Source organism: Juglans microcarpa x Juglans regia, chromosome 8D (assembly GCF_004785595.1).
Source record: "Juglans microcarpa x Juglans regia isolate MS1-56 chromosome 8D, Jm3101_v1.0, whole genome shotgun sequence".
Classification (NCBI taxonomy): domain Eukaryota; kingdom Viridiplantae; phylum Streptophyta; class Magnoliopsida; order Fagales; family Juglandaceae; genus Juglans; species Juglans microcarpa x Juglans regia.
Window position 1 is genome coordinate 33,958,406 of NC_054608.1, and position 112,940 is coordinate 34,071,345.

At 36.2% G+C, this 112,940-nt stretch overlaps 8 protein-coding genes, 3 long non-coding RNA genes, 1 other non-coding gene and 1 pseudogene across 27 annotated transcripts; 3 read left to right on the top strand and 10 right to left on the bottom strand.

Moving 5' to 3' along the window:
- The first annotated feature begins 7,162 nt into the window (after positions 1–7,162).
- On the top strand, positions 7,163–7,624 carry LOC121242453. Its single transcript, XM_041140305.1, has one exon. It carries the CDS (start codon positions 7,163–7,165, stop codon positions 7,622–7,624), a length of 462 nt encoding a protein of 153 aa, XP_040996239.1.
- A 3,870-nt stretch (positions 7,625–11,494) lies between these two features.
- On the bottom strand, positions 11,495–16,802 carry LOC121242454 (TMV resistance protein N-like). Its single transcript, XM_041140306.1, has 7 exons — positions 16,191–16,802; positions 14,508–15,606; positions 13,727–14,014; positions 12,579–13,637; positions 12,006–12,474; positions 11,752–11,882; positions 11,495–11,509 (listed from the first exon to the last, which is right to left on the bottom strand). The coding sequence occupies exons 1-7, from the start codon at positions 16,721–16,723 to the stop codon at positions 11,495–11,497; spliced, it is 3,594 nt and encodes a 1,197-aa protein (XP_040996240.1). The 5' UTR covers positions 16,724–16,802.
- Positions 16,803–21,856: 5,054 nt separating this feature from the next.
- On the bottom strand, positions 21,857–74,705 carry LOC121242944 (disease resistance protein RPV1-like). Of its 11 annotated transcripts, none has more exons than XM_041140977.1 (9): positions 73,901–74,666; positions 72,220–73,318; positions 71,469–71,756; positions 42,968–43,402; positions 26,227–26,832; positions 24,873–26,128; positions 24,546–24,615; positions 24,399–24,469; positions 21,857–21,973 (listed from the first exon to the last, which is right to left on the bottom strand). In XM_041140977.1, exons 1-6 carry the CDS (start codon positions 74,416–74,418, stop codon positions 25,547–25,549), a joined length of 3,528 nt encoding a protein of 1,175 aa, XP_040996911.1. In that variant the 5' UTR covers positions 74,419–74,666; the 3' UTR covers positions 21,857–21,973; positions 24,399–24,469; positions 24,546–24,615; positions 24,873–25,546. The 11 variants fall into 11 exon arrangements, 4 of the variants coding, with proteins under 4 accessions (XP_040996911.1, XP_040996910.1, XP_040996914.1 ...); XM_041140976.1 differs by having other exon boundaries at positions 21,885–21,973; positions 24,546–24,634; XM_041140980.1 differs by lacking the exons at positions 42,968–43,402; positions 71,469–71,756; positions 72,220–73,318; positions 73,901–74,666 and adding exons at positions 27,357–27,644; positions 28,114–29,881 and having other exon boundaries at positions 21,885–21,973; positions 26,227–27,267.
- On the top strand, positions 26,660–42,957 carry LOC121242956. Its single transcript, XR_005936024.1, has 2 exons — positions 26,660–26,787; positions 42,893–42,957. It is a non-coding gene; the product is annotated as an uncharacterized LOC121242956 (long non-coding RNA).
- On the bottom strand, positions 44,182–46,515 carry LOC121242947 (annotated as a pseudogene).
- LOC121242955 lies at positions 59,915–61,391 on the bottom strand. Of its 2 annotated transcripts, none has more exons than XR_005936023.1 (3): positions 61,195–61,391; positions 61,070–61,111; positions 59,915–60,100 (listed from the first exon to the last, which is right to left on the bottom strand). It is a non-coding gene; the product is annotated as an uncharacterized LOC121242955 (long non-coding RNA). The 2 variants fall into 2 exon arrangements; XR_005936022.1 differs by having other exon boundaries at positions 61,070–61,119.
- Positions 74,706–77,827: 3,122 nt separating the features above from the next.
- On the bottom strand, positions 77,828–89,709 carry LOC121242950. Its single transcript, XM_041140993.1, has 2 exons — positions 89,610–89,709; positions 77,828–78,547 (listed from the first exon to the last, which is right to left on the bottom strand). The coding sequence occupies exon 2, from the start codon at positions 78,317–78,319 to the stop codon at positions 77,849–77,851; it is 471 nt and encodes a 156-aa protein (XP_040996927.1). The 5' UTR covers positions 78,320–78,547; positions 89,610–89,709; the 3' UTR covers positions 77,828–77,848.
- Positions 86,161–88,693, bottom strand: LOC121242953. 2 transcript variants are annotated; one of them, XR_005936018.1, is made up of 8 exons: positions 88,635–88,693; positions 88,365–88,517; positions 87,917–87,988; positions 87,437–87,481; positions 87,103–87,196; positions 87,001–87,057; positions 86,803–86,877; positions 86,161–86,656 (listed from the first exon to the last, which is right to left on the bottom strand). It is a non-coding gene; the product is annotated as an uncharacterized LOC121242953 (long non-coding RNA). The 2 variants fall into 2 exon arrangements; XR_005936019.1 differs by lacking the exon at positions 87,917–87,988.
- Positions 89,710–89,820: 111 nt separating the features above from the next.
- Positions 89,821–93,729, bottom strand: LOC121242455 (disease resistance protein RPV1-like). The gene is made up of 5 exons (XM_041140307.1): positions 93,170–93,729; positions 91,503–92,601; positions 90,740–91,027; positions 89,886–90,650; positions 89,821–89,835 (listed from the first exon to the last, which is right to left on the bottom strand). The coding sequence occupies exons 1-5, from the start codon at positions 93,685–93,687 to the stop codon at positions 89,821–89,823; spliced, it is 2,685 nt and encodes an 894-aa protein (XP_040996241.1). The 5' UTR covers positions 93,688–93,729.
- Positions 93,730–99,461: 5,732 nt separating this feature from the next.
- LOC121242951 lies at positions 99,462–104,152 on the bottom strand. Of its 4 annotated transcripts, none has more exons than XM_041140995.1 (9): positions 104,094–104,152; positions 103,824–103,976; positions 103,580–103,649; positions 103,376–103,447; positions 102,896–102,940; positions 102,562–102,655; positions 102,460–102,516; positions 102,262–102,336; positions 99,462–99,790 (listed from the first exon to the last, which is right to left on the bottom strand). In XM_041140995.1, exons 3-8 carry the CDS (start codon positions 103,632–103,634, stop codon positions 102,333–102,335), a joined length of 327 nt encoding a protein of 108 aa, XP_040996929.1. In that variant the 5' UTR covers positions 103,635–103,649; positions 103,824–103,976; positions 104,094–104,152; the 3' UTR covers positions 99,462–99,790; positions 102,262–102,332. The 4 variants fall into 4 exon arrangements, 3 of the variants coding, with proteins under 3 accessions (XP_040996929.1, XP_040996928.1, XP_040996930.1); XM_041140994.1 differs by lacking the exon at positions 99,462–99,790 and adding an exon at positions 101,781–102,115; XM_041140996.1 differs by lacking the exon at positions 99,462–99,790 and adding an exon at positions 101,781–102,122.
- Positions 100,535–100,653, top strand: LOC121243759. The gene has a single exon (XR_005936249.1). It is a non-coding gene; the product is annotated as a 5S ribosomal RNA (ribosomal RNA).
- A 2-nt stretch (positions 104,153–104,154) lies between the features above and the next one.
- Positions 104,155–105,809, bottom strand: LOC121242948 (disease resistance protein RPP2B-like). The gene is made up of 2 exons (XM_041140991.1): positions 105,074–105,809; positions 104,155–104,973 (listed from the first exon to the last, which is right to left on the bottom strand). The coding sequence occupies exons 1-2, from the start codon at positions 105,719–105,721 to the stop codon at positions 104,413–104,415; spliced, it is 1,209 nt and encodes a 402-aa protein (XP_040996925.1). The 5' UTR covers positions 105,722–105,809; the 3' UTR covers positions 104,155–104,412.
- An 8-nt stretch (positions 105,810–105,817) lies between these two features.
- LOC121242457 (disease resistance protein RUN1-like) lies at positions 105,818–109,143 on the bottom strand (the record flags this gene model as incomplete). The annotated part of the gene is made up of 4 exons (XM_041140308.1): positions 108,627–109,143; positions 106,953–108,051; positions 106,192–106,479; positions 105,818–106,102 (listed from the first exon to the last, which is right to left on the bottom strand). Coding segments are annotated over exons 1-4 (2,175 nt in total), but the record flags the coding sequence as incomplete, so codon positions are not given.
- Between the last annotated feature and the right edge of the window lie 3,797 nt (positions 109,144–112,940).

Consider the following 112,940-nt stretch of genomic DNA (forward strand, 5'->3'; position numbering starts at 1 on the left):
CTTTAATAATTGATTGAGGAACCTGCAAAACAACAAATAAATATAAAGCCATACTAGAAAGCACGTGCCGAAGAAGTATTAGACGGCCACCTGATGAAAGTATCTTCATTTTCCAACCACTAATTTTTTTCCAAACTTTGTTAACCATTTCCTCCAAATGCACATGCTTTAGACGTCCCAATACAACCGGAACCCCTAGATATTTAAAGGGAAAGGAACCTTTTGAGAACCCTGTCAGTCTTTTTAGGGCTCTCTTACGAGCAACAGAAATTTTTGAAGAAAAATATATGGCTGTTTTCTCTTTATTAATCATCTGACCCGACCATGCTTCATACTTTTCAAAAACCAACAAAAGTTCCTTAACAGATTTTTTTCCCCCATTCAAAAAAATCACAATATCATCTGCGTACATAAGGTGTGAGATCTGAGGAGTACCTCTAGGTTGGGAGAAATTACCAATCTTATGTGATGACACACTCTGCTTCAAAAGACGAGAAAGGACTTCCTGAATAATAATAAAAAGATAAGGCGATAATGGGTCCCCTGACGTAACCCACGACCACCTTGGAAGAAACCTCTGATCGTTCCATTAAGCAAAACAGAATACCAAATATTCGAAATGCAAGCATGGATTAAATCACAAAAAGGAGAGAATCCAAAACAGCGAAAAACCTCCAACAAAAAATTCCAATCTACTCGATCGTATGCTTTAGCCATATCAACTTTAATCATAATATTTCCTCCATGAGTGTCCCTATTCAAGGAATGAACCATTTCCTGAGTAATACTAATATTCTCAAAAATATTCTTCCCAGGTATAAAGGCTCCTTGTTCAAGAGATATTAATTTGGGAAGATAATTTACCAGACGATTTACTATAATTTTTGAACAAATTTTATAAAAAACCGAACACAGACTTATAGGCCTAAATTTGTCAAAACCTGTAGGCACATCTGTCTTCGGAATTAGCATAATAAAAGAATCCAAAAAGAACCTCGAAAGCTTTTTTAAAATAAAAAATTCAGAAACGGCTGCGAAGACATCCATCTTAATCACCTCCCAACAAGTTTTAAAAAAACCTGCTCCAAAACCATCTGGCCCAGGAGAACTATTTATAGGAATCGAAGAAAAAGCCTCCTTTACTTCATCCAATGAAGGGGTACGACAAAGACATGTACAATCCTCAACATCAATAACTGGTGAAATCAAATTTGGTAAATCCGGAAGTACTCGTGACTGGTTAGTATTCTTAAGAAAATCCGCAAAATACTCAACAGCTCCATTATGAATTTCTTCTGGCGAGTTAAACTCTACCCCATCCGGAGTTCTCATCCCTTTGATTCTTTTACGTCGTTTATTAGCTAACCATACATGAAAAAATTTTGAATTACGATCACCTTCCATATTCCATTTTATTTTAGCTATTTGAGCTAATTTGATATCTTCCCTATGTCTCCAAGAATTTAATTCATCCGAAGCCAGCACAAGCTCCCTCTCGGCATCAATATCCCACTCTCTTTGCAGACAACCTTCCAGACCCTCAACTTCGCTTCCAAAGATTCAATATGGGTATTAGTCCTACCAAACACTCGCTTATTCCATTCACGAAGAGCCACTTTCACCTTTTTAAGCTTACAAGCAAGAATGACAAGCCCCGTCCCAATCACCGGCACATCCCACACCTGCTTTATAAAACCAATAAATTCTGGATGCTCAATCCACATTTGCTGAAATCTAAATGGAAGAGGACCATAGGAATAAGTATCCTTAAAAAATTCAACCAACATAGGGCAATGGTCCGAAGTCGTCCTTGATAAGTACCAACAAGACGCCGTAGGGAACAAAGACAATAAATTTGCATCCAATAAAACACGATCCAGCTTCGCCCAAGCTCTAGCTAAACCACTCTGGCCATTACACCAAGAAAAATTACTATCTTGAGCACTTAAATCAATTAAACCACCCTCATGGATCCATTAGTTAAAATCATCCATCGCCGCTATTGGCCTATGACAACCACCCCATCTTTCCAAATTCGTACGAATAATATTAAAATCGCCAGCAAACAAACAAGGATCATTATTCATACTATTCCACCTCAAATCCTCCCATAGAACCCGCCTATCCATCATATTACACTTTGAATAAATAAAATTACCCAAAAATTTAAATTGACCCTCAACTATCCTTAGAGACAAAAACTGTGAGGTCATCCGCATAATCTGTACATTTAAATCATTCATCCATAAGACCCATATTTTCCCACCAACTTCTTCATTAGAAATTACATTATCAAAATGAAGAGCCCGCATGTATGATTGAGAGCTTTAACAAAATTTTGGAAAGGCTCCATTAAAACAATCATCTTGCAATTCAACTTTCTTTGCAGTATTTTTAAACGACCTATAGAGGAACCTAGTCCCCTAATATTCCACACCAAAATAGAACCTATCATAGGGACAATTTTGTGGCTCGAGTAATCACTCGATTAGAACTCCTAATTTTCTGAATTTTTTTTTTCTATATTTCCTCTTCCCAGTTTCTTCATCTATGTCCGAATGATACTCCTTATCCTGCGAAAAAACTTCCGCATGAATATCAAGTTCCGGATCCGATAAAGACCCTTCTTCCAAACAAAAAGCATCATTAGTCCGCTGGGCCTCTTCCGTAATCACTGTTTCTTCCTCCGCCAAATGTTCTGTTTCCATAACCTGCTCTGTCTCTCGCGTGACTGCCTCCGATTGCAAACTAGCATCCGTTTGCCTCACCTCAGCAAGACTCTCCGTATTTACTGCCTCTCCAATTTCTGTATCCACTACTAATTCCTCTATCATCAAAGTAGAAGCAGGGGCCCCTAAAACCAAATTAACATCCACGTATTCTACATCAACTTGTTCTGCATGATTTCTTGGAAAGGCTAAAACCGAAGACCCAAGAACCAACTTAGATTGATCTTCCACCCTAGGTTCCTCCGTAACTGGTTCTTTAGGCTCTTCCAATACTATTTCTCTAGGCTCTTCTCTATCTAGTTCTTGATCTCCATCTGTTGGTTGTTGCTGGACCCACATTTTCTTTTTTGGTTTCTTTTTTCCAGCCTTACATGTACGCACATTGTGCCCCTGAATTTTACAAATGGAACAGAAAGCAGGCAGTGTTTCATACACAATCTCTTGCTTTCGACTAGAACCCAACCCCGGCATGCCAATCCAAAAATGTGAAATAGGCTCAATGGCCGCATCCATCTCCACACAGAGACGCGCACCATTAGTGCGAGTCGCACAACGTGTGGGATTATCACGCCTAATAAATCTACCGATTGGAGCTGTCAAGATTTTAAGCAATGATTCATGATAAAAATTAGGAGGCAAACCTGGTAAAGCAATCCAAACCGGCACTATTGATGGTTCTTCCTCCTCCTTAAACTCTGTCGTCCAGTGAAAGGCACGATAAGGAATACCGTCCATATCGCATGCCTCCCTTGATAAAGCTTTCATGCAGTCCTCCTCCGAAACCATACGAACGAAAACATTTCTCGGATGCCTCATGGTTGAAACAACTGGAGTACCTTCCAAGCCCCATCGATTCCGAATGAAGTTTCGGATAGCGTCCAAAGATGGCCGGTTATGGAGAAACTTCAAAACTATTGAGAACCTGAATGGTTCTGCCGAACGGAATATCTCCTCCTTGGAGAACTGAACGAAAAGTTCTCCATCCTTGGTTTTTGGCGCACGGTGAGACACGGCCAACTCAGGAAGAGGCTGAAGAACCACCGAAACTAAATCTACAAATCGTCTACCAACTTCATCAGCGGCTGCCATGCAGCCTTACGTAAATCTGGGAACAAAACTATGCAGAAAAAGAAAACTCAAGGAGAGTTTTCAAGAAGCCGCATCATTTCTTGAAGCATTTCTTGGAGCCCAGCGTTAAAACTCTTGCTTCAAGACGCCCATCATGATGAAAAGCCTCCCATATACCCTCTTAAGATTCCAGAGTAGAAGGACGAATACTGTAAGATTTCTTTTCGTACGTACGTTGCTTTTGACTAATGGCTATCCAACGGACACAGCAACAGGTTGAGAATTCTAATTCCCTTTTTCCTCCTCGATGATCCGCATCAAAAGTGCAAACCAAGAGAGTAATGCATACTTTCTTGGTCGTAGCGGTCAGCGTTGAATGTCCTCAGTTGAAGAATGGTACAAGAAAGATGGAGGACGGGAGGGGTCGTTCACCTAACCCTTGGGCCTTGAGTAACGCTGGGAGCTACTAATCTTGAATATCTGCTATGCAAGAGTAAAATCTTGCTCATTTCTTGTTGTTCCCCCAGTGTTGACTTCCTTTCCCATGAGTCTTTCCTTTCTCTCTCAAAAGATATTCTCTACTCTCTTAAACTTTATATTTCTTTGCTGCTTTTATTTTCAATAAACGTATATCTTCTGGCACACCTTATCCCAAATCAAAAGGAGTTACATGTACTATTGATTTAGGAGTGGTTTGGATTCAGAGATGAGTTGAGATGGTTTGTGAATAGTAGAATAAAAGTTGAATTACTTATTATATTTTGTGTGGAAATTTGAGAAAGTTATTTTGGGATTTGAAAAAGTTGAATTGTTTATTATATTTTGTGTGAGAATTTGAAAAAGTTGTAATGATGAGATGAGATAAGTTGAGAGGAATTGAGGTGAGTTTTGAATGCAAACGAGGCCTTAGCATCCTGTGACAAGGCCTTACAGCAGGACTCCAATAAAAAATGGAAACGCCAGGCAAGGACTCCCAACATCTAGGGTCAAATGTATCATCATCTGTGCTGCCTTCTAAGAGAAAGAATAAGTCCTGTGGATATCTCTACATGAGAATCTGTTGTTTCCAAAGTTTCCTTAAACAATCCTGTGTTGATGAGGTAGGTAATTCAAACACCCACACTGTATTGGCGGAGGCTGAATCCCAGCCCCGCCAAAAGAAATGAATCCTTTATGTTGGAACTGTCGAGGGCTTGACAACCCTCGCACAGTTCGTAGCCTTTGTCATATGATAAAGGTATAGAAGCCACATATGGTTTTTTTAATGGAAACTAAAATGTTGGGTAGTAGTATACAGTCTTTGAAATTGAAGTTGGGTTGTTCTAATGTTTTAACTGTTGATGGTGTTGGTAACTCTAGGGGTTTAGCTTTGCTCTGGATGAAGTAATGGAGATTGGTTTGATTAATTACTCTCACAAACACAGTCATGTGAAAGTTATGCAGTGTAGAAACAGACCATGTTGGTACTTCACTGGATTTTATGGTCACCCTGTGGTTCATAATAGAATGGAGAGATGGGACTTGATCAGATTTTTAAGTAAAGATATCAATTGCCCTTGGATTGTGATGGGAGATTTTAATGAAATTGTATCTTTGTCTGAGAAGAAAGGGGGAGCCAGAAGACCAATAAAGCAGATGATGGATTTCCAACAGTGTATAATGGATAGTGATTTGTGTGATATGGGTTATTAAGGATCCAGATTTACTTGGTTTAATAATAGAATGTTTGAAAATTTTACCTTGGAAAGGCTGGATAGAAGTTTGGCAAATAAGGAATGGTTTAATTTGTTTGGTTGTATTCCTGCACAGACTTTACTCTCTTCTTGTTCAGATCATTCTCCAATTTTCTGTTCTATTCCAGATCAAGATAAGTTTCACTTTTTCCAAAGAAAAGTATGGAGATATGAAGCTAGTTGGAATTTGGATTCTGATTGTAAAGAGGTTATTAGACATACATGGAGTACTGGCTCTTTTTCTTCTGATAAGGTGATAGACTTACAGCATTCATTGAATCAATGCTGTGTAGCTTTGAAAGGATGGAGTAAAGATAAAAGGACTAATGAAAGGAAAGAGTTGCTGCAGATAGAAGAAAGGATGGAATCCATTTAGAATATTGGGACAAGGGAAGCTTGGGAAGAATTGAGGGTGCTTCAATCTGAGAGGAATTTATTATTGGAGAAAGATGATATTCAATGGAAGCAGAGGGCAAAAGTTCACTGGCTTAGATTTGGGGATAGAAATACAAAGTATTATTATTCATGTGTAAACCAGAGAAGAAGAACTAATTTCATTAAGGAAGTTGAATCAGAAGATGGCAGGATTTTAACTGATGATCTAGACATTAAAGCTGCTTTTACTCACTATTTTTCTAATATTTATTCTTCATCTAATCCTGAGGATCCGTGTGCATGTTTATAAACTGTGGAGGAGAGGGTGACAGTGGATATGAATGCTATGTTGATCAAGCCATTTACAGAGAGTGAAGTTAAACAGGCGCTTTTTCAGCTGTCACCATACAAATCACCTGGCCCGGATGGATATTCTGCTTCTTTCTTTCAAGTTCACTGGGATACTATTGGAGAAATGGTTAGTCAGATGGTATTGGATTTTCTGAACTGTGGTGTGGCACTTTCTTCAATTAATCAGACTTTTATTACACTTATTCCAAAGATTAAAAGACCAACCAAGTTAACTGATTTTCAACCTATTAGTTTGTGTAGTGTAATCTACAAGATAATATCAAAAGTTTTGGCCAATAGACTCAAAATTATACTACCTCAGATTATTTCTACCCATCGAAGTGCTTTCATACCAGGTCCTTTGATTACTGATAATGTATTGGCAGCCTATGAAACAATCCACACTATGAATTCTGCTTTGAAAGGTAGAGAGGGGTTTATGGCAGTGAAACTTGATATGAGTAAGGCCTATGATAGGGTCGAATGGAGCTTTTTAAATGGAGAAATTGGGATTTGGGCATCAATGGATAAGTCCGATTATAGAATGTGTTTCATCAGTCTCTTACTTAGTGTTGGTTAATGGTGTTCCACAACAACAATTCCAACCTTCAAGAGGTGTTAGGCAAGGGGATCCTCTATCTCCATATTTGTTTATTTTATGTGCAGAAGTGTTTAGTGGGCTTATCTCTCATGCTCATATGCATGGTACTCTTACTGGTGTGCCCATTGTAAGGGGTTTGGTTCGTGTCTCACATCTTTTCTTTGCTGATGACTGTTTACTATTTATCAGAGCATCCTCAATTGAGTGGAGTCGATTACAAGACATTCTTTTATGCTATGAAAGAATCTCTGGCCAATAGTTGAATAGAGAGAAAGACATCGTTATTTTTTAGCAGAAACACAGCAATGGGAATGAGGCAACTTATCAAAGAAATCTCAGGGCTTAGATCTACTGGCTGTTTTGATAAGTATCTTGGGCTACCTACATTGGTTGGCAGGCAAAAGAATAGTGCCTTCAAAGGGATTATTGATAGAATTTGGGGTAAACTTAATAGCTGGCAATCAAAATTTTTGTCCCAGGCTGGAAAGGAAATATTGCTTAAGGCAGTCATCCAAGCTTTGCCAACTTTTTGTATGGGATTATTTAGACTGCAAAAGACTTTGTGCCATCAGATTACTAATATGATGCAGAATTGTTTTTGGGGTCATCATGATAGTTCTCAGAAGATCCATTGGTTAAGCTGCAAGAAGATATGTATTTCAAAGAAATCTGGTGGTTTGGGGTTCCAGGGATTTGGAGGCTTTTACCGCTATGTTAGCAAAGCAATTGTGGAGGATTTTGCAACAACCTTCTACTTTAGCTACTGAGATTCTCAAAGCCAAATATTTACCCACATCATCCATCATGGAGGCTAAGTTGCCTAAAAATGCTTCATATGGATGCCAACACCTTCTTCTTATAAGTTCCAATCTCCAATCTCTATCTTAAGTGCAGATGACCTGGTTTCAAAATTGATCATTCCTGGAACTAATGAATGGAATAAAGCTTTAGTACAAGATATTTTTACTGAAGAGGAAGCATATATGATTCTAAACATGTGTATTAGTCCTCTGTCAAGGGATGATAGCCTGATCTGGAGGTGTACTAATAATGGAAGATATTCAGTTTGAAGTGCATATTATCTTCAACTAGATTTAAACTCAAGTTCTGTGTGCACCACTTCTTCTCAAACTAATGGATTGGAGAAACTATGGCAGAAAATTTGGAATTTAAGACACAGCCAGTGGTTAAAAACTTTATATGGAGATCATGTTGTGATATCCAGCCCACCCGTAGTAATCTCAAACTAAAGCATGTTCTGCAGGAGGATCTGTATCCAATATGTGAAACTGATGTTGAATCTGTGATACATAGTGTCTGGGATTGTATTTTTGCAGCAAAAAGATTCAAAAGTGTAGTAGTATACATAATAGTTTCAAGTCCTTGGTTCTTAAAATGGTAGAGATGTTCGATGCAGCAGAATTTGATTTATTTTTGGTTATGGCTAGACTGATATGGATGAGATGTAACAGGCTGGTTTTCAGGGGTATTCCAGCAACCCAATAAACTATTTCAGGTTGCTATTGATTCTATGGAAGACTTCCAATCAGTTTGTCTTTCAACTTTTAACCTCACTATGCATGAGCAGGTTCCTGCTCAACGTTGGCAAACTCTTCTGTTGGGTTTTATAAAAGCAAACTGGGTCATTGCTATCAACTGTCAAAGCAAGAGGATGGGAGTAGGGATTATCTTGAGAGATGACAAGGGGGTTGCTATTGCCTCTAAGCAGATTAGTAAGTATGGAACTCCAATGCCACAACAGAACACAACACTCAATTTCTTGACAAGCACACAAGACCAAGACATGACACAAACAGATAATAAGATAAGCATAATACCCCCTCCTTATGTGTCCTTTGTAAATAACACAACAAAAACAAAAATAATAGTATGACTTCCAAATGTGTCTACCAAATATGTCCACTCGTATATTTTATTTTATTTTTATTTTTTTTAATTCTTAATTATTAAAAAAGTGACTATTAGTGAAATTTTATTTTTTTAATGGCTAAGAATGTTTAAAAAATGTTTTAAAGAAAAACAAAAATCAATTTACATTGGTATGCATATTTGGTATGCACCTTAGCATTGTCCAAATAAAAAATATTTTAAAATAAGAGGCTTGAAATTAAAGAAACTGCTTTTACCACCAAAGTTCCATGTCATTAACCATTACCTTAATTAAAAATCTACCCACATGGCTTAATTAATACAATAAGACAAGGGAAATACTTCATGAACAACTCCATCTCTAATCTCATTTAACATAAGCCCTTGACTACAGAAAAGATAGACGTGGAAAAGTGTTGAACTAATTAATATGTTCAACTGTCCGTGGGGAATATTCGCCCAGCTTGAGATTTGAGAAGAGAAATGCTGTGTGTCCCGTTGGGTTCTTCCGATGGTGGGTCTCAATGGTTTTTTTTTTTTTTTTTAAATTAATGATTAAATAAATATTTTTTAATGAGGTTGTTAATTTTATTTTTAAAAATATTTAAAAATATTAAAAAAATACATATAAAAAAAAAATAGATGAAATAATATGTCCAAGAATCTCCAATATGACAAATCATTAAGTACTCAATTAATATGCCTTGGAAAATTGTGCCATCAATATCCAGTTTGGGGGCTGCCAAAGGAGAGAGAGAACCTTTTCCTTTTTCAAGCCGAATAATTTGGTTAAATGATTATCAATATGTAAATAGTCGAAGGGAATTAACGGGAAAAACAAAGCTTTCTAAGGCGGAAAATCGTTCTCCTCTCTAAGGAGGGGTAAATCACTTTTACAGATCTAATATTATCACATTAGATATCTATGACATCTAATATTCGGAACGGGATGAATTGGTAAAACAACAATTTAAAAAGATATCTATAACATGATTTATTCTCAATTTGAAGGAAGTTGTTTCTTGAAAAACATTAGAGAAAATTCAAAACGAGCAGAGGTCTGATTCAGCTGCAAAATACTCTTCTTTATGATATTTTGAGAACAAATTTTGATGTTCGTGATACTGACAGATGAATTAATGTGATTAAGCATAGACTTTGCTCTAAAAGGATTCTACTAATTCTTGATGATGTGGATGAGTTGGTCCAAATAGAAAATTTTGTTAGAGATCGTGATTGGTTTGTTTTAGGAAGTAAAATCATCATAACAATGAGAGATCAACGTTTACTAGATAACTCTAAAGTTGATTCAAAACACAAGGTGATGATCATGGATGACAATGAAGCACTTAAGCTCTTTACCTTGCATGCTGTCCGGAAAGATGAACCATTTGACGATTATGTTGACCTCTCTAAACAAGAAATACAAATTGCAAAGGGCATTCCATTAGCTGCTTTGACAGTACTAGGTTCGGACCTAAAGGGTAAAAGTATACGTAAATGGAAGAGTGCATTGGATAAATACAAAAACATTCCCAACAAAAACATTCAGAAAGTAGTCTATGAAGGATTGGATCATATTGGGAGGGAAATGTTCCTTGATATTGCCTTTTTCTTCAAAGGAGAACGTTTGGCTAATGTCATGACAATATTTGATAGCTGCCTTTTATTCTTAAAAATTTAAAATTGATTGAATTAAGGACCTACTCGAACATCTTTCTAGGCAAGCCAATAATGTTGTTTGAAGAACACAGAGTGACAGAAACCCATCTTTCTAGGCAAGCCAAGTCTCAGGTGTCTCATGTCCAATTTCATCTGAACTATCACCAATCTGGTCTGCATCTAATTAAGATGGGCTCCTTTTCAACAAGGTTTTCTTGGCATCTGGTGAGAAATAGTATACAAAACAAAGAAGAGAAAAATCACAATTATACCGTACAAAAGCAATTAATAGAAGCATAAGAGAATGAACCTTACATGCCTTTCCAAGAGATCAACAGGCAATACACGACTTTCGTAACATCTTTCCTTGGCACACGCATAGCATATCGAACCAGATGTTGAATAATTTTAACGTCTTTCAATAGAAATTTTATAAACCAATCTACATCAAAGATCTCTGAAAAAGTTATCGCAAAACAAAGTACGAGATTTGTTATCTTGGCCCTGGATTTTATGGTCCTAGCTACGAAATGGAGCTTGGCCCAATACAGAGGATGAAACTATTCTCGATTGCAATGGATTACTAGCTACAACCAAAGTATACATATAAAATCAAGTAAAAGCTTTTATGATTGCACTCGGTGCTCATCTAGCAGCTCTGGTCTTTGTTTTCAAGCAAATACAGAGGATGAACTTAAAAGAGTTTTAAAGCAAGACAATAAAGATTTCAGATTGAACCAAAAGACTAACAAAAAAGGGAAACAAAAAGAGAAGCATAAGCTAGCTAAAATGGGAGACTAGCTTTGTGTGACCACATAAATATCAAAAGAAAGAGGAACAGGTATAGAATCAAGGCATGCACAAGCAATAGAAAGAGGAACAGGTTACTTGTCTCGAAGTTCATACAAAGATTTAGCAGAAAATTCCAAGTAAATTACCAAAAGAAGAAATCAACAACACTTGCTTATACGTACTCATCATACACCAATGGCTCTTGAAAGTCATGCCACTGTCCTAAAACCAACCCCACCTCCTCCCAGACCTTTAAAAAAAACAGAGAGAGAGAGAACCAAAACGCCCCCAACTCAACCATTCAATCCCTGCAGACCCAAAACCATATTGCGAACAACACTGAGCACACAAACAAGTCCAGCAACAACACCACCCACGCATGTTTCCTCCAAATTTGCTTTGACTTTTGCCGATCATTTGAGAAACCCTTTTGCACCGGCAGCGTAAAATCCTTGTACACGCCATTAATATCATGAAACCAATCCAACAAAATTAATCCAATAAAAAAAAAAACCAAAATGGGGAATTTTATCAATGCAAAGACACTGACCTGATGCCTAGTAAGCCTTCTCCGAATTCCCTGGCCTTCTTGGGACGCAGATCGAGAGGCAGGTACTTCTTCTTTTAAACTTCCCTCAGAGTCAGAGCCTCCTTCTGCTTTTGCGAAATCACCGTCAACACCTGCGCAATCGACAACCACATTTGAATTGCCCAAGTTGTAAGAGCGTCTCTTGTGTTGTGGGTACCCGTTGAACTCCAAGTTGCTGTCTTCATCATCTCAGCATCTCTTAGAAAGTTGGATACCATTTGACGAATCTACTGAGCACTCCCCAACTGTTAGGCTCTCATTCTCTTCATGCTTATAGATTATGTGGACTCCGCAACTTTTAAACATCACTTTATAAGAATCACAATCAAATCTAAACCTCAGATTGTCTCCTGTTGGGTACCGCAGCAATTGCTCGATACATTCTGGAAACGAGTAATTTAGATATACATGATCCGAGCCTCCATATAAGTAAAACCTTGCTTCCACAAGCATGTTACCATTTATAGAAACACAAATACCGGGGAAGGGCCCCAAGGGGTAATCCGGGTCGGATCCAAGAACGGCATAGAAAACAATTCCTATGATTTCTTCCAAATACAAGGGACCACTAATATCCAATTCACAAGAATTATCACCATTTGAAATCTCCTTAGTATGACTAAACCAGTCTGGAATCTTATTCCCTGGAAATATAATACCACATGAATGGTCCTGAATATGTTCCTGTTAAACATGTACCACATATTTTCATGAACACAAGGTAATCTGCAAACACAAACACCTACAAAAAAAAAAAAAAAAAAACACAGAGAGAAATACAGACATACCTCAACAAATGAAGGATTTGGCACCTGACTCCCTATATTTGCAACCAATTTATGGCAACTGGACAAGTCAATCCATCTTAGCTCTCGCAAGCCACATGATGTATAGAATTGAAATTTTGTTGATACTTCTGGGAATCGTTCCAAGGAGAAACACTCTCTGGCATATAGCTCTTGTATATTTGGTGGAAGATGTAGAATTTCTTGAAGTTTCTCACAATGGCACAATCTAAGAATCCTCAATTCAACATATGTTTTGATGCTCGGAGGAAGGCTGACAACAGCACCCCAAGATAGATCTAACTCTTGCAAAGTGGATGAGCAATAAAATGAGAAGTCGTCAAGATACCAATAAAGCGACGACAAGCGTTGTCGTCGTAATTCAACACTTGATTCTGGTTCAGACCTCTTAATCGTTCTGGATGATATTAGGTGTGAATGTTTTTTACGCCCAATGGGGTACCTAAAGACTAAACTTATTTCTTGTCTTGCAAGATTTGTATAATTTTCGAAAGAAAGACTCTTTAGATGTTGCGAGTGAGAAACGCTGATTGGGAGATGCATCAGGTCCTTGCAGCCTTCAATCCTAGTGAAGCATCCATTCATACAGCCACTGTGAAAAACCACCTTTAGATTTTGTAACTGATGAATGCTACTGGGGAGACGCATAAGTTTTGAGCATTGCTCCAAAAGTAACTCTTTAAGCGCAGGAGTGAGGTACCCAATGGATGAAGGCAATTCTTTTATTGGAGTGCCGAATAATGCGATGCAACATAAATATTCCATTTTACACTCGATTTCTGGAAAGGTTTGAAGTTTTGAGCAGTTATGAAGTGTAAGGACTTCTAGAGATCTCAACTTGAGACGCCTTGGAAAACTCTTCATGTTGGAGCATTGAGAAAGACGCAGACGAGCAAGCTTATCCAGGAATCCAACAGAATCATGAACTTCGACTAAATTTTCACAATCCATAATATCCAATTCCTTTAAACTTGAGCAACTCGAAAGATTTGGGATGTTGGTTAAGAACTTACACTCAAAAAACCTCATTCTCGTCAAGCTCTATTGAGAAACAGCAAATATGTAAATTAACCCTGAGGAAGTTTACATCACGAGTTTAAAGAAGGAAATATTGAAAGTGATAATTGTACCTTAAATTGCCCGCTAATCTCCTGGATGCGGCCTCTATATAGTTTGAAATCAAAGAGCTTCTCTCCACGGAAATTGGATGGCAAAGATTGTAAAGGACAGTTTGACCAATCAAGCACTCTTAATTCATTAGAAAGATAATCAAGTGATCTTCCAGAAAAGTATGCACCATGGCTTTTAAAAATTCTGAGTCTTTTCATCTTTGCAAACGATTTGGGACTCAAGCGTATCATGTCATGATAATCACCCTCAGGCAGAATCACTTCTATCCCCTCAACATTGCTTGTTCCCTAACGAGACAATTCATAAATTTGCCAGTAATGTCAGATCGTTAAAATCTTTGTTTATAAGAACTTATTAAAATTATAATAACAAAACTATAATATCCATTATTATCCAAAAGTATTTAAGCACCTTCAAAATTTCTCTTTTTTCAAATTTACTTGTCATTTTTAACTATTCACTCATATAAGATTAGGCAATATATTCATGATTAAAAAAACACATTCTTGTCTTTGAAAAGGGATGATTATATATCCTTAACAACGTTGGATGAAGGACATTTAAGTATGATGATTTAATGATTCCCCTAATTAGTTAAATACATTACTTTAGGTTGGAAATATAAAGAAAGACCACATTATTTATCGATACATATATGATATTTTATTTAATATGCAGTTCTTTACCATAATTTGTTATGAAAAGAAATTCAACACTTTTCATTTAAGTTTCACCAATAAAAAGTGTTCAATTGAAAGAGCTTTTAATCTAATAACTTACTGTATTTTCCTCTAGTACATGGCGAATATCTTCATGAAACCATAATCTACTACGTGCGCTTGGTTCTTTGGGTGATTCCTTTCGGACAATTTCTCTTCCCATGTCCTGTAGCAAGTCGTGCATCCACAATGTATTGTAAGTAGTAACTGTAATGAGACATTTATCTATAAGCCTTTTGATACCATTCTCCGGAGAGAAACCACAGCTGTCTAATATTTTAACGACATGATCCAAGTATTGTCCTTTGAAAAAAAAGGCAATATCGAGGAAAATCTCCTTCTCATTATCATCCAATCCATCGTAACTTATACAAAGTACTTTTTGAATATTTTTGCTAGGAATTCGTTTATACTTATCCAATGTACTTCTCCAGTAACTTATATTCTGACCCCTTAAATCTGAGCCTAGCACTGTTAAAACTAGTGGAAGGCCCTCAGCATATTGCATTACATGCTTAGAGAGTTCCACATAATCTTCAATAGGTTTGTCTCCCTCAAAAGCATGCAATCTAAAGAGCTCAAGAGCTTCTTTATGGTCCAATCTCTTTACTTCATATTTTGAATCAACTTTAGATATATTTAATAAATGTTGATCTCTTGTTGTGATGATGATTCTACTTCCTAAACCAAACCAATCTCGAGCTCCAGCCAATGTTTCTAGTTGGACCAAGTCATCCACATCATCAAGAATTAGGAGAACCCTTTTAGAGCAAAGTCTCTGCCTAATTACATTGATGCCTTTGTCAGTATCATGAAACTCCAAACTTATTCTCAAAATCTCATAAAGAAGTGTCTTTTGTAGCTGGATCAAACCTCCTACTTTTGAAATTTCTCTAATGTCTTTCAAGAAACAACTTCCTTCAAATTGATAAGAAATCCTGTTATAGATCTCTTTTGAAATAGTTGTCTTTCCAATTCCACCGGTTCCAAATATCCCTACCATGCATATAATATCATTCCTTCCCATATTTAAATGTCGATAAATGTCTCGTACACGGGACTCTATTCCAACTGGATACTTAGCAACCTTGAGAAATGTACGATTTACCATTTTTGAATCCACCCATTTAATGATATCCTGAATAAACTCTGATTCATTCCTATCAATATGGAAAACAAAAGAAATTTAAAGAGTTAAGACTTTTCACATAAATACACACATAAAGATGATTTAGTAACAATATTGTTTTTTCTTTCTCTCCATTACAAAATGATAGTGGTAGATTACCATGTCAAAGATAACCTTTATTCTTCCTCGTGCTCTTCTCCGACTTACATTTTTCATTCTTTATATGAATTATTAAATATTTTAACTACTTTTTTGGTCCATTCTCAAATTTGTCCATCCCTTAATTTTGAAAAGATTTCAATTTGTATTTTTTCACGTTCTTCTATTCTATTTCTCCTATAAATTTCATGGGAAATTAATGTGGTAGTATGATATTAAATCCCTCAGTAAGAAAAGATTTCTAATTTAAGTATGGTATGCATAAAACTTAATGACGAAAAAACTAATAAATATCAAATAGTTTTGCATGGCACCATTTCATCTTCATAGATTTGCAAACTCTTAGATGCGGGATTTGTCTAAATTTTCCCCATAAGCTTCTCTTTAACATCATATATAAACATGTATATATATATATATATATATATATATATATATATATATATATAAAAGCACAACTCATAAGAAGTACCTGTCCCTAATTCGAGTCCGGACAAATTGGCTACTTTTTCCAAAGCTGCCTCCCACTTTGTGACCTTTACTTCATCCTTCAACTTATATCTAAGTTTGGCGAATGCTTCTCCAAAACTCCCTTTTTGATGTTGTACCTCTGACGGATCTACATCATAGAACAAGGGTAAAATAATTTGTTTTACCATTTCCTTACACTCGAGGATCTTCAATAGCTCATCTAAACACCATCGAGACTCTGCATAGTTCTTAGATAGTACAATGATAGAAATCATTGATCCTTCAATTGCTTTGGAAAGTTCTGACGAGATTTCCTCTCCTCTTTCGAGATTGTTGTCTATGTAAGTGTTGATTCCCCTTTGATGCAAAGCATGGTATAGATGAGAAATAAAGTTTTGGCGAACATCCTCACCTCTAAAACTCAAGAATACATCGTGAGTCCATCTACGAATGGAAGAAGAAGAGAATGAGAGAGAGGAAGAAGCTCCTAATTGAAAGGCCATGGAAGAAGTGCTCATCCTCTGATCTGTATGCGAGATTAATTAGTATTCACCAAGAGGTCCAATTATAGAGTACTTATTGCAAATAAATAATAATAGAGAAGTGGGTCAAACTTCTCGTCAAAGCAAACGTAAAGCAAACGTCCAGGATACGTACCCACTTATAATTTGTCTCATTAATTTGATAAAAGTTGGAAAGATAAGGATCAGTAAAAGTTCAAAGTTCAAAGGCAAACCACAACTACTAGTTTACTTTTTAACCCAAATTATGGAACTTTTTATTCCTAGGCAAGACTTTGATCATGCATCTACAAATCCAAACAAATAACCATTTAACAAATAACCTTAATTCTTTTGAGAAAGCTCTTTGTCGACATGACGCAAATCTGTTTTAATTATCTTCTTCCAAGTACAAATTTAAATGAAGTTGCGTGGGAATTAAGTTTCTTGCTAAGCCAACTTGCAATACCATTTAAGTCCTTCCTCGTAAATTAAACAAACGTCAAAATCAAACACCGGCCATTAAGATTGTTCTATTGAATTTCATGTATGAACTTTAGACTTTTGGGATTTCTTGACGTGGGAGCATTGATGATTTATCACATCAAAGGAAATTAATTAGGACGTTGGCCCCCCAAAAAATTAAATATGATGCTGTAGCAGTACAAGCTATGGCTGATGTCGAAAGAAGCCATAGCTTTTACATCTGATCAGACGAGGAAAGTTATCCACTGGTGTTACAATAAGTTTCTACATTATGCAATCTAGCATTGTAAAAAAATAAAATTCAGCACTCATCTGTGTGCTTAAAATCCTATCAAAGTATCAAGCATGTGAATGGGGGAAATAGAAAGGAGGGGCTGCTTAATGCTTATGAGTAATGTTATGTACAGTCATGGAGTGCGTAAGCCCCATGTAGTTGTTTTGAAAAGAGTGGGGTCCACTATTAAAAAATTAATTTTTTTTTCATGTGTGGACCCAATATTTATTCATTTTTTTCAAAGTGATTGCGCAGTGCTTATACACTCACGACTGCAACTATCATTTATCAATACTTATTCTTCAGTGAAGGAAACTTGAGTTTACAACAAGATGGAATTTATATAAATATAAGTATTCTGCCATATTCTTGTTTCTGTTTTTTTTTTCCCGAAAAATGCTATTTATTTTTAAAACTTTACGTGCATAAATATAATCATATATGTTGCCGTGTAGCTATAAAAATTAAGAAGATTTTGAAATTTGAATTAATTTATTTTTTTGAGAAAATAGATGTAGATATTCAATACGTATAATATTGTATATAAAGTTTTACGTATATATAGCACTATTTTTTTTCTTAATCTGAAAATACTACAATGTTTTAATTTAGCTTAGTACGGCCATACTTCCCAACTTTAGCTATGGCCCAGCTGGAAATTCTGAAGAAAATTTCAGCTGGTTTACCGGCCATATTTGTGTCTTTATTTTTGGTGTGTTTACTAGGATTTTTCTATCCTTGGTAAAAATATGGTACTTTCGAATTACAGCTATTACAGCTTTACTTGTAGGTTGATTTCGACATTCTTGAGTTTTAATCATTTTGAATTGAACATTAAAATGGGGTAGCTGAATGGATAAATATGATTCTTTTGGAAAGAGCCCGGAGTATGCTTTCCAATGTAGGCTTGTCTAAGGATTTATGGGTTGAGGTAGTCAACACTGCTTGCTTTCTGGTTAACCTCTCTCCAGCCACATATATTCGTTTGAAAACAATAAATGAGGTATGGTTTCATACTCCTGTTGATTATTCAAATTTGAAAATTTTTTGTTGTCCTGCATATTTTCATGTTAATGATGGAAAACTTGAGTTAAGGGCCAAAGAAGGGCATATTCATTGGATATACCAATGGTGTGAAGGGATTTAGGTTGTAGTGTACTAATCCTAAATCACCTTGGTTTGTAATCAGCAGGATGTAGTATTTGATGAAAAATCTATGCTCAATCCGAGAAAGAAGTTTATTGTGTCTATAGATGAAAAGCAGGGTATTAGCAAGAATGTGGAGTTTCAGGTTGAAGAAGCACCACAGGGATTCCACGTGGCACCGAAGATCATGCTATCGCATATGAGCATGATTCTAATTCTGATAATGGCGCACAGGATGAACAAGACTACAGTATAGCTACTGGTAGACAGATAAGGCAGATTAGGCCACCTTAGAGATATGCTAATGCAAATAAATATGAAAGGAGTTGCAGATTAGGCCACCTTAGACTACAGTTGGAACTTTTGTTAAGAAATTACAATAATTGAAAGCCATGCATAGTTGTCACATTCTGTTTGGAAAAAAAAAACCAAACAAATTGAAAGGAATTTACAATACTTGAAGAGAACTTATTTGTAAGCGAACTTATTAATGTTGCTTAATTAATGTAGTCTGGATGGGTAGCATACACACACACACACACCATGCATGGAACTTCGATACATATCAACAGTAATTGGACATATTACTCTCAAATCTCAAGCTGGGCGAATATTCCCTACGGACAGTTGGATGCATTATTAGGTTCAACTATTTTTCCTCCAAGTTAATTTATCTTTTCTATTGTCAAGGGCTTATGTTAGATGAGATTAGAGATGAAGTTGGTCAAGTATTTCTCTTGTCCTACTGTACTAAGCCATATGGCCGGGTAGATAATTAAGGTAATGGTTGATGCATGACACATGGAACCTTGGTGGTAAAATCATTTTCTTTAGTTTCAAGCCTCTTATTTCAAAATATTTTTTGTTTTGTGTTCTTTCCAAAGGACACGTAAGGTTGGAGTATTATTCTTATCTTATTATCTGTGTGTTTGTCATGATATTGAGGACTGGTTTGGATTTAGAGATGAGATGGTTTTAGATGAAAGTTAAAAAAAATATATTGTTAGAATATTATTTTTTAATATTATTATTGTTTTGGGATTTGAAAAATTGAATTATTTATTATATTTTATGTAAAAATTTATGAAAGTTGTAATGTTGAGATGAGATGAGATAAGATAAGATAAGATATCTTGTATGTTGCTATATTCCTGGTCATTATACTCATACTAGAGTACTACTAGCTACCTGGCCTGACGAGGTTGTACAACTTGGTAGGCAGTTGCTACAGTTCCTTTACAACCCATACAAGGCATCTTGTATGGTACTCTAATTTAATTTTGTTCCCATATAGTGGAATCTGATCTTTTTATGAGGTTTCTTTTCTACATTTCGGTTTTTGTTTTTCAATCTAATCATGGTATCTCATTTTACTCCATTTTTAGGGTGCTCTGTTTTAGAAATTCAAAACCACATGTGAATAATGATAATTGAGAGTTTGGAGTGTTTGCGAGATGGTTGATAAAAAGCGGCACAGAGTGTACCCCAATGAACTTTACATATGCACCATAATTTCTATGGTACTAATCATAGAATAACAAAACAAGTCAAACTTTCCCTCAACTCTTTTCTAAATTTCATCAGAATTTTAATAAGAAAACAACATGCTACAATCAATGGGAAAGACAAGCATGTGTTTCTAATGAGCATAAGGATAAAGGAAATGAGAGGCAGCAAAAAACTATCTGCAACCCAAGTCCAAGTTCCATCTTCCTGGCTTCAGTGATTCTTTGGGTGGACATAAATATTTGCGTTGACATGTGCATGTTGAATTTAAACAGGAAACAGCACGTTAATATGAATTATTCATATGAATAAAAGTTTATATGTATATATCTCTCTATCTAAACATGACAGCATGTAGCATGATATGCCCCAAAATGACGTAGAAATTACGAGCATTAATTTAGGACAGAGAAAATAAGTGGGAAAGTCGTGGATGGTATGGTGGTCTTCGGCTTTAAACATGATGTGGCCCAAAAGAACGTAGAAATTACGGGCATTAATTTAGGACATAGAAAACGGGTTGGAAAGTCATTGATGGTATGGTCACTTCAAACATCATATGGCCCAGAAGGACATAGACATTACAAGGATGAAACATCTAGCAACCTTCAACACACCTTATGGCGTTACTGGTAATCTAGTGACAGTTCGGTCAAAATTTGATTAAAAAATTTATTTTTATAAATTTAACAATATCATATAATAAAATCTCTAAATATATTACTATTCTATTAAAATATTAAAATTTATTTAAATATTTATTCGTTATTTTTTTTTTTGGAAAGGAAAATGGAATTTTCATTCATAGAAAAGAAATCATAACAGATGAGTAATACACTCCATGTAATCTACTCTCACTTCTGAAACAGAAAAAGACAATGCATCTCTAGCTAAGTGCGTGCCACTATGTTACAGGTCCTGCTAATATGTTGGACAGACCAATGAACAAAAGATTGTAAAAGAACTTTGGCATCACTAACAAAAAGGCCTGCTTCTGACCATGACTCATCTTCCTTTGGGAGACTAGCTTTGTGTGACCACATAAATATCAAAAGAAAGAGGAACAGGTATAGAATCAAGGCATGCACAAGCAATAGAAAGAGGAACAGGTTACTTGTCTCGAAGTTCATACAAAGATTTAGCAGAAAATTCCAAGTAAATTACCAATAGAAGAAATCAACAACACTTGCGTATACGTCCTCATCATACACCAATGGCTCGTGAAAGTCATGCCTCTGTCCTAAAACCAACCCCACCTCCTCCCAAACCTTTAAAAAAAAAAACAGAGAGAGAGAACCAAATCGCTATTACCAATTGATTGTTTGTAATCACATGACAGCATTGCCAAAAATTGGTAAAGTAAAGACTACTAAATAAAACTTACAAAACCATCTTCAGAGATATCAATCAACTGATAATCAGTGCGAGAAACATAAGGAACCTGCAAAAAGAAAGAATTAATGAGAATGATAAACAAGCAATGTACACCCGGAACAAAAGCACAGTCACATGGTGAAGAAAATTAGAAATAGCTTTACATCACAGTTGTGGGATGAAGGAACGATATCCTCAAGCTTCTTCCCATTAAATATGTCAATTCCCACAATGGATGGCAACCGAATGCTTAAATAGTTAAATGCAACAATGCAAAGCACAATGAGGTAATATCTACCAAATTTCTCTCCATTTGAAATAAAATAGATTTTTGTACAATATGTTTTTTCTAACTAATTCATGTGATATGAAAAAAAATGAAATCACAAGCTAATATAAGTATGTAGCACAACCAGGGAAAAAGTTATCATTCATACCACAAGGAGGAAAAAAAGAAGTGTTTGCATTTTGTTCAAGATCATCTGCAAGATATCGAAGTTGAATCTTCATTAGAATACACAACGAAAAAACCATCAGCATTAACTGCTCCAAGGAAACAACCGTAAGTATTGGTGATAAACATCAACCTGACTGTAACGGAACACCATAAGCCACGGCAACAACTGATATGAAGAACTTTTCCAGTTTTCAAGTTACTAATACTTCGGGGCCATTTTTTCTGTCTGTTATATTGAATCTGTTATATTGAAGATGAAAGTCAAATTCTAATTGAAACAGAACACTACAAGCCACGACAACAATTGATACGAATCTGTTTTGTCCGTTAGCATTGTGATATAATTTTTGAATTTCAAATGGCTTATGTATAGGAGGAAGTTGTTATCTGCCTGTATATTTAAAAGGTCGTATACTCTATAATTTCACTGCATCAAATAAATATTTTATCCATTCAATTTCTGTGCCTCTGAAGTTTTACATCGTATCATCTGCCAGTAAGACTCACGTCTAACCGATCCAATTCAAGATGCCTGCGTCTACCCTTCCCACCTTCAACCCATCTTCCTCCATCAACATCACTAAACTCACACGTCTAAACTTCCCAACATGGAAAGCCACCATGCTACCCTATCTCAAAGGCCAAAAGGTCTTCGGCTATATTGATGGCACAATCCAACAGCCAGCCAAAACCATCACTACCTCTAATGGCACTACAACTCCCAACCCGTCCTTTGATATCTGGGAAACCCAAGATAATCTTATCCTTAGCTGCCTCAACTCTTCTCTTACAGATGAGGTATTGGCCCAGGTTGCCCATTACAGCACATCTGCTGAGTTTGGACAACTCTAAGTTCTGCCTTTGCATCACAATCTCGTGCTAAAGCAATCAATGTTCGATCTCAACTCTCTACTTTGTAGAAACGGAGTCAATCTGCAACAGATTATGTCATGACGATCAAACGTCTCACGGATGAATTGGCCATTGCTGGTCAAGTGCTGAAATGTGATGATATTATCACATATTTACTTACTGGACTTGGTCCAGAATTTGATTCTCTTGTTTCCATAGTTACTCACCGTGACAGTACTCCTACCTTGGAGGATCTCTATTCCATGCTTTTGACGTGTGAGGCTCGCATCCAGAATAATAATCAGGCTTTCTCCACAGCCACGACTTCGGCAAATATTGCCACACGGCAACAACCTTTTTCAGGAGGACGTGGTCGTGGCCACCCATCAGCTCCTCGAGGCGTAATCAATTTACTGGCAACCGTGGAAATGGTCGCGGTGGCAGCAATTTATGCTGTCAATTATGTGAGAAACCTGGTCATACAGCATCTCGTTGCTGGAAGCGATTTGATCCCCACTTCCTGACTCCATCACCTCGTTCAACACCTCAAGTAAACATAGCCTCCACCCAACCTCAGCAGCAGGTGATTGAACAAGAGTGGCATCCCGACACTGGTGCCACACATCATTTGACCAATGACATAAGTAATCTGAATATCCGAAGTGATGATTTTTACGGCACTGATCAAATTCAAATTGGTGATGGTACAGGTTTGAAAATCACCCATACTGGAACTGCCTCTTTATCTACTTCATCTTCATCATTTATTCTTGATAAAATTTTAGTAGTGCCCCAAATTACCAAAAATCTACTCTCTGTTCATAAATTTACTGAAGATAATCATGTCTACTTTAAGTTTCACAGTTCCTTTTTTCTGATTAAGGATTACTCGGGAACGTCCTACATAAAGGATCTGTGTCCGATGGCCTTTACTGCTTCTCTCCCTCTCTTCAACGCTGTGTTTCCTCTGCCCTTGTTGGTGCTCGGATCTCTGTTGCAGACTGGCATTGTCGTCTTGGTCATGCCTCCTATGTTACTGTTCGAGATGTGCTTGGCAATAATAATTTACCTGTTGGTTCCAATAAGAGACAAAATGTTTGTCCTGAGTGTGAGATGGCTAAAAGCCACAATTTACCTTTCTCTCCTTCCATTCATTCTGTTTTAAAACCTCTTGAATTAATTTACTCCGATGTCTGGGGACCCAACTCGGTTGTTTCTAGTTATGGATCTCGTTATTATGTTTGTTTTTTGGATGCATTTACTAAATTCATTGGGGTATTCCCTTTAAAATTAAAATCTGTTGTTTGTAATCACATGACAGCATTGCCAAAAATTGGTAAAGTAAAGACTACTAAATAAAACTTACAAAACCATCTTCAGAGATATCAATCAACTGATAATAAGTGCAAGAAACATAAGGGAACTGCAAAAAGAAAGAATTAATGAAAATGATAAACAAGCAATGTACACCTCTAAAATATCGATATCCAACGGAAGTATTGTACAAAATCAGAGAGCTCTGACGAAAGAGCGAAGCAATATAAATAGAATTTACAGAGCAGAAGAATCAAATTGCGATGACTAAAGAGAGAACGGACCTTGCTTTGTCATGGCGACGGAGTAGAAGAGAAAAAGTGGAAAACAGAGCAGCGATGGGGGTTAGGGAGTTCTGAAACAAAGAAAACCAGAGGCGAGATTGGTTCAGCTTATTGAACAATGGGGCAGTTGGTTCAGGCAGGTCCAACCTTTGCAATGAGTGTCTTCAGGCTGTCTAAGAGATTGTGCAAAGAAAAAGAACATCCCTCTTGGTATAGCCTGTGGAGAATATATGTTTCTGGTAGATCCGGCGGAGAAGCTGGTACAGAATTAGTTAATATGCATTGTTCATAGTGAACCTGATTTTTTTTTCAAAATGAATATACAAAACTTGAACACTCTAAAACTGTATCAAACAAACGAAAGGAGTTCACAAATACAGTAAAGACATAGAAAGCAAAAAAGTCATTTTTGTTCAGAAACAAACTGCATCAAAAATGAAGAAAGAAAAAATAGATTAAATTCCAAATTCTAACCTTGACTTTAGCTCCGTCAGCCGACTGAGAAGTAGAAATCACCTGCAAAGCTTTGACAGATCGACCGAAAAACTCATCATTCCATTAGCAAGTCTACTAAAACAGAAGAGAGGCCAAAACAAGCATAACTGCACGTTGATCGTTCTTGGAGAATTGATGTGAAGAAAGAGGCAATAAGAATTCCAAACGAGACTCGAGAAACCACCCACTGAAACTATGAATTCTGCTATTATTATTTTCTACTAGTGTAACAGAACCATATTATAGTACCTAGTAATCAAAAGATGCATCTAAAATATCTGGAAATTCTGCTGGCATCTCACTGTCCTCTTCCCGAATAGCCCCACAAATGAACTCACAGATGATGAAGCTTCTGACCTGTTGCTTGTTTGAGCTCCACTTGTGGATCCAAAATCAAATGTCTCAAAACCACCCTTATGTCCAACTCAATTTAGGCCATTATAATTCCCAGTATCATAGTTTAACTGGGGTATTTGCTCGAGAGTTGACGGGTAATTGGTTGGCGACGAGACTCCCTTGAAGTAGAGATCTTGTTGTTCCTGAAAGCCTGGACAGGGAACAAGTTCGCTGAGGAAGTCACTCCAATCGAAGGAAGAAGATGGTGTGATTTGTGCGTGAGATGGCTGGCAAGAATACGATTGTGGCGAGCCTAACTATGTTGCATTTGAATTGCCCAAGTCTTGAGAGCGTCTCTTGTGTTGTGGGTACCCATTGAATTCCAAGTTGCTGTCTTCATCATCTCGACGTCTCTTAGAAAGCTGGATACCATTCGATGAATCTACTGAGCACTCCCTAACTGTTAAATTCTCATTCTCTTCATGCTTATAGATTATGTGAACTCCGCAACTTTTAAACATCACTTTATAAGAATCACAATAAAATCTAAACCTCAGATTGTCTTCTTTTGGATACCGCAGCAATTGCTCGATGCAATCTGGAAACGAGTAATTTAGATATACATGATCCGAGCCTCCATATAAGTAAAACCTCACTTCTACAAGCATGTTACCATTTATAGAAACACAAATACCGGAGAAGGGCCCCAAGGGGTAATCCGGGTCGGATCCAAGAACAGCACAAAAAACAATACCTATGATTTCTTCCAAATACAAGTTATCACTAATATCCACTTCACAAGGATCATCACCATTTGAAATCTCCTTAGTATGGCTAAACCAATCTGGAATCTTATTCCCTGGAAATATAATACCACATGAATGGTCTTGAATATGTTCCTGTTAAACATGTACCACATATTTTCATGAACACAAGGCAATTTGTAAACACAAACACCTACAAAAAAAAAAAAATGCAGAGAGAAATACAGACATACCTCAACAAATGAAGGATTTGGCACTTGACTCCCTATATTTGCTACCAATTTATGGCAACCGGACAAGTCAATCCATCTTAGCTCTCGCAAGCCACAGGATGTATAGAATTGAAATTTTGTTGATACTTCTGGGAATCGTTCCAAGGAGAAACACTCTCTAACATATAGCTCTTGTATATTTGGTGGAAGATGTAGAATTTCTTGAAGTTTCTCACAATGGCACAATCTGAGAATCCTCAATTCAACATATATTTTCATTCTCGGAGGAAGGCTGACAACTGCAGTCCAAGATAGATCTAACTCTTGCAAAGTGGATGAGCTATAAAATGAGAAGTCGTCAAGATACCAATAAAGCGACGACAAGAGTTGTCGTCGTAATTCAGCACTTGATTCTGGTTCAGACCTCTTAATCGTTTTGGATGAAGTTAGGAGTGATTGTTTAAGACACTTGGTGTACCCAATGGATAGACCTATTTCTTCTTTTGCAAGATTTGTCAAATTTTCTAGAGAAAGACACTTTAGATGTTGCGAGTGAGAAACGCTGATTGGGAGATGCATCAGGTCCTTGCAGCATCCATTAATACAGTCACTGGGAGAAATTAGCACCTTTAGATTTTGCAACTGATGAATGCTACTAAGGAGACGCATGAGTTTTGTGCATTGCCCCAAAAATAACTCTTTAAGCGCTGGAGTGAGGTATCCAATGGATGAAGGCAATTCTTTTATTGGAGTGCCCCATAATGAGATGCAACATAAATATTCCATTTTACACTCAATTTCTGGAAAGGTTTGAACTTTTGAGCAATTAAAAAGTGTAAGGACTTGTAGAGATCTCAACTTGAGATGCCTTGGAAAACTCTTCATGTTGGAGCAGTGATAAAGACGCAAACGGGCAAGCTTATCCAGGAATCCAATAGAATCATGAACTTTGACTAAATTTCCACAATCCCTAATATCCAATTCCTTTAAACTTGAGCAACTCGAAAAATTCAAGATTTTGGTTAAGAACTTACACTCAAAAAATTTCAATCTCGTCAAGTTCTGTTGAAAAACAACAAATATGTATATTAACCCTGAGGAAGTTTACATCACGAGTTTAAAGAAGGAAATATTGAAAGTAATAATTATACCTTAAATTGCCCGCTAATCTCCTGGATGCGGCCTCTATATGGTTTGAAATCAAATAGCTTCTCTCCATGGAAATTAGATGGCAAAGATTGTAAAGGACAGTTTGACCAATCAAGCACTCTAAATTCATTAGAAAGATAATCAAGTGATCTTCCAGAAAAGTATGCACCATGGCTTTTAAAAAATCTGAGTCTTTTCATCTTTGCAAATGATTTGGGACTCAAGCGTATCATGTCATGATCATTGCCCTCAGGCAGAATCACATCTATCCCCTCAACATTGTTTGTTCCCTAATAAGACAATTCATAAATTTGCCAGTAATGTCAGATCGTTAAAATCTTTATTTATAAGCACTTGTTAAAATTATAATATCAAAACTATAATATCCATTATTATCCAAAAGTATTTAATCACCTTCAAAATTTCTCTTTTTTCAAATTTACTTGACATTATTAACTATTCACTCATATAAGATAAGGCAATATACTCAGGATTAAAAAAACTCATTCTTGTATTTGAAAAGGGATGATTATATATATTTAAAGACGTTGGTTGAAGGACAATGATTCCCCTACATAGTTCATTACTTTAGGCTGGAAATATAAAGAAAGACCACATTATTTATCGATACATATATGATAATTTATTTAATATGCCCTTCTTTACCATAATTTGTTATGAAAAGAAATCAACACTTTTCATGTAAGTTTTACCAGTAAAAAGTGTTCAATTGAAAGAGCTTTTAATCTAAGAACTTACAGTATTTTCCTCTAGTACATGGCGAATATCTTCATGAAACCATAATCTACTACGTGCGCCTGGTTCTTTGGGTGATTCCTTTCGGACAATTTCTCTTCCCATGTCTTGTAGCAAGTCATGCATGCACAATGTATTGTAAGTAGTAATTGTAATGAGACATTTATCTATAAGCCTTTTGATACCATTCTCTGGAGAGAAACCACATCTATCTAATATTTTAACGACATGATCCAGGTATTGTCCATTGAAAAAAAAGGCAAGATCGAGGAAAATCTCCTTCTCATTATCATCCAATCCATCGTAACTCATACAAAGTACTTTTTGAATATTTTTGCTAGGAATTCGTTTATACTTATCCAATGTACTTCTCCAATAATTTATATTCTGACCCCTTAAATCTGAGCCTAGCACTGTTAAAACTAGTGGAAGGCCCTCAGCATATTGCATTACTTGCTTAGAGAGTTCCACATAATCTTCAATAGGTTTGTCTTCCTCAAAAGCATGCCAACTAAAGAGCTCAAGAGCTTCATTATGGTCCAATCTCTTTACTTCATATTTCGAATCAGCTTTAGATATATTTAATAAATGTTGATCTCTTGTTGTAATGATGATTCTACTTCCTGAAACAAACCAATCACGAGCTCCAGCCAATGTTTCTAGTTGAACCAAGTCATCCACATCATCAAGAATTAGGAGAACTCTTTTAAAGCAAAGTCTATGCCTAATTACATTGAAGTTTTTTTCAGTATCATGACATTCCAAACTTATTCCCAAAGTCTCATAAAGAAGTGTCTTTTGTAGCTGGATCAGACCTCCTACTTTTGAAGTTTCTCTAATGTTTTTCAAGAAACAACTTCCTTCAAATTGGTAAGAAATCCTGTTATAGACCTCTTTTGAAATAGTTGTCTTACCAATTCCACCGGTTCCAAATATCCCTATCATGCATATAATATCATTCCTTCCCATATTTAAATGTTGAAAAATGTCTCGTACGCGGGACTCTATTCCAACTGGATGCTTAGCAACCTTAAGAAATGTACGATTTACCATTATTGAATCCACCCATTTAATGATATCTTGAATAAACTCTTATTCATTCCTATCAATATATAAAACAAAAGAAATTTAAAGAGTTAAGACTTGTCACATAAATACACACATAAAGATGATTTAGTAACAATATCATTTTTTCTTTCTCTCCATTACAAAATGACAGTAGTAGATTACCATGTCAAAGATAACCTTTCTTCTTCCTCGTGCTCTTCTCCGACTTACATTTTTCATTCTTCATATGAATTATTAAACATTTTAACTACTTTTTTGTTCCGTTCTCGAATTTAACCCTCCCTTAATTTTGAGAAGATTTTAATTTGTATTATTTCACTTCTTTTATTAAGTTTCTCGTATAAACATCATGCGAAATTATTGTGGGTGTATGATATTAAATCCCTCAGTAAGAAAATATTTATATTTTAAGTATGATATGCATAAAACTCAATGCCGAAAAAACTAATAAATATCAAATAGTTTGGATGGCACCATATGATCTTTCATAGATTTGCCAACTCCCAGATCTGGGATTTGTCGAAATTTTCCCCATAAACTTCTCTTTAACATCACATATAAACATATATATATATATATATATATATATAAGCACAGCTCATAAGAAGTACCTGTCCCCTAATTCGAGTCTGGACAAATTGGCTACTTTTTCCAAAGCTGCCTCCCACTTTGTGACCTTTACTTCATCCTTCAACTTATATATAAGTTTGGCGAATGCTTCTCCAAAACTCCCTTTTTGATGTTGTACCTCTGACGGATCTACATCGTAGAACAAGGGTAAAATAATTTTTTTTACCATTTCCTTACACTCGAGGATCTTCAATAGCTCATCTAAACACCATCGAGACTCTGCATAGTTCTTAGAGAGTACAATGATAAAAATTATTGATCCTTCAATTGCTTTGGAAAGTTCTGACAAAATTTCCTCTCTTCTTTTGAGATTGTTGTCTATGTAAGTGTTGATTCCCCTTTGATGCAAAGCATGGTATAGATGAGAAATAAAGTTTTGGCGAACATCCTCACCTCTAAAACTCAAGAATACATCGTGAGTCCATCAACGAATGGAAGAAGAAGAGAATGAGAGAGAGGAAGAAGCTCCTAATTGAAAGGCCATGTAAGAAGTGCTCATCCTCTGATCTGTATGCGAGATTAATTAGTATTCACTAAGAGGTCCAATTATAGAGTACTTATTGCAAATAAATAATAATAGAGAAGTGGGTCAAACTTCTCGTCAAAGCAAACGCAAAGCAAACGTCCAGGATACGTACCCACTTATAATTTGTCTCATTAATTTGTTAAAAGTTTGGAAAGATAAGGATCAGTAAAAGTTAAAAGTTCAAAGGCAAACCACAACTACTAGTTTACTTTTTAACCCAAATTATGGAACTTTTTATTCCTAGGCAAGACTTTGATCATGCATCTACAAATCCAAACAAATAACCATTTAACAAATCCACCCCCTAAACTTGACTTCCTATATATTTTCTCTCATGCACCTTAATTCTTTTGAGAAAGCTGATCTTTGTCGACATGACGCAAATCTGTTTTAATTATCTTCTTCCAAGTACAACTTTAAATGAAGTTGCGTAGGAAGTTTCTTGCTAAGCCAACTTCCAATACCATTTACACGGTTTTGAATTGAATATTTAGTCCTTCCACGTAAATTAAACAAACATCAAAATGAAACATCCATTAAGATTGTTCTATTGAATTTCTTGTATGAACTTTAGACTTTTGGGATTTCTTGACGTGGGAGCATTGAAGATTTATTACATCAAACGAAATTAAGGACGTTGGCCCAAAAAATTAAATATGATATATGCTGTAGCAGTACTAGCTATCTATGGCTGATGTCGAAAGAAGCCATTGCTTTTACATCTGATCAGAGGGAAGTTATCCACTGGTGTTACAATAAGTTTCTATATGATCCAATCTAGCATTGTAAAAAAAGAAAATTCAGCAGTCATATGTGTGCTAATTAAAATCCTATCAGGCTTGACAATGGGGGAAATAGAAAGGAGTGGCAACATTAAAAAATGTACGATTTACCTTTATCGAGTCCACCCATGTAATGATGTCCAGAATAAAGTCTAATTCATTCCTATCAATACAAAAGACGAGAAATTCAAAGAGTTAAAGACTTTTCAATGTAATACAAACATAAAGATCATGACTTTGCTACAATATTTGTTTTTTCCTTTTTTTCTCCATTACAAATTGACATTGGTAGATTACCATGTCAAACTGTCAAAGATAGGCTTTATTCTTCCTCATGGTCGTTTCAGACTACTACATTCTTCGTTCGTTATATGAATTATTAAATATTTTACGTGGGCGAAAGGAAAAAATTAAAAACGGGGAGAAGATTCCAATTTGTATTTTTTCATGTTCTTCAGTTCTCTTTTTCCTATAAACTTTATGTGAAATTAATGTGGTAATACATATTAAATCCCTCAGTAAGAAAATATTTCTAATTTAAGTATAGTATGCATAAAAGTCAACGCCGAAAAGACTGATAAATATAAAATAGTTTTGCATGACACCGTATCTTCATCAATTTGCAAACTCTCAGATCTTAGATTTGTATAAATTTTCCCCATAAACTTCTCTTGAACATCATATATAAACATATAAATATATATATTTATATATATAAGCACAGCCCAATAAAAATAGGATAATGATAGGATTATCACTCTCCTACTACTCATTTTATATTTGATTTTTTTTTTTAATTTTTAATTTTACTTAATGGTTAAGGAAGTGATTATTAATAAAATTATATATTTTTTAATTTTTTTCTTAATGATTAAAGATGTTAAAAAAATAATTAAAAGAAAATGATAAAAAAATAAAAAAAAAATCAAATAAACTATGAGTAGTAAATGGGTAGTAACCCAATCGCTACCCATAAAAATACCTTTCCCCTAATACGGATTACTTTTTCTAAAGCTGCCTTCCACTCTATAAGCTTTACTTTATCAGCCTTGAAATTATATTCAACTCTAGCGAATGCTTCTCCAAAACTTTTTTTTTTGATGTCATATATTTGATGGATCTACATCATAAAATAGGGATAAAACAATTTGTTTCACCTTTTCCTTTTACTCAAGGATCTTCACTAGCTCATCTAAACCCCATCTGGAATCAAAATAGTTCTTAGAGAGTACACGATAGAAATTATTGATTCATCAATTGCTTTGAGAAGTTTTGGCGAAATTTCATCTATTTATTCGAGATTGTTGTCTATGTAAGTGTTGATTCCCCTTTTATGCAAAGCAGCGTATAGATGAGAAATAAATTTTTGGCGAACATCATCACCTCTAAAACTCAAGAATACATCTTTAATCCACGGATGGATGGAAGAAGAAGAGAAACAGAGCGAGAAAGAAGATCCAGCTTGCAAGGCCTTGGAAGAACTCATCTTCTTTGTATGGGTGATTAATGTTGACGAGAGAGGTGCAATTATATAAAGATCAATTGGGTCAAAGAAAGGTGAGAACTGGGATGTAATTCTCGGCAACAACCATGCTAGCTAGCCTGGCCTGCAGGTCAATATTTAAAAGAAAATGGAAGCCATCCTATCAAAAGTCAAAACCCATAAAGAAGCCGCCATTGGTCCACTAATACCGTTAATCTATTTAGCTAAAAAACACAAAAACTAAATTTTTATTTATTTATTTTTAAATAAAATTATTATACAAAGAAAATGATCAAGCCATTCATTCAAGAAGAGAGTTTGAATTTGAAAAGATGATTTAGCAGTTCATTCAATGTAAGATTTGCAGCGTCTAAATTACTAAAAATTTTAAATTGAAATAAATTTATAATGGCCAATCTTTAAATTTTAAAAAGAATCTAACTCATTTAATTCACAAAATACACAAAGAGGTTACTTAATGCTCTTTTAACACATCATAATTAGTGGTCGGAAAAATGGCTGTTCAGGAAATCAATAAATTAATTAAAAAGAGTCAATAAATTATAATGCTTTAACCAAATTAGGTAATATTAGAATTTAATATGTTTATGGTCCCTCTTTTTCTTGATATTTAGAGAAAGAAAGAAAAAAATAAACTTAATTAGAGTAAACAGTAGCAACAGGGAAGACGTGAACAGCTCATGTCAAGGACTTTTTGCAGATCGGTTAAAATCCATTCTTCTCTTTTCTTTTTATTTGCTCTTCTTTCATTATTCTTGTATACCACATTGGCTCCGAAACTTTTATAAAACTGTACCCACGAAGGATGATCAGTATCATTGGGATAAAATTGAACTCTCAACCACAAGCATGATGGATCTACAACTTCTCTGTTCACCTCTGTTCTTTAATTCTTTCCAAATTGGTTAATGGATTTCTTGGGGCGATGTTAGCAGCTGCAATGCCTGGAATCCAAGCCGAGGTATAAGAAAATTGCATTGGTATCTTCAATTTAGTTTCTCTCAGGCATCCTTCATGTAGCAATTCGTAGGTGCAAAGTGAAACCATAATGTTTTAATTTGCAGGGGTTGACTATTACAAAGGTACCAAAGATAAAGTTTCTGATAATTATATCTGGGGCTAAGCTTGGAGGATCCAAGTTTAGGGCACCTAAGAGCACGTATCATGATGCAAAATTCAAATGTGTTAAATCAAAGACAAAGCATGATTCATTAAATCAAAGACAAAATTCAAAACTGCGAAGGAGCAGCTGCTTGGTGGGCTGTAGAAGTCGGCACTCGGCTTCTTGGAGGTGCGATCAAGGAGGGAGAGAGAGAGAGAGAGACAGAGAGAGAGAGATGTACTGTGGCTAGGGATTGGAAACTGGAATGGCGACAAGTGAAGGAGGGCTGCTGTTTCACCCGATAAACAACGTGTTGGTTATATAAATATATATATATATATAATATATATAACAAAAAATATATTTTAAGCCTATTTTGTTTTCATAGATGAAATAAGATGGGGTGGTTTGAGATAAAAGTAAAATAAAATATTGTTATAATATATTTTTTTAATATTATTTTTATTTTAAGATTTAAAAAAGTTGAATTGTTTATTTTATTTTGCGTAAGAATTTGAAAAAATTGTTGTAAGGATCTTGTAAAGATTTATTCAATGAGTTCTTGTATGTATAACTCAAATAAGGAAATATGATAGCAAATATTTACGGACAAAACCAAACAAGATACAATAAATCCAGAACTCCTTTATAGAATAGAAAAGATCAAGAAATCCAGCAATAACGAAAAACAGTAATCAAAGAAATAAAGAATCAACACAACTGATTTAAGTGGTTCGACCCTAATGATCTACTTCCATGGCAAGAATGGCCTCTAAGCTTCACAGAGAAGCCTCAGAATCACATGTATATTCAAAGCCCTCACTCTCTCTCAGAAAATAGCAGTGATTATTCACTCCAAGTGAAAACCCTAACAAACCCTAGATCCCCCCCCCCCCTCCTCTATTCTCCCTCTCTGTATCAAAGCCTTTCAAACAACAGAATGCCCAAATGAGAATAAGCTAGGGTTTACAACACGGAAGCTACAAATATATAGGATAAAACAGATGTCAACATGTGTAATGATCCAGTGGCACCAAATCCATAATACAGCAACTTCAGGCATGGGCACCTCACGTGAAAACAGATTCAGCCTTATTAACATCAAGGGTCCTGATTTTGCCACTTGTCTCTCATCCATTCACTCATGTAAGAGAAACATATTAGAACAGAAAATTAAAAGGCAACAAATAAATGTATTGACACATTATTACAAATCTCCACCTTGGAAAAACATTTAGTTGCAACTGTTCATCAACCCTCATCATTGGCTTATTCCTACATTGTCCCCCTAATGGGGACAGACTCTAAACTTCCATACCAACTAAGTGTCTGAACTTAGAACAAGGGAGAGATTTAGTCATCATATATGAGGGATTATCCTCAGTTGAGACCTTCTCCACACATACTATTTTGGATTCTATAACATCTCTTACAAAATGAAGCCTTATATCAATATGTTTGGACCTTTCATGGAAAACTTGATTTTTAGCTAAGTGTAGAGTACTTTGGTTATCACAGTGTACTGTGATGTTGGCACTATAAATGTTTAACTCACTTGCAATACCTTTTAACCATATGGCCTCTTTTACAGCTTCAGTCAATGCTATATATTTAGCCTCTGTGGTAGACAAAGATACAACAGATTGTAAATGTGATTTCTAGCTGATAGCTCCCCTAAAAGCAGTAAACACATACCCAGTTAAGGACTTCCTTGTGTCTACATTTCTTGCAAAATCAGAGTCTACAAAACCAGTTAGCTCATACCCTTTCTTAACATTATTTCTAAAACTGAGACCTAAATTAGTAGAGCATGTCAGGTACCTAAATACCCATTTAATGGCCTGCCAATCAGTTTTTCCAAGATTTCCCATAAATCTAGTAACAACACTCACAACATATGTCAAATCAGGTCTAGAATAGACCATTGCATACATTATACTTCCCACCATGCTAGCAATGAGAATTTGTTGCATAAAGCTAATATTAGGTTCTGTTTTAGGAGCCTGATCTAAAGACAATTTAAAATACTGACCTAAAGGGGTGCTGACAGGTTTTACATGTTCCATACCAAATCTCTTAAGAATTTTAGAAATGTAATTTTTCTGAGATAAGAGTAGCACTCTTGCATTCCTGTCCCTTTCAATTTTCATTCCTAAAATTCTCTTAGTAGGACCCAGCTCTTTCATTTCAAACTCTGATTTTAGCATGCATTTAGTTTGTTCAATTAAATTAGTGTCTTTACAAGCAACCAGCATGTCATCAACATACAAAATGAGATAAACATAAATTCCTTTTTCTTTCTTGTAATAGACACAACTATCATAGCAGCTCCTTTTAAAATTGTTACTAATCATGTGTGTATCAAACCTTTTATACCATTGCTTAGGTGATTGTTTAAGACCATATAAAGATTTTTTAAGAAGACACACTTGATTAATTTTTATTTCATTTGTAAAACCTTCAGGAGGTTGCATATAAATTTGTTCCTCAAGTCATGCAGAAAGATAGTTTTAACATCCAATTGTTCTAGATGCAGATTTTCAAAAGCTGTGTAATCTAGCAGTAGTTGAATTGAGTTGTGTTTAACCACAGGAGAGAAGATTTCATTAAAGTCAATTCCTTCTCTCTATGTAAAGCCTTTGGCTACTAGCCTAGCCTTATACCTGGTCCCTTCTATCCCTGGTATACTTTCCTTTTTCTTATAGATCCATTTTGATCCAACTAATTTCACTCCTTGAGGTTTAATCACTGGAACCCAAGTTTTATTCTTATTTAGGGATTCAATCTCCTCATGCATGGCTAAAAACCATTTAGAGTAGCTTCTTTATAGGACCTAGGTTTCTGATTAACAACCTCATCAGCTACAGTTAGAGCAAACGTGGTAAGTTCAGCTTGACCATACCTTATAGGTGGTTTAATAACTTTCTTTTGCCTCTCTAACCAGGTTATAGGAGCTAACTCCACCTTGATCCATGCTCCCTGAGATTTCTCCCTCAGAGTTATTGCCTTCTCCAAATTCGCCTCGTTTGTTTTCAGAAAACATCTCATCTCATCTCATCTAATCATTACAACTTTCCCAACTTTCAATACAAAATAAAATAAACAATTCAACTTTTTCAAATCCCAAAATAAAAATTATATTAAAAAATATATTCTAACTTTATTCAACTTTTTTAACTTTAATCTCATCTCATCTCAGGTTCAGGTTGGGTGTTAACCTGCTCCACCTCAACCTGCAACCCCTTTAAGGAGTTGCCAGCTTCTAGGTTTGGTATATCTCCCTGTACCCAAATCATTTATGACTTATTAAAGGTCACATCTCTGCTTATAATGCACCTGTACCTACTAGGTCCATCGAACCGAAGTTTGTACCCCTTAACCCCTTTAGGATACTCTATAAAAATGCACTTAAGTGCCCTAAGTTCCAGTTTATCAGTTTTTGAATGTGCATATGCAACACACCCAAAAACTCTTAGATGGTCATATGAGGGGAGTTTTCCAGACCATAATTCTTGAGGGGTTTTAAACCTTATTGCAAAGGAGGGACACTTATTCATGAGATATACAGCAGTAGTGGCAGCTTCTACCCAAAAGGTTTTGGGCAGCCCAGAATTGGACAACATGCACCTTACCCTTTCTAAGATGGTCCTATTCATTCTTTCAGCTAACCTATTCTGTTGAGGGGTTTCCCTCACTATCTTATGCTTATGGATTCCCTCTTTTCCACAGTTATGTTGAACTCATTAAACAAGAACTCTAAGCCATTGTCAGTTCTTAGAACCTTGAGTTTTCTACCTACTTTGTTCTCCACTAAAGACTCCCACACTTTGAATTTTTCAAAAGTGTCACTTTTATTCTTTAAGATATAAATCCAGACCCTTCTAGAGTAATCATCTAGAATAGATAGGAAGTAACTCCCTCCATTATGAGAACTTACTCTTGCTAGTCCCCAAAGGTCAAAATGGACAAAGTCTAAATTTTGTTTGGTGTTATGAGTGGCTAACTTAAAGCTAACCCTCTTGGCCTTTCCATAAATGCAATCTTCACAGAAGGGTAAATTGCTTAAGTTCTGATCACTCAGCAGCCCCTGTTTTTGTAACTCTAAAAGCCCGCTCTGACTTACATGTTCAAGTCTCCTATGCCATAGCATGGATTGGTTCTCTACAGTGCTCTATGTAAGGGATGCTTCCCCAACCATAGTTTTTCCAAGTAGTGTGTATAAACCATTTTTAATTACCCCTTTCATAATAACTAGATAACCTTTTGTAACCTTAAGAACCCCTGCCTCAAACTTGAAGGTATATTATGATAAATCAAGAATGCCAAGAGAAATTAAATTTCTCTTTAGCTCAGGTATAAATCTGACTTCCCTCAAAACTCTTTCAGTACCATCATGCATTTTCAGTCTAACTGACCCTATACCCATGATTTTGCAAAACTTATTATTTCCTAGAATTACTTGCCCCCCATTTAACTCAGAGAATGTTTCAAACCATTCTCTGATTGGACATATATGAAAAGAACAACTAGAATCCATTATCCATTATGTTTTTTAGTCTATTTCACTCACAGTAAGAACCTCAGCACTCTCATATCCCTCTAACACCACAGAGGCATCCCGTGCCTCTTTAGGTTTATTCTCAAATTTTTTTTTCCTTTTAGGGCAATCTTTCTTAAAATGTCATTCCTTGTTACAATGAAAACATTTAAAGTGTTTTCCCTTTGACTTAGACCTAAATTTCTTAATATCATTTTTGCCCTCTTCTCTCTCTTTTCTGTTCTACCCCTAATAGTCAAGCCCTCCCCATGATTTTGTTTAGACTCCCCTCTATTTTGAAGTTCCCTAGTGTGAAGTACAAATTGTACTTCATCAAGAAACTCATCAAGAGGATAGCTTGATCCTCATCCTCCACCTTAATGTCTATGTTTACTAAATCTAAAATGATTTTGTTAAACTCATCAAGGTGTTGTCCTATTGGGGTTCCAGAATCATTTTAAAGGTGTATAGTTTTGTTTTTTTATGAAATCTATTGGCTAAAGATTTAGTCAATTAACGATTCTCTAGCTTCAGCCATATACCCGCAGCAGTGTCCTCACCGGCCACCTCTCTCAAGACTTTATCTCCAAGAGAGAGGATTAAGGCACTGTGAGCTTTTTGAAGAATGTCCTTCTGGATAGTCTCATTGTCTTCATCTTCCGAGGAAGATCGCCTTTTGTTTTCACCAAGGAGAGCATCTTGCAGCCCATGTTGGACTTGCAATGCCCTCATTTTCAATATCAAACTTCATGGTCCCCATCGACCTAGGCTCTAGATACCACTTGCAAGGATCTTGTAAAGATTTATTCAATGAGTTCTTGTATGCAAAACTCAAATAAGGAAATATGATAGCAAATATTCACGGACAGAAGCAAACAAGATACAACAAATCCAGAACTCCTTTACAGAATAGAAAAGATCAAGAAATCGTGCAATAATGAAAAACAATAATCAAAGAAATAAAGAATAAAGAAAATAAAGAATCAACACAACTGATTTACATGGTTCGAGCCTAATGGTCTACGTCCACAGTAGGAATGGCCTCAGAGCTTTATTAATGATCAATGTCCATCACAGAGAAACGTCAGAATCACATGTATATACAAAGCCCTCACTCTCTCTCAGAAAATTACAGTGATTTTCCCCTCCAAGTGAAAACCTAACAAACCGTAGATCCCCCCACTCAGTTCTCCCTCTCTATATCGAAGCCTCTCAAACTACAGAATGCCCAAATGAGAATAAGCTAGAGTTTACAACACGGAAGCTACAGATATATAGGATAAAATAGATGTCAACACGTGTAATGATCCAGTGGCATCAAATCCATAATACAGCAGCTTCAGGCACGGGCACCTCACGTGAAAACAGCTTCAGCCTTATCAACATCAAGGGTCCAGATTTTTCCTCTTGTCTCTCATCCATTCACTCATGTAAGAGAAACATATTAGAACAAGAAATCAAAAGGCAACAGATAAATGTGTTGACATATTATTACAGTTGTAATGATTAGATGATATGAGAATAATTGTGAAAACAAACGAGGCCTAATCTATTTGGGATGCAACATATATGCAAGCTGTGTTTAGATGAAAATTTAATTTTAAATTCCAACTGATTTGACTATAAATCACCATCCAAGAAACAAATTAATGGCTATAAGTAAATGAACAATGTGAAAAGGTTACAAGTTATTTAATGTTCCAAATCCATGCTTGATACCAAGTCAAAGCTATAGCTTCCAATCTACCTTTGGCTCATCAGTCCTTGATCTCCACTTGATCTGGAAGTTTCATTGGCATAGGCTAAATTAGGTCTTAAACATCAGATTTCATTGCAAAGTATAAATTTGTATAACATATATGGCCCATCGTACACAAAGTTTGTGGGGCCTAAAACAGGGCAATGTAAAAAAAAAAAAAAAAAAATCAAAGAGATGCAAGCTAATTTTGAAAGATGGATACAAAGATTTATTTATAGTGTTTGAAACCGTGACCAAAATCCCGAATCGTGTTTTAGAATCTGTGTCACTGTGTGTGGAGAGAGAGATAATTTTTTAGTTTCATTTGAAGTAATACTTTCATATTAGACATTAGATTGTAAAATTATTTTTATTGTAAAATGGATATAACATATCATATGAAATCACGTCAATTTATGAGTTTATTTTTGTAACTACTGCACTTCTCAAATATTTAATGTTGGGCCCGAGTGACATTGATGTTGACATTGAGTATTTGGATAGATTAATAATTTGTACAATTTTCAAATATACAAATTTCGCATGAGCACTTTATTAAAAAAAATGGACCACATTATGAAAAAAGTGTAAAAAGTCACAACTTTCTGTTGGAAACTTGTTTGGTTTTATAATGTCTTTTAGGTTTTCTTTTATAAATAATTCTATGTAAAATTACAAATATCTTAATTTTAGTACATTACATGCAACCATATTAATAAACGTATACCATCCAATATTGTAATGTTATCATTAGATGTCTTTATGGAGGATTTGGCATATGATTTCTTCTAATTCACTTGCATTTTGTGTAAGAAATATGATTTATAAATCTTAAGCTGTGGTACCCTTTTTGAAAAAATATCTAATTTGATACCTATATGAAAAAATCTATTTTTTTAATAGTGAACCCTACTTTTTTTCAAGATGAGTACACAAAACCTGCACACTCTAAAACTGTATCAAACAAACGAAAAGAGTTCACAAAAATAGATTAAATTCCAAATTCTAACCTCAAACTCAGCTCCTTCAGCCGACTGAGAAGTAGAAATCACCTGCAAAGATTTGACAGAACGACCGCAAAACTCATCATTCCATTAACAACTCTACTAAAACAGAAGGGAGGCCAAAACAAGCATACCTGCACGCTGAACGTTCTTGGAGCACCAATGCGAAGAAAGAGGCAATAGGAATTCCAAACGAGACTCGAGAAACAACCCATTGAAACTATGAATTATAGTACCTAGTAATCAAAAGATGCATCTAAAATATCTGGAAATTCTGCCGGCATCTCACTGTCCTATTCCCGAATAGCCTCCACAAATGAACTCACAGATGATGAAGCTTTTGACCTATTGTTTGTTTGAGCTCCACTTGCGGATTCAAAATCAAGTTTCTCAAAACCACCCTCATGTCCAATTCGATTTAGGCCATTATAATTCCCAATAGCATAATTTAATAGGGGTGTTTGCTCTAGAGTTGAAGGATAATTGGTTGGCGACAAGGCTCCCATGAAGTAGAGATATTGCTATTGCTAAAAGCCTGGACAGGGAAGAGGTTCGCAGAGGAACTCATTCCAACTGAAGGAATAAGATGGTGTGATTTGTCCGTGAGATGGTTGGCAAGAATACGATTGTGGCGAGCCTAACTATGTCGCATTTGAATCGCCCAAGTTTTGAGAGCGCCTCTTGTGTTGTGGGTACCCGTTCAATTCCAAGTTGCTGTCTTCATCATCTCGGTGTCTCTTCGAAATTTGGATACCATTCGATGAATCTACTAAGCACTCCCCAATTGTTAAATTCTCATTCTCCTCATGCTTATAGATTATGTGAACTCCGCAACTTTTAAACATCACTTTATAAGAACCACAATAAAATCTAAACCTCAGATTGTCTCCTCTTGGGTACCGCAGCAATTGCTCGATACATTCTGGAAACGAGTAATTTAGATATACATGATCTGAGCTTCCATATAAGTAAAACCTCGCTTCTACAAGCATGTTACCATTTATAGAAACATAAATACCAGAGAAGGGCCCCAAGGGGTAATCCGGGTCAGATCCAAGAACAGCACAAAAAACAATTCCTATGATTTGTTCCAAATACAAGGGACCACTAATATTCAATTCACAAGAATCATCACCATTTGAAATCTCCTTAGTATGGCTAAACCAATCTGGAATCTTATTCCCGGGAAATATAATACCACATGAATGGTCCTGAATATGTTCCTGTTAAACATGTACCACATATTTTCATGAACAAAAGGCAATCCGCAAACACAAACACCTACAAAAAAAAAACATAGAGAGAAATATAGACATACCTTAACAAATGAAGGTTTTGGCACCTGACTCCCTATATTTGCAACCAATTTATGGCAATAGGACAAGTCAATCCATCTTAGCTCTTGCAAGCCACAGGATGTATAGAAATGAAATTTTGTTGATAGTTCTGGGAATCGTTCCAATGAGAAACACTCTCTGGCATATAACTCTTGTATATTTGGTGGAAGATGTAGAATTTCTTGAAGTTTCTCACAATGGCACAATCTGAGAATCCTCAATTCAACGTAAGTTTTGATGCGCGGAGGAAGGCTGACAACAACACTCCAAGATAGATCTAACTCTTGCAAAGTGGATGAGCAACAAAATGAGAAGTCGTCAAGATACCAATAAAGCGACGACAAGAGTTGTCGTCGTAATTTAGCACTTGATTCTGGTTCAAACCTCTTAATCGTTCTGCTTGATGTTAGGTGTACATGTTTATCCTTCAGTTTAAGCCTATTGGGGCACCCAAAGGATAAACATATTTCTTCTTTTGCAAGATTTGTATAATTTTCGAGAGAAAGACTCTTTAGATGTTGCGAGTGAGAAATGCTAATTGGGAGACGCATCAGGTCCTTCCAGCCTTCTATATATAAACGTTCAATCCTAGTGCAGCATCCATTAATACAGTCACTGAGAAAAAGCACCTTTAGATTTTGCAACTGATGAATGCTACTGGAGAGATGCATAAGTTTTGTGCATTGTCCCAAAAGTAACTCTTTAAGCGCAGGAGTGAGGTACCCAATGGATGAAGGCAATTCTTTTATTGGAGTGCCCCATAATGAGATGCAACATAAATATTCCATTTTACACTCGATATCTGGAAAGGTTTGAAGTTTTGAGCAATTATGAAGTGCAAGGAGTTCTAGAGATCTCAAATTGAGACGCCTTGAAAAACACTTCATGTTGGAGCATTGATAAAGACGCAAACGAGCAAGCTTATCCAGGAATCCAATAGAATCATGAACTTTGACTAAATTTTCACAATCCCTAATATCCAATTCCTTTAAACTTGAGCAACTCGAAAGATTCGAGATTTTGGTTAAGAACTCACACTCAAAAAATTTCATTGTCGTCAAGTTCTGTTGAAAAACAACAAATATGTATATTAACCCTGAGGAAGTTTACATCACGAGTTTAAAGAAGGAAATATTGAAAGTAATAATTGCACCTTAAATAGCCCGTTAATCTCCTGGATGCGGCCTCTATATAGTTTGAAATCAAAGAGCTTCTCTCCACGAAAATTCGATGGCAAATATTGTAAAGGACAGTTTGACCAATCAAGCACTCTTAATTCATTAGAAAGATAATCAAGTGATCTTCCAGAAAAGTATGCACCATGGCTTTTAAAAAATCTAAGTCTTTTCATCTTTGCAAACGATTTGGGACACAAGTGTATCATGTCATGATCATCGCCCTCAGGCAGAATCAGTTCTATCCCCTCAACGTTGTTTGTTCCCTAACGAGACAATTAATAAATTTTCCAGTAATGTCAGATCGTTAAAATATTTGCTTATAATATCAAAACTATAATATCTATTATGATCCAAAAGTATTTAATCACCTTCAAAATTTCTCTTTTTTCAAATTTACTTTTCAGTATTAACTATTCATTCATACAAGACAAGGCAATATACTCATGATTCAAGAAACTCATTCTTGTCTTTGAAAATGGATGATTATATATTTTTAAAGATATTGGATGTCCTATGAAGGACATTTAAGTATGATGATTTAATGATTCCCCTAATTAGTTAAATACATTACGTTAGGTTGGAAATATAAAGAAAGACCACATTATTTATGGATACATATATGGTATTTTATTTAACATGCAGTTCTTTACCATAACTTGTTATGAAAAGAAATTCAACACTTTTCATGTAAGTTTCACTAGTAAAAAGTGTTCAATTGAAAGAGCTTTTAATCTAAGAACTTACAGTATTTTCCTCTAGTACATGGCGAATATCTTCATGAAACCATAATCTACTACGTGCGCCTGGTTCTTTGGGTGATTCCTTTCGGACAATTTCTCTTCCCATGTCTTGTAGCAAGTCATGCATCCACAATGTATTGTAAGTAGTAATTGTAATGAGACATTTATCTATAAGCCTTTTGATACCATTCTCCGGAGAGAAACCACAGCTATCTAATATTTTAACGACATGATCCAGGTATTGTCCATTGAAAAAAAAGGCAATATCGAGGAAAATCTCCTTCTCATTATCATCCAATCCATCGTAACTTATACAAAGTACTTTTTGAATATTTTTGCTAGGAATTCGTTTATACTTATCCAATGTACTTCTCCAGTAATTTATATTCTGACCCCTTAAATCTGAGCCTAGCACTGTTAAAACTAGTGGAAGGCCCTCAGCATATTGCATTACTTGCTTAGAGAGTTCCACATAATCTTCAATAGGTTTGTCTTCCTCAATAGCATGCCAACTAAAGAGCTCAAGAGCTTCATTATGGTCCAATCTCTTTACTTCATATTTTGAATCAACTTTAGATATATTTAATAAATGTTGATCTCTTGTTGTTATGATGATTCTACTTCCTGAACCAAACCAATCACGAGCTCCAGCCAATGTTTCTAGTTGAACCAAGTCATCCACATCATCAAGAATTAGGAGAACTCTTTTAAAGCAAAGTCTATGCCTAATTACATTGATGCCCTTTTCAGTATCATGACATTCCAAACTTATTCCCAAAATCTCATAAAGAAGTGTCTTTTGTAGCTGGATCAGACCTCCTGCTTTTGAAGTTTCTCTAATGTTTTTCAAGAAACAACTTCCTTCAAATTGGTAAGAAATCCTATTATAGACCTCTTTTGAAATAGTTGTCTTACCAATTCCACCGGTTCCAAATATCCCTACCATGCATATAATATCATTCCTTCCCATATTTAAATGTTGAAAAATGTCTCGTACACGGGACTCTATTCCAACTGGATACTTAGCAACCTTAAGAAATGTACGATTTACCATTATTGAATCCACCCATTTAATGATATCTTGAATAAACTCTGATTCATTCCTATCAATATAAAAAACAAAAGAAATTTAAAGATTTAAGACTTGTCACATAAATATACACATAAAGATGATTTAGTAACAATATCATTTTTTCTTTTTCTCTCCATTACAAAATGACAGTAGTAGATTACCATGTCAAAGATAACCTTTATTTTTCCTCGTGCTCTTCTCCGTCTTACATTTTTCATTCTTCATATGAATTATTAAACATTTTAACTACTTTTTTGTTCCATTCTCGAATTTATCCCTCCCTTAATTTTGAGAAGATTTCAATTTGTATTATTTCACGTTCTTCAATTATGTTTCTAGTATAAACGTCATGCAAAATTATTGTGGTAGTATGATATTAAATCCCTCAGTAAGAAATTATTTCTATTTTAAGTATGATATGCATAAAACTCAATGCCAAAAAAACTAATAAATATCAAATAGTTTGGATGGCACCATATGATCTTCATAGATTTCCAAACTCTCAATTCGGGATTTGTCTAAATTTTCCCCATAAACTTCTCTTTAACATCATATTTAAACATATATATAAGCACAGTTCATAAGAAGTACCTGTCCCCTAATTCGAGTCCGGACAAATTGGCTACTTTTTCCAAAGCTGCCTCCCACTTTGTGACCTTTACTTCATCCTTCAACTTATATCTAAGTTTGGTGAATGCTTCTCCAAAACTCCCTTTTTGATGTTGTACCTCTGACGGATCTACATCGTAGAACAGGGGTAAAATAATTTGTTTTACCATTTCCTTACACTCGAGGATCTTCAATAGCTCATCTAAACATCATCGAGACTCTGCATAGTTCTTAGATAGAACAATGATAGAAATCATTGATCCTTCAATTGCTTTGAAAAGTTCTGACGAAATTTCCTCTCCTCTTTCGAGATTGTTGTCTATGTAAGTGTTGATTCCCCTTTGATGCAAAGCATGGTATAGATGAGAAATAAAGTTTTGGCGAACATCCTCACCTCTAAAACTCAAGAATACATCGTGAGTCCATCTACGAATGGAAGAAGAAGAGAATGAGAGAGAGGAAGAAGCTTCTAATTGAAAGGCCATGGAAGAAGTGCTCATCCTCTGATCTGTATGCGAGATTAGTATTCACCAAGAGGTCCAACTATAGAGTACTTATTGCAAATAAATAATAATAGAGAAGTGGGTCAAACTCTCAGCAACTTCTTGGGGCGCGGTTGGCAACAACCTGCATGCTAATGCTCTCAGCCTCTCATCTTAGGATATCCCAAAAGTCTGAAGTCTATTGAATATTAACGATTTTGAACTTAAGTCTTTTGTAAGACAAATGTCCAGATCATGGAACACCTATTAGGATTAATGGTCTAATGAAGTTCTCTCCAGCACTTTGCGAACTAATTTCCACAGTAATAATATCATTTGAAGCACATGCATTACAAGTTTGATTGATAAGCCAACTTGCACCCATTTATACGGTTTTGTCTCATTAATTTGATAAAAGTTGGAAAGATAAGGATTAGTAAAAGTTCAAAAGTTAAAACCTAGGGACTAATTTGTCTTAGAGGCAAACCACAACTACTAGTTGACTTTTTAACCCAAATTATGGGACTAAATAGGTGCCAGACTTTTTATTCCTAGGCAAGACTTTGATCATGCATCTACAAATCCACCCCCTAAACTTGACTTCCTAGTTTCTCTCATGCACCTTAATTCCTTTGAGAAAGCTATTTGTCGATACCCAAATCTGTTTTAATTATCTTCTTCCAAGTACAAATTTAAATGAAGTTGCGTGGGAATTAAGTTTCTTGCTAAGCCAACTTGCAATACCATCTACACGGTTTTGAATTGAAGTACTTCCACATAAATTAAACAAACGTCAAAATCAAACACAGGCCATTAAGATTGTTCTATTGAATTTCTTGTATGAACTTTAGACTTTTGGGATTTCTTGACGTGGGAGCATTGATGATTTATCACATCAAAGGAAATTAAGGACGTTGGACCAAAAAATTAAATATGATGCTGTAGCAATACTAGCTATGGCTGATGTCGAAAGAAGCCATTGCTTTTACATCTGATAAGAGAGAAGTTATCCACTGGTGTTACAATAAGTTTCTATATGATGCAATCTAGCATTGTAAAAAAAAGAAAATTCAGCACTCATCTGTGTGCTTAAAATCCTATCAAGCATGTGAATGGGGGAAATAGAAAGGAGGGGCTGCTTAATGCTTATGAGTAATGTTACGTGCAGTCATGAAGTGCGTAAGCGTCATGCAGTTGTTTTGAAAAGAGTAGAATCCACTATTAAAAAATTATTATTTTTTCATGTAGACCCAATATTTATTCATTTTTTTCAAAGTGATCGCGCAGTGCTTGTGCACTCACGACTGCAACTATCATTTCTCAATGCTTATTCTTCAGTGAAGGGAGCTTGAGTTTACAGCAAGATGGAATTTATATAAATATAAGTATTCTGCCATATTCTTGTTTTTGTTTTTTGTTTTTTTTTTCCCCGAAAAATGCTATTTATTTTTAAAACTTTACGTGCATAAATATAATCATATATGTTGCCGTGTAGCTATAAAAATTATGAAGATTTTGAAATTCGAATTTTTTTTTTTTTTTTTATAAAATAGATGTAGATATTCAATACGTATAATATTGTATGTAAAGTTTTACGTATATATAGCACTATTTTTTTCTTAATCTGAAAAAATACTACAATGTTTTAATTTAGCTTAGTACGGCCATACTTCCCAACTTTAGCTATGGCCCAGCTGGAAATTCAGAAGAAAAATTCAGCTGGTTCATCGGCCATATTTGCGTATTTATTTTTGGTGTGTTTACTAGGATTTTTCTATCCTTGGTAAAAATATAATATTTTCGAATTACAGCTATTAAACTTTACTTGTAGGTTGATTTCGACATTCTTGAGTTTTAATCATTTTGAATTGAACATTAAAATGGGGTAGCTGAACGGATAAATATGACTCTTTTGGAAAGAGCCTGGAGTATGCTTTCCAATATAGGCTTGTCTATGGATTTATGGGTTAAGGTAGTCAACACCGCTTGCTTTCTGGTTAACCGCTCTCCAGCCACAGATATTGTTTGAAAACAATAAATGAGGTATGGTTTGATACTCCTGTTAATTATTCAAATTTGAAAATTGTTTGTTTTCCTGCATATTTTCAGGTTAATGATGGAAAACTTGAGTTAAGGGCCAAAGAAGGGCATATTCATTGGACATGCCAGTGGTGTGAAGGGATTTAGGTTGTGGTATACTAATCCTAAATCACCTAGGTTTGTAATCAGTAGGATGTAGTATTTGATGAAAAATTTATGCTTAATCTGAGAAATGAGTTTATTGTGTCTACAGGTGAAAAGCAGGGTATTAGCAAGAATGTGGAGTTTTAGGTTGAAGAAGCACCAAAGGGATGCCACGTGGCACAAGATCATGCTATCGCATATGAGCATGATTCTGATTCTGATAATAGCGCACGGGATGAGCAAGACTACAGTATAGCTATTGGTAGACAGAGGAGGCGGATTAGGCCACCTTAGAGATATGCTCATGCAGATATGGTAATGTATGCACTTACTACAACAAAGAACATTGTTGGTCAAGAGCCTTCCAGTTATTTAGAATTTGTCAAAAGTAAGGAATCTGCATAGTGGTTTTTATGAAGAGATTGTGTCTCTTCATAAAAACCAAACATGGGGATCTGATTATGTTGCCGAAGAAGATGAAGATTGTTGGCTGCAAATGGGTCTTCAAGAGGAAAAAGGGAATCCAAGGTGATACAAATGCAAGATACAAGGCAAGCTTAGTTGCTAAGGGCTACAGTCAGAGAGAAGGCATCAACTTCAATGAAGTTTTCTCTCAAGTTGTGAAACACAGTTTGATCAAAGTGTTACTTGCTATAGTAGCATTCTATGACTTAGAGCTACAACAACTTGATGTCAAAACAGCGTTCCAACATGATGAGTTTGATGAGACCATTTATGTGCATCAGCCATAGGGGTTCCTTGTTGAAGGTAAAGAAGATCATGTGTGCAGATTGAAAAAATCTTTGTATGGTCTGAAGCAGTCTCCAAGGCAATGGTATAAACAATTTGATTCCTTTATGATTGATCATGGTTATTTGAGTAACTATAATAGTTGTGTATACCATAGGCAGTTATCTAATGGTTCTTTCATTTATTGCTACTTTATGTTGATGGTATTGTAGATATTCAGAAAATTGCTACTATTGAGAATCTAACAGATATGATGACTAAGCCAGTTGCAGCATACAAGTTCAAACTCTATTTGGACTTGATTGGTGTTCGAGATTTGTGATTCCCTTAGGGGATTTGGTGGAGGGGGTCGGTTCTATGATCGGAGGATTTTGTGTAAGGCTTGGTAGAGTTCAAGCCAAGGTGGAGATTTGTTGAGAGGTGGCTTGAATCTAGTTGAAAAAGTGTCTCTACAGTATGTTCGCTCAAGCGGTGTTTCTTCAGCTCAAGCGGAGTGCATCCAGACAATTTGAGCGGGATACCAATAGCGAGGAAACAGAGATTTTGCTCGACACCCACTCGATAGTCAGCTCGAGCAGGATGCCAATTAGATACTTCACTCGACACCCGCTCGAAATTTAGCTCAAGCCAGGTGCCAAACCCTTCTATTCGCTTGAGCACCACTCGTTGCTCTCTTGAGCGAATGTTCTCATACTAGGGTCTGTGCCATTTGCTATAAATATGAAACGACGTTTTCATTTTTGTCTTCAATCATTATTTAAGAGGTAGTGATATTTAAGAGTTGAGGGCGTGCGAGAGTTAACTTCTTTGAGAAGAAGTTTTATATTAAATCTTCTGTACTCCATCTTTATTGATAGTGAAATCATTTATACCAACCCTACCAGTGGACGTAGGTTTACATTGAGTTGTACCACTTAAATCTTGGTGTTTGTGTGTAATTGTTATTATTTTCTTTTGTTTATTTCCACGGCGATACTTCAAATCAGCCTTTGTTAACCGGTTTATTCCAGCATTAATCATACATAGATACTTACTACCTTCTTTAAAAAACGCAAGGGTATATACAACAATTCTGCTTATACCCTCCAAATATTGTGCCCCTCAATATTTATTATCGTTTCTTTATTTCCCCTCAGTTGGATATCATTATCCCCCTCTTAACAATTTCATTTTCTAAAATTTTTTTATGATATTGGAACCATTTTGGAATATGACTTTCTCGAAACACAGTGACATCATAATGTCTATGTTCAACCAATATCATCATCATCATCATTTATTTTAAAGTCATGCATCCTTTGAAGAATTGAGAAAGAGAATGAGACACATACATACATACCTTCCACAATAATGTATTTGGCACTTTATAATTCCAAATCTTCTCATGTATTTTGCGAGATGGTTGATAAAAAGCGGCACCAAGTGTACCCCAATCAACTTTACATATGCACCAATTGTATGGTACAAATCATAGAATAACAAAACAAGTCAAACTTTCCCTCAACTTTTTTCTAAGTTTCATCGGAATTTTAATAAGAAAACAACATTCTACAATCAATGGGAAAGATAAGCATGTGGTTCTAATGAGCATAAGGATAAAGGAAATGAGAGGCAGCAAAAAACTATCTGCAACTCAAGTCCAAGTTCCATCTTCCTGGCGTTAGTGATTCTTTGGGTGGACATAAATATTTGAGTGGACATGTGCAGCATAGAATCCTGTTTTGAAGATGAGATGTTTAGACACGCAAATAGGTGGGAAAGTCGTGGATGGTATGGTACTGGTCTTCGACTTTAAGCATGATGTGGCCCAAAAGAACGTAGAAATTACGGGCATTAATTTAGGACAGAGAAAACGGGTTGGAAAGTCAAACATCATATGGCCCAGAAGGACATAGACATTACAACGATATGAACCATCTAGCAACCTTCAACACACCTTATAGCGTTACTAGTAATCTAGTGACAATTCGGTCAAAATTTGATTAAAAAATTTATTTTTATAAATTTAACAATATCAAATAATAAAATCTCTAAATATATTATTATTTTATTAACATATTAATTTTAACTTTTTAATTTATTTTAATTCTAACTGTAATTTAAATATTTATTAGTTTTTTTTTTTTTTTTTTTTTTGAAAAGGAAAATGGAACTTTCATTCATAGAAAAGAAATCATAACAGATGAGTAATACACTCCATGTAATCTACTCTCACTTCTGAAACAGAAAAAGACAATGCATCTCTAGCTAAGTGCGTGCCACTATGTTACAGGTCCTGCTAATTTTTATACGCAAGCCAATTTTTATAAATATTCTAAGATGTTCATGTTGATTGAGGTTCGGGTCGGTTTTGTAGACCGCATATAAGGCTTTTGACAGGATGGAAGGGTCAGAGTCTGGAGTTATATAGAGTTACTATTGTTGCTTGTACTATAGAGTTACTATTGTTGCTTGTACAATTTTTTATTTGTATTTATGTTTGTTTTACCATTATCACCATTTGCTTATTTTGCACAAACCCTTTATTCTTGTAATTTTTTTTTTTAATAATCCAAGTTGTCAGGATGCCACCTCGTCGTCGGGAAAGAAGTGTATCGGGTTTGAATGTGGCAAATGATGAATGGGGATGTACCATAGAACAGTTTAACCGAATGCATCCTCCCACCTTCGATGGTCAGGGCGACGCAACCTTAACAAAAGACTGGATCCAAGATATTGAGGAGATACTTCGCGTTATAAACTGCACGGACAAACGGAAGGTTCTATACTCTGCTTTCAAACTAACGGGAGAAGCAAAAAGATGGTGGATTTATGAAAGAACCATCAGAGAAGCGGAAGGGACGGAAATAGTCCGTTGGCTGCACTTCAAGTAGATCTTTCTGGAACGCTTTTTCCCAACCTCAGTCCGAGACGACAAAGCTATGGAGTTTGCAAATTTGGTACAGGGAGTTATGTCAGTATACCAGTCCGCAGCTAGATTCATCGAGTTATCACAAGTGAGAATATTTTGAAGCCTTCTTAGGTGGATTCGAGTTTAGATGTGTGCATGTACCACATATTTTCATAAGCACAAGGCAATCCACACTGGATGAGGGAGTCAGATTTTGGATGTTGAATTTATATAGGAAACAGCACGTTAATATGCATTATTCATATGAATAAATGTTTATATGTATATATCTCTCTATCTAAACAAGACAGCATGTAGAATGATATACATTTGAAAAAAAAAAAAGCATGTAGCATGATATGGCCGAAAATGACGCAGAAATTACGAGCATTAATTTAGGACAGAAAATAGGTGGGAAAGTCGTTGATGGTATGGTGGTCTTCGACTTTAAACATGATTTGGCCCAAAAGAACGTAGAAATTACGGGCATTAATTTATGACAGAGAAAACGTGTTGGAAAGTCATTGATGGTATGGTCACTTCAAACATCATACGGCCCAAAAGGACATGGACATTATTACAAGGATGAACCTTGTAGCAACTTTCAAGACCAGCATTAAAAGTTAGAGTAAAATAGATAATAAAATCTCACTTCTTACCTACTTAAGTATATGGAATTGTTTTGAAACAGTGATGTTATAAAATATTTGTTAACATATAAAATAAATAATAAAATATATTAGATTTTATTAAGTAATTTGTAAAAGTCTTCTATTATCCTTTCCGAATATGATATGGATGATTTGAGCTGTTATTACTTATTTTAGCGTACTCACGAATAATTCTGCTCTAGCAGTTAACGAGCTTCTTTAAAAAACATAAAGGACATATACTATAATTCCACTCATATCACCCAGTGGCCCCCTCAATATTTATTGCCCATGCTTCTATTTCTCTCGGTCGGACAACGTAAGGGAGACAAAGCTAAAAATTAAAGCCATCTTTTTTCTCTCGGTTGTTCTGAATTTATGTTGTGTAAGTTGGATGGTAAGATTATCTCGTATCATTTGAGATAGTTTGGTATGGATGGGTATAAATAAAATAATTATTCCTTCCCTATAACAATAAACTAATTATTAATGGGATATACTACTTTTACAAATTTTCATAAAAAAATAAACATATCCTAACATACTTTATACATCTAAACGTATATCAATGGGACTCACAAAACTCACTCAAACATTTTAACTCACTACTATTCACATATAAACTCAATTCATCCAAGATACTCTTACCATCTAAACCCGGCCTTTAGGTCCCATTTGGATGTTGATTTAGTCTCAATCCATCTCTTTTCATCTCAACATTCAAACACCACTCAAATACAAATACTTTTTAATTTTTAATTTTTAACTTTCAATTTCTTTATCTAATCATTACTTAATCATTATAATTTTAATAAACTTCCAAACAAAATACAAAAAAACAGTTCAACCTTTTCAAAACTTAAAACAAAAGTTATATTAAAAAATTATATTCTAACTCTATTTTAACTTTATAATCCTTTTATTCAAATTTGTCTCTATTCTTTTCCAAAACCTCATAAAACATCTTCACTCCATCAATTTCATTACTATTTACAAAATATTTAATTACTATTCACTTATTTATCGTATCCCTACTAGCTTCATTTTTAAAAGATGGTACACAGGAAATACTTTCTCCTAAAGATCAGAACACTTTCAAAAAGCAAAGCAAGGAAAATGACAATGAATCCCTTGTACAAGATAACTCTAGAAATCAAACCACTAACAGGTAATTGTTATGGACGTGTTTCAGCTCCACACTCGCAATCACCTACAACCAAATAGAGATAGGGCTTGGGGCATTCGTGGAAATGTCTTCGATGCCTAAGTCAGTAAAATAATAGAGATTTCTTAGGGAGTAGAAGATGATCCCCATCGTCATACATAGGTGGTATAAATATAACCCATAGCGTCTTCCGCTTCATGTGGTAACCATCTGACCCATCATTTAAAATTCAAGTTACCAGATAAGCTGATAACCACTCTCTCGAGATTCTTCGGTAGCTATCACAATATCCTTTCAGTGGGCCAAGTCCTCGACTCAAGGCTTATTGAGTTAAGCTTGGGCTTAGGCCAATGATATGGTTTAGCAGGCCCTTGAAAGGGGAAATGATTAAACCTCTTCTAGTTACCCCTCGAAGTCTCATCACGGGCAGTGTGATGAGACTTGTAATAATGGCATTGCTTCATTACATGGGTTTTCAATCATTTCGGGCTGCCTTGTTAGGCGTTGTTCCACTTTCACGCCCCTTCACATACCCCCCTTCCATTTTTCGTTTAGTTACTTCTCAAACACTTCTTTTCTCTACTCTCACCCTTTTGGCATTCTCCCTTTCTTCCAGAAGCTCTGCTTTCTTGTGCACCCTTGTTGTTACCTTTCGAAACAATGGCATCTTCCAAATCTAATCTCCCTTATTCCTCTTGCAGGGATAGATCTTCATGACCTGCGACCCTCACCCTGAGCAGGTGGTTTCTCCTCGTTCAATCTTCAAAGGCCATCGTTAGGCTTTGTCTGTCACCCGTCGTGAGTTGGACACTTCGAGGGATATCTGCGGGATCCCAGACTTTTGTTTTAGGCCTGCCAGAGCAACACTGCGGAGCCGTAGATATGAGGGGTTTGGTCGTTTCTATGGCCCTGTATTTAGCCATGTTCTCGATGGGGCTTCATTTCCCTTCATTTGTCTTGTGCGTGACGTGCTAGAATTTTTGGGTCTTGCTCTTACCCAAATATTGCCCAATGCTTGGTGAATTTCGATGGCTTGTTGGGTTCTTTGGTGGCAGGTTTTGCTGCCCACAGGTGATGAATACCTGACATTACAACCCGTGAATTCGTTTCTTTGCATGGCTTCAGGCATTTGGAAAGAACCTTTGCAGTTTTAAGGCTCATAATAAGTTGATCAAGTAGGAATGCAAGTATTCCCATGCCAAAGAGTGGCAAAGGAAATTCTTCTTTGTACCGGGTAAAGGCTAGAAATTTCCTGTAGATGAATTAGTGAACTAGGAGTTTTCCCATCAGTCTTTTCGAATTGAAGACATTGGGGCCTGTCGCCGGGGGCCACTCTTGCTACATCTGGCTTGCCAATCGCCTTGACCATCTCGGCGAGACCACCATTGAGATACCTTTCTTCTTTCCTACTCTTACTCCTGTGGGATCCTTGGGGGTCAATGTGAGTGGAAGTAAGGTGTCAATTCCTTCCTTGCCTTTCAGGCTTTCCCCAACTAGAGATGGCGAGACCTCTCCAGCTTCCCCAGTTGACCATCCTCTGGCAGAGTCACCTCGGGCATCTCCCGACCGAGAAGATATTATGATCCCACCATCCCTCGATGAGGCAGGAACGTCTTTTCAGGTGAGCACAAACACTCATCTTCCTCTTGGTTCTACTAATCCTCCTACTGCTTTGCCCATGCCTGTCTAGGGCCCTTCACCTCTGGACGACTTTGCTAGTGTGTCCTTTAGGTCCCCTGATTTCCACTGTTTGTCAAGCTCTCAGCCAGATGGCTCCTCTTTGGTAAGTTTTTCCTACCTTGTGTTCGGGTTCTTTATTGTCTTTGCTCTGTTGGTCCTGATTTGGTTGGGTTTTCAGGGGATGGATCGTTTGGCAGCTACTTTGGTTGAGGTCCGCTTGGACTTAGAGGAAGAAAACTAGTCCAAGCACTCTTTTATCGGTCTTGATCACAGTGTCATTCTCACCGCATGGGCCAAGAAAGAAGAGATGGCCGAGGGATTATCCCGAGTTCAGCTTAAGGATCAGGTTGCATCCTTATGTGGGCAGGTTGATCTGCTTAAATCAGAAACGACAAGTTCCCTAAAAGAAGCTCGACAGTGCCGACGCGAAGTAGAGGCCCATGGGGCAAAACGGGACAATCTACTTGCCCGCCTTAACCAAATGGAGAAAGAGGCTAAGGAGCTTAAGAATAAGAATGCTGACTATGCTGCCACCTAGTGACCTCCAAGGAGAGATCTCGGAGGAAAATATTGGACTAAGTGTGGCCAAGGATGAGAAGGTCAAGGTAGAACAAGACCTAGCGGCAACGAAGAAAGAGCTCAAGGAATATGATCACCATTATTTGCAGTTGAGTGAGATTCTAGAGTGTCACAAAAAGCAGCTATCAGAGGCGGAGTCGAAGGTGACTGAGTTGAACGTTGAGTTAGCTCGCTCTCAAGGTGAGGTTGCTCACATTCTTTCTCAACTGACAGCTGCCCACTCTGTTCGGGGCCTAGTTTGGGGTCTTGGATTCAAGTTCAGGATCAAACAACTGGGGGATTCCTGCTCACCCATCTGGAGACAGATCTTCACACCCTGAACTGGAAGTTGATCCAACAATTCCTCTGCTTATCATGTTTTTTACTCCTTTGGGCAAGATACGATTCCAGACGCATTTCCTCCTCCTCGTTGTTCCTGAAAATCCTTTTCACTTTTTATGTGTAGATTAGGAATGGAATATTGCATATGTACGGGATGATGTGTTTTTTTTTCAAGGACTATTTTTATCTTAATGAAATGATGTCTTGGCTATTAAAATGTTGTTACTTGTGTGTGGCTTGTGCCAATGTGATGCGTTTGTGATTTTTTTGCCCTTTCATTATTTTCCTTTCCATTGTTTCCACGCAACTTAGGCGAGTGAAACTCTTAGCGACGAGAGTGTAACGGTAGGATACCTCGACCGTATAACTCTGGTGATGAGAGTGTAGAGAGAGGATGCCTCGATCGCTTAACTCTAACGATGAGAGTGTAGCAAAAGGATGCATCGACCACATAACTCTGGTGAGGAGAGTGTAGCGGGAGGATCCATCCACCGCATAATTCTAACGATAGGAGTGTAGCAGGAGGATGCCTCGACTGCATAACTCTAGCAAAGAAAGTGTAGGAAAAGGATGCCTCAACCACGTAACTCTGGCAATGGGAGTGTAGCGAGAGGATGCCTCGACCGCGTAACTCTCGTGATAAGAGTGTAGAGGGAGGATGCCTCAACCGCGTACTCTTGCGACGAGAATGTAGCACGAGGATGCCTCGACCACGTAACTATCGCGATGATAGTGTAATGGGAGGATGCCTCGACTGCGTAACTACCGCATAACTCTGGTGATGAGAGTCTAGCAGGAGGATGCCTCGACCATGTGACTCTGAAGATAAGGGTGTAGCGGAACGATGCCTCGACCGCATAACTCTGGCGATAGGAGTGTAGTGAGAGGATGCCTCGACTACGTGACTCTGGCAATAAGAGTTTAGCAAGAGGTTGCCTCGACTGCATAACTATGGCAAGGAGAGTGTAGCAGGAGGATGCCTCGGCTGAGTAATTGTGGTGATTAGAGTGTAGCGAGATGGTGGCTTGACCGCATAACTCTAGCGATGAGAGTGTAGCGGGAGGATGTCTCGACTGCGTAACTCTGGTGTTGAGAGTGTAGCGGGAGGATGCCTCGACCGGGTAACTTTGGCGATGTGAGTGTAGTAGGAGAATAACTCGACCACGTAACTCTAGTGTTGAGAATGTAGCAGGAGGATGCCTCGACCGCGTAACTCTAGCAATGAAAGTGTAGCAGGAGGATACCTCGACCGCTTGACTCTGGCGATAAGAGTGTAGCAGGAGGATGCCTCGACCGCATAACTTTGACGATGAGAGTAACTCTAACGATGAGAGTGTATCGGGGCATAACACGCCTTCCTCATCCTTCTTGTTGAAGGTTATGACAAGCTCCCTCGAGCAGCTCCTAGCGTTCAGGACTGCCCTGTAAGTGGTGAACACTTCCTTGTATTCGGCCCTTCTTGCGTGGGCCCTCCTTGCCGAAGAGGTGGTCCCTCCTCCGGTATACCCTCCTGCTATTATACGAATTTCGCCCACCAGACCGTCCCCTCTGGTTGTGCTTCTCCAGCGTGGGCTCGCTCTGGGCCTCCCTCCAGCCCTTCTCCTTGCTGGACTTTCACTTCTCCATTGCCATGCGCGGTCGTCGAGTGGTTGGTCGTGCCGTTCATCACCTCGCTAGTCTAGTAGGGCCTCCAACTCCTCCATCTTCCATTTTCTGGTTAAGCAATCCTTCGTTCGATGGCTGTTAGTTTTGTGATAGGTGTAATACTTAGAGTGGGTCAAGCCCTATCGCCGCTCACCCTGCGGGTGTGGATCTCTTTCGACCTCCACTGCCAGGCTAGAGTGGGTGCGGGATCTAAACCGCTCGTGCGTGGGCTACTCCTCTGTGCGTTTGGTCTCGTGTGTCTTTTTCTTCTTACCTTCCTGGCTTACCCAGCTTCCGGGGGGGCCTTCAGTGCCCGAAGAGTATCTTCGGCGTTGATAAAACTGTTAGCTCGGTCCATGAATTCCCTCAATGAAGTTGGGGTCTTCCGTGTGATCTCAGTCATGAAGGGGTACGAGGCTAGATTCCCCCCAGTAGAGCCGCCAGGGTGATTTTTTCATCTTGGTCATTTGTCGTTATGTGCTCCCTTTTGAAGCGATTTGGATTCTTCTTTATAGATTTCCAGGAATAGCCTTTTTAGTTTTTTATCTTTTGTGTAGTAGTACTTTGCTTTCAAACTGAATCAATCACATGAAATAGCATAGAAAGTCACAAAAGTATTGTATCATTGGGGAACACATTTTCCATATTTTCTCCACCTTTTAGACCAAATTGATCAAGTTTAAGGACCTACACAAGTAACATCCTCTGTAAATTTACTGGCAACTAAAAACTCAAAAGGAATTACATCCCAATTTCTCGCCTTTCGTTGACCCGCTTCTCTATAATTGCACCTCTCTCCTAAACAATACTCACGCATACAGAGAAGATGAATTCTTCCATGGCCTTACAAGAAGTTTCTTCCTTGCTCTCGTCCTCTTCTTCCACCTGTCCGTGGACTTCAAAAGGGAATCAACACTTACATAGACAACAATCTCAAAAGAGGAGAGGAAATCTCATCAGAAATTTTCAAAGTTATTGAAGAATCAATGATTTCTATCATTGTACTCTCTAAAAACTATTCAGAGTCCATATGGTGTTTAGATGAGCTATTAAAGATCATTAAGTGAAAAGATACAGTAAAACAAATTATCCTACCTCCTATGAATGTTAGGTCCGGTTTAGGAAAAATGATGGACCGAAAATCACACCTGGACCAGACCTATTTACACCTCTGTTCCAACCCAATGTTAAGTTAAAAGTTTAAAACTGACATTGACAAGTGGGCTAGATTGGATCTATCATGCGGGTCGGGCTCATGGTGTTTTTTTTTTGCATGAAATCTTGAGAGAAGAAGAAGGTCATCTGTCTTACGAAAATCATTTTCGTTTTCAATTCATACCGTTTTATTAAATGGATGTCTTACATGTCAGCATTGGTGCGCGAACTCACTTGCAAGAAGACTTTTCCTTTTTTTGCATGATAAGCCTAAATCATATCACACCATTCAATTGACCGATTGTTGGCATGCAATTGTTGCCTACCTGAAGGTCCGATATATTTCTTTTTTCTTTTAAATATCGTTTACCTAAATTGCTAATTATATTTCCATATATATATATATATAATATAACAAAAAATATATTAATCTATTTGGGATGCAACATATATGCAAGCTATGTTTAGATGAAAAACTTAATTTTAAATTCCAGCTGATCTGACTATAAATCACCATCCAAGAAACAAACTAATGGTTATAAGTAAATGAACAATGTGAAAAGGTTACAAGCTATTTAATGTTCCAAATGCATGCTTGATACCAAGCCAAAGCTCTAGCTTCCAATCTACCTTTGGCTCCTCAGTCCTTCATCTCCACTAGATCTGGAAGTTTCATTGGCATAGGCTAAATTAGGTCTTAAACATCAGAATTTATTGCAAAGTATAAATTTGTATAACATATATGGCCCATCGTACACAAAGTTTGTGGGGTCTAAAGGCTAAAACAGGGCAATGTAAAAAAAATAAATAAATAAGGCCACAGAGAGAATCTAATTTTGAAAGATGGATACAAAGCTTTATTTGTAGTATCCGAAACTGTGACCAAAATCCCGAATTGTGTTTCAGATTCTGTGTCACTATGTGTGGAGAGAGAGATCATTTTTTAATTTCATTTGAAGTAATACTTTCATATTAAACGTTATATTGTAAAAATATTTTTATTATAAAATATATTTAACGTATCATATAAAATCACGTAAGTTTATAAATTTATTTTTATAACTGCTGCACTTCTCAAATATTCAATGTTGGCCCGAGTGACATTTATGTTGACATTGAGTATTTGGATAGATTAATAATTTGTAAAAGTTCCAAATATACAAATTTTGCATCAGCACTTTATTAAAAAAATGGACCACATTATGATGTAAAAAATCACATTTTTCTGGTGGAAACTTGTTTGGTTTTATAATGTCTTTTAGGTTTCCACATTACATGCTACCATATTAATGTACCATCCAATATTGTAATGTTATCATTAGACATCTTTATGGAGGATTTGGCATATGATTAATTTTAATTCACATGCATTTTGTGGAAGAAATATAATTTATAAATCTTAAGGTGTGGTAACCTTTTTGAAAAAATATTAAATTTGATATCCATATGAAAAAATATGTTCTTTTAATAGTGAGCCCTATTTTTTTTTTCAAAATGAATACATAAAACTGTATCAAAAAAAGAGTTCACAAATACAGTAAAGATATAGAAAGCAAAGAAGTCATTTTTGTTCAGAAACAAACTGCATCAAACACGAAGAAAAAAAATATAGATTAAATCCCAAATTCGAACCTCAAATTCAGCTCCTTCAGCCGACTGAGAAGTAGAAATCACCTGCAAATCTTCGACAGATCGACCACAAAACTCATTTCATTAACAAGTCTACTAAAACAGAAGAGAGGCCAAAACAAGCATACCTGCACGCTGATCGTTCTTGGAGAACTGATGTGAAGAAAGAGGCAATAGGAATTCCAAACGAGACTTGAGAAACCACCCATTGAAACTATGAATTCTGCTATTATTATTTTCTACTAGTGTAACAGAACCATATTATAGTACCTAGTAATCAAAAGATGCATCTAAAATATCTGGAAATTATGCCGGTATCTCACTGTCTTGTAGCCTCCACAAATGAACTCACAGATGATGAAGCTTCTGACCTGTTGTTTGTTTGAGCTCCACTTGTGGATCCAAAATCAAATGTCTCAAAACCACCCTCATGTCCAATTCGATTTAGGCCATTATAATTCCCAGTATCATAGTTTAACTGGGGTGTTTGCTCAAGAGTTGAAGGGTAATTGGTTGGCGACGAGACTCCATTGAAGTATTCAGCACACATCTGTGTGCTTAGAATTCTATCAGGCTTGTGAATGGGGGGCCGGGAAATATAAGCTAGGCTAAATATTCCTCGCCCATCTTCTTCGCGAGATTTGGATAATAACCACGATGAAGCGCTCATAAATATTGCAACCGGATGCTAGTAATTGGAAGCCGCACAAGGTTTTTGCAGTCCCATAAATTTAAATCCTCAAGTCCAACGAGATTCCGAATGAGTGAAAGCCATAATCCTCAAATTCTATAGAAGGGAAAAGAAACGAACCACAGCCCCAAGATGGGCAAAGCTAAAACAGGAACAAGATAATGGCAGAATGGTTACATTTATATAAATTCCATCCTGCTGTAAACTTAAGTTCCCTTCACTGAGGGACATGCAGCCCCACCTTTCTATTTCCCGGCCCCCCATTCACAAGCCCATAGCATTCTAAGCACACAGATGAGTGTTGAATTTTCTTTTTTTACAATACTAGATTGCATCTAATAGAAACTTATTGTAACACCAGTAGATAACTTCCCTCTCAGATCTAAAAGCAAGGGCTTCTTTTGACATCAGCCATAGCTACTACTACTGCATCATATTTAGTTTTTTGGGCCAATGTCCTTAAGGGCACAGATCTGCTCCTCCCCCATTGCAGACATAACGCTCAGCACAAGGTCCTTTCCTTCACCAAACCCATCTTTTATCTATTCACAGGAAATAAAAGAGAAATATTAGTCTATACAGACAAGAATAGAGAATCTATCCAAGGTCTGGACTCCTAAGCTTTTGATGAACAATCAATTTGCAAGGTTAACGAAAACCTTCTCAATGAGATAGATACCTGGCCAAGCAGATTGTCATCAGTGGGAAGCCTCAGATCATCCTTGGTGTCTCCATTATCCATTAAAAGATCACCTACACGACAACAAGTCTTAATCTGGTTGACATCACTAAAATCGCTATTACCAATTGATTGTTTGTTATCACATGACAACATTGCCAAAAATTGGTAAAGTAAAGATTACTAAATAAAACTTACAAAACCGTCTTCAGAGATATCAATCAACTGATAATCAAGGCGAGAAACATGAGGAACCTGAAAAAAGAAAGAATTAATGAAAATGATAAACAAGCAATGTACACCTGGAACAAAAGCACACTCACATGGTGAAAAAAATTAGAAATAGCTTTATATCACAGTTGTGGGATGAAGGAACGATATCCTCAAGCTTCTTCCCATTAAATATGTCAATTCCCACAAAGTGGCAGTTTGCATGTCCATGCTTGCCTGTCTTTGAAGTGGAAACTTCTACAACCTGGTTTCAAAATCCCCACCATAGCAAGTAAAGTTTCATGTTATACTGGAAGCACAATGAGGTAATATCTACCAAATTTCTCTCCATTTGAAATAAAATAGATTTTTGTACAATATGTTTTTACTTGCGAAAATCATTTTACTAATTAATTCATGTGATAGGAAAAAAAATGAAATCACAAGCTAATATATATATGTAGCACAACCGGGGAAAAAGTTATCATTCATACCACAAGGAGGAAAAAAGGAAGTGTTTGCATTTTGTTCAAGATCATCTGCAAGATATCGAAGTTGAATCTTCATTAGAATACACAACGAAAAAACCATCAGCATTAACTGCTCTAAGGAAACAACCGTAAGCTAGCTAATAATGATTAAGAGAATAGCAGCAGCAAGGCGAAGAACAATTCTAAGTACCATTACGGAAACGATCAAATAGCAATACTTGGAAGTCCGTCTAAGAACGAATTCCAAGATTCAATTAGGGAGTTCTGAAACAAACAAAACCAGAGGCGAGATTGGTTCAGGCTTATTGAACAGTGTTGGAATATAGCCTCACGGATTGAGCAAATGGAATTAAATTCTAAAGCTACACGTGTTAAACTAGAAGAGGAAAAGAAAAGTTAGTTATTTCTGTTATTATAGTTAGTTTATTATTTCTCATTTAAGCCGTGTATAAATATAGTTCAAGTACTTTGTAATTATTCCTATCAAGTTCATTTTTTTTCGTGGAAGTTTTTCCAATTCATCTTCTCTTTTTACGTCCATACAAGCTCTTCTTACAAGCCAAATCTCAATTCATCTTAAACTTGACATGGTATCAGATTGAAATATTGCTTTTGCTTCCGCGACCTTACACAGATTTTGCTCTGAAATCTCTGTAACTTTCATTCTACATACTTTTCTTGCATTTCTTGGAAAATTTCCAGAAATGACTTCTGACGGAGAAGACTCTATCAGTTCCCATACTTCTCATCGCATGATCAACCCTTCCGGATGATTCATCAAGTCCATACTACTTGCACCCAAGCGACAATCCTGGTGCATTACTTGTTTCTGAAATCTTTACTGGTGATAACTATATCGCATGGAGTCGATCCATCACCATTGCTCTAACAGTCAAGAACAAGGCAGTGTTCATTGATGGTACAATTCTTGCTCCTCCTGTTAATCAATGTGTTCTTCGTACTGCTTGGCTACGTGCCAATAACTTGGTTCTCTCGTGGTTAATGAATTCTATTTCCAAGGACATAAGGAACAGTCTTCTTTATGTTGCATCTGCTGTTGATCTTTGGAAAGAATTGAAAACAAGATACTTAAGAAGTGATGGTCCGAGAGTCTTTCATCTTGAAAAATCTTTAAGTTCTATCACTCAGGGTTCTTTATCAATCACTGAGTATTTTAGTTCTTTCAAGACCTTATGGGATGAGTACATTAATTACAGACCATTCCCAACTTGTAGCTGTGGAAAGATGGCAACATGTACTTGCAACTTATTTGATTTCTTACTAATTAGACAGCAGTCTGATTATGTGTTAAAATTCTTGGTTGGCTTAAATGACTCCTACGCTTCAATTCGAAGTCAATTGCTCATGGTTTCACCATTGCCTAGTATGGCAAAAGTATTCTCTTTACTACTTCAAGAGGAAAGCCAAAGGCAACTCAATAATTCTGTCAGCAATGAAACTCATGCTTTGCTTGCCAAACAGACTAATCAAACCTTTGTTCCATCGAAATTCTCCAAAGACAAACAAAAGAGATCTTCTTTATATTGCACCCACTGTGGGTACAATGGACATACAATAGAGAAATGTTTTCAACTTCATGGCTACCCCCCTGGCTGGACTGGACCGAAAGGGAAACGGAATCCACCTGCTGCTCATGCTGCTATATCAACCTCTGAGCTCTACATCCAAAACAGTAACGAGAATCAAAAGTTCTCTTTAACTTCTGAGGAATTCCATAAATTGCTAGCACTTGCAAATTCTAACTCATCTCAAATATCTACCCAAACAACTTCACCAGCTGTAAACATTGTCACTTCTCAAATTTCTGGTAAACTTTCGAACCCTTGTTATTATGTTTCTTCATCTTTACAGCATGTATCCTCATGGATTCTGGACACAGGTGCAACAGATCATATGGTCTGTTCACCCCTATTGTATTCATCTACATCTAAATCCATCAACACATCTATTAATTTGCCAAATGGGAACTCTGTTCCAGCTTCACATATTGGCAATATCAGATTTTCAAATACATTATCCTTGCATGATGTGTTATGTGTTCCCAGTTTTACATTCAATTTATTGTCTGTTTCTAAACTAACAAAACAATCTAATATTTGTGTTTCTTTCTTTAACTCCTACTGTCTTTTATAGGACCAATCAACAAAGAAGATGATTGGGATTGCCTTTGAAAAACATGGATTATATCACCTATCTCAAGCTATATCAAAAGATGTTGCCTGTAATCAACCCAACTATAATTCCTCTTCTTTTGTGTCAGCTATTACTCTAAATCAATTAGATACTTGGCACCACAGACTAGGCCACGTTTCTAATTCAAGATTACCTTTTCTTAGACAACTAGAGCCATCTATATCTTTCGATTCTACTACTGTTTGTGATGTATGCCATTTAGCAAAGCAAAGAAAGATTCCATTTCCTGTATCTCAAACCAATTCCAATAAAATGTTTGACTTGATACATTGTGATATATGGGGTCCCTTCAATGCTGTTTCCTACTCTGGTTTCAAATATTTTCTTACTATAGTTGATGACTATACACGTTGTACTTGGGTATATATGCTCAAGATGAAATTTGAAGTTCCTTCCATTCTCAAAAATTTCTGCAACATGGTAAAAACACAATTTAATGTTCTTATCAAAACAATAAGGTCAGATAATGGACCTGAATTCCTATTGACTCAATTCTACAATGACAATGGCATTGTGCATTAAAGAAGTTGTGTGGAAACTCCACAACAAAATGGAGTTGTGGAAAGGAAACATCAACATTTATTAAACACTGCCAGGGCCTTAATGTTTCAATCAAACATACCTTTAACCTTTTGGAGTGACTGTGTGTTAACTGCAGCACACATTATAAATAGAATTCCTACTCCTCTTCTCAAAAAAAAAACACCATTCGAAATGTTTTTTGATAAACCACCTAATCTTTCTCACCTCAAAGTGTTTGGTTGTCTTTGTTTTGCATCAACACTCACAACTCATAGACATAAATTTGACCCGAGAGCCACAAAATGTCTATTCTTAGGTTATCCTTCTGATATAAAAGGCTACAAATTAATAGACCTTAATACCAATAAGGTATTCATTTCAAGAAGTGTGGTCTTTTATGAAAATGTCTTTCCTTTCAAGGTTTTTCCTTCTAATCCTGAAATACATACCTTCTTATTCCCTTCAACAAATTCTGCTTCAGATTTCTATTTTCATTCTTCTGACATCCATTCTAATCAACATATAGCCTCACATCAAAATCTGAATTCAAATCAGAATCTCACCTCAAACCAGAACCTTACCAACCATCAACTTCCTTTGAACATGAATCTGTTCCACTTCCTTTCAACAATGAACCTGTTCCTCAAATAGAATCTCAACATCTTAGAAAATCCTCTAGAATTAAACAAGTGCCAAATTACTTGCAGGATTAGTATTGTGGTACTGCTTCCCACGTTCCAAATGCCATTCACTCATCTGTTATTACTGCTTCCCCTCATACTAAAAGTATTCTATATCCCATATCTGATTTCATTTCTACAAATAGATTATCCACTTCTCATAAAGCCTTTCTAGTATCCCTTTCAGCTTCCCAAGAACAAAAAACTTATAAATTGGCTTCTAAAATTTCTGAATGGCAAGTTGCAATGCAAAATGAAATAAGTGCATTAGAGTTAAATAAGACTTGGGAAATTGTTAATCTTCCTAAAAATAAAAAGACCAAAGGTTGTAAGTGGGTATTTCGAATCAAGCATAGGGCAGATGGAACTATAGAAAGACACAAAGCAAGATTAGTAGCTAAAGGCTACACTCAACAAGAAGGTTTGGATTTTTTTGACACTTTTTCTCCAGTAGCAAAAGTTACTTCCATTCGGTTACTGCTTGCTATAGTCTCTATTAAAAATTGGCATCTTCACCAATTAGATGTTAATAATGCCTTTTTACATGGTGAATTGCATGAAGAAGTTTATATGGAGTTGCCACCTGGTTTGGTTGTCAAAGGAGAAAATAAAGTTTGCAAACTTCTTAAGAGTCTATATGGCTGGAAACAAGCATCTAGACAATGGTTTGCTAAACTGTCAACAACATTGCTTGATTATGGTTTTACTCAAGGTATTTCAGATTGTTCTTTGTTTGTCAAGAAATCTGAATCCTCCTTTATAGCTTTACTAGTCTATGTAGATGATATTCTGTTGGCTAGTGATAGCTTGATTGAAATCCAATTGCTTAAAACTTTTCTACATGATAAGTTTACTATTAAAGATTTGGGGGAACTCAAATATTTTCTCGGATTGGAAATAGCAAGATCTAAAAATGGCATATCAATTTGTCAAAGGAAGTATGTTCTAGACATACTGGAACAAGCTGGAGTTCTTGGAGCAAAACCTGCAACTTTTCCAATGGAGTCGAATCTAAAGCTCTCTGCTTCAGATCCTAATTTGTATAAAGATCCTTCAGCCTATAGAAGATTAGTTGGGAGATTGCTATACTTAACAATAACTCGACCTGACCTTGCCTATTCTGTCCAAGTTCTCAGTCAATTCTTAGCCAAACCAGCTGTTAGTCATTACCAAGCAGCCATTTGAGTTCTCAGGTATCTAAAGGCAACCCCTGGACAAGGATTATTTTTCCCAGCTTCATCAGAATTGCAACTCAAGGCTTTCTCAGACAGTGATTGGGCAGGATGTGTTGACACACGAAGGAGTGTAACAGGTTTTTGCCATTTTCTTGGGTGATTCATTAATTTCATGGAAGAGAAAAAAGCAAGCTACAATAAGCAGATCTTCTGCAGAAGCAGAATATAGGGCCCTTGCTTCAACAGCTTGTGAGATTCAATGGCTCCTTTATGCAATGCAAGATCTAGCTATCAACCACCAGCAGCCAACTTTGGTCTATACAGACAGTAAATCAGCATTATCCATTGCAACTAATCCAGTCCAACACGAGAGAACAAAGCACATACAAATAGACTGTCATCTTATTAGAGAGAAGTTGCAACAAAATATCATCAAGCTCTTCCATGTCCCTTCAAGATTGCAACTGGCGGATATTTTAATAAAGCCTCTAGGCTCTCTTCCATTTCATCATGCTCTCCGCAAGATGAACATCCTCAATATACATGTTCATCTTGAGGGGGGGTGTTGGAATATAGCCTCACGGATTGAACAAATGGAATTAAATTCTAAAGCTACACGTGTTAAACTAGAAGAGGAAAAGAAAAGTTAGTTATTTCTGTTATTAGAGTTTGTTTATTATTTCTCATTTAAGCCGTGTATAAATATAGTTCAAGTACTTTGTAATTATTCCTATCAAGTTCATTTTGTTTCATGGAAGTTTTTCCAATTCATCTTCTCTGTTTACATCCATACAATCTCTTCTTACAAGCCAAATCTCAATTCATCTGAAGCTTGACAAACAGAGGTGAGATGATTACGTGGAATTGTTTTAAATGGAGGATAAGTACACATATTGAGCATGACAATGGGGGCAGTTGGTTCAGGCAGGTCCTACCTTTGCAATGAGTGTCTTCAGGCTGTCTAAGAGATTGTGCAAAGAAAAAGAACATCCCTCTTGGTACAGCCTGTGGAGAATATATGTTTCTGGTAGATCCGGCGGAGAAGCTGGTATAGAATTAGTTAATATGCATTGTTCATAGTAAACCCGATTTTTTTTCAAAATGAATATACAAAACTTGAACACTGTAAAACAGTATCAAACAATCGAAAGGAGTTCACAAATACAGTAAAGATTTAAAAAGCAAAGAAGTCATTTTTGTTCAGAAAAAAAACTGCATCAAAAATGAAGAAAAAAAAACAGATTAAATTCCAAATTCTAACCTCAAATTCAGCTCCGTCAGCCGACTGAGAAGTAGAAATCACCTGCAAAGCTTTGACTGATCGACCGAAAAACTCATCATTCCATTAACAAGTCTACTAAAACAGAAGAGAGGCCAAAACAAGCATAAATGTACGCTGATCGTTCTTGGAGAACTGATGTGAAGAAAGAGGCAATAGGAATTCCAAACGAGACTCGAGAAACCACCCATTGAAACTATGAATTCTGCTATTATTATTTTCTACTAGTGTAACAAAACCTTATTATAGTACCTAGTAATCAAAAGATGCATCTAAAATATCTGGAAATTCTGCCGACATCTCACTGTCCTGTTCCCGAATAGCCTCCACAAATGAACTCACAGAAGATGAAACTTCTGACCTGTTGCTTGTTTGAGCTCCACTTGTGGATCCAAAATCAAATTTCTCAAAACCACCCTCATGTCCAACTCAATTTAGGCCATTATAATTCCCAGTATCATAGTTTAACTGGGGTATTTGCTCGAGAGTTGACGGGTAATTGGTTGGCGACGAGACTCCCTTGAAGTAGAGATCTTGTTGTTCCTGAAAGCCCGGACAGGGAACAAGTTCGCTGAGGAAGTCACTCCAATCAAAGGAAGAAAATGGTGTGATTTGTGCGTGAGATGGATGGCAAGAATACGATTGTGGCGAGCCTAACTATGTTGCATTTGAATTGCCCAAGTCTTGAGAGAGTCTCTTGTGTTGTGGGTACCCATTGAATTCCAAGTTGCTGTCTTCATCATCTCGACGTCTCTTAGAAAGCTGGATACCATTCGATGAATCTACTGAGCACTCCCCAACTATTAAATTCTCATTCTCTTCATGCTTATAGATTATGTGAACTCCGCAACTTTTAAACATCACTTTATAAGAATCACAATAAAATCTAAACCTCAGATTGTCTTCTGTTGGGTACCGCAGCAATTGCTCGATGCAATCTGGAAACGAGTAATTTAGATATACATGATCCGAGCCTCCATATAAGTAAAACCTCGCTTCTACAAGCATGTTACCATTTATAGAAACACAAATACCGGAGAAGGGCCCCAAGGGGTAATCCAGGTCTGATCCAAGAACTGCACAAAAAACAATACCTATGATCTCTTCCAAATACAAGGGACCACTAATATCCAATTCACAAGAATCATCACCATTTGAAATCTCCTTAGTATGGCTAAACCAATTTGGAATTCCCTGGAAATATAATACCACATGAATGGTCTTGAATATGTTCCTGTTAAACATGTACCATGTATTTTCATGAACACAAGGCAATTTGTAAACACAAACACCTACAGAAAAAAAAAATGCAGAGAGAAATACAGACATACCTCAACAAATGAAGGATTTGGCACTTGACTCCCTATATTTGCTACCAATTTATGGCAACCGGACAAGTCAATCCATCTTAGCTCTCGCAAGCCACAGGATGTAGAGAATTGAAATTTTGTTGATACTTCTGGGAATCGTTCCAAGGAGAAACACTCTCTGACATATAGCTCTTGTATATTTGGTGGAAAATGTAGAATTTCTTGAAGTTTCTCACAATGGCACAATCTGAGAATCCTCAATTCAACACATATTTTCATTCTCGGAGGAAGGCTGACAACTGCAGTCCAAGATAGATCTAACTCTTGCAAAGTGGATGAGCTATAAAATGAGAAGTCGTCAAGATACCAATAAAGCGACGACAAGAGTTGTCGTCGTAATTCAGCACTTGATTCTGGTTCAGACCTCTTAATCGTTCTGGATGAAGTTAGGAGTGAATGTTTAAGCCCAATGGGGTACCCAAACGATAAACCTATTTCTTCTTTTGCAAAATTTGTAAAATTTTCTATAGAAAGACTCGTTAGATGTTGCGAGTGAGAAACGCTGATTGGGAGACGCATCAGGTCCTTGCAGCATCCATTAATACAGTCATTGAGACGAATTATCACCTTTAGATTTTGCAATTGATGAATAGTACTAGGGTGATGCATAAGTTTTGTGCATTGTCCCAAAAGTAACTCTTTAAGCGCAGGAGTGAGGTATCCAATGGATGAAGGCAATTCTTTTATTGGAGTGCCGAATAATGAGATGCAACACAAATATTCCATTATACACTCAATTTCTGGAAAGGTTTGAAGTTTTGAGCAATTAAAAAGTGTAAGGACTTCTAGAGATCTCAACTTGAGACGCCTTGGAAAACTCTTCATGTTGGAGCATTGATAAAGGCGCAAACGAGCAAGCTTATCTAGGAATCCAACAGAATCATGAACTTCGACTAAATTTTCACAATCCATAATATTCAATTCCTTTAAACTTGAGCAACTCGAAAGATTTGAGATTTTGGTTAAGAACTTACACTCAAAAAACCTCATTCTCGTCAAGTTCTGTTGAAAAATAACAAATATGTATATTAACCCTGAGGAAGTTTACATCACGAGTTTAAAGAAGGAAATATTGAAAGTAATAACTGTACCTTAAATTGCCCGCTAATCTCCTGGATGCGGCCTCTATATAGTTTGAAATCAAATAGCTTCTCTCCACGGAAATTAGATGGCAAAGATTGTAAAGGACAATTTGACCAATAAAGCACTCTTAATTCATTAGAAAGATAATCAAGTGATCTTCCAGAAAAGTATGCACCATGGCTTTTAAAAAATCTGAGTCTTTTCATCTTTGCAAATGATTTGGGACTCAAGCGTATCATGTCATGATCATTGCCCTCAGGCAGAATCACTTCTATCCCCTCCACAATGTTTGTACCCTAATAAGACAATTCATAAATTTGCCAGTAATGTCAGATCGTTAAAATCTTTATTTATAAGCACTTGTTAAAATTATAATATCAAAACTATAATATCCATTATTATCCAAAAGTATTTAATCACCTTCAAAATTTCTCTTATTTATAAGCACTCATATTAGATAAGGCAATGTTCTCATGATTAAAAAAAAAAAAAACTCATTCTTGTATTTGAAAAGGGATGATTATATATATTTAAAGACGTTGGTTGAAGGACAATGATTCCCCTAATTAGTTAAATACATTACTTTAGGCTGGAAATATAAAGAAAGACCACATTATTTATCGATATATATATATATGATATTTTATTTAATATGCACTTCTTTACCATAATTTGTTATGAAAAGAAATCAACACTTTTCATGTAAGTTTTACCAGTAAAAAGTGTTCAATTGAAAGAGCTTTTAATCTAAGAACTTACAGTATTTTCCTCTAGTACATGGCGAATATCTTCATGAAACCATAATCTACTACGTGCGCCTGGTTCTTTGGGTGATTCCTTTCGGACAATTTCTCTTCCCATGTCTTGTAGCAAGTCATGCATCCACAATGTATTGTAAGTAGTAATTGTAATGAGACATTTATCTATAAGCCTTTTGATACCATTCTCCGGAGAGAAACCACAGTTATCTAATATTTTAACGACATGATCTAGGTATTGTCCATTGAAAAAAAAGGCAATATCGAGGAAAATCTCCTTCTCATTATCATCCAATCCATCGTAACTTATACAAAGTACTTTTTGAATATTTTTGCTAGGAATTCGTTTATACTTATCCAATGTACTTCTCCAATAATTTATATTCTGACCCCTTAAATCTGAGCCTAGCACTGTTAAAACTAGTGGAAGGTCGTCAGCATATTGAATTACTTGCTTAGAGAGTTCTACATAATCTTGAATAGGTTTGTCTTCCTCAAAAGCATGCCAACTAAAGAGCTCAAGAGCTTCATTATGGTCCAATCTCTTTACTTCATATTTTGAATCAACTTTAGATATATTTAATAAATGTTGATCTCTTGTTGTTATGATGATTCTACTTCCTGAACCAAACCAATCACGAGCTCCAGCCAATGTTTCGAGTTGAACCAAGTCATCCACATCATCAAGAATTAGGAGAACTCTTTTAAAGCAAAGTCTATGCCTAATTACATTGATGCCCTTTTCAGTATCATGACATTCCAAACTTATTCCCAAAATCTCAAAAAGAAGTGTCTTTTGTAGCTGGATCAGACCTCCTGCTTTTGAAGTTTCTCTAATGTTTTTCAAGAAACAACTTCCTTCAAATTGGTAAGAAATCCTATTATAGACCTCTTTTGAAATAGTTGTCTTACCAATTCCACCTGTTCCAAATATCCCTACCATGCATATAATATCATTCCTTCCCATATTTAAATGTTGAAAAATGTCTCGTACGGGGGACTCTATTCCAACTGGATGCTTAGCAACCTTAAGAAATGTACGATTTACCATTATTGAATCCACCCATTTAATGATATCTTGAATAAACTCTGATTCATTCCTATCAATATATAAAACAAAAGAAATTTAAAAAGTTAAGACTTGTCACATAAATACACACATAAAGATGATTTAGTAACAATATTGTTTTTTCTTTTTCTCTCCATTACAAAATGACAGTAGTAGATTACCATGTCAAAGATAACCTTTCTTTTTCCTCGTGCTCTTCTCCGACTTACATTTTTCATTCTTCATATGAATTATTAAACATTTTAACTACTTTTTTGTTCCGTTCTCGAATTTAACCCTCCCTTAATTTTGAGAAGATTTCAATTTGTATTATTTCACTTCTTTTATTATGTTTCTCGTATAAACATCATACGAAATTATTGTGGTAGTATGATATTAAATCCCTCAGTAAGAAAATATTTCTATTTTAAGTATGATATGCATAAAACTCAATGCCGAAAAAACTAATAAATATCAAATAGTTTGGATGGCACCATATGATCTTCACAGATTTGCAAACTCCCAGATCTGGGATTTGTCGAAATTTTCCCCATAAACTTCTCTTTAACATCATATATAAACATATATATATATATATATATATATATATATAAGCACAGCTCATAAGAAGTACCTGTCTCCTAATTCGAGTCCGGACAAATTGGCTACTTTTTCCAAAGCTGCCTCCCACTTTGTGACCTTTACTTCATCCTTCAACTTATATCTAAGTTTGGCGAATGCTTCTCCAAAACTCCCTTTTTGATGTTGTACCTCTGACGGATCTACATTGTAGAACAAGGGTAAAATAATTTGTTTTACCATTTCCTTACACTCGAGGATCTTCAATAGCTCATCTAAACACCATCGAGACTCTGCATAGTTCTTAGAGAGTACAATGATAGAAATCATTGATCCTTCAATTGCTTTGGAAAGTTCTGACGAAATTTCCTCTCCTCTTTTGAGATTGTTGTCTATGTAAGTGTTGATTCCCCTTTGATACAAACCATGGTATAGATGAGAAATAAAGTTTTGGCGAACATCCTCACCTCTAAAACTCAAGAATACATCGTGAGTCCATCTACGAATGGAAGAAGAAGAGAATGAGAGAGAGGAAGAAGCTCCTAATTGAAAGGCCATGGAAGAAGTGCTCATCCTCTGATCTGTATGCGAGATTAATTAGTATTCACCAAGAGGTCCAATTATAGAGTACTTATTGCAAATAAATAATAATAGAGAAGTGGGTCAAACTTCTCGTCAACTACTCATCTTAGGATATACCAAAGCTCTCAGCCTCTCATCTTAGGATATACCAAAAATCTAAAGTCTATTGAATATTAACGGTTTTGAACTTAAGTCAACTTGCACCTATTTATACGGTTTTGACCAAAATGCCTTCAACGTAAAGCAAACGTCCAGGATACGTACCCACTTATAATTTGTCTCATTAATTTGATAAAAGTTGGAAAGATAAGGATCAGTAAAAGTTCAAAGTTAAAACTTAGGGTCTAATTTTTAACCCAAATTATGGAACTAAAAATGAACCAAACATTTTATTCCTAGGCAAGACTTTGATTCTTTTGCCTCTCATGCACCTGAATTCTTTTGAGAAAACTCTTTGTCGACACCCAAATCTGTTTTAATTATCTTCTTCCAAGTACGTACAAATTTAAATGAAGTTGCGTGGGAATTAAGTTTCTTGCTATGCCAACTTGCAATACCATTTACACGGTTTTGAATTGAATAATTAGTCCTTCCACGCGTCAATTAAACAAACGTCAAAATCAAACACCGGCCATTAATTAAGATTGTTCTATTGAATTTCTTGTATGAACTTTAGACTTTTGGAATCTCTTGACGTGGGAGCATTGATCATGATTTATGATCATATCAAAGGAAACTAAATAGGACGTTGGCCCAAAAAATTAAATATGGCTGATGTCGAAAGAAGCCAATGCTTTTACATCTGATCAGAGGAAAGTTCTCCACTGGTGTTGCAATAAGTTTCTATATGATGCAATCTAGCATTGTAAAAAAAGAAAATTCAGCATTCATCTGTGTGCTAATTAAAATCCTATCAGGCATGTGAATGGGGGAAATAGAAAGGAGGGGCTGCTTATAAAATGCTTATTCTTCAGTGAAGGGAACTTGACCTAACAGCAAGATGGAATTTATATATATATAAGTATTCTGCCATATTCTAGTTTCACCCAATAAACAGCGGGTTGGATGATTTTCAACCCGACGTTAAGTTGAAACCGACTTTGACAGGTGGGTCGGATTGGATCTATCAATGATATATAAAAAATGATATAAACATAAAATACACAAAAGTGTCAATGTATATATGAGGGAGGCTGATCATGTTGGATGCTGAATTTATATATATATATATATATATATATATATATATATATGTTTTTATTTAAAAAAAAAAAACACAAAATGCAGCGAAATTTCAAGTAATATGCATTATTCATATATATAAAAAGTTCAGCTGCATATATCTCTATATCTAACAAGACAATTACATGTAGCATAATGTGGCCCAAAAGACAGTAGAAATTAGGGGCATTAATTTATGACAGAGAAAACAGGTTAATTCGCTCCGAAAGAATCATGTATTGCTTCGTATGGATCCTGTATAGTTCCAGACTTCCCGTCGAAGGAAACGAACATCAATCTTCCAAATGTGTCTCAGACTCTCAGGAGCGTATTTCCCTTCACCATTGTCTGTCCATACTTACCCATCACCTGAAATCCCTACATCTTTTCATTTTATTTGAAGTAAATTAAATCTATTTTGGATGCTACATATATGCAAGCTGTGTTTAGATGAAAATTTAATTTTAAATTCCAGCTGATCTGACTATAAATCACCCTCCAAGAAACAAATTAATGGCGATACGTAAATGAACAGTGTGAAAAGCTTACAAGCTATTTAATGCTTAAAATCCATGCTTGATACCAAGTCGAAGCTCTAGCTCCCAATCTACCTTTTGGCTCCTCATAGTCCTTGATGATCTCCACTTGATCTGGAAGTTTCATTGGCATAGGCTAAATTAGGTCTTCAACATCAGATTTCATTGCAAAGTATAATAAAAATCTGTATAACATATTAGCCCATCATACACGAAGTTTGTGGGGCCTAAAACATGCCAATGTAAAAACAAAAAGGGCACAGAGATGCAAGCTAGTTTTGAAAGATGGATATAAAGCTTTATTAATTGCAGTGTCCGAAACCGTGACTGAATCTTGAATCGTGTTTCAGATTCTCTGTAACTTTGTGCGGAGAGTGAGAGATCATTTTAATTTCATTTGAAGTAATGCTTTCATATTAAATGTTAGATTGTAAAATTATTTTTATTGTAAAATATATCTAACGTATCATATAAAACCACGTCAGTTTGTAAGTTTATTTTTGTGAAGTCTCTTTGTAATTGTTGTACTTCTCAAATATTTAATGTTGGGTATTTTGATAGATTAATAATTTGTACAAGTTTCAAATATGCAAATTTTGCATGCATAAGCACTTTATTAAAAAAAAATGGACCATATTATGAACAAAGTGTAAAAAATCACATTTTTCTGGTGGAAACTTGTTTGGTTTTATAGTGTCTTTTTGGTTTTCTTTTATACATAATTCTATGTAAAATTATAAATATCTTAATTTTAGTACATTACAAGCTACCATATTAATGTACCATCCAATATTGTAATATTATCATTAGATGTCTTTATGGAGGATTTGGCATATGATTCTTTCCAATTCACATGCGTTTTGTGGAAGAAATATAATTTATAAATCTTAAGGTTTGGTACCCTTTTTGAAAATATAGCAAATTTAATTGATACACGTGAAAAAACATGTTTTTTAATAGTGGGTCCTACTTTTCTTCAAAATGAACATATAAAACTTACACACTCTAAAACTGTATCAAACTGACGAAAAGAGTTGACAAGTACATATAGCTGAGTAAAGATATAAAAAGCAAAGAAGTCATTGTTGTTCAGAAACAGACTGCATCAAACACGAAGGAAAAAAAAAAGATTAAATTCCAAATTCTAACCTCAAATTCAGCTTCTTGAGCCGACTTAGAAGTAGAAATCACAATCAAATCTTTGACAGAACGATCGCAAAACACATCATTCCATTAACAAGTCTACTAAAATAGAAGAGAAGCCAAAACAAGCATACCTGCACGCTGATTGTTCTTGGAGAATTGATGCGAAGAAAGAGGCAATAGGAATTGCAAATGAGACTCGAGAAACCACCCATTGAAACTATGAATTATAGTACCTAGTAATCAAAAGATGCATCTAAAATATCTGGAAATCCTACTGGCATCTCACTATCTTGTTCCCGAATAGCCTCCACAAATGAACTCACAGATGATGAAGCTTCTGACTAGTTTGTTTGAGCTCCACTTGTGGATCCAAAATCAAATGCCTCAAAACCACTCTCATGTCCAATTCGATTTAGGCCATTATAATTCCCAGAATCATAGTTTAACTGGGGTGTTTGCATGAGAGTTGAAGGGTAGTTGGTTGGGGACAAGACTCCCTTGAAGTAGAGATCTTGTTGTTACTGAAAGCCCGGCCAGGGAAGAGGTTCGCTCATGAGGAACTCACTCCAATCGAAGGAAGAAGATGGTGTGATTTGTGCGTGAGATGGCTGGCAAGAATACGACTGTGGCAAGCCTAACTGTGTTCCATTTGAATTGCCCAAGTTTTGAGAGTGCCTCTTGTGTTGCGGGTACCCGTTCAATTCCACGTTGCTGTTGCCATCATCTCTACGTCTCTTAGAAAGTTGGATACCATTCGATGAATCTACTGAGCACTCCCCAACTGTTAAATTCTTATTCTCTTCATGCTTATAGATTATGTGAACTCCGCAACTTTTAAACATCACTTTATCAGAATCACAATAAAATCTAAACCTCATATTGTCTCCTGTTGGGTATAGCAACAATTGCTCGATACATTCTGGAAACGAGTAATTTAGATATACATGATCCGAGCCTCCATATAAGTAAAACCTCGCTTCTACAAGCATCTTACCGTTTATAGAAACACAAATACTGGAGGAGGGCCCAAAGGGGTTATTCAAGTCTTTTCCAAGAACAGCACTGAAAACAATTCCTATGATTTTCTCCAAATAGAAGGACCCAGTAATATCCAATTCACAGGAATGACCATTTGAAGTCTCCTTAGTATGGCTAAACCAATCTGGAATCTTATTCCCTAGAAATATAATACCACATGAATGGTCCTGAATATGTTCCTGTTAAACATAAATCACATATTTTCATATATAAGCACAAGGCAATCTGCAAACACAAACACCTACAAAACAAAAAAAAAAAAACAGAGAGAGAAATACAGACATAGCTCAACAAATGAAGGATTTGGTGCCTGACTCCCTATATTTGCATCCAATTTATGGCAATAGGACAAATCAATCCATCTTCGCTCTCGCAAGCCACATGTATAGAATTGAAATTTTCTTGATACTTCTGGGCATCTTTCCAAGGAGCAACAATCATAAGCATATAACTCTTGTATATTTGGTGGAAGATGTAGAATTTCTTGAAGGTTGTAGCATTCCCGCAATTTGAGAATCCTCAATTTAACAAAGCTTTCGATGCTCGGAGGAAGGTTGACAATAACACTAAAAGATAGATCTAAGTCTTGCAAAGTGGATGAGCAATAAGATGAAAAGCGAAAAAGATACTGATTATTAAAATCCGACGACGGGCATAATGGGTAACATTTTAGGCGCAATGTAATTTTAAGCAGACTGAGGTACCCAATGGATGAATGTATCGCATCTATTGCATGATTTGAAGGACGCAACAGGTCCATGCTGCCTTCCATATATAAATGTTCAATCCCAGTGAAGCATCCATTAACGGATGAATCCCATTCATCTTCATCTTCTTCAAGCGTTATAGCGTAGTCACTGATAGAAAGCTCCTTTTGATTTTGCAACGGACGAACGCGTTGTCTCAGAGATAACGAATTAAGTGTAGGAGTGAGGTACCTAATATTGGATGAAGGCCATTCTTTTAGAGTGCCCTCCAAATCAATGGAACTTAAAAGTTCCATTTTACACTTGATTTGTGGTGGAAAGTTTTGAAGTTTTGAGCAATTAAGAAGTGTAAGGTATCTTAGAGATCTCAACTTGAGACGCCTTGGAAAACTTTTCAAGCTAGGGCATCCATTAAGATACAAATCATCAAGCTTATCCAGGAATCCAACAGAATCATGAACTTCAACGAAACTTTCACACGCCACAATATCCAATTTCTCTAAATTTGAGCAACTCGAAAGATCTGGGATTTTGGTTAAGAACTTACACGCAAAAAATTGCATTATTGTCAAGCTCTGTTGAAAAAGAACAAATATGTATATTAACCCCGAGGGAATTCACATGATCACATGTGTAACACCCCGCATTTTAGTGTATTTTTAGTAAAGGATTATTTTTATTTATTTAAATTTTATTCTCGTATTTTAAAATTGGTTGGATTTTTAATGAGTTTATTTCTATGATTTTAATTTGGTGAAAATTATTTTATGTGCTTTCTTAATATTTATTTATTGTTATGCATTTAAATTGCTTTTAATATTTATTTAATTACTGTGGGATTTAATTATTTCAATTTGACTTTACCATTACGTTTAAATTATTTTATTTAACTTGAGGTTTTGAAATCGTTTCCGTTGGATCATTTTTGTGACCCAAGTTATGAGGATTGGACCTCATTTCTTTTCCCTCTATTTTTTCTTTTCCTTTTCTTTTTCTTTTCTTCTTTTCTTTTCTTTCTTTTTTTTTTTCTTCTTCCCGGTTTCCTCCCCGGTGCGCGAGTTCTTCTCTCTCTCTCTCTCTCTCTCTCTCGCCGTGCGTTGCTTTCTTCCCCAGCCCGCCGCCGTGCGCCGGCGGTGGTCGACACCGCCCGGCTCCTCCGCTCCCCCTGCCGCCGGCGATCAACCCCCTCCATTTCCAGCTCCTCCATCGCCGCCGTTAACCACCACGAACCCATTGAAGCCGCGGCATTCCATGCACCACTGCGCCGCCGTCGCGCCACCTCCGGCCACCATCTTTCTACCACATCATCCTCGACCTCTTGGCAACCCATTGGACCCAACCCCAACTCCGATCCGTCACCGGTGAAACCCCACCAAGTCCATCTCCGATTTGCACATTTTTGGCCTAAAACCACCCCTTGCGCCGCCACCCACGGCAAACCACCACCACCACTAGCTTCACCGACCTCTCTAGGCCCTACCCTACCATTTTTGGGTCTTCGTTTGTCCTCGTTGAAAAGTGGGTATCTGTGACCCACGGCCACAGTGTATTTTACACTGTGGTGTTGCTCAGACATCACCACTTGCAGCTTCGTGATCCTCCGGAAATTATTATATTGCACTGTAAGTATTTCTCCAAAGAACTTTCGTAATTTAAATGTATTTTTGCACTAACCCATTTCACTGTATTTTTGGCATGCCGGACTGAGTCCGAGGAGTTCGGGGGTCGGATGGATTTGTGATTGGAGTTGTTTGGTTGATTTGGTTGAATTGGATATTGGTTGTTGATGGGTTGGTTGGATTTGTTGGTATTGTTCATTGATGGATGTTAGATATTGTGTTGGTACATGTGCATTTCATTATTTCATGCATGATCATGTTTGTAAAAGAAAACTGGGTTTTCGTGTATTGCATTCATGTTCATGTGATTTGAAAAGCTATGATTTTATGTGATAATATTTTTGGTGCGTGTGTATCACGACCCCAAGCCGAGATGGGGTATTAACTAGGTGGAGCTCCTCTGGTTACTCGGGAGCGGAATATACTGAGTAACGTCCCCTGGATTGTCGCCGGGCGACAATGGGATCGGACGAGATGGTCTCGTGCCGACTCCGTGGTCCTTCTGCTGGCGGGGACTAGAGGATGTCTGGCCACGTACGCGCTGGGCGCGGAACTGGGCATCGCTCGTTGCGTAGTGTGGGTGCTTGGCCATGTACGCGCTGGGCGCGGAACTGAGCACCGCTGCGAAGCCAGGACGTGCGGATGGTCCATAGGGGAGGCCATGGTGCATATGGAAATAATGCATAGTGCATTGGGAATTAATGCACTATTTTCTGGGAAAATAGTGCGAGTTGGATTTTGGGTAAATCATTTTCTGGGAAAATGTTTTACGGATAATTTGGACCAAAATGGGATTTTGGTGTGTGTTGGAAAATTATCATTTTCGGGGAAAATGATGTTTTGTGGAAAATGCATTTTTTTCATGTGCATGCATGTTAGTTGCATTTAATGCATTTTATATTACGTTGCTGTTTGGGTTATACTTACCTGCGATACCATTTTGTGGTAACGCAGATTTTGATGCTGATGAGGAGGAGGAGGGCGAGCCTGAGGAGACGGCTCCGCCTGAGGAGTGATCTGGGATCACTCGTTTGTTTATCTAAAAACTATTGTAAATTATTTTATGGATGACTGTATAACTGCTATTTAAATCTTTACTGATGTTTGATTGTAAATAAATTCTGGTACTTAGTTGACTATCCGCTGCGTTATTTTATTTGTACACTGTTGCATGTACACACACTGGCACTTCGTTGGGATGTGTGACCGTGTTATCACCATCCTGGCGTCTCGATCCCTGTATATTTATATAAGGGGGATTGGGAGCGCCACAACATGGGTTTAAAGAAAGGAAATATTGAAAGTAATAATTGTACCTTAAATTTTCTGCTCATGATCTCCTTGATGCGGCCTTGATACATTCTAAAAACAACGAGCTTCTCTCCCCAAAAATTAGATGGCAATGATTGTAAAGGACAGTCTGACCAATAAAGTACTCTTAACTCATTAGAAAGATAACTAAGTACTCTTCCAGAAAAGTATGCACCATGACTTATAAAAAATCTGAGTCTTTTCATCTTCTCAAACACTTTGGGACTCAAGCATATCATGTCATCATGATTATGACCCCTAGGCAGATCCACTTTTATCCCCTCAACATTGTTTGTTCCCTAATGAGACAATTCATAAGAGTGCCGTTAAAATCATATCATTAAAGTCTTCGTTTATAAGCACTTATTAAAATTATAATATCAAAACTATAATATCCATTATTCTCCAAAAGTATTTAATCACCTTCAAAATTTGTCTTTTTTTCAAATTTACTTTTCATTATTAACTATTCATTCAAAAGGGTTGATTATATACCTTAAAGGACATTTAAGTAGGACGATTTAACGATTCCCTTAATTTGTTATATACATTATTACTTTAAGTTGGAAATATAAAGAGAGACCACATTATCTATCGATACATATATATGATATTTTATTTAATATGCAGTTCTTTACCATTTGTTATGAAAATACATTCAACACTTTTCGTGTAAGTTTCGCCAATAAAAGTGTTCAATTGAAAGAGCTTTTAATCTAAGAACTTACTGTATTTTCCTCTAGTACATGACGAATATCTTCATGAAATCATAATCTACTGTGTGCACCTGGTTCTTTGGATTCCTTTCGGACAATTTCTCCGCCCATGTCTTGTAGCAAGTTGTGCATCCAAATCTTATTCAAACAATTATATGTGATGAGAGACTTGTCTATAAGCTTTGGGATACCATAACTAGGATGGAAAGGACAACTCTCAAATATTTTCATGACATTAGCCAAAGGTTCTCATTTGAAGAAACATGCAGTATCAAGAAACATGTCATTCTCATGTTCTTCTAGTCCATCATAACTTACTTGAAGTACACTCTGAATATTTTTGTCAGGTATTTGTTTATATTCATCCAATGCACTTTCTCATTCACGAATGGTTTTATCTTTTAGATTTGAACCCAACACTGTTAAAGCTAGTGGAAGACCTTGAGCATATTGCATGACTTGTTCAAAGACTTCTGCATAACCGTCAAGTGGTTCCTCTTTTTCAAAAGCATGCAATCTAAAGAGCTTATGAGCCTCATTGTTTGTCAAAATCTTCAACTCGTATTTTGAATCAACTTTAGAGATATTTAATAAATGTTGATCTCTTGTTGTTACGATGATTCTACTTCCTAGACCAAACCATTTACGATCTCTAGCTAATGTTTCTAGTTGTTTCAACTCATCCACATCATCTAGAATTAGGAGAACCCTTTTAGAGTGAAGTCTATGGCTAATCACATTGATGCCTCTATCAAAATGGCGAACATCCAAATTTTCTCCCAAGATCTCATATAGAAGTGTATTTTGTAGCCAAATCAAACCTTTTTCTTGTTTTGAAGTTTTTCTAATGTTTTTCTTATCAATTCCATCTATTCCGAATATCCCAACCATGCAGACAATATCATTTCTTTCCATACTTAAATGCTAATAAATGTCTTGTACACGGGATTTTATTCCAACTAGATACTTGGCAACATTAAAAAATGTACAATTTACCTTTATCGCATCCACCCATGTAATGATGTCCAGAATAAAGTCCAATTCATTCCTATCAATACAAAAGACAAGAGAAATTCAAAGAGTTAAAGTCTTTTCAATGTAATACACATATAAAGATGACTTTGCTACAATATTTGTTTTTTCCTTTTTTTCTCCTTTACAAAATGACATTGGTAGATTACCATGTCAAACTGTCAAAGATAGGCTTTATTCTTCCTCACGGTCGTTTCAGACTACTACATTCTTCGTTCGTTATATGAATTATTAAATATTCTAATTTTTTTCTTGTGGAATTTGTCCCTCCCTTACTTCTGAAACTTAAAACTAAGAATATTTTTCAGTCTTTACATCTCTAAACAATTTGATGTTTAAAATCTTTGCTTATTCTTTATAGAACCCAAAAATAAACAATTTCCAACTTTTTTCTTAATTATACGTGGGCAAAAGAAAAAAAAAAATGGGGAGAAGATTCCGATTTGTATTTTTTTATGTTCTTCAGTTCTCTTTTTCCTATAAACTTTATGTGAAATTAATGTGGTAATACATATTGAATCCCTAGTAAGAAAATATTTCTAATTTAAGTATAGTATGCATAAAATTCAACGCCGAAAAGACTGATAAATATAAAATAGTTTTGCATGACACCATATCTTCATCAATTTGCAAACTCTCAGATCTTAGATTTGTATAAATTTTCCCCATAAACTTCTCTTGAACATCATATATAAACATATAAATATAAATATTTATATTTATATATATATAAGCACAGCCCAATAAAAATAGGATAATGATAGGAATATCACTCTCCTACTACTCATTTGCTATTTGATTTATTTTTTATTTTTAATTTTACTTAATGGTTAAGGAAGTGATTATTAATAAAATTATATATTTTTTTAATTTTTTTCTTAATGATTAAAGATGTTAAAAAAATAATTAAAAGAAAATAATAAAAAAAACAAATTCAAATAAACTATGAGTAGTAAATGGATAGTAACCCAATCACTACCCATAAAAATACCTTTCCCCTAATACGGATTACTTTTTCTAAAGCTGCCTTCCACTCTATAAGCTTTACTTTATCAGCCTTGAACTTATATTCAACTCTTGCGAATGCTTCTCCAAAACTTCTTTATTGATGTCATACATTTGATGGATCTACATCATAAAATAGGGGTAAAACAATTTGTTTCACCTTTTCCTTATACTCAAGGATCTTCACTAGCTCATCTAAACACCATCTGGAATCAGAATAGTTCTTAGATAGAAATTATTGATTCATCAATTGCTTTGAGAAGTTTTGGCGAAATTTCATTTTTTTTTTTTTCAAGATTATTGTTTATGTAAGTGTTGATTCTCCTTTTATGCAAAGTAGCGTATAGATGAGAAATAAATTTTTGGTGAACATCATCACCTCTAAAACTCAAGAATACATCTTTAATCCACGGATGGATGGAGGAAGAGGAAGAGAAACAGAGCGAGAAAGAAGATCCAGCTTGCAAGGCCTTGGAAGAACTATCTTCTTTGTATGAGTGATTAATGTTGACGAGAGAGGTGCAATTATATAAAGATCAATTGGGTCAAAGAAAGGTGAGAACTGGGGATGTAATTCTCGGCAACAACCATACTATCTAGCCTGCAGGTCAATATTCAAAAGAAAATGGAAGCCACCCTATCAAAAGTCAAAACCCGTAAAGAAGCCGCCATTGGTCCACTAGTGCCGTTAATCTATTTAGCTAAAAAACATAAAAACTAAATTTTTATTTATTTATTTTTAAATAAAATTATTATTCAAAGAAAGTGATCAAGCCGTTCATTCAAGAAGAGACTTTAAATTTGAAAAGACGATTTAGCAGTTCATTCAATGTAAGATTTGCAGTGTCTAAATTAGTGAAAATTTTAAATTAAAATAAATTTATAATGGCCAATTTTTAAATTTTAAAAAGAATCTAACTCATTTAATTCACAAAATACACAAAGAGATTACTTAATATATATATATATATATATATATATATATATATATTTAACTTGACTTTCCAATAATGCTCTTTTAACACATCATAATTAGTGGTCGGAAAAAATGGCTGTTCAGGAAATCAATAAATTAATTAAGAAGAATCAAAGGTCTAAATTAAGTTCACACTGGGATTAATTATCAGTATAGTAGTTTTTGTTGAAAACCGTGTTTGTGGGTCAAGTAATTTACTTACTAAGCAAATAGTAAAACACAATATCATAATTAACAACCTTAAAATTTGAGTTGCAAATACCAAATACCAAAATATAATTAAATTGCTATAATTGATCTAAAATAAGGAGTCAATAAATTATAATGCTTTAACCAAATTAGGTAATATTAGAATTTAATATGTTTGGAACTCAATTAAACTTCTACACTCTTTGACAATCAATTCCTTCAGAATTGAGGTGCTTGAAAAATCCGGAATTTCTTTTAAGAATTTCCAATGAGTGAAACCCATAATCCTCAAATTCTGTAAAAGGAAAAAGAAACGAACCACAGCCCCAAGAAGGGCAAAGCTAAAACAGAAACAAGAAAATGGCAGAATAGCTATATTTGTATAAATTCCATCCTGCTGTAAACTTAAGTTCCCTTCACTGAGGGATATGCAGCCCACCTTTCTATTTCCTGGCCCCATTCACAAGCCTGATAGAATTCTAAGCACACAGATGAGTGCTGAATTTTCTTTTTTTTACAGTACTAGATTGCATCTAATAGAAACTTATTGTAACACCAGTAGATAACTTCCCTCTCAGATCTAAAAGCAAGGGCTTCTTTTGACATCAGCCATAGCTACTGCTACAGCATCATATTTAGTTTTTTGGGCCAATGTCCTTTAGGGCACAGATCTGCTCCTCCCCCATTGCAGACATAATGCTCAGCACGAGGTCCTTTCCTTCACCAAACCCATCTTTTATCCTTTCACAGGGAATAAAAGACAAATATTAGTCTATACAGACACAAGAATAGAGAATCTATCCAAGGTCTGGACTCCTAAGCTTTTGATGAACAATCAATTTGCAAGGTTAACGAAAACCTTCTCAATGAGATAGATACCTGGCCGAGCAGATTGTCATCAGTGGGTAGCCTCAGATCATCCTTGGTGTCTCCATTATCCATTAAAAGACTCACCTACACGACAACAAGTGTTAATCTGGTTGACATCAGTAAAATCGCTATTCCCAATTGATTGTTTGTTATCACATGACAGCATTGCCAAAAATGGTAAAGTAAAGATTACTAAATAAAACTTACAAAACCGTCTTCAGAGATATCAATCGACTGATAATCAGTGCGAGAAACATGAGGAACCTGCAAAAAGAAAGAATTAATGAAAATAATAAACAAGCAATGCACACCCGGAACGATATCCTCAAGCTTCTTCCCATTAAATATGTCAATTCCCACAAAGCGGCACTTTGCGTGCCTTTGAAGTGGAAACTTATACAAACTGGTTTCAAAAGCCCCACCATAGCAAGTAAAGTTTCATGTTATACTGGAAGCACAATGAGGTAATATCTACCAAATTTCTCTCCATTTGAAATAAAATAGATTTTCGTACAATATTAATTTTTCATGTTTTTACTTGCGAAAATCATTTTACTAACTAATTCATGTCATGGGAAAAAAAATGAAATCACAAGCTAATATAAGTATGTAGCACAACCAGGGAAAAAGTTATCATTCATACCACAAGGAGGAAAAAAAGAAGTGTTTGCATTTTGTTCAAGATCATCTGCAAGACATCGAAGTTGAATCTTCATTAGAATACACAACGAAAAACCATCAGCATTAACTGCTCCAAGGAAACAACCGTAAGCTAGCTAATAATGATTAAGAGAATAGCAGCAGCAAGGCGAAGAACAATTCTAAGTACCATTAAGGAAACGATCAAATAGCAATACTTGGAAGTCCGTCTAAGAACGAATTCCAAGATTCAATTAAAGTTTATACGATCAATCGTGAGGCAATTACAGGTCCTGAACGCAATCGGTGACCTTACTAAAAAAATAATAAACTCTCCAAACCAAACGAATCTCCAATATTAAAATATCGAGATCCAACGGAAGTATTGTACAAAATCAGAGAGCTCTGACGAAAGAGCGAAGCAATATAAATAGAATTTACAGAGCAGAAGAATCAAATTGCGATGACTAAAGAGAGAACGGACCTTGCTTTGTCATGGCGACAGAGTAGAAGAGGAAAAGTGGAAAAACAGAGCTGCGATGGGGGTTAGGGAGTTCTGAAACAAACAAAACCAGAGGCGAGATTGGTTCAGGCTTATTGAACAGAGGTGAGATGATTAAGTGGAATCGTTTTAAATGGAGGATAAGTACACATATTGAGTATGACAGTGGGGGCAGTTGGTTCCTACCTTCGCAACGAGTGTCTTCAGGCTGCCTAAGAGATTGTGCAAAGAAAAAGAACATCCCTCTCGGTACAGCCTATTTTTTTTCAAAATAAATACACAAAATTTGAACACTCTAAAACTGTATCAAACAGATGAAAGGAGTTCACAAATACAGTAAAGATATAAAAAGCAAAGAAGTCATTTTTGTTCAGTAACAAACTGCATCAAAAATGAAGGAAAAAAAACAGATTAAATTCCAAATTCTAACCTCAAATTCAACTCCGTCAGCAGACTGAGAAGTAGAAATCACCTGCAAAGCTTTGACAGATCGACCGAAAAACTCATCTTTCCATTAACAAGTCTTCTAAAACAGAAGAGAGGCCAAAACAAGCATAACTGCACGTTGATCGTTCTTGGAGAACTGATGTGAAGAAAGAGGCAATGAGAATTCCAAACAAGACTCGAGAAACCACCCATTGAAACTATGAATTCGACTATTATTATTTTCTACTAGTGTAACAGAACCATATTATAGTACCTAGTAATCAAAAGATGCATCTAAAATATCTGGAAATTCTGCTGGCATCTCACTGTCCCTCATGTCCAATTCAATTTAGGCCATTATAATGCCCAGTATCATAGTTTAACTGGGGTATTTGCTCGAGAGTTGAAGGGTAATTGGTTGGTGACGAGACTCCCTTGAAGTAGAGATCTTGTTGTTCCTGAAAGCCCGGACAGGGAACAAGTTCGCGGAGGATTCCACTCCAATCGAAGGAAGAAGATGGTGTGATTTGTGCGTGAGATGGCTTGCAAGAATACGATTGTGGCGAGCCTAACTATTTTGCATTTGAATTGCCCTAGTCTTGAGAGCGTCTCTTGTGTTGTGGATACCCATTGAATTCCAAGTTGCTGTCTTCATTATCTGGACGTCTCTTAGAAAGCTGGATACCATTCGATGAATCTACTGAGCACTCCCCAACTGTTAAATTCTCATTCTCTGCATGCTTATAGATTATGTGAACTCCGCAACTTTTAAACATCACTTTATAAGAATCACAATAAAATCTAAACCTCAGATTGTCTTCTGTTGGGTACCGCAGCAATTGCTCGATGCATTCTGCAAACGAGTAATTTAGATACACATGATCCGAGCCTCCATATAAGCAAAACCTCGCTTTTACAAGCATGTTACCATTTATAGAAACACAAATACCGGAAAAGGGCCCCAAGGGTAATCCGGGTCGGATCCAAGAACAGCACAAAAAACAATACCTATGATTTCTTCCAAATACAAGGGACCACTAATATCCAATTCACAAGAATCATCACCATTTGAAATCTCCTTAGTATGGCTAAACCAATCTGGAATCTTATTCCCTGGAAATATAATACCACATGAATGGTCTTGAATATGTTCCTGTTAAACATGTACCACATATTTTCATGAACACATGGCAATTTGTAAACACAAACACCTACAAAAAAAAAAATGCAGAGAGAAATACAGACATACCTCAACAAATGAAGGATTTGGCACTTGACTCCCTATATTTGCTACCAATTTATGGCAACCGGACAAGTCAATCCATCTTAGCTCTCGCAAGCCACAAGATGGATAGAATTGAAATTTCGTTGATACTTCTGGGAATCGTTCCAAGGAGAAACACTCTCTGACATATAGCTCCTGTATATTTGGTGGAAGATATAGAATTTCTTGAAGTTTCTCACAATGGCACAATCTGAGAATCCTCAATTCAACAAACATTTTCACTGCCGGAGGAAGGCTGACAACAGCACTCCAAGATAGATCTAACTCTTGCAAAGTGGATGTGTTATAAATAGAGAAGTCGTCAAGGTACCGATTAAGCGACGACAAGAGTTGTCGTCGTAATTCAGTACTTGATTCTGGTTCAGACCTCTTAATCGTTCTAGATAATGTTATTTGTGAAGGATTAAGACACGTGTAGTACCCAAAGGATAGACCTATTTCTTCTTTTGCAAGATTTGTAAAATTTTCTAGAGAAAAACACTTTAGATGTTGCGAGTGAGAAACGCTGATTGGGAGACGCATCAGGTCCTTGCAGCATCCATTAATACTGTCACTGAGAGAAGTTAGCACCTTTAGATTTTGCAACTGATGAATGCTACTAGGGAGACGCATAAGTTTTGTGCATTGCGAGAATAATAACTCTTTAAGCGCAGGAGTGAGGTATCCAATGGATGAAGGCAATTCTTTTATTGGAGTGCCCCATAATGAGATGAAACATAAATATTCCATTATACACTCAATTTCTGGAAAGGTTTGAAGTTTTGAGCAATTAAAAAGTGTAAGGACTTCTAGAGATCTCAACTTGAGACGCCTTGGAAAACTCTTCATGTTGGAGCATTTATAAAGACGCAAACGAGCAAGCTTATCCAGGAATCCAACAGAATCATGAACTTCGACTAAATTTTCACAATCTATAATATCCAATTCCTTTAAACTTGAGCAACTCGAAAGATTAGAGATTTTGGTTATGAACTTACACTCAAAAAGTCTCATTGTCGTCAAGTTCTGTTGAAAAACAACAAATATGTATTTTAACCCTGAGGAAGTTTACATCACGAGTTTAAAGAAGGAAATATTGAAAGTAATAATCATACCTTAAATTGCCCGCTAATCTTCTGGATGCGGCCTCTATATAGCTTGAAATCAAAGAGCTTCTCTCCACGGAAATTAGATGGCAAAGATTGTAAAGGACAGTTTGACCAATCAAGCACTCTTAATTCATTAGAAAGATAATCAAGCGAACTTCCAGAAAAGTATGCACCATGGCTTTTAAAAAATCTGAGTCTTTTCATCTTTGCAAATGATTTGGGACTCAAGCGTATCATGTCATGATCATTGCCCTCAGGCAGAATCACTTCTATCCCCTCAACATTGTTTGTTCCCTAATAAGACAATTCATAAATTTGCCAGTAATGTCAGATCGTTAAAATATTTATTTATAAGCACTTGTTAAAATTATAATATCAAAACTATAATATCCATTATTATCCAAAAGTATTTAATCACCTTCAAAATTTCTCTTTTTTCAAATTTACTTGACATTATTAACTATTCACTCATATAAGATAAGGCAATATACTCATGATTAAAAAATCTCATTCTTGTATTTGAAAAGGGATGATTATATATATATTTAAAGACGTTGGTTGAAGGACAATGATTCCCCTAATTAGTTAAGTACATTACTTTAGGCTGGAAATATAAAGAAAGACCACATTATTTATCGATACATATATGATATTTTATTTAATATGCACTTCTTTACCATAATTTGTTATGAAAAGAAATCAACACTTTTCATGTAAGTTTTACCAGAAAAAAATGTTCAATTGAAAGGCTTTTAATCTAAGAACTTACAGTATTTTCCTCTAGTACATGGCGAATATCTTCATGAAACCATAATCTACTACGTGCGCCTGGTTCTTTGGGTGATTCCTTTCGGACAATTTCTCTTCCCATGTCTTGTAGCAAGTCATGCATCCACAATGTATTGTAAGTAGTAATTGTAATGAGACATTTATCTATAAGCCTTTTGATACCATTCTCCGGAGAGAAACCACAACTATCTAATATTTTAACGACATGATCCAGGTATTGTCCATTGAAAAAGAAGGCAATATCGAGGAAAATCTCCTTCTCATTATCATCCAATCCATCGTAACTTATACAAAGTACTTTTTGAATATTTTTGCTAGGAATTCGTTTATACTTATCCAATGTACTTCTCCAATAATTTATATTCTGACCCCTTAAATCTGAGCCTAGCACTGTTAAAACTAGTGGAAGGCCCTCAGCATATTGCATTACTTGCTTAGAGAGTTCCACATAATCTTCAATAGGTTTGTCTTCCTCAAAAGCATGCCAACTAAAGAGCTCAAGAGCTTCATTATGGTCCAATCTCTTTACTTCATATTTTGAATCAACTTTAGATATATTTAATAAATGTTGATCTCTTGTTGTTAGGATGATTCTACTTCCTGAGCCAAACCAATCACGAGCTCCAGCCAATGTTTCGAGTTGAACCAAGTCATCCACATCATCAAGAATTAGGAGAACTCTTTTAAAGCAAAGTCTATGCCTAATTACATTGATGCATTTTTCAGTATCGTGACATTCCAAACTTATTCCCAAAGTCTCATAAAGAAGTGTCTTTTGTAGCTGGATCAGACCTCCTACTTTTGAAGTTTCTCTAATGTTTTTCAAGAAACAACTTCCTTCAAATTTGTAAGAAATCCTGTTATAGACCTCTTTTGAAATAGTTGTCTTACCAATTCCACCGGTTCCAAATATCCCTATCATGCATATAATATCATTCCTTCCCATATTTAAATGTTGAAAAATGTCTCGTACGCGGGACTCTATTCCAACTGGATGCTTAGCAACCTTAAGAAATGTACGATTTACCATTATTGAATCCACCCATTTAATGATATCTTGAATAAACTCTGATTCCTTCCTATCAATATATAAAACAAAAGAAATTTAAAGAGTTAAGACTTGTCACATAAATACACACATAAAGATGATTTAGTAACAATATCATTTTTTCTTTCTCTCCATTACAAAATGACAGTAGTAGATTACCATGTCAAAAATAACCTTTCTTCTTCCTCGTGCTCTTCTCCGACTTACATTTTTCATTCTTCATATGAATTATTAACTTTTTAACTACTTTTTTGTTCCGTTCTCAAATTTAACCCTCTCTTAATTTGAGAAGATTTCAATTTGTTTTATTTCACTTCTTTTATTATGTTTCTCGTATAAACATCATGCGAAATTATTGTGGTAGTATGATATTAAATCCCTCAGTAATAAAATATTTCTATTTTAAGTATGATATGCATAAAACTCAATGCCGGAAAAACTAATAAATATCAAATAGTTTGGATGGCACCTTATGATATTCACAGATTTGCAAACTCCCAGATCTGGGATTTGTCGAAATTTTCCCCATAAACTTCTATTTAACATCATATATAAACTTATATATATATATATATATAAGCACAGCTCATAAGAAGTACCTGTCCCCTAATTCGAGTCCGGACAAATTGGCTACTTTTTCCAAAGCTGCCTCCCACTTTGTGACCTTTACTTCATCCTTCAACTTATATCTAAGTTTGGCAAATGCTTCTCCAAAACTCCCTTTTTGATGTTGTACCTCTGACGGATCTACATCGTAGAACAAGGGTAAAATAATTTGTTTTACCATTTCCTTACACTCGAGGATCTTCAATAGCTCATCTAAACACCATCGAGACTCTGCATAGTTCTTAGAGAGTACAATGATAGAAATCATTGATCCTTCAATTGCTTTGGAAAGTTCTGACGAAATTTCCTCTCCTCTTTCGAGATTGTTGTCTATGTAAGTGTTGATTCCCCTTTGATGCAAAGCATGGTATAGATGAGAAATAAAGTTTTGGCGAACATCCTTACCTCTAAAACTCAAGAATACATCGTGAGTCCATCTACGAATGGAAGAAGAAGAGAATGAGAGAGAGGAAGAAGCTCCTAATTGAAAGGCCATGGAAGAAGTGCTCATCCTCTGATCTGTATGCGAGATTAATTAGTATTCACCAAGAGGTCCAATTATATTTATAGAGTACTTGTTGCAAATAAAAAATAATAGAGAAGTGGGTCAAACTTCTCGTCAACTACTCATCTTAGGATATACCAATGCTCTCAGCCTCTCATCTTAGGATATCCCAAAAGCCTGAAGTCTATTGAATATTAACGATTTTGAACTTAAGTCAACTTGCACCTATTTATACGGTTTTGACCAAAATGGCTTCAACGTAAAGCAAACGTCCAGGATACGTACCCACTTATAATTTGTCTCATTAATTTGATAAAAGTTGGAAATATAAGGATCAGTAAAAGTTCAAAAGTTAAAACCTAGGGACTAATTTGTCTTAGAGGCAAACCACAACTACTAGTTGACTTTTTAACCCAAATTATGGGACTGAAAAGGTGCCAGACTTTTTATTCCTAGGCAAGACTTTGATCATGCATCTACAAATCCACCCCCTAAACTTGAGTACTTCCTAGTTTCTCTCGTGCACCTTAATTCTTTTGAGAAAGCTATTTGTCGATACCCAAATCTGTTTTAATTATCTGCAACTCAAGTCCAAGTTCCATCTTCCTTGCTTTAGTGATTCTTTGGGTGGACATAAATATTTGCGTGGACATGTGCAGCATAGAATCCTGTTTTGAAGATGAGATGTTTAGACACGCAAATAGGTGGGAAAGTCGTGGATGGTATGGTACTGGTCTTCGACTTTAAGCATGATGTGGCCCAAAAGAACGTAGAAATTATGGCATTAATTTAGGACAGAGAAAACGGGTTGGAAAGTCATTGATGGTATGGTCACTTCAAACGTCATATGGCCCAGAAGGACATAGACATTACAACGATGAACCATCTAGCAACCTTCAACACACCTTATAGCGTTACGTAATCTAGTGACAGTTCGGTCAAAATTTGATTCAGCACTCATCTGTGTGCTAATTAAAATCCTATCAGGCTTGACAATGGGGGAAATAGAAAGGAGTGGCAACATTAAAAAAATGTACGATTTACCTTTATCGAGTCCACCCATGTAATGATGTCCAGAATAAAGTGTAATTCATTCCTATCAATACAAAAGACGAGAAATTCAAAGAGTTAAAGACTTTTCAATGTAATACAAACATAAAGATCATGACTTTGCTACAATATTTGTTTTTTCCTTTTTTTTCTCCATTACAAATTGACATTGGTAGATTACCATGTCAAACTGTCAAAGATAGGCTTTATTCTTCCTTATGGTCGTTTCAGACTACTACATTCTTCGTTCGTTATATGAATTATTAAAGTTTTTAATTTTTTCTTGTGGAATTTGTCCTTAATTCTGAAACTTAAAACTAAGAATATTTTATCAGTCTTATATCTCTAAACAATTTGATGTTTAAAATCTTTGCTTATTTTTTATAGAACCCAAAAATAAACAATTCCCAACTTTTTTCTTAACTATACGTGGGCAAAAGAAAAAAAAAAACTGAGAGAAGATTCCGATTTGTATTTTTTCATGTTCTTCAGTTCTCTTTTTCCTATAAACTTTAAGTGAAATTAATGTGGTAATACATCTTGAATCCCTCAGTAAGAAAATATTTCTAATTTAAGTATAGTATGCATAAAATTCAACGCCGAAAAGACTGATAAATATAAAATAGTTTTGCATGACACCGTATCTTCATCAATTTGCAAACTCTCAGATCTTATATTTGTATAAATTTTCCCCATAAACTTCTCTTGAACATCATATATAAACATATAAATATATATATTTATATATATAAGCACAGCCCAATAAAAATAGGATAATGATAGGATTATCACTCTCTTACTACTCATTTTGTATTTGATTTTTTTTTTAATTTTTAATTTTACTTAATGGTTAAGAAAATGATTATTAATAAAATTATATATCTTTTAATTTTTTTTCTTAATGATTAAAGATGTTAAAAAAATAATTAAAAAAATGATAAAAAAAAATTTAAATAAACTGAGTAGTAAATGGGTAGTAACCCAATCACTACCCATAAAAATACCTTTCCCCTAATACGGATTACTTTTTCTAAAGCTGCCTTCCACTGTAACACCCCGTATTTTAGTGTATTTTTACTGAAGGAATTATTTTTATGTAATTAAAATAATTTCTCTTATTTTAAATTGGTTGGATTTTTAGTGAGTTTATTTCTATGATTTTTATTTGGTGGAAATTATTTTTATATGCTTTCTTAATATTTATTTATTGTTATGCATTTAAATTGCTTTTAATATTTAAATTAATTACCGTGGAATTTAATTATTTTAATTTGACTTTACAATTACGTTTAAATTATTTTATTTAACTTGTGGTTTTAAAATCGTTTCTGTTGGATCATTTTTGTGACCCAAGTTATGAGGATTGGATCTCATTTCTTTTCCCTCTATTTTTCTTTTCCTTTTCTTTTTTCTTTTCTTCTTTTCTTTTTCTTCTTCCTTATTTTTTTCTTTCTTCCCGTGCGGACGTTTCTCTCTCCTTTTCTCTCTCTCCCCGCGTCCGTTTCTCCCCCACCAGCTGCGCCGCCGTCCGCCGGCGGTGGTCGACACCGCCCAGCTCCACCGCTTCCCCAGCCGCCGGCCGTCCTACCCCACCAGTATCACCGCCGCTCGTGCCGCCGTTAGCCTCCACGAAGCCCACGAAACCCACGACGCCGCGGCACACTTTCCACCATTGCGCCGCCGTCGCACCGCCATTGGCCACCATCTTCCTACCACTTCATCCCCGGCCTCTTGGCAACCCATTGGACCCAACCCCAGCTCCGATCCGTCACCGGTGAAGCCCCACCAAGTCCATCTCCGATTTGCACTTTTTTGGCCTAAAACCACCCCTTGCGCCGCCACCCACGGCAAACCACCACCACCACTAGCTTCACCGACCTCCCTAGGCCCTACCCTATCAATCTTGGGTCTTCGTTTGTCCTCGTTGAAAAGTTGGTATTTGTGACCCACGGCCACAGTGTATTTTACACTGTGGTGTTGCTCAAACGTCGCCTTTTTCAACTTCGCGATCCTCGGAAAATTATTATATTGCACTGTAAGTATTTCTCCAAAGAACTTTCGTAATTTAAATGTATTTTTGCACTAACCCATTTCACTGTGTTTTTGGCATGCCGGACTGAGTCCGAGGAGTTCGGGGGTCGGATGGATTTGTGATTGGAGTTGTTTGGTTGATTTGGTTGATTGGATATTTGTTGTTGATGGGTTGGTTGGATTCGTTGGTTTGGATATTGTGTTGGTACATGTGCATTTCATTATTTCATGCATGATCATGTTTGTAAAAGAAAACTGGGTTTTCGTGTATTGCATTCATGTTCATGTGATTTGAAAAGCTATGATTTTATGTGATGATATTTTTGGTGCGTGTGTATCACGACCCCAAGCCGAGATGGGGCATTAACTCGGTGGAGCTCCTCTGGTTACTCGGGAGCGGAATATACTGAGTAACGTCCCCTGGATTGTCGCCGGGCGACAATGGGATCGGACGAGATGGTCTCGTGCCGACTCCGTGGTCCTTCTGCTGGCGGGGACTAGAGGATGTCTGGCCACGTACGCGCTGGGCGCGGAACTGGGCATCGCTCGTTGCGTAGTGTGAGTGCTTGGCCATGTACGCGCTGGGCGCGGAACTGAGCACCGCTGCGAAGCCAGGACGTGCGGATGGTCCATAGGGGAGACCATGGTGCATATGGAAATAATGCATGGTACATTTGGGATTAATGCACTATTTTCTGAGAAAATAGTGCGAGTTGATTTTTGGGTAAATCATTTTCTGGGAAAATGTTTTACGGATAATTTGGACCAAAATGAGATTTTGGTGTGTGTTGGAAAATTTATCATTTTCGGGGAAAATGATGTTTTGTGGAAAAATGCATGTTTTCATGTGCATGCATGTTAGTTGCGTTTAATGCATTTTATATTACGTTGTTGTTTGGGTTATACTTACCTGCGAGACCATTTTATGGTATCGCAGATTTTGATGCAGATGAGGACGAGGAGGGCGAGCCTGAGGAGACGGCTCCGCCTGAGGAGTGATCTGGGATCACTCGTTTGTACTTTTAAAACTATTGTAAATTATTTTATAGATGACTGTATAACTGCTATTTAAATCTTTACTGATGTTTGATTGTAATTAAATTCTGATACTTAGTTGACTATCTGCTGCGTTATTTTATTTGAACACTGTTGCATGTACGCACACTGGCACTTCGTTGGGATGTGTGACCGTGTTGTCACCATCCTGGCGTCTCGATCCCTGTGTATTTATATAAGGGGGATTGGGGGCGCCACATCCACTCTATAAGCTTTACTTTATCTGCCTTGAACTTATATTCAACTCTTGTGAATGCTTCTCCAAAACTTCTTTTTTGATGTCATACATTTGATGGATCTACATCATAAAATAGGGGTAAAACAATTTGTTTCACCTTTTCCTTATACTCAAGGATCTTCACTAGCTCATCTAAACACCATCTGGAATCAGAATAGTTCTTAGATAGAAATTATTGATTCATCAATTGCTTTGAGAAGTTTTGGCGAAATTTCATCTTTTTTTTTCGAGATTATTGTCTATGTAAGTGTTGATTCTCCTTTTATGCAAAGCAGCGTATAGATGAGAAATAAATTTTTGGTGAACATCATCACCTCTAAAACTCAAGAATACATCTTTAATCCACGGATGGATGGAGGAAGAGGAAGAGAAACAGAGCGAGAAAGCAGATCCAGCTTGCAAGGCCTTGGAAGAACTATCTTCTTTGTATGGGTGATTAATGTTGACGAGAGAGGTGCAATTATATAAAGATCAATTGGGTCAAAGAAAGGTGAGAACTGGGGATGTAATTGTCGGCAACAACCATACTAGCTAGCCTGCAGGTCAATATTCAAAAGAAAATGGAAGCCACCCTATCAAAAGTCAAAACCCGTAAAGAAGCCGCCATTGGTCCACTAGTGCCGTTTATCTATTTAGCTAAAAAACACAAAAACTAAATTTTTATTTATTTATTTTTAAATAAAATTATTATTCAAAGAAAGTGATCAAGCCATTCATTCAAGAAGAGAGTTTAAATTTAAAAAGATGATTTAGCAGTTCATTTAATGTAAGATTTGCAGCGTCTAAATTAGTAAAAATTTTAAATTGAAATAAATTTATAATGACCAATCTTTAAATTTTAAAAGGAATCTAACACATCACAAAATACACAAAGAGTTTAAATTAGGTAATATTAGAATTTAATATGTTTATGGTCCCCTTTTTCTTGATATTTAGAGAAAGAAAGAAAAAAATAAACTTAATTAGAGTAAACAGTAGCAACAGGGAAGACGTGAACAGCTCATGTCAAGGACTTTTTGCAGATCGGTTTAATCCATTCTTCTCCTCTTTTCTTTTTATTTGCTCTTCTTTCATTATTCTTGTATACCACATTGGCTCCGAAACTTTATTAAAACTGTACCCACGAAGGATGATCAGTATCATTGGGATAAAATCGAACTCTCAACCACAAGCATGATCGATCTACAACTTCTCTGTTCACCTCTGTTCTTTAATTCTTTCCAAATTGGTTAATGGATTTCAGTGGGCGATGTTAGCAGCTGCAATGCCTGGAATCCAAGCCGAGGTATAAGAAAATTGCATTGGTATCTTCAATTTAGTTTCTCTCAGGCATTCTTCATGTAGCATTTCGTAGGTGCAAAGTGAAACCATCATGTTTTAATTTGCAGGGGTTGACTCTTACAAAGGTACCAAAGATAAAGTTTCTGATAATTATATCCGGGGCTAAGCTTGGAGGATCCAAGTTTGGGGCACCTAAGAGCACGAATCATGATGCAAAATTCAAATGTATTAAATCAAAGACAAAGCATGACTCATTAAATCAAAGACAAAATTCAAAACTGCGAAGGAGCGGCTGCCTGGTGGGCTGTAGAAGTTGGCGCCTCCGTTGCCATATGCAGATCACACAGTGGCAAAATTGTTTTCATAATAGCTGAGCACTCAGGGAGCTGCAATCCGAATCAAGAAGAAGCTATGGCAGCATTCATAGGAGTACATGAAGCACAATCCAAACACCTAAAAAATATCATAGTAGAAGAAAACTCTTAAAGAACCATATCAGCTCTAAAGGACCCACAAGAAAATCAAGAGCGGCTTGTAGAAGGTATCATAAGAGACACATGATTAATACTACAAAACTTTGAAAGATGGAAGGGTTAAAATAAATCGCTCTCAAAATCAATGTGCGCATGCCATTGCGCAACGGGCAGTATCCAATATTGTAATAGAAAGCATACCCTAAATCAAAATCCCACAATGTCTATTAGATTTTCATAGCAGTAAGGATCCACCAGATGTATCGGATCACATAATAGATTAGTAGAAATTACTAGCTTATTGTACTAAGACCTTATTTAGTAATGAAGTTTACTTTATTCAGAAATAAAAAACAACATGCATTATGCACATCAATGATCAATCCATGAGAACAGCGCTGCCATGTGGAGTAATAATGCTGATTTCACATGAGATGAAGCCAAGAAAAATACATCCCAATTCCCAAAGTGCCTCTAACATCATGGATCCCAATCATAATTATGGGGAGTTTATTATTTATGTAATTGCTTGGGGCATAGATGCTATGTGTGAAGTTATTAACTGTGATACCCCATATGATATGGATAAGGGTAGGTGGTGTATGGGATCCCACATTGCTTGGGAAGGAGAAGTTCTTGCTCTTTATAAGGTTCTAGTGGAGCTCCAATTGTATCATTGACTAGTCCTTTTGGAGTATAGGCCATGTGGTTTGGGCCTTCCATTGGGTGCGATCATACCAGCACTAATGCACCGGATCCCATCAGAACTCCGCAGTTAAGCGTGCTTGGGCGTGAGTAGTACTAGGATGGGTGACCTCCTGGGAAGTCCTCATGTTGCACCCATCGTTTTATTGTGATACCCCATATGATATGGATAAGGGTAGGTGGTGTATGGGATCCCACATTGCTTGGGAAGGAGAAGTTCTTGCTCTTTATAAGGTTCTAGTGGAGCTCCAATTGTATCATTGACTAGTCCTTTTGGAGTATAGGCCATGTGGTTTGGGCCTTCCATTGGGGCGTTACAAATGGTATCAGAGCCTATCCCAACCAGAAATGTGAGACTTGAGCCGTGCCACCTACAATGGACAGGCCCGACGAGGACGTCGGGAATTTAAGGGGGTAGATTGTGATACCCCATATGATATGAATAAGGGTAGGTGGTGTATGGGATCCCACATTGCTTGGGAAGGAGAAGTTCTTGCTCTTTATAAGGTTCTAGTGGAGCTCCAATTGTATCATTGACTAGTCCTTTTGGAGTATAGGCCATGTGGTTTGGGCCTTCCATTGGGGCGTTACATTAACTCCTTATGTCGATTGCATGTTCCTGGAACTAGGAAGCTTCTATTATGTAGTTGTTATACTTTTGCAAATCTTTCTAATGATTTGCATCCTTCAGCATTTCACATTTGTTATATTTGGTGGAAGTTCTGATATTTCTTCAAGTTTGTGACAATCTCTTGAGGAAATATAACGAATCCTTTGATGCTCGTGAAAAGGCTAACAATTTCAGTCCCCAATAGATCTGAACTATGCAAAGTAAACACAAAAGTCAACATGGTAAAGAAATTTGATTCGAACAATTTAGTAGATTCTACACTTGTAATGCAGTGATTGAATTCGTTGGAGGCTGCAATTCATGTAGTTGTTCTCCAATATAATTTGTTGGACTCAATATGGACTGTCCATCATCCCCCCATCTTCTTCGCGAGATTTGGATAATAACCACGACGAAGCGTGCATAAATATTGCAACTCAATTAAACTTCTACACTCTTTGACAATCAATTCCTTCAGAATTGAGGTGCTTGAAAAATCCGGAATTTCTTTTAAGAATTTCCAATGAGTGAAACCCATAATCCTCAAATTCTGTAAAAGGAAAAAGAAACGAACCACAGCCCCAAGAAGGGCAAAGCTAAAACAGAAACAAGAAAATGGCAGAATAGCTATATTTGTATAAATTCCATCCTGCTGTAAACTTAAGTTCCCTTCACTGAGGGATATGCAGCCCCACCTTTCTATTTCCTGGCCCCCATTCACAAGCCTGATAGAATTCTAAGCACACAGATGAGTGCTGAATTTTCTTTTTTTTACAGTACTAGATTGCATCTAATAGAAACTTATTGTAACACCAGTAGATAACTTCCCTCTCAGATCTAAAAGCAAGGGCTTCTTTTGACATCAGCCATAGCTACTGCTACAGCATCATATTTAGTTTTTTGGGCCAATGTCCTTTAGGGCACAGATCTGCTCCTCCCCCATTGCAGACATAATGCTCAGCACGAGGTCCTTTCCTTCACCAAACCCATCTTTTATCCTTTCACAGGGAATAAAAGACAAATATTAGTCTATACAGACACAAGAATAGAGAATCTATCCAAGGTCTGGACTCCTAAGCTTTTGATGAACAATCAATTTGCAAGGTTAACGAAAACCTTCTCAATGAGATAGATACCTGGCCGAGCAGATTGTCATCAGTGGGTAGCCTCAGATCATCCTTGGTGTCTCCATTATCCATTAAAAGACTCACCTACACGACAACAAGTGTTAATCTGGTTGACATCAGTAAAATCGCTATTCCCAATTGATTGTTTGTTATCACATGACAGCATTGCCAAAAATGGTAAAGTAAAGATTACTAAATAAAACTTACAAAACCGTCTTCAGAGATATCAATCGACTGATAATCAGTGCGAGAAACATGAGGAACCTGCAAAAAGAAAGAATTAATGAAAATAATAAACAAGCAATGCACACCCGGAACGATATCCTCAAGCTTCTTCCCATTAAATATGTCAATTCCCACAAAGCGGCACTTTGCGTGCCTTTGAAGTGGAAACTTATACAAACTGGTTTCAAAAGCCCCACCATAGCAAGTAAAGTTTCATGTTATACTGGAAGCACAATGAGGTAATATCTACCAAATTTCTCTCCATTTGAAATAAAATAGATTTTCGTACAATATTAATTTTTCATGTTTTTACTTGCGAAAATCATTTTACTAACTAATTCATGTCATGGGAAAAAAAATGAAATCACAAGCTAATATAAGTATGTAGCACAACCAGGGAAAAAGTTATCATTCATACCACAAGGAGGAAAAAAAGAAGTGTTTGCATTTTGTTCAAGATCATCTGCAAGACATCGAAGTTGAATCTTCATTAGAATACACAACGAAAAACCATCAGCATTAACTGCTCCAAGGAAACAACCGTAAGCTAGCTAATAATGATTAAGAGAATAGCAGCAGCAAGGCGAAGAACAATTCTAAGTACCATTAAGGAAACGATCAAATAGCAATACTTGGAAGTCCGTCTAAGAACGAATTCCAAGATTCAATTAAAGTTTATACGATCAATCGTGAGGCAATTACAGGTCCTGAACGCAATCGGTGACCTTACTAAAAAAATAATAAACTCTCCAAACCAAACGAATCTCCAATATTAAAATATCGAGATCCAACGGAAGTATTGTACAAAATCAGAGAGCTCTGACGAAAGAGCGAAGCAATATAAATAGAATTTACAGAGCAGAAGAATCAAATTGCGATGACTAAAGAGAGAACGGACCTTGCTTTGTCATGGCGACAGAGTAGAAGAGGAAAAGTGGAAAAACAGAGCTGCGATGGGGGTTAGGGAGTTCTGAAACAAACAAAACCAGAGGCGAGATTGGTTCAGGCTTATTGAACAGAGGTGAGATGATTAAGTGGAATCGTTTTAAATGGAGGATAAGTACACATATTGAGTATGACAGTGGGGGCAGTTGGTTCCTACCTTTGCAACGAGTGTCTTCAGGCTGCCTAAGAGATTGTGCAAAGAAAAAGAACATCCCTCTCGGTACAGCCTATTTTTTTTCAAAATAAATACACAAAATTTGAACACTCTAAAACTGTATCAAACAGATGAAAGGAGTTCACAAATACAGTAAAGATATAAAAAGCAAAGAAGTCATTTTTGTTCAGTAACAAACTGCATCAAAAATGAAGGAAAAAAAACAGATTAAATTCCAAATTCTAACCTCAAATTCAACTCCGTCAGCAGACTGAGAAGTAGAAATCACCTGCAAAGCTTTGACAGATCGACCGAAAAACTCATCTTTCCATTAACAAGTCTTCTAAAACAGAAGAGAGGCCAAAACAAGCATAACTGCACGTTGATCGTTCTTGGAGAACTGATGTGAAGAAAGAGGCAATGAGAATTCCAAACAAGACTCGAGAAACCACCCATTGAAACTATGAATTCGACTATTATTATTTTCTACTAGTGTAACAGAACCATATTATAGTACCTAGTAATCAAAAGATGCATCTAAAATATCTGGAAATTCTGCTGGCATCTCACTGTCCCTCATGTCCAATTCAATTTAGGCCATTATAATGCCCAGTATCATAGTTTAACTGGGGTATTTGCTCGAGAGTTGAAGGGTAATTGGTTGGTGACGAGACTCCCTTGAAGTAGAGATCTTGTTGTTCCTGAAAGCCCGGACAGGGAACAAGTTCGCGGAGGATTCCACTCCAATCGAAGGAAGAAGATGGTGTGATTTGTGCGTGAGATGGCTTGCAAGAATACGATTGTGGCGAGCCTAACTATTTTGCATTTGAATTGCCCTAGTCTTGAGAGCGTCTCTTGTGTTGTGGATACCCATTGAATTCCAAGTTGCTGTCTTCATTATCTCGACGTCTCTTAGAAAGCTGGATACCATTCGATGAATCTACTGAGCACTCCCCAACTGTTAAATTCTCATTCTCTGCATGCTTATAGATTATGTGAACTCCGCAACTTTTAAACATCACTTTATAAGAATCACAATAAAATCTAAACCTCAGGTTGTCTTCTGTTGGGTACCGCAGCAATTGCTCGATGCATTCTGCAAACGAGTAATTTAGATATACATGATCCGAGCCTCCATATAAGCAAAACGTCGCTTTTACAAGCATGTTACCATTTATAGAAACACAAATACCGGAGAAGGGCCCCAACGGGTAATCCGGGTCGGATCCAAGAACAGCACAAAAAACAATACCTATGATTTCTTCCAAATACAAGGGACCACTAATATCCAATTCACAAGAATCATCACCATTTGAAATCTCCTTAGTATGGCTAAACCAATCAGGAATCTTATTCCCTAGAAATATAATACCACATGAATGGTCTTGAATATGTTCCTGTTAAACATGTACCACATATTTTCATGAACACAAGGCAATTTGTAAACACAAACACCTACAACAAAAAAAAAAAATGCAAAGAGAAATACAGACATACCTCAACAAATGAAGGATTTGGCACTTGACTCCCTATATTTGCTACCAATTTATGGCAACCGGACAAGTCAATCCATCTTAGCTCTCGCAAGCCACAGGATGTATAGAATTGAAATTTTCTTGATACTTCTGGGAATCGTTCCAAGGAGAAACACTCTCTGACATATAGCTCTTGTATATTTGGTGGAAGATATAGAATTTCTTGAAGTTTCTCACAATGGCACAATCTGAGAATCCTCAATTCAACATATATTTTCATTGTCGAAGGAAGGCTGACAACAGCACTCCAAGATAGATCAAACTCTTGCAAAGTGGATGTGTTATAAATAGAGAAGTCGTCAAGATACCAATAAAGCGACGACAAGAGTTGTCGTCGTAATTCAGTACTTGATTCTGGTTCAGACCTCTTAATCGTTCTAGATAATGTTATTTGTGAAGGATTAAGACACGTGGAGTACCCAATGGATAGACCTATTTCTTCTTTTGCAAGATTTGTAAAATTTTCTAGAGAAAGACACTTTAGATGTTGCGAGTGAGAAACGCTGATTGGGAGACGCATCAGGTCCTTGCAGCATCCATTAATACAGTCACTGAGACAAGTTAGCACCTTTAGATTTTGCAACTGATGAATGCTACTAGGGAGACGCATAAGTTTTGTGCATTGCGACAAAAATAACTCTTTAAGCGCAGGAGTGAGGTATCCAATGGATGAAGGCAATTCTTTTATTGGAGTGCCCCATAATAAATATTCCATTATACACTCAATTTCTGGAAAGGTTTGAAGTTTTGAGCAATTAAAAAGTGTAAGGACTTCTAGAGATCTCAACTTGAGACGCCTTGGAAAAATCTTCATGTTGGAACATTGATAAAGACGCAAACGGGCAAGCTTATCCAGGAATCCAACAGAATCATGAACTTCGACTAAATTTTCACAATCCATAATATCCAATTCCTTTAAACTTGAGCAACTCGAAAGATTTGAGATTTTGGTTAAAAACGTACACTCAAAAAGTCTCATACTCGTCAAGTTCTGTTGAAAAACAACAAATATGTATATTAACCTTGAGGAAGTTTACATCACAAGTTTAAAGAAGGAATTATTGAAAGTAATAATTGTACCTTAAATTGCCCACTAAGCTCCTGGATGCGGCCTCTATATAGCTTGAAATCAAAGAGCTTCTCTCCACGGAAATTAGATGGCAAAGATTGTAAAGGACAGTTTGACCAATCAAGCACTCTTAATTCATTAGAAAGATAATCAAGTGAACTTCCAGAAATGTATGCACCATGGCTTTTAAAAAATCTGAGTCTTTTCATCTTTGCAAATGATTTGGGATTCAAGCGTATCATGTCATGATCATTGCCCTCAGGCAGAATCACTTCTATCCCCTCAACATTGTTTGTTCCCTAATAAGAAAATTCATAAATTTGCCAGTAATGTCAGATCGTTAAAATCTTTATTTATAAGCACTTGTTAAAATTATAATATCAAAACTATAATATCCATTATTATCCAAAAGTATTTAATCACCTTCAAAATTTCTCTTTTTTCAAATTTACTTGACATTATTAACTATTCACTCATATAAGATAAGGCAATATACTCATGATTAAAAAAACTCATTCTTGTATTTGAAAAGGGATGATTATATATATTTAAAGACGTTGGTTGAAGGACAATGATTCCCCTAATTAGTTAAATACATTACTTTAGGCTGGAAATATAAAGAAAGACCACATTATTTATCGATACATATATGATATTTTATTTAATATGCACTTCTTTACCATAATTTGTTATGAAAAGAAATCAACACTTTTCATGTAAGTTTTACCAGTAAAAAGTGTTCAATTGAAAGGCTTTTAATCTAAGAACTTACAGTATTTTCCTCTAGTACATGGCGAATATCTTCATGAAACCATAATCTACTACGTGCGCCTGGTTCTTTGGGTGATTCCTTTCGGACAATTTCTCTTCCCATGTCTTGTAGCAAGTCATGCATCCACAATGTATTGTAAGTAGTAATTGTAATGAGACATTTATCTATAAGCCTTTTGATACCATTCTCCGGAGAGAAACCACAGCTATCTAATATTTTAACGACATGATCCAGGTATTGTCCATTGAAAAAAAAGGCAAGATCGAGGAAAATCTCCTTCTCATTATCATCCAATCCATCATAACTTATACAAAGTACTTTTTGAATATTTTTGCTAGGAATTCGTTTATACTTATCCAATGTACTTCTCCAATAATTTATATTCTGACCGCTTAAATCTGAGCCTAGCACTGTTAAAACTAGTGGAAGGCCCTCAGCATATTGCATTACTTGCTTAGAGAGTTCCACATAATCTTCAATAGGTTTGTCTTCCTCAAAAGCATGCCAACTAAAGAGCTCAAGAGCTTCATTATGGTCCAATCTCTTTACTTCATATTTTGAATCAACTTTAGATATATTTAATAAATGCTGATCTCTTGTTGTTATGATGATTCTACTTCCTGAGCCAAACCAATCACGAGCTCCAGCCAATGTTTCTAGTTGAACCAAGTCATCCACATCATCAAGAATTAGGAGAACTCTTTTAAAGCAAAGTCTATGCCTAATTACATTGATGCCTTTTTCAGTATCATGACATTCCAAACTTATTCCCAAAGTCTCATAAAGAAGTGTCTTTTGTAGCTGGATCAGACCTCCTACTTTTGAAGTTTCTCTAATGTTTTTCAAGAAACAACTTCCTTCAAATTGGTAAGAAATCCTGTTATAGACCTCTTTTGAAATAGCTGTCTTTCCAATTCCACCGGTTCCAAATATCCCTATCATGCATATAATATCATTCCTTCCCATATTTAAATGTTGAAAAATGTCTCGTACGCGGGCCTCTATTCCAACTGGATGCATAGCAACCTTAAGAAATGTACGATTTACCATTATTGAATCCACCCATTTAATGATATCTTGAATAAACTCTGATTCATTCCTATCAATATATAAAACAAAAGAAATTTAAAGAGTTAAGACTTGTCACATAAATACACACATAAAGATGATTTAGTAACAATATCATTTTTTCTTTCTCTCCATTACAAAATGACAGTAGTAGATTACCATGTCAAAGATAACCTTTCTTCTTCCTCGTGCTCTTCTCCGACTTACATTTTTCATTCTTCATATGAATTATTAAACATTTTAACTACTTTTTTTGTTCCGTTCTCGAATTTAACCCTCCCATAATTTTGAGAAGATTTCAATTTGTTTTATTTCACTTCTTTTATTATGTTTCTCGTATAAACAACATGCGAAATTATTGTGGTAGTATGATATTAAATCCCTCAGTAAGAAAATATTTCTATTTTAAGTATGATATGCATAAAACTCAATGCCGAAAAAACTAATAAATATCAAATAGTTTGGATGGCACCATATGATCTTCACAGATTTGCAAACTCCCAGATCTGGGATTTGTCGAAATTTTCCCCATAAACTTCTCTTTAACATCATATATAAACTTATATATATATATATATATATATAAGCACAGCTCATAAGAAATACCTGTCCCCTAATTCGAGTCCGGACAAATTGGCTACTTTTTCCAAAGCTGCCTCCCACTTTGTGACCTTTACTTCATCCTTCAACTTATATCTAAGTTTGGCGAATGCTTCTCCAAAACTCCCTTTTTGATATTGTACCTCTGACGGATCTACCTCGTAGAACAAGGGTAAAATAATTTGTTTTACCACTTCCTTACACTCGAGGATCTTCAATAGTTCATCTAAACACCATCGAGACTCTGCATAGTTCTTAGAGAGTACAATGATAGAAATCATTGATCCTTCAATTGCTTTGGAAAGTTCTGACGAAATTTCCTCTCCTCTTTCGAGATTGTTGTCTATGTAAGTGTTGATTCCCCTTTGATGCAAAGCATGGTATAGATGAGAAATAAAGTTTTGGCGAACATCCTCACCTCTAAAACTCAAGAATACATCGCGAGTCCATCTACGAATGGAAGAAGAAGAGAATGAGAGAGAGGAAGAAGCTCCTAGTTGAAAGGCCATGGAAGAAGTGCTCATCCTCTGATGTGTATGCGAGATTAATTAGTATTCACCAAGAGGTCCAATTATAGAGTACTCATTGCAAATAAATAATAATAGAGAAGTGGGTCAAACTTCTCGTCAACTACTCATCTTAGGATATACCAATAGTCTCATCTTAGGATATACCAAAAGTCTAAAGTCTATTGAATATTAACGGTTTTGAACTTAAGTTAACTTGCACCTATTTATACGGCTTTGACGAAAATGCCTTCAACGTAAAGCAAACGTCCAGGATACGTACCCACTTATAATTTGTCTCATTAATTTGATAAAAGTTGGAAAGATAAGGATCAGTAAAAGTTCAAAGTTCAAAGGCAAACCATGACTACTAGTTTACTTTTTAACCCAAATTATGGAACTTTTTATTCCTAGGCAAGACTTTGATCATGCATCTACAAATCCAAGCAAATAACCATTTAACTAGTTTTTTGCCTCCCTTTTTTTTTTTTATAATAATTTTTACAAATCCACCCCCTAAACTTGACTTCCTATATAGTTTCTCTCATGCACCTTAATTCTTTTGAGAAAGCTGATCTTTGTCGACATGACGCGAATCTGTTTTATTTATCTTCTTCCAAGTACAAATTTCAATGAAGTTGCGTGGGAATTAAGTTTCTTGCTAAGCCAACTTGCAATATCATTTAAGTCCTTCCACGTAAATTAGACAAACGTCAACATCAAACACCGGCCATTAAGATTGCTCTATTGAATTTCTTGTATGAACTTTAGACTTTTGGGATTTCTTGACGTGGGAGCATTGATGATATATCACATCAAAGGAAATTAATTAGGACGTTAGCCCCCCAAAAAATTAAATATGGTGCTGTAGCAGTACAAGCTATGGCTGATGTCGAAAGAAGCCATAGCTTTTACATCTGATCAGAGGAAAGTTATCCACTGGTGTTACAATAAGTTTCTATATTATGCAATCTAGCATTGTAAAAAAATAAAATTCAGCACTCATCTGTGTGCTTAAAATCCTATCAAAATATCAAGCATGTGAATGGGGGAAATAGAAAGGAGGGGCTGCTTAATGCTTATGAGTAATGTTATGTGTAGTCATGGAGTGCGTAAGTTCCATGCAGTTATTTTGAAAAGAGTGGGATCCACTATTAAAAAATTAATTTTTTTTTCATGTGTAGACCCAATATTTATTTATTTTTTTCAAAATGATTGTGCAGCACTTGTGCACTCACGACTGTAACTATCATTTCTCAATGCTTATTCTTCAGTGAAGGAAACTTGAGTTTACAGCAAGATGGAATTTATATAAATATAAGTATTCTGCCATATTCTTGTTTCTGTTTTTTGCTCTCTTTTTTTCCCGAAAAATGCTATTTATTTTTAAAACTTTACGTGCATAAATATAATCATATATGTTGCCGTGTAGCTATAAAAATTATGAAGATTTTGAAATTCGAATTAATTTATTTTTTTGATAAAATAGATGTAGATATTCTTTTTTTTTTTTTTAAGAAAGAGGACGGTACCCTAATTTTATTGATAGCCCTCACTTGTGGCGGAAGAAAACCGTGGTTACAAAAAGATACCTGGAGGATACAAATTATCATAACAAGACCCAGGTATCCAAAGACTCAAACAGACCAACCAAAACAAAATACACAGTAGTGCAAATTACAATAACACAAAACATAAACAAACCTAGAAACAACCAAACCTGCAAGAAAGATCACACAAACGAATAGTAATAGTCAAAGAATAAAAGAAACCATAGAAAACCAAAAAAACCAAGGACAAACCTATGAGATGCGAATATTAGGCAACCCAATCCTGTCCGTACGAAGAATCCCTCTTAACGGGGTCGGCATATCACTTTCATCCCCCATATCTCGGTTTAAACCTCCAGCACCCTTCTTAGCCAGAAGATCAGCCACAACATTACCTTCACGAAAAATGTGGCGAATATGATAATCCATGCATCAAAGATAGTCATGTAATTCATCCCAAAAATCCTCTAGATACCAGATATTGCAAGTCCCTTTAATAATCCAATTGACAAGCGACTGAGAGTCCGTCTCAATCTCAACACGAAAAAACCCAAGATGATAGCATCTACGGATCCCCTCCAACACACTACACATTTCTGCAAAATTATTAGAACCCTGACCCAAAGACACAGAATACGCCATGCGAACCTTACCATTATGGTCACGAAGAACACCTCCAACGCCAGCCATCCCAGGATTACCTAAACTACAACCATCTGTATTCAGCTTCATCCAACCATCTTGAGGTCTAGACCATCTAACCACACGCACCTTCTTAGGTTTAGGGGCTAAAATTGGGATCTCCAATCTATTTAAGATAGCTACATCCTGATTAGAAAGCTTAGAAACTTTCATAATCAGCTGCATAATCCTGCGAAGCCAAAAAATGATAACATGCCAAACCGACTCCACATTAGAAACCTTACCTTCATACCTAGCTTTACAACGCCATTCCCAGAGTTTCCAAGAAACTATGGACGGGAGAAGACCAAAAATAGTTCTAATCTGGGAAGACTTATTCGCGCGACGGAACCAAAAATTTATTTGCTCCTTCCAAGTTTGAAAGACACCCATATGAACACCTGAATCGCAGCCAGACGCCAAATCTGACGAGCAAAATCACCAGTACAAAGCACATGATTCAAATCCTCAACCTGACCCCCAGAACAGCAATGACATTTAGAAACCAAGGGGATACCAACAGATTTAATTTTCTCATCAACACTCAAGCAGTTATGATTAGCCTTCCACATCAAAATAGAAATTTTCTTAGGAAGACTCTTGTGCCAAATCCAATCAACCCAAGGTAAAGGAAGCGCCCTGACACGGATGAAATCCCAGGCACTTTTAGTAGTAAAATTACTAGCCGTGTCATTTAACCATATTAAGACATCTTGACCATCCTTCCTCCTAGCAAAAAAATTACACAAATCATAAGCTTTTTGGGGGCCCACAAGCCTTTCCAGAAGGGGAACATCCCACCCATTGTCGAGACGACACTCAGTAATTTTCAATAGAGGCTGCTCAATTACAGGATAAGACCTACTGAGAGGACCACCCTCCATCCAATTGTCATGCCAGAAAGAAATATTACCATCACAAACGAGCCACTTAGAATTATTAAGAACATCAGGAATACTTTTAACAATAGATTTCCAGAAACGCGTACCCTTATTATGCGTCAACAATGATAGATGATTACCCTTAACATACTTCCCCCTAAAGAAATCTGCCCATAAAGACTGGCTAGTAATCAGACGCCAAGCAAGTTTCAAATGAAGAGCCTTCTGAATGTCCCCAAAAGCCCAGATACCTAAGCCTCCTTCCTCAATAGGCTTACAAATATTATTCCAAGCAACCCATTTTCTCTTGCTTTTACCATCAGACTCGCCCCAAAAAAAGGAGCTCAAAAGTCTATTCAACATATTAAGCACACTTTTAGGAACACTTAAGACAGCCAAAAGATGAGTCGCCATGCTTGATAAAACATGACGAAGGAGAATAGTATGACCACCAACAGAAAGCATTTTCATCTTCCAACCAGCAATCTTCTTCTTGATCTTTCCCAACAGCTCACCAAAATCACCAACTTTAAGTCTGCCATCCACAACAGGGACACCTAAATATTTAAAAGGAAAAGAACCTTCCGAAAAACCCATGAAGCGGAGGATGGAATGTTTCCTAGCATGAGAGATTCTTTTAGAAAAAAACAAAGCACTTTTTTCTCTGCTAAGAACTTGCCCCGTCTAATTCTCATAAGTATT

Coding starts and splice junctions, on each gene's coding strand:
- LOC121242950 (XM_041140993.1), bottom strand. CDS start 78,319: ATGCTTGTAGAAGCGAGGTTTTACTTATATGGAGGCTCGGATCATGTA.
- LOC121242944 (XM_041140977.1), bottom strand. CDS start 74,418: ATGAGCACTTCTTCCATGGCCTTTCAATTAGGAGCTTCTTCCTCTCTC. Junction 71,757..72,219: donor ATGTACTAGAGGAAAATACT/GTAAGTTCTTAG, acceptor TTGTCTTATTAG/GGTACAAACATTGTGGAGGG. Junction 26,129..26,226: donor CAAATCCTTCATTTGTTGAG/GTATGTCTGTAT, acceptor CATGTTTAACAG/GAACATATTCAAGACCATTC.
- LOC121242948 (XM_041140991.1), bottom strand. CDS start 105,721: ATGCGTCTCCCTAGTAGCATTCATCAGTTGCAAAATCTAAAGGTGCTA. Junction 104,974..105,073: donor CAAATCCTTCATTTGTTGAG/GTATGTCTGTAT, acceptor CATGTTTAACAG/GAACATATTCAAGACCATTC.
- LOC121242453 (XM_041140305.1), top strand. CDS start 7,163: ATGGGAATGAGGCAACTTATCAAAGAAATCTCAGGGCTTAGATCTACT.
- LOC121242951 (XM_041140995.1), bottom strand. CDS start 103,634: ATGTTCTTTTTCTTTGCACAATCTCTTAGGCAGCCTGAAGACACTCGT. Junction 103,448..103,579: donor TGAAGACACTCGTTGCAAAG/GTAGGAACCAAC, acceptor TGTTTGTTTCAG/AACTCCCTAACCCCCATCGC. Junction 102,517..102,561: donor TTGAGGATATCGTTCCGGGT/GTGCATTGCTTG, acceptor TTCTTTTTGCAG/GTTCCTCATGTTTCTCGCAC.
- LOC121242454 (XM_041140306.1), bottom strand. CDS start 16,723: ATGAGCACTTCTTCCATGGCCTTTCAATTAGGAGCTTCTTCCTCTCTC. Junction 14,015..14,507: donor ATGTACTAGAGGAAAATACA/GTAAGTTATTAG, acceptor TTGTCTCGTTAG/GGAACAAGCAATGTTGAGGG. Junction 13,638..13,726: donor AGATTAGCGGGCAATTTAAG/GTACAATTATCA, acceptor GTTTCTCAATAG/AGCTTGACGAGAATGAGGTT.
- LOC121242455 (XM_041140307.1), bottom strand. CDS start 93,687: ATGAGCACTTCTTCCATGGCCTTTCAATTAGGAGCTTCTTCCTCTCTC. Junction 92,602..93,169: donor GGACTCGAATTAGGGGACAG/GTACTTCTTATG, acceptor ATATATTGATAG/GAAGGAATCAGAGTTTATTC. Junction 91,028..91,502: donor ATGTACTAGAGGAAAATACT/GTAAGTTCTTAG, acceptor TTGTCTTATTAG/GGAACAAACAATGTTGAGGG.